Source organism: Harpegnathos saltator, unplaced genomic scaffold (assembly GCF_003227715.2).
Source record: "Harpegnathos saltator strain DR-91 unplaced genomic scaffold, Hsal_v8.6 scaffold16, whole genome shotgun sequence".
Classification (NCBI taxonomy): domain Eukaryota; kingdom Metazoa; phylum Arthropoda; class Insecta; order Hymenoptera; family Formicidae; genus Harpegnathos; species Harpegnathos saltator.
This window is the reverse complement of record NW_020229939.1, coordinates 254,013-396,857: the sequence shown is the minus strand read 5'-3', so window position 1 is coordinate 396,857 and position 142,845 is coordinate 254,013. Positions and strand designations below refer to the sequence as shown.

Here is a 142,845-nt window from a genome sequence, read left to right as displayed (position 1 = left end):
ATCTCGCGGACAATGGAGGAACAAGGCCTGACTGAGGCTGGTCAGCGTGAGTCGAGCTGAGAGAGTATCGCCGCACTCTCGTGCGTGCACGCGTTAAATTATGCGTCGCCGCATGCTCTTACGCGTATACAGACCGGGGGACACACAATGCGGCAACGTGTGCGTTCACGCACAGGTCGGGGCACGATGGCTTTTAAACCGGGCGACGCGAGAACGAGAGAACAAACGAGCGAGCGGCAGAGAGAGAGAGAGAGAGAGAGAGAGAGAGAGAGAGGGAGAGAGTCCATTCGGAAGCGAGAAGGTTTAAAGGTCTCCTCGGACTCAGCGCTCTGAGCGCTGAGGGCAGCGCTTAAACGCCTCTATTAAGGCGTCATTATTAGCGTCTCGACAATAAGATTCCCCCCTTCCGCGCGCGGCTGTGTGTCACGATCGCTTCGACGCACACTGGTCGTTTCGCAGATTGACGTGTCCGGACGTGCCGGATGCGCATTTTTGAGACACGCTGTAGCCCCGTCGTCGGTGCCCCCGGGGGCGGCACCAATCCGAGTCGACTCGACGAGACGGCCTTATAAAAAGCGATACTGTTACTTCCGAGATGCACGCGCGCGCGCGCGCGCGGAGAATTGCTCCTCCGCTCCGCTGGTAGCACAGACGTCTAATTAAAGGCCGCGAGCGAGCGACTCGCGAGAAAACGGGGGTGAGAATCCTCCGCGCGGAGGATTATCCGCGAGAGCGGAGGAGCGCGCTCGCTTGCCTTTAGCATCGCGCTAGACCGGCTAATTGTCGCTGGATTTACACGCTGCAGACAGTGAACGCGCGCACGACGTTATCAACGCGCTGCTGGGCTGGGCGTGTAATTGCGATAAATTTATCGCCGCGCAGAATCGCTCAGCGCTCGCGCCCGGAGAGTGAATGAAATTAATAGGGTGGGATATGCGTGCAGCGCGCGCGCGCGCGCGTCAACGTTGTCTCACGCGCCGGCATCAATCTCTTATCACGATAGGATCTCTCTCCAGGATCTAGACATGTAAATTACAGAAGTGTATACTAGAGATGTGCGAACTATTCAAATTCGATTCGAATCCGAATAATTCGGAATAATTTCGAACTGCGAAGATCCGAATACGAATCAAATACATTAGGGTTTGCGCGCATCAGCTAAAAACGGGCCACCTGGACCTGTGTATGTTTGGAGCCTTAACTTGTAATTAACTCAGCTTATAATTAATAACTTAATTATAAATTACTTTAAATATTTAAATATGTAGTTTACTTTAAGATGATATTACAATATCAATACTCACTTTCATATTGAAATCTTCCATCATTATTTGCATCTTTAATTAAAATCATGTTAAATTTTTTAATGATTCGATTCGATTTCATTCGACTCGATTCGAATTCGAATGAAATTTCATAGATTCAATTTGATTCGAATTCGAATCGCATCGAATCTAATGTAATTCGATTCGTTTCGAATCCGAATCCCCATGATTCGAATCCGAATAATTCGGAAATTTCGAACCGCGAAGATCCGAATACGAATCAAATACATTAGCGTTTGCGCGCATCAGCTACAAAACAGGCCATCTGGGCCTGTGTATGTTTGGACTCTTAACTTGTAATTAACTCAACTTATAATTAATAACTTAATCATAAATTACTTTAAATATTTAAATATATAGTTTACTTTAAGATGATATTACAATATCAATACTCACTTTCATATTGAAATCTTCCATCATTATTTGCATGTTTAATTAAAGTCATGTTAAATTTTTTAATGATTCGATTCGATTTCATTCGACTCGATTCGAATTCGAATGAAATTTCATAGATTCGATTTGATTCGAATTCGAATCGCAACGAATCTAATGTAATTCGATTCGTTTCGAATCCGAATCCCCATGATTCGAATCTGAATAATTCGGAAATTTCGAACCGCGAAGATCCGAATACGAATCAAATACATTAGCGTTTGCGCGCATCAGCTACAAAACGGGCCATCTGGGCCTGTGTATCTTTGGACCCTTAACTTGTAATTAACTCAGCTTATAATTAATAACTTAATTATAAATTACTTTAAATATTTAAATATATAGTTTACTTTAAGATGATATTACAATATCAATACTCACTTTCATATTGAAATCTTCCATCATTATTTGCATCTTTAATTAAAGTCATGTTAAATTTTTTAATGATTCGATTCGATTTCATTCGACTCGATTCGAATTCGAATGAAATTTCATAGATTCGATTTGATTCGAATTCAAATCGCATCGAATCTAACGTAATTCGATTCGATTCTTGATTAAAAAATTCTTGATTCGTACGTCTCTAGTGTACTAGTACTAGTATACATCCACGCGGCGCGGATTTTAGGGACGGAGGAATTGCGCGCGGTTACTCACCGCGGAGGCGAGTTACAACATTGCCGCCGCCGACCGACAGACTGCAACAATGCATTGAGGAAAAAGTAATTGGTGTTTTTAATTACAATTGCAACGAGTGTTGCGCTATAATGCTGGTGACGATAACCTTACATGTACAGATATATCGCCGCTGCTATTTTCTCGTTTTCGAGCGATGAAAAGATATGCTTGACGCCGAGGAAAGACAATAATCCCAGTGACGTAGAGCATTCTTTTCTCTTTTCATGTACGCGTCAATGTTTCGCGCGTGGCGTACAATTGCGACCGAAGAAGGCGAAGGAAGCCGGCGAAGTCCTCGAGATCGAGTTTCGTACGAGTCACCCGAGTTATTAGTCGGCTATTAATAAAGACGCGGTTCTTGCGACGCGCAATGACGGTGTTCCCATGCGCGGAAGCATCGCTCTCAAGGTGGCCACCTTAGTCGAGAGAACTCTCCGCGTCGACTAAGAGGACTAAAACCTTTGACGGTGCGACGAAGAAACTCGCGCGCGGCCGAGTCGAAGATTGATCCTGAGAGAGGCGGCGGAGGCCTTCGAGCGTGTTACGACGTAAGAAAGTAATCGACGAAAGGACGCTTGAAGAAAGTGGAGCGCCCGCTTTAATTTGCGGATTTCACTGAAAAGCCAGCGAGTCAAGTTATACTCCTTATGATTTCATTCGCGGATCTCTCGCGTTCGTGCTCGCGAGCGATCTCGCGCGACGTAAGAAAGTGATCATTCTCTACGTCGCTCCGGAGGCGCGGAGGCGAGGCGAGGCGAGGCGAGGCGAGGCGAGGCGAGGCGAGGCGAGGCGAGGCGAGGCGAGGCGAGGCGAGGCGAGGCAGCAGCAGCCGTCGCCGTCGCCGTCGATTGTGGCGGCGCGAGTTTTCACTCGAGGAGAACGGAATAACCCATTTATCCGCGCCGTGTGCCTCCATCCAGCCGGGAGGGACGCGGACTTTAGATTTCCCGTCGTTCGGCTCCGCGAGCAATTAGCCGTTAATTACTCGGGGTTTATCGAAGCCTGCCGTGAGTTCGGCGAGTTGTATGTTTCACGGTCGAACGGACGAGGATTCCACCGGTCGAGCTCTGTCCAGCAGTATCATCGTCATCTTCATCACCGCCGACGCCATCGTCGTTATCCTCGCGGCTGGATGATTTATAAATTCGCGAGCACGGATGTGAGAATGACGTTCTCATAATTAAGCCCGATCAAGGAGGATTTCGCACGTGCGAGTGACGCGCGCGTCCAGCTATCTCGCCTTCCACCGCGAACACCGGATGACGATAACTCCGCGGAGTCGACGAAACGAGTCGACGATCTTGCGAACGTCGCTTCGGATCTGTCGCAGATCTGCGCGTTTTATTCGCGCGACAAAATGCGCTCGCGATCGGGAGAGACGGATAAGCCCACCCATGACTGTATTCTCGTTCGCGTTGCCGCGAACTCGAACGATCGACGCCCCGCTCGAGTATCTCGCGAGGATCGCTCACCTGGTTGATGATCCGTCCTCGTCTGAGAGTGCGATTCCACGGGCGCTCAACGGGCTCGCGCGGGATGCATTCCCAAATTTCGCGCGTCTTCGCGAAGGAGCTCGAGAGAGAGAGAGAGAAAGAGAGCGAGACCTCGCAATTCCCAGGCGGACCGGCGCGAGAAACAACACTAGCCGACTGACGTCTCGCGGCAGACTGACATTCGCGGGCACGTTGCGCCGCGAGAAGAACCGGACGCGGACGAGTGCGGCCGATCTCCTCTCCGCGCGTCGAATCCGCGCGGCGCGGCGCGGCGCGGCGCGGCGGGAGAGGAGCGAGCGAACGGTCGTGGGAGTCGAATCGCGCTGCTAGGTAGATTATTCGGTGAAACGGCGGCCGGACGGCCGGCTCTGATATGGGTGGCGGTACCAGCCACGGTCGGGACCGTGGTCGGGCCAGTCGTCGTCGTCGCTCGTCGTCCACTTATTCCTCGCGAACGTTTGCCAGCCATTCCAAAAGGAAGAGAAAAGTCGAACCGAGCGGCCGTCGCGTCGCCGACGTCGTTAGTGACATTTTCGATTCTGCGCTGAGCCGAAAAGAAGAGAAGTTATGTTGCGACAGAGAGATAGAGGAGAGAGACAGAGAGAGAGAGAGAGGGGGGGGGGAGAGGGAGAAAGAAAAGATTACAATAGACTGCAGAAATTTGTACCGCGAGAATATACTCTTTGGATGGAGAAGAGGAGAGAGAGAGAGAGAGAGAGAGAGAGAGAGAGAGAGAGAGAGGGGGGGAGGAGAGCGAGATAGCGACTGATCGGTCGCGCTGAGAGCTGTCGCGGCGAGTCTTCACAGAATAAAGTAGTGAGCGCAATCGTTGATGGTAGATGATCCGATAGAATGAGAAGGGATAGGAGGATGGCGGTACCAGCCACGGCCGAGACCGAGCTGTGTCCGTCCTCCATCGTGGGCTACAGGTTGTTACAGGGGCGGGGAGGAGACGAGGGAGGCGATGGAGAGACACGCGTGTTCTTACGATCAGGATGTCTCTCTTTCTTCCTCTCTGCTTATCTGTCGGTCACTACTCGCCCGTCCGTGTCTCTCTCTCTCTCTCTCTCTCTCTCTCTCTCTCTCTCTCTCTCTCTCTCTCTCTCTCCTGGTCCCTTCGCGCTAAATAGATAAGGGGATAACCGGCGCCGCGCGCGAGATCGTCTCGAAACAATCGGCCGACGATAGTTACACTCCATTCTCTATTCATAGCTCGGCGAGCGTTACGCGAGGCCGAACACGGCTCACCGGGAGATCGCTGTAATCTCGAGGAGTTCAATTACCGACACTATGGGAAAGCGAATTGCGATCACCTTAGCCGATCGTCGCGTTTTTCGATCGCCGATCGCCCTTGTCAACGCGCGAAGGAATCCGCTCTTGCGAGGAGATCCGGAAAATCGATCGTCGCCAGCGAGATCCTTATCGTGGCGGCAACGAGAATCTCAGCCCCCGCCGCGGGGGCAAAAATCCTTCCCGCGAGGGGTTTTTGTAAAAGATCGGCCGAGTGAAATTCACAGGGCGAGGCTCAGCGCGACAAGATGCGCGTGGCGAGTGCACTTCTACGCATTTAACGGCCGTAAACGTGAAACGTTCTTCGCAGCAGCGAGTGACCCCGTATACACATGCACGCGCGACACACACGCACACAACGATATCTCTCTTTTATGAAGCCGGTCGCTATCACAGCAAGTGCGCATTTAACTACCGTTTTGAGAGAAATAACGCCGAATTGCGAAAGCACGCGAGGGCGTTCCGCCATGCGACGCGCGGACGTTAAAAGGTGCGTGACCGCGTATAAACGCGAGCGATCATAAATCACGCGTTTTTGCCAGCCAGTTTCTTTTCTCTCTCTTCGTATACGTCTTTTTTCTGTTTGCTCCTTTCCTCGGTCTTTTCTGTACTCGCGCGTCGGAAAATCCGCTGCCGCCGCGCGCAAAGCAATATTAATGAGCTCCGCGAAGTAAATAATACGCGCTAATGCACGTCGTATGTGAGCACCTCTCAATGGCTTTTAACTCGCACACGTGGCTTGACAACCCGCGCAAGCGACCCGTGCGAAGCAAAGTTCCGCCACGATAAAGGACAAAGCCGAGAGGTGAGAAGGACATTCTAAAACAAACCAAGCAGCTTTTTTCGCAGCCCGCGGCGGTCGTTCGGAATTATTAAAGCTTCTTTATTTTTGCAACAACGACAACTATTTTGGCAGTTGAGCCGGATAACGAGAACATATCTAGTTTAATGACACAAAATACCGTCGTAAAAATTCCTCCTCCCCTTTCCCATCGTGGCGGAGTGGGATTTACTGTCGGCGGTGAAACCGAAAAACTTCACGGCCGAATCGCCGGGATTTCCGCCGATCGCCGCGATCGAGGCGTATCGAGGCGATTAGCGCGATTCCAAACAGAACACACCGTATTGTAATCGCAGGCAGCGAGCGAGAATCGGCATCACCGGCCACTAAACGCGGACAACAGGTTTCAGGTGTGATTCAGCGTCGCGGCGGGGAACCGGTTTTTTTTCCATGCGCATGCTCGTCACCTCATTCATTATACAATCAAACGCCGAAAGGCGGGTTGCACAATTTTTGTTTTGGTTCCCTCTTTCCGCCGGTTATAAGTGGCCAGCGGTCTTCGACGATCCGTCGGCGGAGACCCGCGCCTTCGTCGTCGTGGACACGGTAGCCGTGCGCGAAAGTAGGGAAAGTATCTCTCGATTTGTTCGCATCATATCCGACACACATATCGGCCGACGGTCGACGACAAAAGGAAATCGTAATCGGGTGTCGTTGCGAGACGCGAGTTGCGAGTTCAACGCGAGCGCGCCGCGCCGTTTGAATGAATTTTCGCGAGGAACGCGAGGAGATGCCGCCTCTGTGTTCCCGCATACAGGCGGAGCAACATTTTTGCGGAATCGTCGCCACATTGTGCCGCGCTAACGGGACGACGATTATCCGTGTGTCCGCGACGCGCGTGTGCGCGACGTTCACTTTACATAATAACGGCCGGGGCCGGGAACTTATTATAAAAACATCGTGTGCTCTCGCCGGTGACTCTATCGGTGTTCTCTATTACGCGAGAGAGAGAGAGAGAGAAATAATCGCGCTGCGTAATTCGTCTAGAATTCACTGGATTGATCGAAGCGCGCCGTGACGCCCTCGCGAGAGAGAGAGAGAGAGAGAGAGAGAGAGAGAGAGAGAGAGAGAGAGAGAGAGAGAGAGAGAGAGAGAGAGAGAGAGAGAGAGAGAGAGAGAGAGAGAGTGCGTAAAAAGGTTCGCGCTGAGAAACGCACGCGCGCGTATTTGCGTTTATCTTTGCTTAGGTATGCGTGCGTGCGTGCGTGTGCGCGGAATGCACACGCGTGTATGCAGGCGAATAACGCCCACTTGATAAACGCCGAGAGTCGACAGACAAAATAGCAATTAATCGTCGGAAATTCGCTGCAATGCGAAACACGAGAGCGGATTATCGCGCGGCCACGCCGCGCCGCGTCACCGCGCGAGCTCCTTTTTCACCGCGACTCTCGCGGTTCGCGTTTCGATTTGCACTTTCATTTTTCGTCACGACGCTCGCGCAAAACGCGCGGATCGCGCGCCAGCGTGAAATTGCAATCTCCAGCCGCGTAATTGTTGCGAGCGTACCGAGCATATGGAACGGAACGGCGCGCGGCGGAGAGCGTGTTCGAATAATTGTATCACTTCAGCTGCTTGAGAACGTGCAAACAAATCGACGATCGGAACGTCGATTGTGCAAATCGCGAGATCGCGGACTCTCGCGAGGTATCCGACTGCTCTCTCGAGGAGGTAGCGCATTCGCGGCTGGAATCTGCTCTCATGAAGCCGAGACGAAATTCGTCGCGACTTCTCGCCGCGACGCGTGAAATCGTTCCGTCGACAAAGCGGTCGGCCGGCCGGCCGGCCGGCCAATCTTATTATTCAACATTGCAGGTAAGTCGCAGTGCAGTAATACAACGCGACAACGTACCGCTCGCGACGCCGACGATATAAATACGCGCAGTTATGTAAAGCGAGATAGCAACAGATAATAGTAACGGAGATCGGGACGAAACGCGCGAAATCATTTTTTTCACGCGTCTACAGTAGTTTTCCTCGAACGGTGATAATTGAACGCGACGCACGCGGGAAACAGGATCTCTAATGATATCCATTCGTTGAACCCGCCTGTGTATGACGGACGTCTGCCTCTCGGAAAATTCCCCACGATTTCATCAATTTTACAATTTGAAATGATTAGCGCGACTCGACGCGCGCGCGCGCGCGTGGAATATTTTACGTCAGACGACGATTACGATTACGGAAGCGGGCGGGAGAGAGAGAGAGAGAGAGAGGGGAAGGGGAAGAAGAAGAAGAGACACGGAGGGGACACGGAGGAGTCGGTAGAGTAGAATTGATGGATTCGCGACATGTAATTTCCGCGTCAATAATGCGCGCGAGCGAAGGTTACCGGGAAGAGACGAACGTTTCCAACTGACGACAGTTCTCCAATTCCGACAATTCCGCCTTTTTGTTTATAAATTGTTTATTCGGCAACACTCATCTGGTTTGTCGGGATAAAGACTCGCATCGCGGATCGAGAGCGTCGTCGCGCGCGCGAAACGCGCGCCGAGAGTTTTCAAGGGGATTTTTTTCTCAACGGGCGAGGCGACGAATTTTGCGGCGCGTGCTTTTCCGCGGAAGAGCGCAAAAGTCAAACGTTAAAGTCGTCGGAGTAAAAACGCGTCTCGCGGGCGACGCCGATTACCGTTCACTCGGTATTACGTATGGCGTGCTTTTATCCGGCGGCGGAGCAATACGTTGTCTCATGGCGCGCCCGTCGGATCCGAACACGGTCGTTCTCGCTAATTGGCCTCGTAAATAATGTACAGGCGAAGCCGATAATGCACGAGTCGTATTGTCGAAACGAAAATCGACGCGAGCCAGAGACGGGCGTACGACGATAATAAATCACGTCGTCGAGAAGTTGCCGAGCGTGCGAGTCGAATTCGCGAGTCATCGATTCTCAATAGCGAAATTACGTTTCTACAGCTCCGCTAAACCTCGGCCGGCTCGCGTCTGGTTCGCGTGTAAATCCGATCTTGTAACCGACACCGCTTCGCGATATCGCGAAACACCCCGCTCTGCACAGCCCGCAAAATGTTTCCAGATGGTCAGCTGATCCCTACGCGACCGTGCTCTTGACCGTCGCGAGGGTCCCTTTCGCGCCCGCATTTTCGTGCGCCTGCATTGTGTCGTCGCATGGCAGAAGGTCGACGTTTCTCCATATACCGGGTGACCCGTCGCAACCCAGACGATTGCCCGCACCGTTACGCAAGTCGCGAGTCGCGACGGGCGTTTCAGATACAATTATCCGAGTGCTTTGATGACACTCCATACTGACGTCGCGTCGTACCGCATCACGTGCGTTCGCACATGAAGTTTCAGGAGGCGTTGACTAGCGCGAGCGAGCAGCGGCAAGCACGACTGTGATGTGATACCGTATCCAAATACTTTTATACTCGACGCTAACGATAAGTATTTCAGGATTTCCGCTGAGTATCTCGGCAAGATTTTCACGTTATCGTCGAGTCGTCAAGTTGAGATACAGAATACAGTGACAGTACGACAGACACTTCCAAATTTTTAAAAATGAGACAAGTGGGCGACAAGCGAGTGAAAGAAGTATCTCCTCGAGTCACATTACGTTCACATTACGTTCACATTACGTGAAATCACCGTGAAAATGCGCGATTAATTTTGCAAACAGAATGTCGAGGTAAATATTTCCTTAAAACATTTCACGCTAAATCTGGCAACCGAGAAACTAATGTCTGTGTTAAGTAACGCAGGTGCGAGATTCCTGGTAACTCTGACAGCTGCGAGTCATTCCCCCGAGAGTAAGTGTACCTTCCTTATGCGAAAGTAACAGATCGAAAACCCGGTGGAATGAGCTAGTGAAAATTCCGTAGTAAAAAGGAGCGTTATTAATTAAATTAATATTTTCTTTTAATTCCCCTCCTCCCTCTCTCTCAAGCTCTCTAAGATTCTGTTGTAGACGAAATTAAAAAGAAAAAAAAAAAATGTTATAGTCGATTTCATCGAATAACTTTTCTCCATTCTTTTCTCCTTTAAATTTAATTTCGTATAAGGCCTGGTTGCACCAACGTTATTTTGGCTTTAAGTAAAACTTAAAACTATAAACTTGTTGCACCAAAGTATAAGTAATACTTATAATGGTTTAAGTTGCACTTATATTAAGCGATGATTCTAGTACCGCTTAAGAAGGTTTAAGGAAAATAAATCGCCGTTGTAGCATATTATTGGTCGATTTTTACTGCTCGTGCATCGTTGGCGCGTAGAGCGGTTAGTTTTGAATGGTCAAGAGAAAATAAAGAGAAGAAAGAAGAACTATTCCTGTTAATTGCTTAAACAAGAAAAATGGATATAGATTACGATATGCTAGAAGATGACGATTTAGACGCATACGAGTTAATTGTTTACGGAATACCGCGAAATGCACATATGCGTAATAATTATTTTGCAGAGTATGAGGAATTAAATTCTTTTAGAAGATTTAAGTTAAGGAAAGAATCTGTTATAAATATATTAGAACAGATTGAAAATCAGTTACAATATACACATAATAGGTAAATATCTTATTTCTATTAATTCTAGATGTATAATCTTTAAATGTATGTAACATTATAGGTTGGTTGGTTTTAATTTTACAACAATATTTTTGTTAATTTTACAGAAATAATTTGGTAACACCAATGCAACAATTAGTGATTACTTTACGTCTTTATGCAACGAATGGTTTTTTTAATAACAATGGGGGACTATGGCGGAATGGACAAATCAACTGTATCACGAATAATTGTTAGAGTGTCTAAAGCTATAGCTTCTTTGGCACACATTTATATAAAGTTACCACAAACACAAGAAGAAATTTCACAAGCTCAAAGAAATTTTTACAATATTGCTGCATTTCCAAGAGTAATTGGTGCTATTGATTGATACACATGTAAAAATACAATCTCCAGGTATATTATAGTATTATAAGTATGTTTCATAAATATATAATTTATATGTTTAAAAAGACATACATTCATTGCTTTGTGTGTGTGTGTATGAAATTTATGTGTATGAAATAGGTGGTGATGATGCAGAAATATTTCGAAATAGAAAATCGTACTTTTCATTAAATGTACAAGTTGTGGCCAATGCTAATAAAGAAATAATTGACATCGTAGCTCGATGGCCAAGTTCAGTTCACGATTCAACAATTTTTCAGAACAATAATTTAAGAATGCTATTTAAAACACGTCATTTTCACAACTGCTTATTATTGGGTGTGTATGTATGATTTTAACGATAAAATAATGTATACTCTATTCTACATGTGATTACACGACGGAGTGTGTATGTGTGTGTAATTATTTTATCATAATTATTTGTTCATACTATTACAGTTAAACATACTGTTTCAGGTGATAGTGCATATCCTGCAAAACCTTATTTATTTATTCGTTATTAAACCCTGAAAGTCGTGCCCAACAATTATATAACGAGTCACAAATTCGAACAAGAACCGTACTAGAACACACATTTGGTATTTGGAAATGTAGATTTCCAATATCAGCATATGGAAGTCGTTTAAAGATCAGAACGGTAATGACAATAATAATAGCAACTGCTGTATTGCATAATAAAGCACAACGTCGAAGGGAAGACATGCCTCCTACTGATGATGAAGATGCAAATATTTTAGAAAATATTATCGTAGATAATAATGTAATAAACCTTCCTCATGCTCAAAATGAAGCAGGAAATGCTGGTCTAGTAGCATGTAATATTTTAATTAATGAATATTTTAACAACTTAAACACCAGTGTGCTATAAAACACATTTAAAATATTAAAAATAATTATATTATTTTTATAATAAATTACTACATTACTCATGTAATACAAAATTGTATTACTGTTGTGTGTAATAAATAACAGTATTATTACTTATATAATAAATACACATGTAAAAATATGAAGGATTGGTTTTATAATATCACATTTTTTTTATTTACGAACATATTTTTTATTGCACATGTATTGCACATAAAAATAATATTGTTTTTTGACAACACAAAATAATAATAAATAATATTAAAAGAACAATACTAGAAACTCTTCTTTGACATCACATTTTTTAAACTAAACATATACTTATGTAATATATATTATATTTTGTAATATAAATTTTCATATAACTCTTTAACCTAATATTACGTTTTACTTATATTATTATCATGAATAGGAAAGTTACTCAAAGGTGTAAAAAAAGTAAAATTTACACAGTTATTTTCTCAATTCTGCGTATCGGCGAGTTCGATATTGCGACTGCACAAAAATCTGATGTAGTAAATAAATCACTCAAGTTCTTCATAAAAGCATAATCTTCAATTTGGGTTGCAAAAATAATTGTGTAAACTTTATTTTTTTTCACGCCTTTTAAGTAACTTTCCCATTCCTGATTATTACCAAGTACAAAAATATTATAGAATCGAAAAAAGAAAAAGATGAAAAAAACACAAAATGTCATAGAAACTAGTGGAAGGACCACCAATTAATAACTGGTAATAATATTTTGTCACACCTGGTATCAGTCTTTTAATAAATACATTAGGAAAAAGGTTATTAAAGAAGGGAACTTTGCAATTTTCTCAACTATGCTTGCTTCAGTTGTATGTCTAATTCTAAACTTTTTCTCTTTAATTCAAATTCTATTTCGTTTTATTTATTTTTTGTCTCCATTTCTTCTTTTACAGCTATCAACTGCAACTTTGCAAGTTTCAATTCAACTTGTGCCAAATCACTATATTGTTTAGAAATGTGAGAACTGTTTAAAGCCATTGTCAATGTTCTACGTCGTCGTGCTATACTTTGACATAAATTTGATTCGTTTTCTTTATTTTCTGAGGCATTACTTTTTCTTACTTTTAATAATGTGTGTTTAGCTGCTCTTAATTTCTCTGGAGTATATGTATTCCAATTTGATGTACATTTTGTTCTCTTTACTATGTCTTCCTTGCATGCATGTGTTTGTATTAGGATCCTATAAATAACACATTAGTTATTAATTATAAACTTAATCATGAGATTTGACATTTACATTGCTATAACATAAAGCATATGTTATTTTTTGTTTATTGAAATACTTACGACATATGTATTATGTGTTCCAATAATTCCCTCCAAATCATCATCTAATGTTTCATACATTATATATTCTTCTTCCATATCTTCGCTAGATTGATTGTTATTATTAATGTACATAGCGTCATTAGCTACATTGAAATTCACGACCTCCATTAAGTTAGCCCTCCCCCCACATCGAAAATAAAATATCTATTAGGTGCAAAATTAAGTGCTACAATCCCGAATTTGGTGCTCGCGTGGTTTGGCAGAAAAAAAATAAAATAATGGGGGGGGCTAGCTTAACGTTAATTTAGCCCCCCACAAATAAAAAAAACGTACAACCAACACGTAAAATCGAAAACAAATTATGTTAAAATTAGGTGCTAATTAAGTGCTTCAAGAAACAATTTACGGATATTAAAAATATATCGCCGTTCAAAAGTTATAACAAAATAAATATGTCATCTCAACGATGACTGTCCAAGAGAGAACTTATATTATAAAATTAGGTGCTCTCGTGGCTATGGTATCAAATTAAACGTCTCTTCACGCACTGTTGAGATGCCTAAGCGCCGAATTAAGTGCTCGTCCCGTTTTGCAAAAATTCGCACTTAAACGTCGGCGGGCCATGCAGGTTACAAGAGAGAACCTGTCTTAAAAAATTAGGTGCTCTCATGATATGGGTCTCAAAACACTCGTTTTTTTATGTATTGTTTATATATCCAAACGCCGAATTAGGTGCTCGTCCCGTTTTGCAAAAATTCGCACTTAAACGTCAGCAGGCCATGCAGGTCACAAGCGAGAACCTGTCTTAAAAAATTAGGTGTTCCCACGATATTAGTCTCAAAACACTCGTCTTTTGATGCCTTGTCGAGATATCTAAATGTTGAATTTGGTGCTCATGTAGTTTGGCAGAAAAAAAATAAAATAATAGGGGGCGGGCTAGCTTAATGTTAACTCAGCCGTCCCCAAATGAAACAAACCTTTAACCAACATGTAAAACCGAAAACCAATTATGTCAAAATTAGGTACTAATTAAGTGCGCCAAGAAACAATTATGAGATATTAAAAATATAACGTCAATCAAAAGTTATAACATAAAAAATATATCATCTCAGGGATGACTATCCAAGAGAGAACTTATATTATAAAATTATTATCATTATTTATTATATTGTCTGTTATGTAATGTCTATTTATTTTTAAAACCATTGCTTTTCCATATATGCGTGGGCCATTTTGACACACCATTTATTCCAGTTGCTTATCAGTTTTGCAAAAATGTTTCTATTAAGTTTAATTAAGTTTTTATTTCCTCCATGGAATTGGATAATTTTTGTTAAATAATGTTTTCCTAATCATAATCGACTGGATTGGGTAATTATTAAAATGATTCAACTTATATATATATTTCATTATAAATCATATGTACCAAAGACATATGTAATATTTCTTTAGTACATATGATTTATAATGAAATATATATATAAGTTGAATCATTTTAATAATTACCCAATCCAGTCGATTATGATTAGGAAAACATTATTTAACAAAAATTATCCAATTCCATGGAGGAAATAAAAACTTAATTAAACTTAATAGAAACATTTTTGCAAAACTGATAAGCAACTGGAATAAATGGTGTATTAAAATGGCCCACGCATATATGGAAAAGCAATGGTTTTAAAAATAGACATTACATAACAGACAATATAATATATAATAATAATTTTATAATATAAGTTCTCTCTTGGATAGTCATCCTTGAGATGATATATTTTTTATGTTATAACTTTTGATTGACGTTATATTTTTAATATCTCATAATTGATTCTTGGCGCACTTAATTAGCACCTAATTTTGACATAATTGGTTTTCAGTTTTACGTGTTGGTTAAAGGTTTGTTTCATTTGAGGGTGGCTGAGTTAACATTAAGCTAGCCCGCCCCCTATTATTTTATTTTTTTTCTGCCAAACTACACGAGCACCAAATTCAACATTTAGATATCTCGACAAGGCATCAAAAGACGAGTGTTTTGAGACTAATATCGTGGGAACACCTAATTTTTTAAGACAGGTTCTCGCTTGTGACCTGCATGGCCTGCTGACGTTTAAGTGCGAATTTTTGCAAAACGGGACGAGCACCTAATTCGGCGTTTGGATATATAAACAATACATAAAAAAACGAGTGTTTTGAGACCCATATCGTGAGAGCACCTAATTTTTTAAGACAGGTTCTCTCTTGTAACCTGTATCGCCAGCCGACGTTTAAGTGCGAATTTTTGTTAAACGGAACGAGCACCTAATTCGGTGTTTGAATATCTAAATAATGCATAAAAAACGAGTGTTTTGAGACCCATGTCGTGAGAGCATCTAATTTTTTAAGATAGGTCCTCTCTTGTCACCTGCATGGCTCGCCGACGTTTAAGTGAGAATTTTTGCAAAACGGGACGAGCACTTAATTCGGCGCTTGGGTATCTCGACAGTGCGTGAAGAGACGTTTAATTTGATACCATAGCCACGAGAGCACCTAATTTTATAATATAAGTTCTCTCTTGGACAGTCATCGTTGAGATGACATATTTATTTTGTTATAACTTTTGAACGGCGATATATTTTTAATATCCGTAAATTGTCTCTTGGAGCACTTAATTAGCACCTAATTTTAACATAATTTGTTTTCAATTTTACGTGTTGGTTGTACGTTTTTCTTATTTGTGGGGGGCTAAGTTAACGTTAAGCTAGCCCCCCCCATTATTTTATTTTTTTTATTTTTATTTTATTTTTTATTATTATTTTATTTTTTTCTGCCAAACGCGCGAGCACCAAATTCAGGATTGTAGCACCTAATTAGCACTTAATTTTGCACCTATTAGATATTTTATTTTCGCTGTGGGGGGGGCTAACTTAATGGAAGTAAATTCACGTCATCAGACATATTATCAAGTACGTTGCTTGCATCATACAGCGAGTTAAGTTGATTTGTTGCATCAGAATCAAATCTATTTTTTAAATCCTGTCAAATAGCACATTATTCAATCATATCAAATAGCACATTTATTACAATATAAAATTAATTATATATATTGTAATGAAAGAAAGCCTGTTAAAAATTACCTGTGACTGTTTTAGTGTTCATTAATGTTAATACAGTTTCGCGTACGGGATCTAGTATTTTGTGCGCTGATCTTCCACCACCAGTTTTAAATTGTTCCGTTTTCTCTTCAACTGCATTTTTTCTTGTCTCTTTTTTCAAATTTTCATAAAATTTTTTTAATGAATCTGTTGTGCGATAAGTTCCACTTGGTACTATACTATTTAATTCACTTCCGATTCTTTCCCAAGTGTCATTTTTATCTTCCCATGACACTTTATCTGTTTTTTTCGACTCTATTATATTTTTGTATTCAGTAACAATACTTATTAAAGCAGCTTTTTCTTCACTCGTGTAATTTGTGCTACGCGCTCTCCTTTTTTATTTCTTTATTATTCTCGGCCATTTAAAATTAATAAAATATTTATCATAAGATTTTCTACATATATATTATTAATATTATTAAAAAAGAACATAAATATATTTATATAAGATTTACTTACGTTTATATTATAATTCTAAGTCAAAGAGGTTATACATGAAAAAAGATTCAAGGAAACTGAATTACTTGTACACACAAGATAAAAAGTTACTATCAAACGTCCCACTTAACTAAGTATTGTTTTCATGACAGCCGTGCAACGCCAGCAAATTTTAAACAACACTTACTTTAAACGCACCTTAACTAAGCGAAGCACTTTAGTGACGTTGGTGTAACCGGGCCTAAGTGTCTTATATAACGTCATTTAAGTGTATATCTTTCTTAATGAAGCCTTTGATTTGAGAAATACTTGCTGCCGTTTAAAGTCATTCAGTCATTCCGTTTCTACTTAACGGACATCCACTACTTGCATTATCGATCCTTTCTGCATTGGCATTCGCAGAAAATCGATACACCTGCTATTTGGAAGTAACTCACGACCTAATATTTAAAAATGAAGTGACATTGCGAGAGCGTTCTGTTACGCCTCGTGTCACTCGTTCAGGGCTAATGACATTTCATAGTACGCAGCCCGCATATGCGGGCAGCAGCGGAATACGAAGACAAAGCGGAACGAAACAAACAAAGTCGGTTGTTTCTTCTCGATATTAGTAGATTTCCTGCCGCATTCGCGAGCACACAGTCGCGTCGTAAAACTAACAGACGAGGTCAGCCGATACGCGCGATCGGAATGCGCTCAGAATTCGCGCAGGACGCGTCGCCGTCCTGCGACATTGTCGCGTGTCGAGATAACGCTGCGAAAATGTAAATCGTTCTCGCCATCTAGAAAGCAAACTCTCGTCCGTCTGACCGATGTTTCCGCGCTTATTTCGTCCTTTAATAAATTGCTACCTCCGCCTATACCGGGTGGCTCGTGCGCGCCCGTGTATCTGCGTCGTCGACGATGGAATGCGCCTACAGCGGGTTCTTCATACACACACACACACACACACACACACACACACACACATATATACAACACAGAGAAAAGTTCCAACCTGTTTCAAGATCGTTATCGTCTTAATGAAATACTATTTTATTCCATACTTCATTTTATATTATCTATCGTTATCCATCGTATTTGATATCGTCAACGACTCGTCAAAACGCACGTCACCGCCCTCGTCCTGTGACTTCGCTCGTTCGTCGGCGACGTGACGATTACGTCAAATTGAAACAGTCATGCGCGGATTATTTCAGAAAAGTGATAAGACACGTAAGAATCCGCGGTTAAGAGAACGGCGCAGTGACTCGCCGAAGACAACATAGCTGCCGTGACATGATGATGCCTCAAGTCAAGTCCTGTCGGAATGGCAGGTTCGAACCATGCACCGGCTGCTCCTCTCTCTCTCTCTCTCTCTCTCTCTCTCTCTCTCTCTCTCTCTCTCTCTCTCTCTCTCTCTCTCTCTCTCTCTCTCTCTCTCTCTCTCTCTCTCTCTCTCTCTCGTTGGCTCGCGTCAATGCGTCTTCCGCCGCGTGTGCACCGGGTGACTCTTTAAAAGCCGATTCGCTTAGCCATTAAACCGGTCGCTTTTGTCAGCGACGTCGGCCGCGACCAGTTGCGTGCACGCACACACGCACGCGCGCGCAGCAGCCGCCCAAGTCCCGAGTGCAACATGCACCGAGAGAGCGTTACTCATTTCCACACACTGGGTGACGGATTAATCCCTGGGCTAATTGAATACCGCTTCGACTAATCAATCCAAGTCCACGAGGGAGGACGGATCGCGTGCGACGCTGATTAGCGGCGGCGGCGGCGGCGGCGGCGGCTGGCCGAATCGCGCGCGTGGAGACACGCTCGAATACCGTAATCCGCAGGATTCCGTTACTATAATTGGTTACGAATCTGCTTATGAAGAGTGGAAGAATTTACGGTGTTCTTTTCGTATCTCCCCCCCCCTCCCGATCTCCGATCCCCGTGACCTTGCGCGCGTTCGCAGGTGATGATGCTTCGTTACGAGGAATTTCGTGAGAATTTCAGAGAAACGGTCAATTATACGGCACAGTTGATGAGCACGAGCGAACTCAATGATATGTATCACTACGCGCGCGCGCGCGCGCACGTGTGTGTGTTGTACCGAAGGACGCGGCTCGCGCGCAGGAGGAAGAACAGGCGCGTTCGTCAACGACGGAAAATGTCAATTTTCCAACACTCACAAGGCACAAGGGACGACACACGGCACACCAAATCGCCGCTTCGCGGCGATTCGAGCTTTCTAATCTAATCGCTCGGACGAGGCTAACATCGGACAAGAACCACTCGGCGAAGCAACTGAACGTGTTTACGAGTGTTGTCGATGATCGCGGCGCATCGTGAAACTCGCGAAAAGCCCGTTTCGGTCGGAGGAAGGAAAAACGCCCGCTCGCTCGCTAAGCGAGGTAAAAGTGCTTCTGACATTTGAAGGTGGGTAGTACTCGCGCGGCGAGAGCGCGCGGTGCGTTTTCGCGCGGCGAGTCCTTGAGTCACAATTCACCGCTAAGAGCGCGCTACGCTCAGAAATACAAGCCGCTCGCGCGAGGCCATTCGCATTGTTTACAATTAATCCGCGTCTGGATCCTTTGTCCGAGCGATCGTCTCTCTCCGCGAGAGACTTTCTAACGACTAACCCGAATTACCGCTTCAATCCCGCCTCTCACCTCGTCCTGTTGCGTCGTCGCGCGTGTGCGTGCGGGCAAAAACACGAGCATGCCACGCGTTTCGTATGACATAGCACGTGAACACACGTGAACACGTGACAAATAAATCGGGCGGAATGGAAATCTCCGAAACGGACGGATGTCCGTGCGTGCAATACGAATGACTGGACGGCCGGGAAATGGGAAACTTCCTGCGCGCGATATCGCGGCGCAGCTCTCGTTCTCGAAAGGCGAGGAGGTAAATAAACGCGATAAAGGCGAATTGGCCTCGGTGTCATCGAACGAACGAAGCGAGTGTGACACCGAGCGACCGGTCGTCGTTCGCAAGCGAGGACACACATACGCGTACATGCGCGCGCGCGCGCGAACACACACGCGACGCACGCACGCACGCGTTATCCTTCTGCGACGGGGCATCCTGCGACGACAACGAACGAAGGCACGAAGCAGCGCAATTTCTGCGACCTTTGCGTGTTGCCTCCGCCGCAACATTAGTCGCGTCCTTCTCTCTCTTTCTCTCTCCCTCTCTCTCTTTCTCTCTCTCTCTCTCTCTCTCTCTCGCGAGCTCGCGAGCTCGCTCGCGAGCTTGCTCGCTCGCTCGTTCGTTCGTTCGTTCGCTCGCTCCCCCGTAAAAATGCCGAAATAGAAAGTTCAAGCTGTGCGCGCGGTTACGGTGGTGTTCCGAAAGATCTTTTCCATCTCGTTCAGAGTGCGCGCTCGCGCTCGTCGAGAAGCGGTATTCGCAGAAAATTCGGCCAATTTCTTTCCATTTTGTTTCCGGAGCGAGCTCGAAAGTACGGCGCGAGCGTGTAACGCGGTGTTTTCACTTACCGGCCGATTATTATGCTGCCCGGTGATTGACGTTCTTGCACGGGCCGCCGCTTTCCCCAGAAGAACGTAATCCACCTGCTCCGGCAACACACAACTAACCAGTGCGAATGTAAAAGTACGTTTGAGAGTTCAGGCGGGCTTGGCGCGCACAGCGCCCTCCGACGACGCGCTATCTGTCTCCGCCATCTTGCGGTGCGACTGTCGGTGCGACGGTGGTGTCGGTCACTGGACGGCGGGAAATATCAAACTGGACACAGAGGCGAAAGAAGAGGTAGGTAGACAGAAAATTTCGATCGATAAGACGATAATAAAGATGATCGCCTATTGAGAATAAATATTTCAGTTGGTTCCTTTTCCTATTCGAAATGTATTCATATCATAAATCACACCAATGTCACAAATCTTCGACTCGGTTTATTTTACGATCGAATGCTTAAGAACGCAGCGAAGGAAATTGAGAATTTTCGTGGCGCGACTGCGAGACTCGCCATCGCGAATTTCGCGATCGTCGCTGCAAACCCGCGTTTCGATTTCATTCGATCGAGTATAACATCGAGCGGCGTAACATTTTCCGCTCAAAGAGCAAAGTTCTCGTGCGAAGGAAAATGCACGGCAAAATCTAACGCCTCACGAACCGACGAGTGACGACGCTCCTGCACGCTGCTGACACTCTATAGATGCCTTGACATCCAACATGGCCACCTGATATGTAGCAGACGATACACACAGGTGGCATGAAGAGTTGTAAATAAAATCCACCCTCTAGATTTAATTATGAGTGGACGTGTGCAGAAAGAGAGTGCCGATGACTCTGACCGCATCGACGATGCAGTGGATCCAAGAGTGCAGGTGAGAATCGTTGCGTTATGCGTCGCCCTGACGTGACGACCCGCGCGGAACCTGGCGCGGAGAACACGGCGTCTCGTGATATTGACATTTCGCCGTTGCGATAAAAAGGCGTCGCGAGTATTAATCGCACGTAAACGCGGATCGAGGGAAAACACGCGGCGCGATGTGCCCGAACGACGTATCTCCTGTGGATTTCGATGCAACGGTTGCTCCATTTTTCCACGTTGCTAAACGTTTCTTATTTCCCCCTTCTCCTTGCTCCTCCGCCCATCCACGAGTCATAAACGTCCCCGATTCTTATTTCTCCCCCCCCCCTCTGTACCGCTCCTGCTGTCCATGCGACCGAGGGCCCATCACCACGACGACAGCGCGTACTAAATTACCCTCGTTTACCCGGTAACTTGGTATCGTAAACTATTTCATGGAAATGTCGTAAAGTATTTTGCTGGTTTGCATGTGAATGTAATTAAACAATTTTATCAATTATATCTCCGATAAATACGTAAGTAAAATGTTGTTTGTTAGATTAAAAAAACTTCTGTCTACTGCATATAATGTGTTAACAATTAATATGTTATTAAGAGAATTAATGTTATTGTAGAGAAGAAATAATATGTCTACTATCTTGTTTCAGATTGAACTTGAGAGATTGAATACAGCTACTGATGACATTAACAAACTAGAAGTTGATTTAGATGTGAGTAACTTTTTTTTTTTACTAAGCCTCTTGACCTTGGCTCTTGTAAAAGTCTGGACTGCTGTCTAGATTCTATATTGTGATATATGAATGTGACGCTTGAGGAACAAAATTGCTGGCAAGTTTTGAGTCTGATTGCGATTAGATTTTATTGAGATGATTGCTGTGATAAGATACGTGCAAATGGATAATGACTTGAGGAGATGATCTTAACAGCAGTCCATGACAGGCTCAACTAAAGAAATAATTTATAACTTGAGACTGCAGTTTATAAGGAATCATAGCTTCGTGTTACATATTCAGTTCTATTTATATTCTTGTATTAATCATTCTGTCTTTAGGAAGCAAGGGCGACTTTTAGAGAATTACTGTGCGAATCAACAATCAAGATTGACACTTTAGCTAAGAAACTTGGAGCTTGTATCGAAAAGTCCAGGCCATATTATGATGCTAGGTTTAAGGCAAAAGAAGTAAGTCTTTTGTTCAACGATTTGATAATTGTCATATTTTTATCTAAAATTTGAAATTATTTTGAAATTGTTATTCTTCACAGGCACTACAAGAAACGCAGAAAGCTGCAATCAGATTTGAGAGAGCCAATAGTCAACATGCAGCAGCTAAAGAAATGGTATACCTAGCAGAAGAAGGGTTACGAACTGAAGGAAGATGCTTCGATCACGCTTGGCAGGTAAATTATGATTAATGTTGTAGATCTCATTGTTACTTAAAACTGTACACAAGCGTTACACGACAAAACATCTCGTAGGAAATGTTGAATCATGCTACATCGCGAGTCAACGAGTCGGAGCACGAGAGAGCTCTCTCTGAGGCAGAGCATAGGCATACAACCGCATTGTATCACAAAGCGGAACACGAAGTTCAGAGATTACAACGTGAATTGAAACGAACTATTGCCAAATCTAGGTACGTCTAGACTGTCGTGTTAACAAATTTCGAGAATATTCCTACTTCCTACTACTGATGGTTCTGTCAATGCATGAAGTTACCGCATATTAGTTATTTAATATAAGCCACTTCGATGAGCTAGAACCTTGTATAGAACCAAGTTAATGTTCTCGAAACACATGACAAAACGTTTCTTGTTACATTTTTCCCCCTCATTTGTTATCGACATATTTTATTCCTCTTAGTCCGAATATCGAGTTATTTTTTGTGTATGATTATTCTGTTACGTTATTTTCCATAGACCTTACGGTATTTATGTGTTTTGGTTATATGTTCATGTTGGCAGTATGGGTGCACGTCGCAGCTTGCTTCTGATAAACAGTATCGCCTACAGGCACAACTTGCTCATGTTGTAAGTAGGATAGATATTCTTTTTTATTTTTTTCACACGATATTTATGTGTGCCATACTACCGAACTAGCTCTTGGATATTTTTTACTTTTCGAACCATCACCCTCTGAGATTGTGCATGAATTATATAAGAATATTTTGAAACATAGGTAATCTGCTACTTTTTATTTGAGCTTCTCACAATAAATACACTTTACTGCGCAAGGTTTGTTCTTTTTCATTTTTTTACCCAGTCGCTTTCAATCAAATTGCTATGTGATAGATAGTTTGTCATGTGCAACATGTACAAATACAAATAAATATTCGAATAATCAGGAGAATATAAATACATATGAGCCGTTTTTTTCAAGTGGTACGAATCCATATATTTTGACGAGGAAACATTATTTCTATCAGGTTAATTCACATTAATTTGTAATCATGGCATCTAAAAATTATTAATTTTCTTTCGAAATTAGATTTTATCAAAGTATCATTTTTTAAATAAAAATTTTTTAAATAAAAATGGCTCGTATACATTTTTTCACATAGTCGATATATACTTAATAAGATGCAATTTATACATGCAATTTATACAGGCCTTACTATGAAATGAAAGCACATTTCAATCAAATGCTGGAGGAGCAGAAAATGAAAGTCAGTGCGTTGGAGAGATCAGTTGGTGAAGCGAAAATGACATATGCGGAAGCATTACGAAATCTTGAAAAAATCAGCGACGAGATTCACAGGGTATAAATGCATGTGTGTTTATGCGAGAGAGAGAGAGAGAGAGAGAGATAGATAGATAGATAGATAGATAGATAGATAGATAGATAGATAGATAGATAGAGAGAGAGAGAGAGAGAGAGAGAGAGAGAGAGAGAGAGAGAGAGAGAGAGAGAGAGAGAACGAAGTAATTCACAGAATTGAGCAAAATTCTCATTACATTTTCCCCGACAGACGAGAAGATACGACGGCACGGATGACTGTGATAAGAATGCACAAGATGTAGGCGATCATTCCACCGTGCCGACCAACACAGCGACTCCAACGGATTCTAGTGTGACCGGATCTCCGGACAGCACGGATTATACTAGCGACGAATATTTGCGCCTTCCTGATAAAATAAGCCCAAGTGTGCCGTGTCCAATGCCTACGAAAGTAAGTGTCGATCTTTGTTACATCATGATCTTCCTTCACCGAGAGTTGATATATACTCTCTGTTCCTCTCAGATCGACCGAGACTCGTCGTCGGAATATCTGGGCCTAAACAACCTGAATCTCTCATCCACTGAACCACGTAAATACATAAAACGTGACCGTCCACGGAGCATCGCGGCGACCGACTCGAAACATATCGTACCTCTAAATCACACGAGCTCCTCTGCACCGGGCCTGGCGGATCTATCGGGAATTATTTCTCCTGTCGAAAAGAGAGTGAAGATCCAGTCGCCGGTGAAGGATAGCAAGAGCAATATCGCGACTCAAAATGGAGAGGAGTGGACGGAGATCAGTTTGAATAACTCGCCGGACGAGATTTACTACAACAATGACGTGTACTCCGACGAGGAGGATCAGATTCCCTACAAACCGCTACCGATGGACCTGAGCCCGGAGATTGCTCAGCCGATCAGCGCAACCGTCGAGCCGCTGAAGGAACAGTCCAATCGAAAAAGACTAATTACTCAAAAATCCTTGCCCACGATATCGAAAGTGAATGAAGTTACTTTGAGTGAAGAAAAGAAAGCCGAAGTTACGAGAAGTCCGTCAGTGAAGAACAGAGGCAAGCTCGACGGTAGCTTAGCCAATTGGATAACCAGAAGTTCAGCTGGGGGTGAGGCCAGCGGTGGTAGTTCCAGTGAGTAACCAATGAGTTTTAATGAATGTGTGACCTCTGTGAAGATATTTCTACTCTATTTCTGCTGTAGAATATATATGTTCTTATAAACATATAAATCTTATTTTTTCCCTCGTTTTAGCGAATTCAAGTAGAAGACAATCTCTCGATATGTTATGGAGCGGTGGTACGGGAGAACGCGTCAAGGAATTACTCAATCACGGTATGATGATGCTAAACATATCTAGCTTGACGGAACGACGTTCCAGCGAACCAAAGACAGCGGAGAGAGACAAGGAGAAGTCTGAAAAGTCCGAGAAGTCGGAGGGTAAAGGAAAGAAAGTCCCTAGTCCATTAGAGAAAACGATGAGCTATCTCAATGCCGATGAGGAGACGTCGGACAGCGAAAGCTTAGCTAGGTAAGTTCTTGACTTACTATTCCCCTCGATATGCGATTTATCGGTTCGCTCTTTATTAATAAATAATTAATACGGGCAATTAGCGTGGAAATGCTAACGGAGGATCAGATCTCCTCGCTCATGATGGAGCCGGATATGAACCAAGTATGCCAAGAGATTTTGGGGACCCCCTTGGTCGAGGTGTGTCCATTATTGCAACAACTGCAACAGCAACAATAGCCTTATCGTGAAGGGACTTGCGTGACCGAGCGGCGAGGAGTCAACAATAGAAAGTGTTCAAGATCGTTATAAAATGATAACGTAAATTTAAGGCACATCTTTTCCGTTGAGGTACCGAGCACACACAGCAATTTGTTTTTCGTACTACGCGCTACTATACGTTTCTATTCAACGTTGTTATGACTTTATAAATTTGTTTGACGTACGTGATGTAGAGCGAAGCAAAAGAACATATTTTTGGGGCAATCGTGGAACCGATGTTGTAAATATTATTATATTCGGGTGTTTTATTCGGTATCAAGTTACTCTGTTAGTGAAAACGATCTACATATACATTTATGTAGGGATATAATCGGTTGAAAGCTTTTAGTTGACTTAGGAATCGCTTGAAAAAAAAAAAAATAAGCAAGAAAGGAAAGTGTCTCATGAGCTCCTCGGACACTATAAGAAGCCTAACGATCTTTTTCGTGGATACGCTTACACAAGATTACCTTAGATTGTCGCTTGGGGAGGGGGGACACATCTTTCCGAACTTATTCTATAAAATCTTTCTAATATTTAGCATTTGGTAAACTAACGAAACATCATTCGCTAAGAAAGCAATATGTAGTTAATTAATTCTAGGAGATTGTGTAGTTCAATCTAGATAGTCGTACACGAATTTATTCCGAGTTGCATTGATTCTATTATTTGCTTGTCTTTGATACGCGACGACTGCTATCACGTTGAAGTCTCTCGGAGCGTTTAAGGTAACTATTATTAGTAGAGCATCGTGCAGCAACAGCGAGATATCAAACGATCTAAGTAAATTAGATTAACCATAACGAGATTTGCGTTCACTATACGTTACAAGACGGTCAGTTACGATGAGTATCATGTTATCCGTTGAATTGTCCGCAAAGCACGAAGCATTGGCGAATAAGGAGAAGAATTCTCAAAGATTCTAAGAGATTTTAGGGAGGATTCTAGAAAGTTACGAGATGCCAATTATGATGTCGATAACCAGATTCTCTCTAAAACGCGGAACGACGTGTACATAAACGTAGCGTAAAAAAAAAGAAAAGTATGACTTCAATCATACACAGACAGATCTGTATGCAAAATGTACTATTAATGTCGAAAATGTTTTCTACAAGTTAAATTCCAGTGGAACTCTTAGCAAAATTTTAAGAAATTCTACTCGAATTTAGTTTGAATTCAATCATACGTTAATATGTTGCAAAAAACGAACGATCAAATCATATTTTGATAGAATATTTTGAATACAGATCATAAATCTCGCAGGATTTAACATGGCATGCTATCTCATATACGAAGCTTGTGTAAACGATAGCATATGCGATAGTATTCCACACACACACACACACACACACACATACACACACACACACACACATCCGCCGCAGTTTCAGCCAGATATTTTTTCAATATTTTTTCGCTCCAACTGTGTGCGACAGGGACGACACATGTATCTATCGACAAAGTACCTTATAGTCGTCGATGACAAGCGAGAAGTGTGATTCGCAAATACAAATTATAGTAAGCAGGCAGGTCTGGACAGTCCAATGTGTTATTCGCTCGTGATAATAATAGATCAGAGGATTCGCAGCACACGAACGAATTCCACGACTTGGGACAAGTAAGTTAAGTAATCTAACTCCAATCATTTCTATTGCCACACATTGTGATATAGCTCTTAGCGATTTTAGACATTCAGTTGGATTGTCCAATCGTCGATGAATATTTTAGTGCAAAGGGGTGCATGCAATGTGCTATTTATGAAGAGTAATATATATATACATATATTTAAATTATAAGTTATATGTATATATATACACACACATACACACACGTATATATACAGATCCTATTTATTTTCAACGTGATTTTCCGTAATCGACATTAATTGACGACACTTTTCATACAGCGTTTGTCAATTTTTACACGAGAACAACAACAGTGGCAATTATATTTTCTAGTAGAAATGATTTTACGATTATACGATCGTGATGCGCTGGAAGAGAACAAAAAGAGGAATCATATGTATATGTCGCACACACACATGCAACGTGGTTCAATCGCCGACATTGAAAGCGAGATAAATATCAATTATCGGGAAATATCGTGTTTTAACAACTTATTGTGGCTTGACGCGCGTATACAAAGTCCATTATATTGTACATACTTTCGGTAATGTAATCTACTCTTTAAGGTCCGCATTCATATCGCACATTTAATAATGCCAAATGTAAGGATACGAATGTGAACCAGAATCTTTTTACGTGTACAAAATGCGACGAAGTACGCTCTCTAAATCCGCATCCGCTGATTCGAATGATTTACTCTGTTTCAAGAAATTGATCCGCAGCGCGATCAGTTACTCGCTTAACGAACGAAATTCTACCGATTCTCACGAATGATATTTTCGCGAGGAGAATACGTAGTGCCATGTATCGTTCATATCCTTAGCTCTCCGTGTGAGTCTAGACCACTGTCGAGTAGGACCCGTAGATGCGCGATTCTTCCATTCTATTATCACGAAGACGTACGAGGTTTGAGGTGTGAAAATTGTTCGTCGAAATTCCACACATAATCACAGCGTTATCGCGACTCGCGGACGTTCGAGAAATATTTTCGTCTACGTCGTACGTCGTCGACGCAGTCCGACAATGAGAGATGATAAGAAATTATATTGTACATACCTAATATTGTATATGTGAATGTAACTATGTATATACTATTATCCTCATTAAAACCTCATTACGAAAATATACGCCGTGAGAAAAACCGTGTAACGTTCGCCACGTGTGGCCGTTCGTTTATAAATTTCCGTCTGTTCGCGATCAACTCAACTGACCAACAATTTTGCTGGTCGACCACTCTCGCGTTCATAACTCGTTCATATCGTCGCATTTTATAAGATTAATAGACAATAAATATTATAGTTTTGTGCAATTTACGAATGATCGTCGATCGATCGCTCAAACGTCTCTTGACTCATTTCGTCTATATTCAAATTTGAATCGCAGACTGGACACTGGTCGCCATGACGGCGTCGTTTCTGAAACTTCCCCAAGTAATCCGCACGTTTATCATCACTCGATCGCGAAGAAGTAATGTCGCGGAAACACCGCGATCGCGAGCCCGATCGACGCGATTGTTAGGAATGACAAATGTCGACACAGTCGCGGCCCGAGACGACAAGAATCGCCGATACACGTATAAGATACGATGCGCGATTTAAACAGTTTTTGAGCGGCCTCTTCGCGAGAGACCAGATACGACGAGCTAGTTACCACGGCGGCCACGGCGTTAATGGCCGTCGCGGCGCTGCGAACGCTGCGCGGCCGGAGCCGCGCATTCGGTGAGTGAGCGAGCGCCTCTGTACACGAAACTAAAATGGCGTCGCGTGCACGGTGCCGATGATCTCGTTTCGCCGCGTTTGATCGGGTGATTACGGTTTGCGACGTGCGGTAACGGGGCGACGTCGACGACGACGAGTGCTGGCTGCGCGTTTATTCGCGCGTATAGTGTGTGACGTACGGACTTTGAGGATCGTGCGAGGGAAGAGTGCAGCGGTCGCGCCGCGTACGAACGTTGTAACGAGCGGCGACGGCGACGACAACGACGACGACGACGACGACGACAACGACAACGACAACGGTTGCGGCTGCGGCTGCGGCTGCGGCGACGAGGACAACGGTCGCGGCGGCTGAATCGTGGCGCACAGTATCGCGCTGACTGTCTCGCGTAAGTCCGTGTCTGTTTTCTGTCGAGAGGACGCTCGTCTCATTGGTATGACGAAGGCCGACGTGAGATACACGTTTCCGCGCGTAAGCATCGTAAGCACCGCCGCGGTGACGAAGTATGTGTGTTGACGTGCGCGAGTGAACCCTTCCCGACAACACATCGTTGTTAAGTTTCCGATCGACGCTCGCGCGGAAGCTTCGCCCGTGGAAGCGGGAGCGCGACGACGGCGACGACGACGACGACCACGATAACGACGTCGAGGAGCACGGTGACGGGGACGTGCGTTTAGCCATCCACCATGGCGGTGAATCCGCGTGATATGGACGGCTTCATGCCGCTCCTGTCAACGACGGACATCAAGAAGAAGTTGAATGTCGGTAGTGCGTTGCTGAATTATCTCGGCGACTCCAGCAAGAGCATCGAGTGTCAGGATATCGGCATGTTCATCGATAACATCATACCCTGGCTCGGCAACGGCAATCCCAAGGTGAGTGACAGAACTTCGCCTCGACGACTTTCGACGATTTCGGAGCAAGGCCCACGCGCGCGGGGTACGTTGATTAGTACTCGCGCTGCGCACTTAACCTTTCTCCCCGAATTTTTTCGCCTACTTTCCGATGGCCTTCCGCGCGCGCGCGCGTCGACCATAGTCATTTATCTCATAGATACTTGTTTTCATTGTCATTGAATATTATTAGCGAGAAAATCGAACAGCCCGACACGTTCTTTGCGAAGTTGGACTTTCGAATTACCGCCAGCACAGAAAGCAGCAGCAGCAGCAACCCTTAAGGTGCAAGTCTCTTATTCTCGATGCGAATGTATGTGTAAGTTCAATTAGTTTCGATAACGAGAATATATATCCGGGAAATCCCGGGTGCGGCTGAAGGATGTTATTGTTTTAAGAATCCAACGCCAAGAGTGACTTTTGTTGACAGTGAACGTGACATTTGTTTCGAGCGACTAATGAAGTGTTGATTCGTCGCGCATCAAACCCCGGACTGCTGTTTTTCGCTTACGTCACTCCGTATTACGAGATGCGATTACCTCCGCCGACAGTGAATGAGGCACGAGTCGATCGGCTGATTCGCCCTTAACGTCGTTAACTCGACGTCAACGACGACGTCGGTCCCGCGGTTGCGAGTCTCCTCGTCGAACACTCATGTGACGCTTACGGTCCATAAATGGAGAAAGGAGACGATTGATCAGTCGTCGCCGCCGCCACCGCCGCCGCCGCCGCCTTCGGCGCGCTCCGTAAAACGCCGCTTTTCGTTGCTCGCACGTGAGAACGTGACCGCCCTTATTTTCACTTGTGCCTCGGAAACGAGAACAAGCGTTGTGGGTGGCGCGCGAAAAAATAGCCGGTTGCTAAAGCAGATGTGAATAAAAATTTTGTAAGAACGGTGAAAACAGGAGCGAACAAAAGCATTATATAATATATATATATATATGTATATACATATATATATATATGTGAGAAATTGGCTTGTGTGCGCCGTGTTTTTGTCAGAATAACGTGTTGTTTCATATTTCGCGCGCGACGCTTTTCCCTCTCAGGCGCTTTTCCTGTAAAAACATTTGTTCTTCGAGTGGTAGTTTTGTTTACTTGTTTGTCTAACTTTTCTCTCTCTCTCTCTCTCTCTCCTCTCTCTCTCTCCCCTTCTTCTATACGTCGAAGGAAGGGTCATACACAAAGTAACAATACGTAGATTGCAACGATTAAACGGCACAGTTTGAGGCGACACGAAGGCGTGCCGTGATTACACGTTAATACGACAGACTGCATTTAGGTCGTCTCGAAGATTTGCTTATCAGTATGTATGCATTCGCGCAGATCCATCGTCGGGAGATCGTCGATGTCGCGACGTTGCGTCTTAGCTAAATACACGCCGGCGATCGCGAAATTAATGACGCGCGTGATATAAATAATTTTTCAGACGTCGTATCTTTCGTTTTTCTTTCTTTTCTCACTACCGAGATCTTTCCGTTATTCGTATGATTACTATCTGACATTACAAATGTATGTATCTCAACTTCTTTATCACTACTATTTGTTTCGGTGTATGTTAATACTACGTATTGTCAATACTATTGTATTTGCTTCAAATTCACCATGTCTCGGTCCTAATTTCGTCCGATCGCAAAGTGACGGTCCCCGGGGTGTGTCGAGTGACAAACTCGGCTAATCTTGTGTGCGTGCATACGTACGTGCGTGCGTGCGTGCGTGCGTGCACCGTCCAGGGGTTCTCATTGCGAGCGATCCAATTCGATATTCGTACGTCGGTGTTTAACCTTTAACACTCGAGCAGTCGCGACGACCTCGTCGGTTGTAAATTTAGATGTTGCACGATTTTATACGATTAGCCACTTCACTCCGCTTTCAAGTTTAATCAAGGCGCGAAGATAATCTCGGCGTTATTGTTAGGACTTTCTCTCTTTCGCTTCATCGAATATATTTTCCTTTTTCATTTTTCGCGACCGCGCCTTCGCGCGGGAGTGCAGCAGAATGTTGCACTTTGTAGAATCGTGATATACCGTGAGGATATTTCGAGATCCTCTTTGGCAAAGGATACGACCGCGAGTTCGCCGGCGCGACCTTTAAATTGCTCAATCTGCATCGGGCGATCGAGCAATCGAGTTTATGACATGTTATTGTTGCCGATTGAACTACTCCTACGTCCCCGATATTCTGTCGAATTAAATCTACCACCGTTTATTTATTTCTCAACGAATGGCCAACCTTCCAGAAAAGACGATCGCGATCGCGACTTGATCGAGCGAATTAACAGTACGTGCCGTTTGTTTTGGAAATATCGAAAATTGAAACCTACACTGAGAGAAAAATTGTATTAAAATTAAGCAAATATTTGTTTGAATACAACTGTGAATACATTTATTTAAATTAAGCAATTATTTTCTAAAATTCGAGAAAAAAGGAAAAGAAACCTCTGTATTTTATTTTAGAGATTAGTCGCTTAATTTGAATAAATGTATTCGAACAAATATTTGTTTAATTTTTTCTCCGTGTAACGGGCGAAGGCGAAGAAAGCGAAGGCATCGGCTCGCGACTCCACACGCCGAGTAAAGTCAAAAATGAGCTCCGAGATACGCTTTATAGATCTTCTTGCAGCGTGCGGTCGTTGATTTCGAAGAATCACGGGACTCGGTTCACTGGCGAATATGGGGAATAAACTTTCACGCCATGTACGTATAAACGTGTTCTTTGCTATCGCGTCGCGAAACGTCGGAGAATGACGTCGTTTAATCGGAGCCATTAAGCCGCTAAATGTTCTTCGGTAATGTTCATCGCGAGCGTACACGTCCAAGGTGAGGATTTTTTGAGGATTTATCGCCTTTCGCGATAAATGCGCAGCACCCGGAGTGACAGTTTAATGGAGCATCGAGAGCGATTTGAAACCTCGCCGCGGGATTTGAACCATCAGGTACACCCGACGACACACTGATTTCCTCCCACTTCGCCTCTCGCGCATGATTTCTATATTCCTTGCTGTCGGAAAATCTTACACTTGTTGTTTCTCGACACTTGGCCGAAGTATGTCTTCGTTGCGGTGAAATTTCCAATGTAAGCTAAAGCCTTTTAACTAATTCGTTCAGTTCAATCAGTTCATTGCGTCGAGAAGATTGGTCACTGTTTTCGCGGCGATATTTATGTAGCAATAATTCCAACGGGGCGATGTTAGTTGACATTAATGACGTATTCGTTTACGAGTTGATGTCGGCTTTTCGGTAAGAAGATCCGCGGTATCGCGTGGCAAAATCTCTGTTCGGAGACAAGTGGGCGTAAGAAATCGTTCTTGTCACTCGGCCGGTGACGAGTGACTCACATCATGTGTGGCATTTTTATATATCTAATTACGCACCGAATTTTATCACGTCGATCTAAGTGCACTCCACGTAAGACAACGAGATTTCAAGTGCTCTTTCTTTTTTTTTTTATCAGTGAGCAATGACGCTCGGTGTGAGTACTCGCGACGACATGATATTTAACTTGCAACGTTATTTACTGAAATTCTCTGGTCGTTCTCTCCTTCGAGTTGCGATCGCACGCTGCAAATTCTCGCTCGAGAATTTTTCACCGCGTTACACCTGGTTATCGAGTTACGTTGGCTCGCGATTCCCGCGTATGTAATTGATACACCCACGTGTGAGTTCTGAAAAAATCGTCACCAACTGAATTTCGCCGGTAGATCGTCTTACGTCATTGCTCGACCACGTTGGCTGCAGGAATGCCCGAGGCATTCGTTCTTTCTCTGTCGCGCGAGCGCAACAAATGGTTAAACGAATTTCAGCCAAAATTTAGGAGATCCTGCATTATACATGATCTCTGCTGGTGTTTGATATTCTTTACCTTTGCGCGCGCATACACATAGGGCAAAGAGAGGCAAAGAGAGAAACACACACACACACACATACATACACACATCTCGACGAAGTCGCTCTTGTATATGCGGATTCTTCGTACGTTATACGTTCACTGCTATTCTTAGCGTGACTTTTTATTATCGTACGCGTCACTTCTCCGTTTTCTTCCATTTATTTACCTGCAGCGCTTTTTTGCATTTCCAGAGCGAGTCCGGATAACGAATCGAGCCGAAGAATTCGAATATTTATTGCGGTATAATTAAACGGCGGTGACATATTTGTGAGTTGCTTTCTTGCATAGAAATGTACTTTCTCGATTGACTAATGTCGAACGATTTCGCGAACGACTTTCGTACGTCGCGCTTTGTGACGTAGTCTTATTCGGCGCGTATCAATCGTCGACGTGCGAACTTCGATGAAGGGTGATTTACACGATGCTACTTTTGACGCTTGCTTGACGCTGCCTTCTTTTGTCGCCAGCTTCTCGCTTTCCTAGAGCGAATTTCTGGCTGACAAAGTCGCTAGCGTTGGAGCATTTACACGATGCTGATGAAAATAGCGTCTAGTCGCTAGCGTTTTAAGGATACTTTTGCGGAAACGGTCAATTAAAAGGATCATGGTGTCAAGGAATGACATAGTTCAAGCTGCTGTCGTGCTTTGTGCACGAGCTCTTCAAGCAGAAATTCGTGGCTCGGTAAATAAAAAGAAAAAAAAATAAAAAGAAAAAAGAAGAATGTGGGTACGCAAGTGGATAGGTAGAAGATTAACTCATGGAGCATCAAATAATCTTTTCAAAGAATTGGTATTGGAGAATCCAACCGTAAAGTATTGCGTTTAACATGCGAGAAATTTGAGGAACTTTTGAAAACGGTACATCCGCTTATACAGAAAAAAGACAGTTTAATGTCGCTTGACGCGCGAGCGGTAAAACTTGGACATGTTCAACTTTGCCATAGCGACTAATAGACGCTGCGTCTTCCAAATTTTAGACGTTAGCGAATAAAAATCGAGCGTCTAAAAGAAGTTTTCACCAGCGAATTCGCTGGCGACCTAAGAAGCTTGCTCAAAGCGACTAAAAGCAGCATCGTGTAAATCACCCTTAAAGCGTCGCGCGAATTACGGACGGCAGCGGCGGAAGCGCGTGTGTCGTTTAATTGCTGCGCGAAATTTGAAATTTCGAACGGGAATCGTCGTGAATGCGTGATCATCTGACGCCACTTGTTGCCGTCGCGCGTTCGTTATTGACTTGCAAGTGGCGCGTGTTTTCACCTTCGGCAGGACGGAGGAATAAGAAAGGCAATCCGCGATTTTAAAAACACGGGCGTGCCGTTAAAAGCGGCCTTTCAGCTGTCCACCGCACATATCCTGATGGCTTCTCTCCATTGTGCGTCGCTCGGAAGAATAGGAAATACGTCCCTGACAGAGCTTATTTCTCTCGTGATCGGTCGTTCCTTAATGAATACGCACCGTTCATCGCGCGGATTGCAGGCTGCCCTTAATCCTCGCGGTTCTATTCGCGGCGATTTTAGTATATACGCGATGCCTGTGAAGTGAAACGCGCGCGCATTTCTTGTTCGCAAATTATCCCCGGTAATTAGTGAAACTTCACCTCTGTCCTTGCCTCGCGAAACAAAAGGATCGATTCTCGACACGCTCAGGGCTGCTTACTCGGTGTTTCGTGGAATATCAAATTGATTCAGGAGTGTTTTCTCATGAAATATACATTTTATTTATCGACATGGTTTTATCTGCAAAAAATATTTCGCTCGTGTCGGCACACTCGTTCGTTATTTTTCGTATTTATGGGACGAGATTTTTGGTCTCATATATTTCTCCTTCCAATAATTAACTATATCTTTATTAATAATTAATTATAATGATAATTAATTATATTAAATCTCTCCCTCGCTTCTCCTACATTTCTGATTCATCTTCTTCTCGTGGGCACAGTTCTCGTTTCGCCTCGGATTCGCCTTGACGGACGATCGAGTGAGCGAAATGAATGAGACGTGTTACTTCCATATCTATCTGTCTATCTTGCTACGCGGAGGCGTGAAATACAGACAGATAAACAGTAGCGCAAGGCGCGCACAGAGTAGGTTACTTCTCTCGTCGCGCGGAGTCGCGATCGCCGTTCGTCGCGAATCGCCGCGCGTAATTGGATTTAACAATGTTTCTCTCTCTTTCTCTTTCTCTCTCTCCTTATGGATACGATATGGACTGCACCATTTTTCGTATGGTACGAATGTACGAGCGTATCGATGTCAAGGACGCGCAGGACAACGCGAATCAACGCACCGCCCGCCGCGGTCTCTCTCTCTCTCTCTCTCTCTGTTTCTCTCTGTGTCATCGTGCGTTCTACTCGCCTTTTTTCCGCGCCGCAAATGTTTCCTTTTCAGGATTTAAAGTATGACATCAGCCTCACTTCGATGCTTTTTACATACGTCATATAGCGTTTTATCTTACTCTTGCATAACGTTATCCGCGCACTAACGCCGCGCACGATTTCTCGCAACGCATCGCACGACGGCTTAACAACGACGGAGTGAGAAAAAGGATGCTAATGTCGGGCATTCCAGCTCGGTCGATCGAAAAGCGGAAAATCGCGATATGTCATCGTCGAGCGTCCGTCTCGAGCGACTGTCTCTCGCGGCCGACTCGTTTTATTCTTCAACGAGTCGAGATCTGCACGATTATGACACGTTAACATTGTGCGCTATCGCGGCAGTCGTTCTTACACGAGTACCGCATACCGCATAATATTCATTCACATGATAATACGCGCAGCTCCGTCAGTCGAACCGGTTGCCGTGAGAGTTTCGCGCGGATACAGGGGGCCATGTCTCCTCGCGGAAACCTGGAGCTTACCACGCTAAACAGAGCCTCGCGCCGAAATTGCCACAATAAAAGGAGAACGAGCACGCTCTGTTCGATATTATCGAGTGTCGCACGCTCGTACGTGTTGAAGCAGCTTTGCCGGCCAACGGTAGACAACCGTCGAATGCTTACACGGGCCGCCAAATATAGTCCGTTGCAAATCGCTGAGACGACCGACTCAGGCTGGGCTCGGCGAAATTGTGCATTTCTCCCTTTCGCGAGTGCCGCCGCCGCGTCGCGCGCATATACGCGGCGTGTGCCAACGAGAGAACAACTTCTCGCCGCGGCCGACGGAAAAGAATTAAATAAAAAAATCGAGTGAACAAAAAGGCAGGCAGGCAGGCGCGATTTTATTTATCGGACGGAACATTCGCGGTCGCCTGCGCGGTGGGGGGGGGATCTCTTTTAATCGCGCGACGATTGCAGAAGCCGTCTGACTCATACAGCCTTTAGCCCGATATAATTGGACTCTCGTGTCAACGCGCGCACCGAGGAGGAAGAAAAAAGAAGAGACAGAATTGTAAACTAATCGGCGACGATCTAACGAGGTTTCCCGGCTAACTTCTCTCCGGGCGGCTCGTTTTCGTAAGCGTCGTCGCGCACGGAATCGTCCCGCTTCCTGGCCGCTTTTCTGTTGAACTGCCAAGAAGGAGTTCGCCGACATATTCGATGCTCGATATAACCCGCCCGCCCGCCCGAAAATACGCGTTCCGAATTTTCGCGGGGGCCGTCATTGCCGTCGAGCACGTGGCGCGAGCAACGCGGACGCGGATCCGCACACGCCGCTTCGCTTCGCGGCGACGGTGCACCGCTCGCGGATGAGCGCCAGCCTCCCACGTAGAGCTCTAACGACAGTTTTAACGGACTCTGCACCCAAGTTTGACAAGTAAGGCTGGAGTTCTCTTCTCGCCCACGCGTGTACATGCGCATGACTCGCGTGTGTTTCCGCCCGAGCGTGCGTGTGCGTTCGAGTTTCCTTTCTCGGTGCCGTTCGATCGGAACTAAGTCGTTGAGATCGTTCGCAGATCATCGTCTCGCTTGCGCGCCTAGAGCGGCCTTCAGTAAACAATTGTGTTAAATTCACTACAAAATACGTTACATTACATAAATACAAAAGTTGGATAATTATTGCAAAAGTAGAATCGTTATCGCGCGCGAGATCATCGTGCGCGACACTGGTGCTTTTAAAAGTAGCCTCGACACGCAAATTTCAGCGAGCTGTTATCGTATCGACTATGTAACATGATAATGATAGAGTAACGTGCAAGTCACTCGTAAATATATACGATTGTGACGGATTATAGAAGTGCACACACTCCTGCGCACCTCCTCCTCCTCCTTTTCTTTTCCTTTTTTCTTTTTTTCTTTTGTTTGTTTTGTTTTTTGAGAAATTGCAGAGATAATGGCGCAGTGGCGTAGCTAAAGGGAAAAGCAAAAACTCTCGGTACTGAGCAATGATGTCACAGCCAGACGATAGCCCTGAGAGAACGTTTACCCCGTGGCTCGAAAATAGGTTTATATACCTATGTATAGCACTTCGTTCAATGTATCTAAACGTCGCGGTGCATTGAGCACTTTTGCCAGTGGTACATGTGTGTTGTGTGTATGTATATGTATGTATATATATATATATACACACAACTCCATTCGCGGCAAATTAAATCTGCCAACATTTTTCAAAAATACTCCACACACACACACACACACAGTCCGAGCTTGCCCGTTGCCTTACTCGTATGTGTTAAACATTACGAGACAGTTAAAATTACATTACCGTTAGCTCTAACCTGGCTCGCGTTACTTAATTATAACCTGCATATGCACCGTAATGACCGTGTAATTATCTTTCGCGTGCGTTTAGCGAGCGATTAAAAATGCATACGTGTGAGCATGCAGTGATCGGTCGGAAAACCTCAGCCCGAACCTCTTGCCCAAAGTCAGTAGTCAGTCGGTTGGTAACGTGTTCTCTCGAATATGAAACGAAGAAGAAACATCAACAGCAACAAACAACGCGTCGCGCTTCAGTCCGTAATCACTAATGCACTCCATCCGCGGTGGTGAGGCTCGCAGGTAAAGCATAATAACGCGAGGGTGCGATTTTCCGACTCGAAGGGAACAGCGAGCGCGGCTTCGTCTCTCCCTGGATCGATATACGCTGCATCTTCCGAGCGGAGGATGTCAACACCGCGCGAATACATGAGCGATATTACGATCTCTTAGGCCAGATTCTCCCCCTCTGTCCTCGTCTCTCTCTCTCTCTCTCTCTCTCTCTCTCTCTCTCTCTCTCTCTCTCTCTCTCTCTCTCTCTCTCTCTCTCTCACTCACTCACTCACTCACTCTCTCACTCTCACTCTCACCGTCTCTCTCGTTACGGCCAGTGGCTGTGATGATCCGGAGAGAGGGATTCGTTCGCTGGAAAAATTGCCGAAAGTAATTTGCTCGGCAAGGGATGACCACCGACCCTTGTAGCTGTATTCCCTTTGTTTTGCTGGGCGAAAGTGAAACACGTGACACGAAATCGAGAGACATTGGATAATGATAATAATGTGCGATAATAAAATGACGGCAACTAAAGACACACAGATTCTATGATAATAAAAAGTAAATATGAAGAGGATAATTTTTTTCTCTTTTCATGGAGTTTTTCAAGTTTTTCAATACAAAGAATGCGAAGTGCGAACCGCCAGAGCGAGATCGGCACCGAGCCGCGCGTCGTCAACCCTTCTATTATTAGCTAACCTTTTTCGCCATAGTTGGACGTGTTAATTAATATCTCTCGTAATGGCGATCCGTACAGACACCATCTGTGCTCGGTAAATTACCCGGTGGACCTCGATCGCCTTGATGCGCCGCGATCGGTGCACGCTAAAGCAACGCTAACCGAAAGGGGACAATCGTCAGTCGTCGCTATAATCGTCGCCGATATATTCAAACGCCATAAATTCAAACGACGTGTTTCTTGTTGCAGGTCGTTCAGAACGGTTTGGAGATCCTCACGTACCTCGCGGATCGGATGGGTCACGACTTCAAGCCTTACATCTCCACCACCATTCAGCCGACGATAGACAGGCTAGGTGAGTTTCTCCCACACCTATTTATCCCGCAAATCATCCTCGAGGAGGAATCGGCCATCGTGATATGTGACACACGAGGCCGGCAGAATCTCTATAATTGTTTATGACAATTGATACGTACAATCGTCAACATGTTGACCGTCTCATTAGTCTCTCTACTAATTATTTTCGTGCTCAAGTTTAAACTCACAAATATGTGAATACAATAATAATAAATGGGGTTCATATGTTCGCTGGCTTATCTCTCATTGGTTCTCTCTATCGGCTCTATATTTAATTTGTTACACATAGTTGGTTACGTTTTATACGCAAGTTGTTGAAACACGGCGATATAGCGTCGGGGCGGCCATTGTTCGACTACTGTGGCAATCAACGTGTTAACGCGATCGGTATAGTCGATGCTTATTGCGCTTGCTTATCAATATTTTCCGCGCGTGGCACAAAGCCCGTTGTTGCCACCGTATATGTAATCTCGTCAGCTCTCGGCTATTATTTAGAAAGCTGTGCCCTGTTGAGAGAGAGAGAGAGAGAGAGAGAGAGAGAGAGAGAGAGACCCGTATGGTGTCTAAGGTGAGCGAGCCTCGCATCGTGTATCGTCTGAATCATCGTTAATCGTTAAATGAACGATCCTAAATAGAACGAGCCGGAGAATGAAGTTCAAACGTCCTTAATGAGGTTGAAGTCTATGACAGATGTATACCATATTTGTCGAGAACCGGTCCGCCGATCGCTTTCAACCGTGTCCGGACGCTGACGTCGGGCATAAATTCGCGCGCACGTCGCTCTGCGATCGCTGCTTTCATCGCTATTTTCAGCGGGCCGATGAGAAGGCAACGATTGAATTAACGTATGTTTGCGCTTGCAGGTGACAGCAAGGATGCTACCAGAGAAAAGGCGCAGCTGGTGCTTCTGAAGATCATGGAGAAGGGATGCATGTCGCCACAGAATCTCCTGGACCGACTTCGTCCAGCCTTCAATCACAAGAACGCCAAGTTGCGGGAGGAGGCGTTGATCCTGTTGACGACGACGCTGAATGAGTAAGTGATTTTAGACTTATCTGAGGTATATTCGCGTTACACGTCGCGAGATACGTCTGCCATAGTATGCGAGAAACGTTTGAATCTTCTTCTTCCAGACATGGAGCGGACGAAATGGCTTTGTCGGGAGTGATACCGAGCATCGTGAAGCTGCTGTCCGACCCTTCGGAGAAGGTTCGGGAGACTGCCTTGAACACGCTGGCGGACATTTACCGTCACGTCGGCGAGCGATTACGCGTCGATTTGCAAAGAAAGCACAATGTGCCGCAAGCCAAGTAAGTGAAATGGGGAGAAAGCGATTCTCCCCCCCCCCCCGCCCCCGGCTTTCAGCCCGCGTAGAGCATTTCATGGCGTACTTTTCTAATTCGTGATTTTCTAATCGCGAAGAGGCGCGAGAGGCCTCGCCTTGCCCCAGAGATATAATCGATAACGCGACTCGCAGATAGATAAACTCATGAAAAAAAAAGGAAGAGAACTTTCGAACGTGTAACGTTACATAACGCTCCCGCGTTCACATCTCCTCTGGTTCACAGAATGCTCCTGCTGATAGAGAAGTTCGATCAGCTGAAAGCGGCCGGCGATCTTCTACCCTTGGCGATGTCGTCCGACGGTGAGTAGAGCTAATTAAATTCCCATCGCGCCGCGTGTCGGCGCTTAATTTAAGCGCGACCGAGATGGAAAGGAAAATGAAAAAGGAACGTGACGGTGTCACGCGCACGTCACATCCGCGCGTGTGCTGCGTATTATCGTTATTCGATCCGTGCGCTCCGTGTCTCTGCGTATCGTGCTGCCATCGCGCAGCCACGGAGTCTATCACGTAGCGGACGCCTTCGCATGCAGGAAGACTCACCTGCCCGCGGTACGGCCCGCCTCACCACCTTCTCCTCCCTCGCTGGGTTAGCGTTACATGTATACATCATGAATATTTAGCAAGGACCGCGTGTTCTTCGACATGACGGGAATACCCGCCGCGCTCGCCTACGGTACGGTATCCGCGTGACGCCGCTTCTAGTTTCGTATTAACGACACACCACCAGGGCTACACCACCCGTTTTCGATGGTATTTTTATGTCTTTCTCCTCCCCTCCCCTCCCCTCCCCTCTTTCTCGTTTGCTCTATTCTTCGTCGCGAAAAGATTCCCGGATCGCGATAACGCTGAAAATAACGCACGTTCGTGCGAAGTCGAGCGAAACGGACGAAGTCGCCCGCCCGTTCCGTCGCATAAAGTTTCGTTTCCTTGAGCGAGCGATATAATGAGATTGCTAATTCGCGTTATCTGCCACCGCGGAGCATTACATAATATTGCATACAGCGATAGGCCGCTGGCATATAGTGTCGCGGCACCGTGCAATGTATATCGGCGGTGTATTGTGTTTCAAGCGCCGTCTGTAATCCACACCGAAGTGAGGCTGTCCCGGCTTCGAACGGACGGCCTTGTAATCGCGCGGCCGCCGCGCGATTACCGCCGCGGCCGGGTGTTCGAATTTCGGTCGCGAATGATATTACGTATCGCCGGCAACCGAACACTTGGCATCTTCGGCTTCTCGGTTGAAGGAAAGGGAAAAATCCGAAGCGCGACGGCAAAAGTTTGTCGACGGCGAAAACCGAGAATTTACCACTGCCGGGCGATTCATCGCGCGGCATTCCGCCGCTTGCGCAATACCGTCGACTCGCGCGCAAAATGTTGTTGAGGCCGCGGGCGACACAGGGAGCATCAGCATCCTCGTGCGCGCGACTGCGACACCGCGACAGATAACGCCGGCGTCCGCGAGACTTGCCGCGACGAGCTTCGTCGGCACTTCGCGACATTGTCGCTCTCGACCCGAGCGTGACACGGCGCGATCGTTATTAGCCGTTGTCGTCGTCGTTAATTACCACCTTGCATGAAGGTAGATACTTCGCCCGAAAGGCCAAACAATTCTCATCACGCGACGAAGTTACCTACGATTTGTTATAAATTTTTCTCAAGGATTCGACTGATTAAATTCCGCCGACTGACACGATCGGTCGTCGCGTTGCTCAATCTTCAGTATGCATAATCTTCAATATTTGCTTGCGGTCGAGACGACGGGCTCGCGCATCTCATCTCACAGCGAAAGCAGCGATTAACCGTTGGTGACTACGATATCTTCTCTCTGCATATTTCCTTCTTTTTTTGGGCGTGTTCCGAGTAGATCCACTGCGCGAATTCTTTTCGGCCTGGTGATTTCGGCGAAATCGCAGATCTCTCTCGCAGATCCGGAATCGAAAGCGGACGCGCTCGCAGCTTGGAGTCGCTTTCCTCCGCAACACCCTGTGCATACACATCGATCACGATTAGGTCATACATGGGCTCGGCAGGAGAAGCCGCGGCGCTTCGCTTGATTTCAGAGATATTAATAGAACTCAAAATAGCCGTGAAGCGCTAATGGCGATCTTCCGCGAAGCGCGCGCGCGCGCACGCACGCGCGTGTGCATCTTCCAACCCTCCTCATGAGCAGTCGAACTTCCGGTCATCGCGAGCACGAGGGACCAATCTCAGGCGTTATTAGAGCGAGCCTCACGGCGGCGCGTTCTACGCTGCGCCGTTACGTATGTCCGTTAATATTTCAGTCCTTCGGCGCGCGTATTGCGCGTGTCTTTCCAGTCGTAAAACCCGATCAAGCGTTAACGTCGAATTCTGCGGTGACCACCCCCTAGGCGGGCTGCCTTGGGTTAATTGGAAACGTATAATTCGGTGGAAAATATCCCGCGCCCAGGAATTCTCGATTAATATCGCGGTAAGAGCACAGAGCTTTTTGATCTGCCGCTGATGAATTAATCTTCGATCACCCGTGTTACACATCAATACCTTTCTTATTCGTTCATGCGTAAATGCGAGCGAGCGACGTGCTCGGTGCGCTTAATACTTTGCATGAATTAAGTTTTCCGCTTTTCCCCTTTTCTCGATTTCTGCATACTTCACCCTCGTGTGACGTAATCTCGCGCGTGCGACACGCGCCGCGTCCGTTGTGCTTCTACGAGCAGATTCGCGTTTCACGCGATCGTCAGTGAGAAAATCGCTAGGCGGATACCTTTTTTGTTTGTTTTTTCTTTGCTCATTTCCCGCTTTGCGTGTCGTACGGCGCACATATGAGATTCCTCCGTGGCGAACTCGCCGACTGAAATCGTCATCGCCGCGATATCCTCGCGCGAAGTTATGCGACACAGAAAGGTTGCGACCAGCGAGCGAGCAAAAATTTGCATAAGTCTCGTTTTCGCTCTCTCTTTCCCCGTGACCCGCGGCAGGATTGTATTAGAAGTTCACGTTAAGGCACGCTCACACCGCGCGCGATTTCTCCGAGATGCTCAGCTTGAAACCGAGAGAGAGAGAGAGAGAGAGAGAGAGAGAGAGAGAGAGAGAGAGAAAATAAAAAAACAAAGAGACTCGCGAAAATCACGCGGCGAAGTGAATGTTTCGGTCGCGTGAAAAATGCCGCACATAAATCTCGCGACTGGTCGTTTTTGAGCAATTTTCCCCGCATGCGCATGCGCTTCGATCCTTATCGCAGGACACATTCCCGCGAGAGAAACCGAATGTGACGCGTAAATCGCCGCAGTCGATCTTCGACTGCAGGAGCAGAGCGTGACTGCCGAAGAGAAAAATTTCACTTACAGACTTATTACATATCTCATGTTCTCTGTGCGTGGAGGTTAATTACAACGTCTCAATTAATCCGTGGCTGCGGATAGGATAACTCGACCGCGCGGATATTCACTCATGCACTCATGCACGCACGCACGCACACACGCACGCACGCACGCACTCGGCGGAAACATCAACCCCGTCACTCGTCATCAATTCGCGTCGCCACCCGCGCTCGGCTCTAAACTCACTCCTTATTATGCGACCTTACCCGGAGGGCAGCGAGATGCATGCACACGTGCGCAAGTGAAAGGTAGGGTGGTAACGCGCAGATTTATCTGCGGCGCGTTGCACAGTTCCACGTTGCACCGGCGCGCACGATCAGATATGAAAAACACAGAATAGCGCGCCCGGCTTGTGTGCCCTTTTCGTCGTCGTCGTCGTCGTCGTCGTCGTCGGTCTCGCGCGTTCTCTGACCGTTGCCCTGTTCACCTTTGCATTGTCGCTTGATAAAAGGCGTCGTGTTTGAATTAAGAAGAAAAAACGAACGAGAAAAGAAACATATACGGCGTAACTTGGTAAAAGGTAATAGGGATACTCCGGGCATGTAACGATAAAACCGCGCGCGCGACAAAGAAAGACCCGACGTTCGCGAGGAGAAACTCCGAGATGCTCAAAGAGTAGCGATACTACGCCTTTGTCGGATCGGATGGAGGAGATATCACGATCGCCTCTGATTTTTTTACAAGTAATACGCCAAGTAGACTAGAAAACAGTTGCGCTCTCCTGCGAATCGGGACGGGCGGATAAGATTATTCCAGATCGCACAAAATCTTTTCATTTCTTCCCAATTTTGTCCAACTTTTCATTTTCCTTCTCTGTCCAGAGTGGTCTCTTCTTAATTAAAAAGTAATCTTTCTTACGACGAACGAGACTCTCCAGCTGAGCGCGATTATAATCGCGATAGCTCGTCGTCGTCGGCTCGCGACGCAAATTTATAGCTCGTTCATTAATTGTCCGACGAGCGGGCGAACGCGGCAAGATAAATCGCGCGCGAGCCGTGTGAAGTATCTTCGCGCTCTGCGATTCCTCCCCCCCCCCCCCTCTTCCCCGCTCCCCGCTCCACCGCCGCGGCAAAAAGGGGCAAATTACACAAATGGTATAGTAATCGTTTGCTTAACCCGCGCGACATGGCGCGTCGCGCTCGATAAGCGTGTTTATGCGCTATTATGTAACGACGAGGTATTATCGCCTTCTCTCGCAGCGCCAGGCCGAGCGTACTCGCGTGTGTGGGCGATTCTTCTCAGCAATGTCTCTCTCTCTCTCTCTCTCACACACACACACACACACACACAACGGCAACGCGTCTCTCGCATTTTCCGATGCCGATGATCTCACGCGCGTGACGCCATCCAGAAAATCCACCGTCGTCGATCGCCGCTGGCACGGTTTTTCCGTCTCTTTTCCTCCACCCTTTTTATCCTCGCTTCCGGAACCCTGCGTCCCGCTTCGCCGGAGGTTGTCTCGTCGAGACGGTAACGAGAGTGGTCGGTGTATGGTTTCGGTTGAAAAAACACCGGACATAACTTCAGCAAATCGTTTTCATTCATTTATCGTACTGCCAGTATCGAGGATACGCGTCGCGTGCCGTTTGACTCTGAAACGAGACGCGATTTGGCTTGTCGACGACGACGACGACGACGACGACGGGCGATCTGTCGGTGGTAGATCGAAGACACGCTTAATTTAGCGGCTTACTTACACGCGATGAAACGCACGTCTCTGCGGTTCGTCTTTACGTAGAACTCTGTTCCGGGGAAAAAAATGAGAACAGAAGGGAAGCGGAAAGCGGAACGCTCTGCGCGGCGGAGTAGCGCGTTAAATTTGCTTCTTTTTGCGGAGCAGAGATAAACGATCGATCAGAAAGCAGGCTCTACCGCGCGAGTCGTTGCTTGTTGATCGGCTGAACAGCTTCCTCGACTATATCCGTCGTTATTTGTTAGCCCGCGGCAATTTTTCAAGCTGCGCGTCGTAAGCGCGCAGTCGTTTGCCGGTTTCTTTCATATTTTCGCGTCCTTATTTCCCCTTGTTCGACGAAGGTCGCCGCTACCTAGTTTAACGGCCAATTACTCTCCTCGTTCTTGTCACGTTGAGCAGCGCAAAAAGCCGAATTCAAGCGCCGGCTTATTCGCCGATAATGATGGCCGAGTCGCCATGTTGGATCGCTTCTTACGAAGTCGACGATAATTTGAAAGTCACTCGCCAAACTTTTGCCACTTTGGAGCCCGGCACAGCTCACAACTCTGATCGTTCTTCGTTACCGCTCGCAATTATTCGGCAGGTACCGGCAAAGTTGGGGAGACTCGAAAAATCCGCATGTTCCTAGGATTAATATTCGCATTCCTCGGTGTCTCCGCGATGATCTCATGCGCGCGCGCGGGACGCCATTGAGAAAATCCGCCTCGAGTCGACCTCCGGGGTGACATGGTTTTCCCTCTTTTCACCTTCGCTTCAGCAGTTAATACTCGCGGCGTACAGTCTCTGCGCGTCTCTCTTCTTCCCGTAGTCGTGGCACGCGAGACGCGAACACAAACGCGCGCGCGTTAGCGGTAATTAGTCGCGAATTAAATCGCCGCGTCGCTTTCACCAAGGACACCGACGATACACGGTTCGCGTTCGGGAAACGCGAAAGCCGCTCGCTGGAAATCGTTTTCTAGCTCTTACCGTCCTTCCGCAACTCGGTTCCGTAACACACGTCCGTGCTGAATTTCTAAGGAGGAGGCGGCGGCGGTGGCTGCGGCGGCGGCGGCCGGGCTTCGCGAAAGAAAAGAAGACACACACGCGGCTCTTAGCGGCCCACGCGGCCGCGCTCCGTATACGCTAATTACAGCGTTGAGTATAATTACCGATACCGCTTCTATCGCGCGCATACGAATGTAGCGGATAATTGCGCGAGAGCGGGAAGGAAGCGGGACCGGAGCGGGGCGGAGAGGGAAAACGCGCCGGTCGATTTCGACCCCGGCCCCGGACTCGGTTTCGGAAAATTCGGAAAATTCTGGCGGAACTCGCTGGGTGTGTATGTCGTCACGTCGCGAAAATCTCGGCAGCACAAGCCGCGACGACGAATCGAGGCCGCTCGTGCGCACTTCCGCTATTTTGCGGCGCGTCAAGTGGCCGCGCGATTCAGCGTCGCTTGCAGCCCTAAACCGTACATCGAGCCGGGTCCGGCGGATAAGTAGCGAGGCGGCTCCGTACGTAATTATTTGCTCGATTCAGGGAGATTTTCTCTTTTCTCTCTTTAATAAGTTCGATTAAAGTTAGTTGTGTAAGATGAAGCGGCGCGCGCGCGCGCGCGCGCGAAGTTCATTTCAAGTCCAATTCGACGGGGCGATTTAATGAGCGTGTAATTTCCGAGAGATGCGTATTATATCTCGCGAATATCTCGCGCAAGGACGTAATTCCGTCCTTAATTATAGCTGAACATTGTGATCGCATGTCGATCCACTTAATCCCACCGCGAGACCTGTATCTCGTACACTTAATTATGCCTTAATGCATCGCGTCGCGCGTTAATTAAGGGTTGCGCGATATTCCGCGCAGTGTAATTTATTGCACGCTTCCAGCGGAAACGCGTCGATCGATTCGGCACGCACTCGTATATCGAGCGATCTCGCGCGTCGATCGCGCATCGTGATTAAAAGTTTGCTGAAGCTATTAGCTCTCGAGCGGCAGAAATTAATTAGACTCTGGTGACTTTTGCGACTGACTCGCCGAGTCGCGGCCTTTGCGCGACCCTTGCGCGGCCCTTGCCTTTTTTTTGCTGTCATTTTTTATACGGACGACTCTTGTCACGACTTTATGCTCGACTTCATTCTGATTGTAATATCAAACGTACAAAATAGACTTACGGATTTGTGAGGGAAGGAGAACACGTTCGTCAACGCGATCTACGCGAGCTGTCAAAATCTGCCGGTCGCGGGGTCGCAAAAATGTTTTCGCGGCAAGTGCGGCGGCCGTCAAAGTGTTATTGTGTCTCTCGGCGCCAGCGCGATTTCGCCTCGCTGGAAACGCCTCGTCGGACAAAAAGTCGATCGTAAAGAATCGTCGAAGGATCCACTGGCGACGAATCGTCCGGCGCGCAGATCTTACGAAACACCTACATACATCCTCCCGCGCGACCTGCTCGTGTATCTTCGGACGCGAAAACACGCGCGCCGAGTTAACGACAGATTTACGAGGGCGGCGTTTCGACAGCGCGCGCGCTCCTTTCGGTCCTTTCTCGTTTATTACAACGGGCGACATAACCGATCCTTATTTTGCGATCCGCATTAATCTCCGCTTCTGCCGCGATCGTCAGACCGCCGCCGCGCCGCCGCGCCAACCGCTTAAACTGGCGCAAATTGAATCGGACCGCATCAATCACCCATCTGTTTCCATCGCGGCCGACAATTTGTCGATCCTTTCGAAATCGGCCGATCGCGCGCGCCGCTGTTTCTTTATACCAGGCAGGGCCGCTCGACTATTCATGGCCGGATCTGATTCCAAGCAAATTTGTTAGTTAAACCAAGCCGAAACCGAACCGTGAAAAATCATACTCCATGCGTGATTCACGCGTTAACCCTTTGAGGCATAGTGGTAGAGTATATTTATTCTCACCTATTTATGAAATATTTCATATTTCTTCGAGGGATTCTTGTCGGGTTTTTTGCGTTTCTTAGCTTCTTATACGATATATGGGAACATACATGAAAGGTTGAAAAGTCTTTTGCATAAGTTGTCCATTTATTATAAATAAACAAAGTGTGAAAAGCACACATTTTTACAGAAAAATGTTCATTTTCCACCAACTATGAGTGAATTTTTTTCTCAAAATCAGGATTTGGGGATTTTTCGGGTCGCTGATTACGAATCTGAGGTCCAAATTCCAAAATTAATTTGCCAACATGGCGGATCATAGAATTTTTATTAAATTAGCTAAAATTTGTACTCTGGTTAGTTTTTGAGGTCGCTGATTACGAATCTGAGCTCCACATTCTAAAATTCATTTTCCAAGATGGCGGATTCCAGATGGCGGATCATAGAATGTACATAAAATTAGCTAAAATTGTACTCTGGTTAGTTTTTGAGCTCGCTGATTACGAATCTGAAGTCCAAATTCTAAAATTTATTTTACACGATGGCGGATCATAAAATTTTTATATGATTAGCTGAAATTATACTTTGGTTAGCTTTCAAGGTCGCTAATTACAAATCCAAAGTCCAGAACTCATTTATTCCAGATTGCAGATTCAAGTTCATGGCGGATCATGGAATTCTAATATATTTACCTGACATTGTCTTTCGGTTAGTTAATTTTTCATATTTGTAGCCGCCATCTTAAATCTATCATCTTGAATTTTGAAAATCTGATAACGGATTCGTAATCAGCGATTCCAAAAACCCCACAATACTTATTGTCACCGAAATTATCGCGATTTTTCATTTTTGCGCCCGCCATCTTGAATTTCGAAAATCTGATAACGGATTCGTCATCAGCGAAATCCCTGAAACCCCGTATATAAATTTTCATGTGATTCGGATTTTCTGATAAATACGTGCCTCAAAGGGTTAACGAGAGACGCCGCGGCATCATAGCACTGGTCATCAATGATTGTCACAACATCCAACGTGCTAATAAATAAGACTCTAATTTATCATCCTGCTTGTATTTCTCGTTTCATGTTAAGTAAATTACGTGTTTGTTACCATATCACTTTTCTATTGTCATTATTCCTCACTTTGAGCCGACGCGACTCGAACAGAAGGTCGTGCACAGTTCGCAATGTGAATTAAAACGAAAAGAGAAATAAAAAAAAATTAAAATTGATCTCGCGCAGGATTCACAGAAGGACGATAGCGTCAAAATCGTCACTGCGAGTCGACCGGCGGCCCTGGCCACGCGGGAATCTGGCAAATGACGTTTTCGGGTCTTCGGGCTGACTGAATAAATCGATTAGTCAGAGCCCGATCTCGATTGCCCGGCGTCCTTTATACTCCCGACAGTGAAACTCGGCCGATCTTTTGAACGTTAATCCCCCTCGATGGAAAGCACCGCGCAACGGAGATGCAGTTCGCACCTTCGCGCTTGAATGCAAAGAGCGGTCGAAGGCAGAAAGCTTAACGCACGTCGGGCACGCATCTCTCTCTCTCTCTCTCTCCCTCTCTCTCTCTCTCCGCGATTGCGACACGGATTGACTTTCGACTGCTCCTCGCCGACGAGAGATCAGCGTTAATTACCTCGCACGCCAATTAGCCCGTAATTATTGACGGGACAATCCAGCTCTCCGGGGTATCCCTGCCGGATCGAGCTCCGCGCTGGTGGCCCTTTCGCGTTACGCACGATATTCGCTATGTAACCGGCTTTTTCGCCCGCGGAGAAAAAATGTGCCGACAATCGGGAGCCTTAATTATGACTTTAATGCGACTGGATGATGACGGGTGGACCGTTGCGTTGACGCAACGTTCGTCTTCTCCGCCGTATTCGATGCACGTGGATTCGTGGGTGAAGACTTCCAGCGGAGGGAGAAAAAGAGGAGGAGAAATCTCACGGACGCACCTGACGAGAAAATGTCCGAAGATTGCCACGTAAATCATATCGGCGAACATTAAAGGGAGAAAGGGACAAGAAAAACAACGCGAAAAATAATCACAGAGAGGTCGAGCGAAATATTGAAAAGAAAATTACTCAACGATCCCTGCCGGATCCCCCCGTCCCTCCGTGTGCGTGACTTTTATTGGCCGAAATAAATTCTGATTAGTGACTGACGAGAAAATGTCCGAAAATTGCGGCGTCAGTCACATCGGCGAACATCAAAGGGAGAAAGAGAGACAACGGAAACAACGCGAAAAATAGTCGCAGGACCGAGCGAAATACTGAAAAGAAAATTACTCAACGTTCCCTCCGTGTGCGTGACTTTTATTGACCGAAATAAATCCTGATTAATGACCGAGAGATCTGTGTGTGTGTGTGTGTGTGAGTCTCGACAGAAAGTTCCGTTTCGGGAAAAAATGGCGTTAAGCTCGCAGATAAGGTCTAGGCGGACAAAGTCGCACGGACAGGCCGACCTCGGCGAGGCAGCGTTTTCGCGAGCGTACCATTGTCCTCGGTGACACAGTTCGCGACAGAACATCGGCGACATTGATTTTCCGGAATCGGCGAGCGTGCAGCAGCAGCAGCAGCAGCAGCTACGCGCGTCCCCCCGTGTTGTTCCTGCGGCTTTTGGCCCCTTCCAAGCGGCGGGACACCGTCGATAGGGGAAGGTTCGCGTGGGACCCCCTCCTTCGTCGGCTGCTTTACTCGCGTTCTGCGCGCATAAGCGCTTACTCCCGGGAGTAGTCCGCCGCCGAGAGAGTAAACGAGTCGGTGTTTAGCAACGTTAGAGACGTGTGCTCGCGTGCTCGTCGTAAGTGGCCGATGCATCGCGCACCGATGCACGCGGCGTGCGATCGTGGCTCTTTTGTTCTCCCCCGTCTCTCTGTCTCCATGGTGCGCGCACCCGCGAGAGAGGCTCTCGTATCATTTCGATTCTCCCTCGGAAGAGAAGTCACTCGGAACTCGGAGCATGCGACAGTGATCCCCGATAGTTTCTCTCTCGTCGCGGCGGGAACGCGCGACGTTCTCTCCGGACGCGCGCGGCGTGCCTCTCGCGTGAAATTCGGCCTTCCCCGTGGGACTTGATCGCTGGAGGACTTCTCTTTGTACCACGGCTGCTGTACAAGTGACGCGCATGGTCGATTCTTGTTCGATAATTTCGCTAGGCAGTGTTTATCTCGCGACATTGCGTGGAACTTGCGACGATAAGTGCTCGCGAAGTGCATTATCGTTCGTGTCGCGCCGCGCCGCGTCGCGACGATGTTATTGATGATATCACGACTGTGTGACGTGTGATGGTCGATCAATCGTCGGTGTGGTCGGTTGGTTGGTTGTTTATTTATTTATTTATTTATTTGTTTGTTTGTTGTTTGTTCGGTTGCTCGCTCGTTCACTCGCTCGATCGCTTGGTTCGTTTGTTGATTGGTTTAACGCAGATGCTTCGTAGTGCGCGATGAGGCGACGCGAAACAAACGACTGGCGCGCTGTTGTTAGAGGCGCGCATAGATCCGCTTATGCGAGTCCGATTGTTCCGTGCCCGCGGCTACGACGCTGAGAAATAGCGATGTCGGAAGCGTGAGGATGCAAGCGAGAGCCGCGCGTTATCCCGAAAAGAATCTCACGACGCAGTTGCCTTGTGTCCGATTCCGCGCCGAACGCCGTGATATCTCGTGCTTTACGACTAGTCGATTAGGAGGAGGCGACGTTCAAGATCGTCGGAGATGGCGAGCCTATAAATTTTATCCGGCGGGCGCAAAAGTGTACGAAAATAAAATCCGCAAACTGACTGTCCTCCCTCCGCGGGAGAGGGGATTCCGACTTGTAAAGATAGAACTCGGCGATTTTTGCTTTAAACTTGACAAGGATATCTGCCACAATGCTTTCGGAATATTCATTCAGTTGGAGTTTCAGCAAGTCTACGCAAGCATTCCGAGTGCGGGCGTTCTTGGAGATTAGAACTTCGCCTCGCGACTCTCCACGGATTTGGTCCCCATGCTTTTGTTCGTTTTTACATTCTCCCCGTATCGCCTTGATTTTTGCGTCACGTTTCGAGTTTCCTCTCCAGCGAGAGTTCACGATTCGCTCGACGATGTTCCACACGACCACGGAGGTGTGTGTTCGTCGGTGGCGAGCGTGTTAAAAAGACCGAAGCGCGCGCGGGATCGGAATTACTAATGCACTTTCTCGTCCGCACGATGAACTAGATGATTCACCGCCGCTCGAGCATTCATTAGATACGGGGGTGTGAATGCAGAAGTCATATTCTTCTCGTTACGTGGCTACGGAACGCGCGGATTAATTATGTAATGCGACAAGAAGGACGCTTCTCGCTCTCGCCTCTTGAAGAATCATCTCTCACTCGACACAGAGAGAGAGAGAGAGAGAGAGAGAGATTCCTCGCGTATGCGCGAGAAGGGCTCGTATTTTAAAATAGCGGCTAAATACGCCCGTCGGCGCTTTTCATTTATTATGCCGCATTTACTCCTGTCACGAGAGAGAGAGAGAGAGAGAGGGAGGGAGAGAGGGAGAGGAAAGAGATGATCAAAGTGTGATCGCGGCTTCTTTTTTGCGCGCCCGCACGAGCACGGGCAATCTCTCTAGGCAGCGTTCTTCGATATTACAACGTTATTACGCGATGCACGGAACAGGATTTTACGCACTCACCGGCGACGTTTTGCACCTGTTTACCTTTCATACGCAAAAGCACGAGATATCCTGCCCGTCGTTAGCCGACGGAGCCGACCAGTTGCTTTCTTTCTTCTTTTTTCCCGCACAGGACGCGAAGATGCCTGTCGACGTATTGTCTCGTTCGCGTATTATTTCATAACGAGGCGTGAAACGAAGCCTCGCTCGAGAACCGATCGACCGCACTTCGTCGCGGTCTGTATTCGGCTTGAGCAAAGCGAATCTCAATCCTTGATCGATCTTGCATAATTAGCGGAACAACCGACGGCACGTTAATAAGTCGCGACGTCGTTTGAAGCGCGCGCGCGAGCGCGATCAGCCGCGAGGTCTGGCGGCTTTTTGCGCGATTTAACACATGGCTCGATGTCGTTTTTTGTACGCGGCATTCTCGCCGCGCGATTTACACACTACTAGGAGGCGATGCTAATTCACGTTGACCACAATAAATACCCGCTGTCGGGGCGCACGTGTGCGCGGTAATAGCGTGTACACATATAATAATGGCAGCGAAGATCGGTCGGCCGATCGTGATCGCGAAATGCGATTCCGGGAAGTACGATGAATATTATAATTTTTTTTTTTTTTTTTCCTCCGAAACCACGCGGTGGCCCCGGCGGTCGCGTCGGTGGTTTGAAGCACGTGTCGCGTTGACGAAGAGACCACGTGGTCATGGAGTCGAACGTTCGTCGACGTTTTTTTCTCTCTCGGTTTCAGGAGAATGATGTTCATAATAATAATAGGTGCGCGTTCTCGAGAGAGAGAGAGAAACGAGCCGGACACGTGGTGGTGGTTACTCCAACGGTTGTCACTCAACGGTGTGAAGTGTTTTGCATCTTTTTCTTCCCTCGAGGAGACACTTATACTCTGGAATGATCGCGTTCGGTCGCTTTAATTCGATTCTGTGGAGCGCGAAGAAGAGCTCGTTCATCAACCCCGATAACGAAGATTCAGAGCGTGTGTCAAAAACAACGACTCGCTCTCCGTTCTCCTTCTCCTCCTCCTCCTCTTCCTCCTTCTCCTTCTCCTCCTCGTCGTCCCCAACTCGGAAAACGCGGACGGAGGTCTGAATGAAACGCCGCTGGAAAGACGAGGAGAAGGCGCGCGAGAGACGACGATGCTATCTGTAACGTGAGAAAATGGGGTTTCTCATTAACCGGTCTTGTTACGTGTAACGTGGCGCGTGTGAATGTACGTTCATTGTTACCGGAGAACACTGAACCGGTATCGAAGATATTAATAAATGGGTCGCGATCGGCCGGCCTGATAGTTCTCGATGCCGCTCGTATATCTCTCGTCTATATCGTATTCTCGCTTTTCCCGGGATATTATTATCGACGATGTGCGCGGCGATAATAACGACTCGTTTATTTATTATTGGACGATCGTTCGCTTACAAATAGATGAAGAAGTTTCAAGTTCGTCACCTTCCCGAAGAGAAGAACGTTCTACCGCCGCCCCGGTCGCGGCGGCGGTGTGAAACTCGCAAATAAATCGCGATCGCGATATATAATTGCCGCGCGCAACGATCCACGGCCATGTTGGAATGTTGAATTTCCGATGGACAAACAGAGAGCGAGATAAATCCGTTGAGGAGTGAATTTCTGAACCAGGAGCGGATGTGTCTTGCAACTTGCGCTGAGAATTATAACGTAACTCGCGCTTATCGAGATCCAATTTTCTCGAGCGTAATGATTGCATTACCCGTTTTATACGCTACGTACGCTAAACGACAGACACGAAAGCTCATTAGCGCGGTTCGAGCGCGCGCGAAAAGCTCTCTCGCCGAGGAGTGAATGCCGCCGACGCGCCGAATGTCGAAAGTCCCCGTGTTGTGCGTTGCCTCGCGAGGAGGCGGCGAGGTGAGAAGAAGAGAAGGAATCCTTCGGAGTGCACACCGCGCTCTCGCTGCAAACGCACCGACGCGGCCGCGGATAACTATCGAGACCTCTTAATGCGTACATGCGTACGACCGCGGAGAATGCACGGCAGGCAGGCAGGCAGGCAGATAATAAGATGCTTGCGAGAGAGCCGAGTAAACATTAGGAGCTGTTACGTCGGGCAATTTTGAAATCCCACGGAAAGAGGCCTAATTGCTGTTTACTCTCGCCATTCGCTACAAACCGCCAGTTTACGCCATAATAATTCCAGACACTCGCCTCGGTGCGCTTTGTTAAGCGGCTCGTTTCGAAATTGAATGAGCATCGCCGGAATGACTCGTCTTATCTCGACGGGAGCGACGAGATTTGTAGCATCACGCGGGAGAGCCGTAGATCGAAAAAATGTACATTCTGTTGTTCCACGTCGGGCTTGCTCGACGACGCTCGGCGGGATTAGGGTTGCCAGATCCGAAAGTTAAAATTACCGGGCATTTCTTCTTTGGTGACAAACCCAAACCGGACAGAAATAATAATCATAATAACGTTACATTAAATACAAAATATGACAAGAATTGATTTACAATATTAATTTCCAAACAATTTTATAAGCAAGATTTGATCGAATAAAATAATAAACTATTACTTTTTTCGTATATATGGAATGATGGATCGGCAGATCATCCACTAGATGGCTCTTCGTGACGCTCGATCGTGACGTAGATCGCTTGAAACGGAGAAACGTTGCTAAAATCTCAACTCTCATTCCATCGATTGGGTATAACTTAAAACTCGGCGACATATGACGCTCGGTTTGACTTATTAACCGGACACTGGACAAGACTTCTGAAAACTTGACAGTTCTCAAAACCGGACAGTTGGCAACCCGCTATCGGCGATACGCTCTTGGAATTCTCTCGGTTCCAGTATCTTGTCGTATATTGTCGTTATCGCTTCGCGGATAGTCCTGTTAGAATTATCACGCTGCTTTCTTCCGTAATTGCGTAACTGAGACTCGTCTTTTTCTGGCAATTTCTGGCAAGTAGTGACCATGGCAAGTGGTTATTGAATAATGATCAAGTTAATCGGGGAGAGTTTTGGCTCTCCGTCGGTGTTGTGCCGTGTTATCGCGGTGTTGTTACAGTCTCGTTGCAAACACATCCCGTGAAACGAGGAATCGTCTCGTTCTCCTCCGGTTGATCATTTTCGGGCGCGCGCGATCAGGTAGACAGAGGCGGGCGCTATCTAATGAGTCGCTCGCAGCGGCGCATTAATAAGGCTCATTCGCGGGAACATCCAATTAGGATGTGGAAATTAATTCGACGTGGTAGCGTGCACGCGCGGGAAAGGGCGAGGAACAAGGATTACTTTCACTGCGTGTACGCGGCTTGGGCGACAGTCGCGCGTTTCCCTCGCGGATTTTACACTTTCGTGAGCTCCTCTCCTCTTCAGACATTCATTAGCGAGGATCTCGCGATGCATCGCAGGGAGAGAAAAGCACAAAGCCGAGCGCGCGAACTCGTGCGCTCATCAGCCGGCTTCTCGTGACTTGTCGCTATCGCGAACGGCTCGAGTTTAGAGATAACCGCGTTAATTGCTCGCAATAAACGCTCTCCATATCGCATCCTCGCTCTGATACTCTGTTGTTGTAGCCGCGGGAGGGGGTAATTTACCGTCGATTACCTCCCGCTTTCGTCTTCTTGGTGCTATCGACTTTGTTCCTTCAAATCTGCAGTTCGACGATATACCGTACTGCTGCTTGGAGGCTTCTGGAGGCTTCTGGAGGCGGTAGACATTGAAAGGAAAAAGAGAAAAAAAAATTCAGCGACAGTGCGATCTCGAGAGAAGAACGGAGGTGGGAAAATCCCGTTTCTCGCACCGAATTTCATTAGGATGACGACGCCGGCGAAATGCCAGCGTCGTCGTGGTAACGCTCTCGCGACCCGTCGAGGAATTTATCCTTGCCACTAGAGAAGGAAGGATTCGTGCCTCGTGCATATATCACTCGCGATGAACGACGCCGACGTGTTAGTACCGAGCGGACACCGCTGCTTACGTCGGGGGTTGAAGAAGTACCCCAGTATCGATAAGAAGTTGTGGGATGCGAGCAGCAGGTGGATACTGCAGTGGGATAACATAGTCAAGCATCCCGGGGCGAGGGCAAGAGGTTGTCACTGCGATATCCATAAGCCACCGTGGTTGTACCCGGATCTAGGTACATAAATTCTCATTTCACGAGGACCAGCAGACGGTCCTGCGATGCGTTGCGACACGCTGTAATTATGACGAGATGTCTCGCAGCGAGATATTCTCGGACGTTTAACGCCGTCCATTGGTGATGGATTCCTTGAGACTCGTTTCAAGCGAGGTATTCCAAGTGGAAGTAGATGCGAGTTAAGTCCGAGTGTCCGGAGAAGTCGCGGATGTCGTCACGTGTGATTGAAAACTGACGCAAACTCAAATTTATTAATTATTCTTTGATTTAAGATTTATTTGACTTAAGATTAATTCATTGCACCGAACGATCGATTGTTTCATTTGGGAATTTCACGCGCTTCAACAAAGTTGGCGATTTACTTCGACGACGATTTACTGACGAAGAAGGATCCCGAACTAACGATTGATTTTTCTCCTCTGTTTCAGTTGGCAAGGACAGTGACGAGCCTGACAGAGCGGTGAGTGTGAAGTTTGCGAGGACGCAAACAACTTTGAAGCTAGCGCTTATAGATCGAACGAATGTGAAAACACGATTTTCTATTGTAGGTCAAATCGGCTCCCGTTAAGAGGCTGAACATGCCGCCCAAAAGAGGTCAATTTGGACCCGCGAAGACGCCATCCTCCACGTTAGGTATATCGCAAGTTACACACGTGTCTCAATTGTTACCATCGCGAATCACATGACCGATCCAACGTTAACATTTCATTCGAGAGCATGACATGTCGCAAAGTTAGTTGCGGTAAAAGTCTTTTTATAGTTTATTTAAAGACCTCTTCAGTTGGTAGGTGTCGAGTACCGGAATTGTCGTAGTGTTATTGCGTGGATTCGATAATTCTGTTTGTTATTTGTAACGCTTGTCGAACGCGTGTACTGTTTAATTTATAAAACTCGTCGTCTTCCTCCCTTCACTTTTGGCTAGCATATTGAAACTGAATGTGTCGTGTACTTCAATTACACGCGAATATTAACGCGTAGCACTGTTGGCCTGCTGTCGTGTAAGTCGAAAGTTGTTCGTACTGTGAATGATCGTCCCGGCGTATTTTACCTGAAATGTGTCTCTGTTTCATCTGAGGATTTATGTGAATGTCATGACTCAATGTTGACTAATAATGTCACAGAAGCACAATTCTCTGCAAAACTAGACGCGCACGTATGTACGGGCAAACACGCCGTGTAATACGCTTGAGTTTTAACCGCGGCGCAGCTTTACTTTTGCATCATTGTTAACAAACAAACAAACAAACAAACCAAACACACGTCGAAAGACTCGTCAGCAAACGGTCAACGTGCGTTGATGTCACGATGACGAGAATGATGCTCTAACTGTTCGCTTGCATGACAGCTCACTCTGGTACTACTTCATCATCCACGGTTCCAAGGGCAGCGACCGTCAAAAGAGCTCTATCAGTAAGATCGGCAACAGGTATATCCAAGTCTACTATTGGCATTTAAAATATATATATACTCAGGGAATCGAAGTGACTTTTTCGACTGGGGACATGTTCGCGTTGTGACTTGATTTGAGATACAAGAGTAAATTTTGCATATAACGAAAATTGCGGTCGATAAATTACAACAAATTACACACACACACACACACACACATCTCACACATTAATTTGTTGTCCTTACTGAATGGGATAGTTTATAGTATGCAAATGAAAACCCCCGCACATCGTTGTCATCGTCGTACGCTTGATGTCACCTTGATGTGTAGCTACACATAATGCTTGTTAATTATTATTTGCAATCATATGTTTATTATTTTGAAGTGCTTTCCATTATCGTTCGTATTGTGAGTTCAGCTTGAACGCTGTTGTTCACGATCATTGTTCGTAGCCATTCATATAAGCTAATCGGGAACTGTAAAAATGTCAGGCATGAACAATAATGTGTAGATTCGGAGATATAATTATTGCAATTCGACGCGCACACATCTTACACGTGCATTGTTATATTATTATATTCAGCCTGGTGTATACAACGAATATTTTCACTGCATGCTCTGTCCAGCGCAAGCCGGAGCTGTCGACGAAGAATGCTTCATCACTTCGTTCGAGGACGTACCTACCGTCACGTTATATTCAGCAAAGGATCTCGAAGAACAAATGAAGATTATCAAGGATACAGTGGGCGATGACAAGAAAGACTGGAAACAGAGAATGGATAGTGTGAGCATCGAGTGAATGCGATCTCTCTTTTCTTTTCTCTACTTTTCTCTCCTCTACAACCGGTGATTTTTTCTAACCGTGTCTTTTTGCCTTTTTGCAGATGAGAAAGTTAAGAGCCATTGTACTCGCAGGTGGCACTAACTACGAAAATTTCCACGAGTGCCTAAAGAGCGTACAGCGACCGTTCGAACAGGCTTGCACCGATCTTAGATCCCAAGTGGCGAGAGAGGCATGTATAACTCTAGCCTTTCTGAGTCACAGCCTGAAGACCAAATTCGCCAGTTTTGGCGAGGCTGTTTTGCTCACGTTAATGAACCTCATACAGAACAGTGCCAAGGTGAGTTTCACGGAATACCGATGCTTCTGCTAAGTACATCATTTAAACACGATTATGTCGTTCAAATGACTTTTCGCCTACGACTTGGACGGATATATTTGTACTTCGTAGAGTGTCATGTAGAACACACATGTGGTGTGTGTGTGTCCTTGTTGATCTTCATTTATAATCCTTATAAAAGACTATAATTTTACTTAATTACCGAACATTTTTCTTTCACGGTCGTCACTAGGTCGTGGCGACAGCCGGTGCGGTGGCAGTTAGGTTTATCCTTCAAAATACCCACTGCAGTCGATACGTGCCTATTATTATATCGTGCGTGAGCAACAAGAGCAAAGACATCCGCCGCGCGTCCTGGGAATATCTGGCTTTAATTCTGCAGACCTGGCCTACGCAGATATTGCAAAAGCACGTCACGGTATTGCCAGACGCGCTCAAGAAAGGCATCGCCGACTCTGACGCGGAAGCGCGAGTTTTTGCCAGGAAGTGAGTGCGCCTTTCTTCGAGTCATCCTTCAACATGCTTCTTCCTTTAACAAGAAGATCGACATGACGACGTTGTTAATTCTATCGCTTTTTATAGATCATACTGGGCATTTAAAAATCACTTTCCAGAGCAGGCTGAGATACTACTTAATAACCTGGATGCGACATACAAACGCTCCTTGATGTCTCTCAGCAATAGCGGCAGTAGTAATAGTTTAAATATTGTGGCTAATGCGAGATCGTCGAGCGTTAGTCCACGTACAGCTCGACCTGTGATGAGCGCGGCAGGTAAGAGCGCTTCATTTCTTTGAATACCGCCTTCTTAGCAATACCGCGACAAAAAACCAGCCGATGTATCGAGAACAAAAGAAAGAGTAAAGTCTACGTTGAATATGTAACAGTTGTTACTCGTGTTTCCTGCGATCCTAACATAAAGGACTTGTCTCACTCTGTTTTCATGCTGCTTTGCGACTTCTTCTCTTTACGTTAAAACGTATGAAGGTAGTACGGAAAATTTGCATCAGACCATGGGCCAGCCACACGGCCCGCTCAGACGTACACCGTCCTTGCCTCGGTCTTATCGTCAGTCTGGTATCCCGATACTGCAAAGACCAACAGACAGTCACTGTAATTGTTCTGCAATCATTCGTTACGTCACACGCAAAGAATAAGATCGCTGTGCACAAACGAAACTAGTTATCTCGCGTTGGCCTCTCTTCTTTCTTTGTTTTCTCTCTCTCTCTCTCTCTCTCTCTCTCTCTCTCTCTCTCTCTCTCTCTCTCTCTCTCTCTCTCTGTCTCTCTCTGTCTCTCTCTGTCTCTCTCTGTCTCTCTCTGTCTCTCTCTGTCTCTCTAGCACCGGTTAATAGATGTTGCGTGATGTCATTGTTGTGAAATTAATTTGCATCGTGTCTTTGCAGATCGAGGTACACCAGGAGGAGTTCGGTCTACTAGTGCGATCGATCTGCAAGCTGCTCAAAGGGCGAAGGCTAGATTAATGTACGCTAATATGAGCAGGCAGAAAGCAGCTGCGGCAATACGTGAGTGTAACGTCTTGACGTGAAAGTTTCGAAAGTCTCACATAGATTCCAGAAAGCGCAAATCGAGAACGAAGTATCCGGCCGTACAAATCGGGGTGCGTTGATTGATGTATTATTTTTATATATTGCAGCGCGTCCTAGTAAATCACCTGATCCCAACGCGGTTGCTAGTCCAGAAAGAGTCGCTAGGACCAGAACAAGAGTCTCCGGAGTTTCGCAATCTCAACGTGAGTCTTGTGATCTTTCCTGTCAAAACTACATATGAAGTTTATACAAAAATCTTTAACGTTGAATCCATTAACGGACCAATCGAATGTTTTCACTACAACAGCCAGCAGTAGATCGGGTTCTCCATCGTCTAGATTAAGTTACGCCACGTACAATCGCGAGGGTGAATCACTGATTGGCAGGCCGAGGCGATTGTCTGGACATGCCATCGGCAGCACGAGTAACAGTCGCGAGCCCAGCCCACAGAGATTCGGAATGGACAGAAGTTTCGCGAGCAAACTGAGGTACGTACAATGTACGAACGTGTTTGTTTGTCGCGAATATTCCAGTCGGATCCAAAGTGAAACACTTGATCATTCGGACTAACAGGGGCAGAAATCTTCACATGTCGCCGACGGACAGCAGCAGACCGCCGGTTATGGCGCAGAAGATGCTGCAGAAGTCGCGCGAAGCCGAGTCCGCTTTGGCGGACGCGCTGACATTCGACAGTATAGACAACTACACCAGAATACCGGGAACTAAAGGGGATCACAGCGACGACAGCGAGAACAGCAGCATATGCTCGGAACGAAGCATAGACGGTTTCAGGCGAGCTAGTGATGTAAGTGCAAATTCTCTCTTGCGTATTTAAAGCCTATATAGAAAACAAATACAGCGCGATCGTTGGCTTAGGCATTCGATCTTCTTCGTCACTTCGATCGAAGAACGAGCGTATGTCGTGTATAGAATCGAGGTTAACCTAATAATAAATACGTGTCCATATGAATTAATGTTTCTTTTTCATAAATTAACACGTTCACGAAGATGCGATATTACAAGTGCATCTTCATGCATATTGTCTCACGAATCATACAGCATTAATATATGACGAATTTTTACGCATGTCCTCACGTGACATTAATAAGTGACTTTATCGCTTTTTATAATTGATTAATTGACGCTTCTGCGATACACGTAGGTTTCACCTCAATACAGCATGCAAATCGATCAATACGACGCAGACCTCGAGATGTTACTTCGCGCTCTACATCATTTGTTTTACATTTGACTCGGGACTGTGATATTGATTTCTGTTGAATTAAAGCGGACTCTCGTTTCACTGCTCTTTATTATTTACATACGTGTCGGTCTTTTTTTTTTTTTTTTTCTATTGAGAATGAGGAAAACGCGAGATAGCTTCGCAATGCGAAAAACCCTTTAGCGCACTGTATGACGATGTAGCTAATGCATGTCTGGTTTTCACTTTTGGTTTTGTTACGGCGTATTTGTTTGGTTTGGACTAACGCGACACGCCGTTCTGTTCTCCATATCTCTCCATCGCCCATCTACCCACACATAGTCGTTCTCATGGAGTGGCTCGCAACCGAGACTATACCGTGATATATGGGATCAGTCTATCCCGAAGGTTTGTTCAATTCTACTTTCTTTCGTATCTGTACATTGATGAGATTGATGAGACATAGATGTATCGTGAATTAGAGCACAAGCTAGCAGATAGCTGAAATCACACACAGTTAGAGTACAGCGATTGTATGTCATTGAGTGTCATATGCGTACGCTCTGTCGACAGAATATTATTTCGAAGCATCAGCATATGTGTACATACGTTAAAAAAAGTTAAAAGAAGTAGCACACGACCATGCCTTCCCGTTTTACAGGACATCAAAGAGATTATTGAGAACTGTGCTCACAAGCATTGGGGAGACAGGAAGGAGGGTTTAGTGGGCTTGCAGCATTTTCTGAACACGGGCAATACACTAACTACCACAGAATTACGTAGAGTGACGGACATTTTTACGAAAATGTTCATGGATTCTCACACCAAAGTGTTCAGTCTATTCTTGGACACGCTGAACGAATTATTGGTCACTCACAACGAGGATCTCGGCGACTGGCTTTACGTTCTGTGCGCGAGGCTCCTCAATAAGTTGGGTACCGATCTACTGGGATCTATACAAGCAAAGATCCACAAAACGCTTGACGTTGTGAGGTGAGAATTTGTGCACAATCGTTGACGTGACGTGTGGGTACCACCGCGATGTTACTGATTGTTATTACATATCGACAAACTTAAATGTTGTAATCATTTGTTCAGAGACTGTTTCCCGGGCCAACAGCTTCTACCAGCTGTGATGAGGTATCTGACAGATCCCACACAAACACCAAATTCTCGCGTGAAAGTAGCAGCATTGACTTTTATCACGCAGATCGCTGAGACGGCAGAGCCGTCCGCTCTGGGCAGTTCTGCACCAACAGCGCTAGCACGGCTGCTCGACTGGTCGAATGACGTTAAAAGCCAAGACGTTAGGAGGCACGCGCAGAACGCTGTGATATCGCTTTACAATCTCAATACGCCTCAAGTTACTATGATACTCTCCGAATTACCGAAATACTACCAAGTGTGTTGAGTGAGACGACCGTTGAAGTTTTTCAGCGTCAGCTATAGCGCCTGATGTTTTTCTTTCCGCTCACGTGTGCTGAATCAGTGTCTTCTCTCTCTCTCTTCAGGAAACGGCGTGGCCTCTAGTACAGAATCATGTGAGAAAATCGTCCGCCTCGAGTAACCCGGCGTCACCCGGCACACCGCCGCCTAGAGCGCAGAGTTCGCCAGCACGGACGAAGGTGAAAAACGACAATAAAGCAGAGGGAAAGACTGAAATCGACGGAGGGGACGAGAACCTGGAGGAGGTGTACAAGTACGTGACTATATCTTGATCCTTTGAGCATAAATTCTTAGAGTCATCACATCTCATGCCGAGATGTCTTCATTTTCAAGTTCTTCTTACAGATCGCTGCGACGCACAACCGCTGAGATTCAAAATTATGGCTTTGAACGTCTGGAAAGAGCCACTACTAGCAAGGACAGCGGGATCAGTAACATGGCGGATGTGGAGGAGAGAATGGAAGGCCTGACATTATCTAATTCGGTAAGCGACGTAAAAAAAAATCGCGACAGGAAGCTAAAAGAATGATGGGCGTTCAAGTGGATCGAAAAAAAATATAAATCTTAAAAATAATGACTTTTCTTCGTCAATGAAATCTGATACATTATTACTGAGACGAGATGGTTTGAAATAGAAGTCTGTCTGATTCATCGTTGAGTCATACTACGACCTCGATTCTTCATTGTGGACAGTGAAGACTCGTAACGGTGAGACTTTGAAACTAAATGTGCGTTACTGACCAAAACGAACTAACTGGCTCCATTCAATAGAAAAAATTGCTTTGCAACTGTAAAATTTGTAAATATAGTGCTTACTCTCGACTGAATCGAAGAGCACATGTCCATCAGATTCACGAATTTTACCCTCCACTGTCCTCACTGAGAATTCGAGGTCCTAGTATGACTCAATGATAAGTCGAACAGGCATTTCCTTTAAGTAAAACGATCTGAAGATGTACGATGCTTATTTTTTTTTTTTTTTTTTTATTAATAATAAGTTGACGCGTCCTTGAAACGCGTTTGTTAAAGGAAAGCCGGAAAAAGTAGACTTTAAATACAACTAAAAAAAAATGAATATAATAATAAAAATTAGTTGAACGTCTATAATATTATTTAAGGATACTTTGTGGTATAATTGGACTTGTTGTTTCAGGGCCGATCTTCATCCGTCTCCTCGCCAACCCAGCGAGGGCGATCTGTCAGCAACATAACAGTGAACGGGTCCAGCGATACGATAGCCGGCGATTTGATTCTACCTCAGGAAAATAATGGTTATAAAACGCATGGTATGTAAATTATTATTGAACGATAAAATATTTCTATGTACTCGAATATTTCAATGTTATCTGCAGGATCATCGCCAGACTCGATAAACAGACCAGAGATTGTGGATAACATGATCAAGACTTTACAGTCCAAGATGACGCAAACTACAGAGAAAGTCACTGTCTTACAGGAATTCCAATTGTACGTTCGCGAGGGTGACGCGGCGCATATTAAACGAAACTTCAAGTAAGTCAGACGAGATTTCATGTGTATCTTTCATATTAGAGAAGTTTTCGTCTTAGTAATTTATTATTGATCATACGACGTTCCAGGAAAGTGCTCAAAACTTTATTAGATAGTCTATCTAACGACGGTAAGGTGATACAAGTAGAAGTGCTTCAGACGCTAATCGACATGCTTAAGTGCCCCGAATTGGTAGAGAGCTTCTCCTTTTATCCCGAGTTGTTAATATTGAAAGTTATTTATGCCTACAAATCCGACGATCAAAAGGTCGATGCTTCCAGTGGTAGCGGCGGCAGATCTCCAGTGAGTTATCATCTCCGCTTGATTATTTTAAATAGCACACACAGAGTTTATGCGTTTACTTGCGCTAGACTCACGTTCCTGTTTGCGACAGGTACATTGGAACGCGGAAAAGTGCGCGGCGACGATAGCCATGGTTCTCAAGCCGGAACAAATTATACATTTGGTCTCGACTATCATCGCCACGGAACCGTATCCCTTGAATATGGGTGCAATAAAGATGTTACATAAAGTAGTGGAGCATTGGGGTCGCGATGCGATAGAACCCCATCTTGCCAAGGTTATGCCGGGTCTCATCAAGGTGAGCTTAGCGAAAATCTTAACGCTAATGTAATTAATGTGATATTAATGAATTGTAATAAAATGTATTGGGTTGGCAACTAAGTGATTGCGGATTTTAAATAAGAATGAAAATTCAAAATTTTAAATTTGCTTTTTTAAATTTTTTTCAATGCATGTATGCGATACATTGAGCTTCTCTGCAATATCACGTGTTGTGCTATGACGATCTGAATCGATAATGGCCTTGATATGGGTCTCATCGACTTCAACTGCCAGACGGTCAGATCGTTGAGCATTTTTCAATGAAAAATCACCAGAACGAAATCTGGCAAACCAATTTTGACACTGCCTTTCTTTCAAGGCTTCATTCCCATATACGGCACATAACTTCTCGTGTGCTTGCGATGCGTTCTTGCCTTTTCGGAAATGATACAATAAAATATGTCTGAAGTGCACGTCTTGCTCTTCCATTTTTAAATTGGGATAAAAACAAAACTAAACAACTAATCGATATAATTTTTGTACTAAATGAAAGGTAGAAGTCCAAACAATAAGAAAAAATATAGGTTAGGTTACTTTGAACACGTTAACGAAACAAAAGAAAATGTAAAATCCATCTGTCGACAAAATCCGCAATCACTTAGTTGCCAACCCAATATATAGTATAATATGATATGTTAAATATGTTAAATTCTCAAGTGCATATTAAGCAAAAATAAGACGTTCACATGCTATTATAAAAATCACGTGTGGGCGATGTATCAATAGGTATGTTACAATACACAGGCTTATGACGATGCCGAGAGCGCTGTTCGGAAAAGCGCGGTATTTTGCATGGTAGCGATCCACGTGGCGGTCGGCGAGGAAGTTCTCAAACCACACCTGAGCTGTTTGTACTCCAGTAAACTGAAGCTCCTGAATATTTACATACAACGTGCGCAGCAACAGGCGAATAGTCAACCGGCGAGTCCGCGCAGCAACAACAAAAATTAACTAACATCCAATTCCACGACTCTCAGGGTCGCGATACTTAAGAGGTTTGCCCGTTTGGGTGCACGGCATGAACGAATGCTTGTCAGCTTCCTCAGTAAGTCCAATCCGTGATTGTCGACGACGAAGACGATGAAGTTGATGAGGTTTTAACAGTATAACTCGAAGGTTTTGATACGATAGAGACTGATGCATTTGACTGTATGCACGTTATATCGCGGCAGCGTGCGAGCGTATGAACGAACGAATCGCCTCTCGCGAGACGACAGTGATGTTGTACAGAACCGGCAGACCGGTGTTACGGTTCCAGCAGTTCGTTCCGGTGTGTTGCGCGTTTTTCAAGTTATTATTTTCTCGAACAAGCAGAGCCAACAACTCACTATGTTGAATTGATCAGACCCCGATGACGAGTGTCATGTAAAAGGGTGACTTCAGTCGACAAGTGTGTCTGCGAATATTGTTCTGTGATACGCTCACGAAGCTCACTCTATGGAAACAGTCGCTGTCGTTATTAACGTTATTATGATTATTATTATATAATATTAATATGATTTACAAAATAGACGATCCGTTTGATCTCGCGCTGATCATCTCCTTTTCTTCTTTGTCAACATATGCGCGCTATGCATTACATATTTATACATTACGTTATATTTCCACTTTCTGTCTTACATTTATTTATATTTTAATACATTACAACACTTTCCAATCTGTCGAGCAACTTGCAACCTTAAAACAATATCAATCCTTCGAACGTGCAAATTGTCAAAAATATTACTCTTACTCTCGCTTGTTTTGTCTTTCGCATCAAATACGCAATTCGGTCAGACGCTCGGGAAAGGTGAAACAACTTTGGACAGCTTTGCAACATAAACATTTCACAAATACATCACTTTTATTCATGGATTATCACTACATCACGATACTGTACATAATATGATTAACCATTTACGTGTCTCACGGTGGAGAGTTACAGTATTTAAGAAATTGCAGTATTTTCTTCGATTATTAAGCGTACAGTGAAATTATCTTTCATTTTGCAAGTGGCAACTCGTTGAAATTCGACCTTTTTCCCTTCTCCCTCTTTAACGCTTCATTTAACGCTTAACGATTATGAGAGAAAGAGTGACAGAAACTCTGATGATGTTTGACAAACTGCTTTCGGTAAAACGAACAATATACTGAGAGAAAAGGCAGGCGGTGTGCAACATCACTGTCTTCGGACAACGAGCCGATTATCTCATAGCGCGCAGCCAAATGCTAATCACGAACTCCCGTTTTGTGTTTAACATGTATGCTTGTTACCGGCTCACGAACGTTTATATGTTGCGTGTACGCGACAGTAACGTCGTGTCGCATCTTTTGCAGCGGGCAAACGACGTGTAGGTAACGGGGAACAGTGGAAAGGAAAGTATAATTTATTCGTTTGAAATCTATGTGCTAGTCAGATTCCCAAGGACGCACAATGACGTAAAAAGACTCAAACGAAGTATAGTCGGGTCTTTTTTTTTTTTTTTTTTTTTTTTTTTTTTTTTTTTTACAAACCTTGCACAGACACACAAATAATACATACATACGAGAAATACATAAGAAGAAACATGCGAGAGAGAAAGAGAGAGAGAGAATGTGAGAAAATGAGAGTCTGCTGCGTGAATGAGAAATTAACGCGCGTTAAGAGAAGCAAAACAGAATAATAAAGTAGCGATGATTAGCGCGAAACGAGATCAGCTCGAGACTAACGTTTAACACTTAAACTTATTCATCACGTTGCCAATAATCGAATGAACGCTAAATCAAAGCTAACGTAACGAGTTTAGTAACACTTTGTGCCATTGTCGTTTCTGTTTATTGTGTAAGAAAAATTATATATAATACTATATATAGATCCATCCTTTGTCCTTTTCTTACTATACATTTAGTCAAAATACGATAAGGTGTAATAAAATAATTTTATTATAAATTTGTCAAAGTGAATCATTGAAGTATTACGAGATATTAGGGAAAATGAGAAAGAGAAGTGAATCGTTTCGGAAACACATTCGTATTTGCTTGTCCGACGTAAGTATTTACGATGATATACAAAATAGAACATGTATTATGGATGTTTCCCCAGATAAACTTGTAACGCATATAATGTCTGATAGTACCTCGATAATTCACTTCAGCGTGATGACGCAGTGATCTACGTCTCGAACATACACATACACACAATACGCGGCCAAACAGTGCCAAAAAAGAAAAGAATAAGAGGAATACTGAGTATGAACTGAAGATTAGAAGCAATTATTGGAACGTTAAACAATGAGGATAAAGAAAAGGAAAAAGAATGAGGAAACACGGACGGGTTGTGTATTTCTTTTACTTGGTGCCTTCGGTGTCGACGCGACGGGATTTGATTGAAGATTGTCTTTCATCGTCATTACTTAGGAGCAATTTCGCAGATAGTACACCGGCAGAATTAAAACGAAAAGAAAAAAGAAAGGAAATATGAGGAGAGTGTCCTTAATTGTTGCCGACGTCGTATAAATGAAACAATTTTGCGATGAAAAAAAAGAGAGAGAGAGAAAGAGAGAGAAAATTTTCTCGATCACATTATCTATCGTAGAATAGCGAATTCTAAACGGACTCGATATTTTTCCCAGTCTGCGATCCGATAGAATCTCGAAAGTACATTGTGCAAACGACTATTTATTCTACGCGCCATCCCATGTATCACCTGCGCTTTTGCGACACTTCGTTCGAAGTTTGAATTATCGTCGAGAACATTGAAAGAAGTTCCGGGGAAACTGAAATTGCGTGCGCGTCTAAATACAATTTGCGCTCTAACGCCGCCGAGCGGAATGTTGCGCTTTCTCAAGTCCGCCGAAAATCCGGATGCGCTGTCGAGAGAGAGAGAGAGAGAGAGAGAGAGAGAGAGAGAGAGAGAGAGAGAGAGAGAGAGAGAGAGAGATAGAAAGACAAAAATCCCCCCTCTGAAATCAAGTATCAATCGCGTGTCAAATCGAAGGGTTCCGAACGGAGGAACGAGTCGACGATGAGACTAGACTGCACACTACGTTCTTCGAGCTAGAACCCTTCGATCTCCCAGTTTCGCAACAGTAGTAGCAGCAGCAGCAGCAACAGCAGCAGCAGCAGCCTCGATTCGTCGACCTGTTTTGATTTCACGCCAGTTTTCTAGGGGTATGGCCTCATGTGTATCCGCGATCATGTATATATATACATATACGATATAAACGTAGAAACCTAATATGTGACAATTGATATACGGATTAGGTAGTTCACATCGTCACTGCCTGCAGCGTTGGTCGTGCTGAGGATAACGAGGCTCTTGACACAGCCAGACTCTGCGTGGTGCGTGTCGTGATCGTTTATAACGATGCTTGTTCTGTTAAGTTTTACGAGCATTATTATTGATATTATTATTACTATTATTAATATTAATTATTATAGCGATTCGACTTGCGTTGTAACTGTGTCGATGCGTGTGTGATATGTAAGAGAGAGAGAAAGATATTTGTGTAACAGGAACGTCACGTTGACGATGATCTTGTTTGTTCTTTCTTACGCTGATGGATCGTTTCGCTCACGAGTATAAGCAAAGAAGGGCTTTTCAGTAAGATCGGTGCGATGATTTTAGGCTTCGTGCGTTGCGTTTCTCATTTTTAACTATTGTTGAACGCGTACCGAACTCACGCGCATAACGTGACATATTTCTTCGTCGTCGTCGTCGTCGTCGTCGTCGTCGTCGTCGTCGTCGTCGTCGTCGTCGTCGTCGTCGTCGTCGTCGTCGTCGTCGTCGTCGTCGTCGTCGTCGTCGTCGTCGTCGTCGTCGTCGTCGTCGTCGTCGTCGTCGTCGTCGTCGTCGTCGTCGTCGTCGTCGTCGTCGTCGTCGTCGTCGTCGTCGTCGTCGTCGTCGTCGTCGTCGTCGTCGTCGTCGTCGTCGTCGTCGTCGTCGTCGTCGTCGTCGTCGTCGTCGTCGTCGTCGTCGTCGTCGTCGTCGTCGTCGTCGTCGTCGTCGTCGTCGTCGTCGGTCGTCGTCGTCGTCGTCGTCGTCGGTCGTCGTCGTCGTCGTCGTCGTCGTCGTCGTCGTCGTCGTCGTCGTCGTCCGTCGTCGTCGTCGTCGTCGTCGTCGTCGTCGTCGTCGTCGTCGTCGTCGTCGTCGTCCGTCGTCGTCGTCGTCGTCGTCGTCGTCGTCGTCGTCGTCGTCGTCGTCGTCGTCGTCGTCGTCGTCGTCCGTCGTCGTCGTCGTCGTCGTCGTCGTCGTCGTCGTCGTCGTCGTCGTCGTCGTCGTCGTCGTCGTCGTCGTCGTCGTCGTCCGTCGTCGTCGTCGTCGTCGTCGTCGTCGTCGTCGTCGTCGTCGTCGTCCGTCGTCGTCGTCGTCGTCGTCGTCGTCGTCGTCGTCGTCGTCGGTCGTCGTCGTCGTCGTCCGTCGTCGTCGTCGTCGTCGTCGTCGTCGTCGTCGTCGTCGTCGTCGTCGTCGTCGTCGTCGTCGTCGTCGTCGTCGTCGTCGTCGTCGTCGTCGTCGTCGTCGTCGTCGTCGTCGTCGTCGTCGTCGTCGTCGTCGTCGTCGTCGTCGTCGTCGTCGTCGTCGTCGTCGTCGTCGTCGTCGTCGTCGTCGTCGTCGTCGTCGTCGTCGTCGTCGTCGTCGTCGTCGTCGTCGTCGTCGTCGTCGTCGTCGTCGTCGTCGTCGTCGTCGTCGTCGTCGTCGTCGTCGTCGTCGTCGTCGTCGTCGTCGTCGTCGTCGTCGTCGTCGTCGTCGTCGTCGTCGTCGTCGTCGTCGTCGTCGTCGTCGTCGTCGTCGTCGTCGTCGTCGTCGTCGTCGTCGTCGTCGTCGTCGTTGTTTTGAGCGACCCTCCAACAAAGCGCACTCGATCTGCACTCGCTATGTTCACATCTACCATGCAATTTGCAATTTTATTCCATATTCCGCTTTGTGCATAATTCAAAAGAGAGAAAAAGTCGGTGCGTTTCATTGTCTCGACGTGAGAATAATTCGACGCGCGATTGTCTCTTATCGATAGCTTCCACCAGCTTGTGTACAGAATTATATCGGCCAATAATCAAGTCTTGAAAGCTCGTACGATCTACCCCTGCGAAATTGGAAAAATCTTCACATTGGCGTGCACACACGGAATTTAGATGAAATATTTTAATAGTTTTTCTTTGGCATGAGAACTCTCTAGACTGTTGTAAAAAACGTCGGGTGAAAAATTGAAACTTTTTCTCAATGTTCCAAAATGCGAGCAAGTGTGTATCACAGCGTTTTAATTGTAAAAAGAATTAAGTTTTAATTAAAATTTACAAAGCAATTAAATGATTTCGTTAAAAGGGCGTAATTCCGAGAATTTCATCTTTACATAGATATTATTAAGAGATACTATTAACTAATCTAAATTTCACAAAGTTTTAAATGTTCATTAGTACAATATAAATTCATATGTTTTTATGGGAAAGGAGAAACTTTCGTCTTTCAAGTTCTCAAATTTCGAAACGTACAAAAATATCCTTTTTACGAAATTCTGCCCTTTTGACGTATATCGATGATTCGTTCCTTTTATTTAGGGGCCCGCGGAGCCGCGTCTTGCTTTCCGCTACTGACGTCACGTGACACCGGCGCTCGCGGTACGCACGCGCGACTTCGAATTTGAACGGTTTCATCTCGCCGTTGCCGCAGTTGGCAGCATCGCGCATCCGCGGCATTTCGAGCTTTTGTTTTGCGTGTGTTTAGAAGTATGCGACGAAGTTCTCACTCAAGTTGCGTCGACGCGTGAGTATTATTATTGTTTATCTCAATAATTGCACCAAACCGCCCGGGTACAGCCGAGTACGCGATAATTACGATGCGCGTTGCAACAGCCGGCTCCGTTAGGGTTGAGGTTAACGGTCTCTTAGCGAAAGTTACGTTCCGTCGATTGATTAATGAAATCGATCGCCACGAAAGAACGCCAAATCTTCATTAATTGGCCGTGAATTCGGAATGAATGAACAAACGTGTGGTGACGCCGATTGATCGCTGCGAACGCGGTTAATACTTCGCACGGCTCTCTTCTCGAGCTCACGCGTCGTTTATCGTCACGTCCGTATCGCACCAAGATGGCTGAAGGATGCCGGATGTCTTTTTAATTGCGTGTTTTTCGAACGATTTCGACGAATTCCCGTCGTTCCCGTCTCGGTCACAGGAGATGTCTACGCCCCAAATCGACCAGTCAGTGTCCGAGACATTAAAAAGATATTCGGCAATTTCGAGGCAATTCGAGACAATTTCGATCTTGCATCAGCAACGCTCGTAAACGTATATTCGTTGCACATTTCCACTCGTTCCCTTCCCTTCCCGAGGAATGTATGCAACATGTCCCGTTTTCGCCGCATCGAATCTGTCTTTCCTTTCCCCTTATTTCCGAGAGGCAAAGAAAACGCGCGTAATGAGCTTGACGAAAAGACAGAGCAAAAGAGAAGAATTATAGTAGAAAAGAGAAACAAACGGACTCTACCGAGATTTTTTCACGCCGATAAATCGTAAAACAACTATTGCGACGATATTACTGTATTGTTATTGTAATTGCCAACTTGACATAAATAAAGTATTGCTGCAAGATGCCGGTTGTTATTGTTCCCCGCATTTTTGTTCGCAAATTCGCAAATTTCTTTCCACCTTCTTTCTTGAAAATTAATGTGATACTCACAGTAGAGTAGAGAGTTTGGCAATTGCAACAGCAATGTCCGTTTTTGTTCGTCCGCCCGAAACTTTATTATTATACTTGCAATGCTCTTCCGAAGAAATAAACGTTTTGGTCTCAATCGTACCTTATCTCGTTAATGACTCCCGCATCTTTATGCAAGATCAATTGCAATCAAAACTAGCGCAGTTTTAATATTTTCGTTCGACAATTTGACATATTGCATATGGTACTTTCTGTCAATAGTTATTACGTAGCCATTAGTAATCATCCTCAAACGATTCTGTGCTGTTCCGTTGATGTTGCATAGTTTGTTCCCTTTTTTATCAGTTAAAGTAAACCCGAGAGGAGAGACACATTTTATATTACAAATACTTTATTAAAATTCAATATAACTTCACAATGGCATCGTGTGTATCATGGTAGAAGCTTATACAACGATATTGATATAAATATTACTTTTATCGCTCTCATCTCCGCACACATGGAGAACAGTGAAACTCCGAAATCGCGAAAGAAAATGGCGGTTCCGATGTAACCGTTCGAGACGTTAAAGCCCCTGTAACGAACTAAATATCGGAGATTGAGGATTATGAATTACAGATCGGAACTTGACCAATCGAGACAGAGCGAGTCAAGATCGGAGTTAATTGATTCGCCGAGTTCACATCTCTAACCCACACTCCTCCATCTCAATCAATACCTGTCTGGTCTGATACGGGGGCTCGATGAGAGAATTCGTTTTCCAGCAGCGAGGAATCGGTGAAACCCTTTCGAATCGCTCTCTTCGCGAGAAGACTGGAGAGACCTTCCGATGATCACGATGTAACACGCAAAATAAATTGAATAAGATAAATCGACCTCGTCCGTTTGCAACAAAAAAAGAGAAAGAAAAGAAATAATGATATCACATGTGATAAAAGTGCATTATTAAACTAATGGTGGTTGGATGGTCATCGGGCTTGGTTCGGGCTGAATTCATCATTTCTTCGTGACCGTTCCATCTGCAATCGGACGAACAATCGGCTATCGACTACTACTAACGATCTCGAAATTAATCTCGATCCATATTAACGCCGATAAAACCGGGTGTAAATTATTCGAAGGGACGAATCGGCCGACCATCCTTCCTCCCTCCGTCGTGAAAACACGACGAACGGTATCGAGTCGCCAGTACGAGATGAGAAAGAAATCGCATGGAAGCTTCATTCATTCGTTGTAACTTATAATATAACTTACACGGATCCACACACACACACACACAAGTGCGCACACAGTGTGTGTATGTGTGTGTGTATTTTGTGTGTGTGTGTGTGCAGGTGTATTTTACTTCAACGTATAAAAATATTCGGCTCAATCGATTATTCGCACCTCGTCCGATCGAGTCGACGATTTGATCGGCCGTTCGTCGCGGGTTTTCATGATGCGCGACAACAATAGATTGCCCCCCCCCCCCGCGCGGCTCATTTAGACGGAGTGATCCGCGAGCGATGTCGCATGGAGCTATCTCATCGTTATTTCTGTCTCATCGTTATGACTGTCTACTGTAATTAAACATCGATCGTATATTTAATTATTCGCACGTGAGTGAAAAAAGATCTGACATTATAGCCGCTGTTCTTCACCCCCGAAGAGGAGGGGGAGATATCGATATATAGTTTATGTACTTTACAGTGCTCGTGCGACCGTAAACTTTACAATAATAATAACAAGCGTTATCAACAATGTAACAGCAGTGACGATCGATTGTATATATCGATTTACGCGGACGACATTGCGACTGCACTCCTCGCTCCGTCTAAAAAGCGGCTTCTGTTTCGCTAAATTAAATATTATATTGTGTAAGTGGTTTCATCGAGTTTGTGCGTGTGTGCGTGTGTGTGTGTGTGTGTGTGTGTGTGTGTGTGTGTGTGTGTGTGTGGGGACATATGCGTCTATTCTTGTCTAAATAAACGACGCCACGTACGAATAGAGACGAGAGATCAAAGTCGAACGAATCAATTAACAGTTCCTCTCCGTTGCGTGCCGTCTGCGCGAGGTTCCGCACGGTTTCGCGAATTCCGGAGGAACGCTCGAGTCTCCTGGCAGGCTGCATTCTGCAAATCGGCCGTTCTGCTCCGAAGTTTCTGCCGAGTCTCGAAGTGACGCTTCGGTATAATCTACACACCTCGTGAGACAAACACCACGTGCTTGTACGAGTCGCGTCCTGCTTGTGAAGCTCTCTTTCTCTCTTCCCTTCTCTCTCTCTCTCTCTCTCTCTCTCTCTCTCTCTCTCTCTCTCTCTCTCTCTCTCTCATCTGAAATTTCCAAAGAGCCCGGTCGAAAAAGTCACCGGGACAGTCGTGTCGTTCGAAGATGAGAGAGAATAATTCTTATTATCACATAAATCACGCGAGTCACGATTCTATTGCGACGATGACGTACGCGCAGTCAGATCGGAATCTTAATACTGTAATATTGTAACAACGAGCCTCGCGCGAGATTCTTACGAAGAGGGAAGAGAATACAGGCACTATATTTGGACACATATATATATATATGTAAATATATACACGTATATTTTACCGCAAGTCGCAAATCGACTTCCCTTTCTCTTTTCGCGCGACTTACACTCTTTTTCTTCCTTCTTCTCTCTCTCTCTCTCTCTCTCTCTCTCTCTCTCTCTCTCTCTCTCTCTCTCTTTTCTTTTTCTCTATTTGTCTCTCTCGAAATATTCCCGTAACTCGTAACGTTATATGCGTATCTTAAAGTGTTGACGGCGTAGTCCTGCGAGCAGTACGAAACATCGGAAAAATGTCGCTCTTCCTCTTCCATTTCTACGCGCATGGCCGAGTATTAGAGCTAAGTTTCAAGCTTTATCTCGCGCGTCTCGCCGTGCATTTATTACTTCTCCGATCCGATCGTTCCTCGCTCGCTGATTGTTGCGTCAGTTGCGATTTTCGCATCGAGCGTCGAACTCCGCTGATTCCGCCATTAATATCCAAAGGATCGGTGTTTCGCACGAATATACGTGTGGTGACGAAAGATCACCGTGTAAGATCCGAGGCTGATCGCGCGCTCGTTTTCCTTGGAAAGACATTCGAAGCTGGCTTTTGTTTGAAATACGCACGGTTCCGTGGATAAAAGGAAACAGACGAGAAAAAAAAAAGAGAAGTAAAGAAGCAGACGTCCCTAAACATCTTGCACGATTTTCGGATTAAGTGGCTCGGTCGCGGGCGATTTCATCTTCTGCTGTGCCCGCTTCTCGGCACTTCGATGTTTACGCTTCTTCTTCGCCCCCAGCGCCAGGAAATTGTTGTGAAAGTACTCCTCGATCTCCGACAACTTCTTCCCGTGAGTCTCCGGTAGCAGCAACCACACGAATATAGCAGCCCCCACGGAAATACCGGCGAAGAACCATTGGACGGCATAGGACCCTGCGTAAAACGTGACTCGTCGTTAGGAAACATACGAGCGTGGTGTTTTTTTTATTCTTTTTTCTTTTATTCTTTTGACGTAAACACCGTTTAGTAGCGCAGAAACGAACAAAAACATCTAGATGTGAAGAGCGATAAAAATAAAAGCCGAGCGACAAAAAAGCAGAAATAACTATTCATGTATAAATAAATGAAAGCTAAGTGGAAGATAAAGCGAAAAACAAAGAGGAAAGAAAGAGGGGGGATGGGGGGAAGGGGGAGGAAGAGAGACAAAAATAGTCTAGTTAACTAAAATGTCGAGGACATACTCGGAGATAACACGCTTTCTGACATACTAATTTGTTACATTCAACATGCGTATGACGTAGTAGAAACTAGCTAATCCGCGGGCCGTCTCGCGACTTGTCTCGTGGCTTATTAGCTGATTTTTATATTATTTGCTAGAGCCATGATAAACCATTGAATCGTTAAATTTTTATGTCTGTAGCAAAGAGATAATCTAGCGGGTCGCGAGTTAGCGGATAACACAGTAACGAATACCGTACCTCCGAGAAAAGTTTGCAAACTTCGGTAACTCTGCAGCGCGGCGAACATCAACAAGTTCGCCATGGAGTAGCTGATGGAATGGGCGATCCCGCGGATTTCGCTGGGGAACAGTTCCGCTGTCATGGTCCACGGGATCGTTAGCATTCCCACCATCGACGTGCACACGTAGAGCAGCAGACACAGCACTGGTACCTGGCGAGTGTCACGGGAGGAGGGATAGCGATTTAGTTTGATGTTCTTGTGTTTGTGAAAAGGAAACTTTTTGTTCTCCGGCACTGTGAGCAAGTTCCAAAATTCCCGCGACACCTACCCAGTATCCGCTTCGATCGCCGTTCCTGATGTTCAGGGTGAAGTAACCGGAAACGGTCATGCACACCGCCATACCCAGAGACGATATGATGCACAATGCTCGCCTCCTGTATCGTCTAAGCAACCAGGTGTTCACCATGGAGCACAGGAAACGCGTCACACCCACCAAAATCGATGCTATGTACTCGTCAACACCCGCACCCACTTCCTGAAGATTGCGAAAGATTTAGCTCTGAAAAGTCGAGGCTCCGCGGACACACGTAGGGATCGATCCAGTCGCAAAGAAGTTACGAAACATTGACCGCCAACTGCTTCTTATTCGACCGTTATCGATATTTATCAGAGAGAGACATGTTGCGAAATTCGTATGAGAAAGTTCCTCCCCCTTACCTGGAACCAGGTGACCGCGTAGAATAGCGTTATGTAAATCCCGGAGAATTGCTGGAACGAAAACAGCAGAAAGAGTATCGCCATGGGCTTCCATCCGGTCGGCTTCAGGAATCCCCGCAGCTTATTGGACACGTTGCCGTGCTTGCTGCGTCGCTGTTCGCTCAGTTTAATTTCGTTCTCCTTCATGATGGTGGTAAATTGCGTCTCGGCGACGGACATCTTACCTTGCGACGTCTCATTTTTGTAGAGCCTGCGGGCATTAGAGTCACTGCTAAGTCATTCGCGCGCGTGTATGCGCTTTATAAAAAATGGAGAGGTCGCGATATTTCTCGGAAATGCGCGTTGGAAAATTGCGATAACTTATCTCGAGTCTGTAGGTCTCTCTATCGCGTCACGAATATCCTATCAGCGATCTTCCGTGAGAAGCTGATTTTCTATCTGCGTCTTTATTACTCTGTCTCATTCGACCGTCTGCTAGCGTTCAATTGTAAAACCGCGTTCATTAATTATCTCCCGTTTGGAAATTCATCCTCAAGAGAGAACTGACGACATTCCCTCTCGCTCTCGGCTCTCTTATTATCAACAATTATCCACTTGGTCTCGACTACCATAATGACCAGATCGGATTTACCATTCCAGAGACTTCTTGGCATCGTCGATGCGTCCCTTCGAGACGAGCCAGACTGGCGACTCCGGCACCCAGACCTGCACTAGAATCACCGGTACAATCGCATAGATGATGCTGAGCCAGGCAACCAGCCGCCAGTCGAGGTAAGCGCCTTTCAAGTACGACAGCACCATTCCGAACGACGCCAGCGTCGGTCCGAAGGAGATCAAAGAGCCGCGTAATTCCGGCCTGGCCACTTCGGTGATGTAGACGATCGCTGGTGAAGTTGCTAAAGCAGTCGCTAGTCCGGCTAAAAGACGACCAACCAATAGCATCGGCACGTTCGTCGAGAGAGCGATGAGGATCCAGCCCGCCACGCAGGGTATCGAGCCGATCTGCAGAGTTCTCAGTCGACCGATCGTCTCCATCAGGAAGCCACCCATGAGAGCGCCGATCGGCGCGCTTACGACGACCAAGCTGGCTGAAAGTCGGGATCATCTCGTTTCACACCTGTTTGCTTGTTTCATCTCTCTTTCTCATTTCTCTGTCTCTGCTAAACCCTCAGTCTTCCTCTCTAAGGAAGTCTGCGTTCGGGGAGACGCTATTAGCGCTATTTAGTTTTACAGGCTGTTCGCTTCAATCTTCAGAGTGTTAAAACTGAAGAGGTGTTTAAAGGTGCGGAAACGACGGTGTAACGTAGCAATGCAAACAATACGCTTTTACCGTTCGACGAGCTTCCACTATCACGTTATTAAGTCCACGAACACTTTTGGTAGCGTTTGTACGTTGATAGGGTTAATGGCGTCTCCCCGAACGTGGCGTCCCAAATTTATTCCGGTGAAATTCCACTGGGGGAATAAAGTGACACTCAAAGTCGAGTATCTTCACCCACACAGAGCGGATTTTTCCGTTCCGAATTGTCGAGCGGAGATCTTCGTTCGACAATTATAGAGCGAGTCTGTGGTACATTTCGCTATCTTCACAGGAACAAATTCGCTATAATCGAACGGAACACTCACTCGTACATGGAAGAGTCCGTCTCAGGTTCGTGTGAAACGTTCACGCTTTTGTGAACCCGACTGGTGGTCGGGAATATTTTTTCATTACCCTCTCGAGAGTGAATTTTCGTTCTTTCCGAATGAAATTTCACCGTATAAAATTTGAGAATTTAACCGTGAGAGTTTATGAATTAGCTTTAAAATCATTCGTGCAACTGTTTGTGATTTTTTCAAATTTCCGGGCGCATTAAAACTGCGACGTGTCGTCGCGGTGGCTCGCACGATAACGTAAAAAGAATTACCGTTGCCGCGCGGCGACCGCGCCGACAAAAGCCGCGATTAAATTACGGTGGAAAAAGCATCGTCGATCACAATAAATTGTGATCAGGCGCAACGCGCAGATCGCGACGGCGACGAAACGAGCGCAGATTGGATTGCACAACGCGGATCTAATCAGAGCGCGAAAATCAATGATCCGAATGTCGCAAGCGCCGCGACACGCGCCGCTCGCACGGCGGGATTCTCTCTTCGTGCCACACACAATGGTTATACATCTGTTCGCGTACATCTGCAATTAATCAATTTAGGGAGCGAGCGACGGGAGCGAGCGGCGGTGTATCGTCGATGATTGCGCGCGACTTAATGCTATCATCCGCGCGACGCGTGCGGCCATACGTGTTTACCCACGAATGCGCGTGAGAATTGGTCGTGATCTCTTGATGAAGACTGCGCGCTTCGAAGAATTACGAAGAAGACGGAGAGAAGTAAATTGATAGCCGCGTGGCCGTTTCTATCTTCTTCGCGAAAAACGCCTCTCGTCGGCATCGCGCGCGTACGCGACGCATCCGCGCGATCTCACCTATCCAAGAAGTTTCTTCTTGCGTCGCGTGCACCTCCGCGTCTTCCTTCTCGAGATGAGGAATGAGAGTCGCCGAGTACGCCATGCTGAGACCCACCGCTATGTGGAAAGACGCTGCGATGATGCACGCGGCGATCTGCGAAGGTCCAAGCGAGCTATGTAACACAGCTTCCGCGTGATCGACATGAGAAGAAGCCTCGCGAGAAACCCGTTGTTCCGCTACGCGCCTCGTCGTCTCTCCTCCGCGAGGAGGATACGGTTGAACGAGAGGCGGTGAAAATTCACCGTCAAGTATCAACACGACGATGACCGGCGCGATCGATGGTGTACACCGAGAAAAACTTGCATTAAAATTAAACAAATACTTGTTCGAATACGACTGTGAATACGTTTATTTAAATTGAGCAATTATTTTCTAAAATTCAAGAAAAAAGTTTGCATTCAGAGAGAGAGAGAGAACCTCTGTATTTCATGTTAAAGAAATTAGTCGCTTAATTTGAATAAATGTATTCACAGTCGTATTCGAACAAATATTTGTTTAATTTTAATTTTAATAATTTTTCTCAGTGTAATATCGCCACATCTCGTTAACTCACACGCGAAACATAAACGACCGCGTTTAACGAATTAAATATCCAGCCAATGAATCTTCGCAAGTTACATTTATTTACAGTATTTTGAGTGACTCAAATTTGAGCTGAGCCTTGAAGTAATCAGTGTAAATAGGCATGGCAGGCAGGGTGATGATTTATTATCATCAGATAATACGAGAACACGTGTTCTCTTAAGAATTGAAAAACGCGGAGCTTGTCGCAGCTTTCGTTGAATTTTTAAGCGAGGAACCTGGAAGGTGAACCTGGAATCTCCTTCGGGATTGCTCGTCTTCGCTTTTTTTTGGGGGTTTCTCGGAGAGACTCTCGGCGCATCGATGGAAAACTGGCTACCGCCGTGAAAAATAAAAGCAAGCAGCCATTCCGCGCGGCATAATGACAGTAATTGGTACCTCGCGGATAGCGTTTTTAAGGTTTGTCGGCTCGACGAACCCTTTGTTGAGGCTCCGGCTCGAGACGATCGCGTCTTTGAAGCACTCTCGCTCATTCTCCTCGATGTTCTTCGAAGCCTCCCGCTCCACGCTGTAACAAAACCGGTGTGTCGTCGATTGTCAATAAAGTCCCAGTGCGGGAACAACAGGTGGACGACGGTTGACGTCGCGTCGCGACGGTCAACGTATCGCCGCGAATTTCATCCTTCGACTTGTCACTTTTTGCGAGCAATAATTCGCGCCTCTTTTCCGCGAGAAACGCTCGCGCGATTTACGGTGACCGTCGGCCAATGCGCGCTCGCGTGTCATGTCGAAGCGAATATCGGCGAAAGTCCGTCGTCCATCTCGCACGACTGCAAATAGTAAATACTTCATAAATATTTATGAAATCGGTTCTCACGCGAGATCCGTGCTTCGGAACACACACACACATACATACACACATACACACACACACACACACACACACAATGCGTCACTGATAATGATGATCCCGAAAACGAAACCTATATATATACTTATATACTCGTGTAATTAAAACCGGATGTTACATGCGCATTCCTCGTAGAGGTACATTGGAGCTGGCGCTCGGAAATCGCTTGTCATGAACTTTGTCGGAACTCGATTATCGTCTTCGCGACGGTTTCACTTTCATCACGACGATACACTCTCATGTCTCACTTAATTAACCTTTTCAGGAATCCTCACACTGAGAAACAATTATATTAAAATTAAACAAATATTTGTTCGAATACGACTGTGAATACATTTACTTAAATTAAACAATTATTCTCTAAAATTCAAGAAAAAAGTTTGCATTCAGAGAACCTCTGTATTTCATTTTAGAAATTAGTTGCTTGATTTGAATAAATGTATTCACAGTCATATTCGAACAAATATTTGTTTAATTTTAATACAATTTTTTCTCAGTGCACGCACGCGTCGCTGCTTGGAAAAATGCACTTGGTTCTCTTCCAAATTTAAACGTCGTCGGCGAAGACATCACGAACGTTATTATGCAAATAAATATTTATCGCGAGATTCTGCCAACAAGAGAGAGAGAGAGAGAGAGAGAGAGAGAGAGAGAGAGAGAGAGAAATCTCGTCGAACGATCGGCAGACTGATGTCTGATCGTATTTGTGTCACTTAAAAATTTAATCATTGTCTTTCGACCTTAATAAATACGTCCCTGAAAAGTTTAATAATGCTTGACGCTTGAATGAATACTCGATTAATAAGATGCGTCGGAGACAAACTACAATGCACATTCGTTATCATCGTTTGACCAAACAAGCTTTTTTTTTCTAAACGTCGGCTCCTAAACAAACCGAGAAAAATACAGCGCTCGCCACTGAGCCGCACATTTATGATTCATAAATAGCACTTTATATTTATGAATTACATCGTGCGCAGTTTGGAGTGTGGGGAGGAACACGACGCTATTAAAAACAGATCCGGTTGCGCATAGTTTTATCGAATCTTGCTTTTTGTAAGTTTTCTTCGAATATAAAGAATTTCGCGAATATATTGCGTAAACCATGAAAAGTTGGTTTATTTACAAAATATTGATTAAATGTTGCACTTTTCTCATGTAGCCTCGTGCGTTATCAATACTGATCTAAATCGAAAGTTCCACTATGATAATAAGCGCGTATATGCAAAAATAAATAACCGATAATGTTACGGCATTTTGCAAATTGGTCGGACTAATGGCTAGGAAAATATTATCATACACGGCGTAAAAAAATGCAGGAGACGAATAGTTGTTACTGGCGATTGGTTGCGAATCGGATTATCATCATATTTTTCTCCTCGCATTATTAAGATGATATTAAATGCCACGGTCGATTCGAAGAATAGGACCGAGGCGCTTGTGTTCGTCCGATCGATTTATCGTGAGGACGAACACTGCTCTTGTTTATTAAACGCGAGTGATGTCAAAACTATACTCTCCACGCACGATTGTATCGTGCGATGCATGATAATACTGTGCGTCTCGATTATCGTGCGTGTTGCATCGGAATCGTTCATCGTGATGCTTGTGGTTTATCACGATGAATCGCGCTTCTAAAATAACAAGTTTTCGAGTGTGTTGTCTAAAACAAAGGAAAATATTATGCTCTGGATGGGTCGCGCGTTAATTAACCTGCTTTACTTAGCACAGCTTTGCTGAAATAACGATAATAATAATATTGTATTCCGCCTTGTAGAGACCAATCTTCATATTGCAACTGTTCGAGATAACAGCACGTGTTTTCGATTTGCGAAAATCATCTTGCTGCCCGAACTTGTAATATTTTCGTAGGTTTCTTTTCTCTCAGTACAATGGACATCCATTCGTCATGCAAAAAACAACACGAATGAAGAAAAATCCTGAATTTTGTCGTCGAAAATCTGATTAAGAATTCAATAATTTATTCCCTCATGATTCTTGTCAAAGTGAGCGCAAGTACTTTGTTTTCGTCGAAAGATTCAGTTAATCTTCGTAAAGTTACAATTATGAAGTCGGTATCAATGGAGATCGATGTGTGTTGTTATTCAACAGCTATGTCTCACGTTACCATTCCGTCCAGTTTGTAATTCGTCGATGTCAAGTTAGCGATGAGCAATCTCGACTCAATTTTCAGAAAATCGATCTGTTTCTGTTCGATTTTTGTACAAATCAATTTTTTTGTACAAATCAATTCTATCAACAGAGAATCGATCTTTAACCAGTTGCTATGCTTATTCATCAATGTTGTTTCGTTTAATGAAGAATTCACACTGGGATCAAAATTTGATACAATCAGGATATTGCTTTATTTTTGCATATTCTGCGAGAAGATAAAACTGACGGTAAAATCATTATGTAGCAATAACTAGAATCTAACCACTTAGAATTTTAATTACTCAGCCTAAGTTCTAATTGCATGTTCTTCTTATTTATATCTAGATTTATATAGGTTATTTATAGATACAATGTGTCAGATAACAATGTGTCAGAAAGGTTTCTAAAAGATATCTCATTTCTGATAACTTGGGAAAACTTCAAAAAGATAACATAAAGATACCTAAATGTTATGTAACGCGCCATTTTCTGAGGGCAGAGATATTATGAATAAGAAACGAAATCACGACGTCTAAAGGATTTCTCAAATTGGATATTTTTAAAATATGCAAGACATGTCAACATATAGAATTCGTGCGTATCTGAATGGCTCAGGAATGTTAAACGACATTATGATTTTTTCATGAGGCATCAGATATCATTTAGAATGAATGATATCGCAGAGATAACATTTTTCAAAAAATCTCTCACGATGAAATGAAATATCTCCGAGAGGTCTCTTAGTAGATACCTCTGAAAAATGACGATTGTTAGATATCATTTGGACATCATTTTCAAGATATCTAAAAAAATTTCTTTAACTTCTTGCGCTGGAATGACGCGACATGCTTGTTGTTTGTTTACCAAATGTATCTCATTGTATTACACATTCCGCATTATTTTGAAGTTTATCCTACTGCACAAAGTTGATAAAATTAATAAAAATCCTTAACCTTTTAAGCGCTACAAACATATATGTGTAGCTTGTATATTTTATTTATTATCTTAGTGTTCATTATTATATATATACATTTGGTATATTTTATTTATTTATTATATGATGTATTTAACGCTTTATATGAAGCATATGAATTATTCACCTGGGTCGGTGACGCGACAAGCGAATATCACGTCGTACACAGCGAGCGATTCTCAGTTGAAATCGCCGCAGCTAAAAGGTTAATACACTATTAATCCTGTCTATATTGATCTAAATGGTGTGACTGTATGCATTTTTTACACGCAATCTGTTTAAGATTCGTACAGAAACAATTACAAGTAACAGCTCGCTTCCAATTGTTTCGGTGACGGGTTCGTCACGCGGGCACCGGTCAATAAATTTCCAGCGCAAGAGATTAAAAAGTCCTCTTAAAATTTTCATTCTGATCATGCGTGTTGTCACGGGGTCTCATTAAATCCAGCACGAACACGAGCACCGTGTGCCGGCAGCTTCATCAAATAAGAAAGAAACATGTTTAAACGTGCTCATTGCGTACGATGTCTTCCGATCGATTTTTAAGGAAATCGCTTTTTTTCACCCGTTTTTAAGTAAACCGATTCTACCAATTTCGGCGAAATCGCTGAATGTCCAAGTCGAAACGAAGCCTGAGAGGCTGAGTGCTCTCTGAGCGCATAAGCGGACCAATCACCGAATTACCTCGTTTAGAACGACAGCTTAGAAGAAAACGAATATCCGTTATCACGAGAAGACGACAACATGCGCGAGGCTACCTGTACGCGCTCGTGTTAATTTCACCTCGACCTCGTGTCTCGGCCTCCATAATCCGGCCGCGACAATCCGCGGCGAGCGAGTAAATAATAAGCCGAGAGAGGAGTGTTTGACATTTCATGTGATCGACAGCCGACGGATTTCGCCGCCGTCTTTCCTCCGCCCGCAACCGATCGTTACACCCGAGTCCTCGGCGTGCAGCCAAGATACAGCCACTCGCGGGACTAATTACGGCGCTCGTGACCGTCCAACTTTCTAGCGGGTGATGTGTTGTGATGATCACCGGTTGATCTTCGACGTCGCGCGCGAATCCCTTCGTGAATCGCCTCTGCCGCCTCGAGAGGCTTTTTTCGCGATTTCGCGTTCTAAGCTTTTGCGTCGCCAAAAGTAACCGCGTGACTTGTGTTGCCGTGAGCATACCAGGCATGGTTAACCTTGGCCCTGATTCAACAAAGCGTAATACTCTGGCTGTACGTACGTTTGATAGCGAGCAGCGATACACTGAGAGAGGTCTTCGCTATTATCCTCGGTTTATTTGTATTTTTCGATCGGGTACCTCTTCGGTGTGCGTAAAAGCTCCGAAGTCGCTCTCGGAAGTACAAGCACAAGTTACAAGTACACGGTACATGGGAAATAGATGAATGGGCGAAGAAGAATAGAATATCGCTCAAGAGTCTGGAGCATCCTGTGCCGATTCCGCGATAAAACCATATTTTTGCTCTCCCTTCGATTCGATTCGTAGCGTCAGAGTATTAGATACAAGTAGTTACAATAGATTTGATTCTTTTATCGTTGGAATCATCAAAGGTGCTCCAAACTTTTGCTTATTATTGCTATCCGTACTAGTTTTTCTTTTTCTTTTTTTTTTTTCTATCGCGTCGATCGAAACTGCGAGATTGCGCCGGTTCTTCGCGGGGAAATCGCGCACGAGGACTCTTCGTTAGCCGACGCAACTTCCTTCTATCTCGAGCGGTTATTTTCCGCGCAACAATGACTCGGCGGAACTTACATCACCGAGTTTCAAGCAGCGTGCTCTTTACGCGAAACGATCCGGCGACGACGAAGCCGGCGATTTCGGAATGATTCGCGGCAACGAGTCGTTCTTCGCCTATTTTTTGCGCGTGTCAGGACCAATCGTCGTAAAATCGGCGGTTACTCGTATTTTCATAAGCAAAATTGAGCAAATGAGCGCACGAGTGATTCGTGGGTGTGTTTGGACGAGACAGAGACAGAGACAGAGAGAGAGAGAGAGAGAGAGAGAGAGAGAGAGAGAGAGAGAGAGAGAGAGGGGGAGAGAGAGAGAGAGAGAGAGAGAGAGAGAGAGAGAGAGAGAGAGAGGGAGAGGGAGAAAGAGATGTCTGTGCGAATTTTCGCGTGTAAATCATTACGCCGCCCGAGGGATAATTCGTCAGACAGAGAGACGTCATGCGTGCATAAATCAATGCGTGGATAAATCAAGGTCGAAGATTGGCGAACGATCGCGCGATCAATCGCTCATTTGTCTCAAGCCGCTTTTATGAGGTATCGAGGTTGCGACCTCACCAATTTTTTGCCGATAATTGGAGGAAGCTATTATCCGCTACGTTGACGCGCCCGATTCAATATTGACGTGCGAATAATGAGATAGATGTGGTCGCGAGAACGCGCAAATACGCGCAAATTATACACGAGATACGCGTTACTTTAGAGTTATTTATCACGAACCTTCGTCTCGTAGAACCGGCAATTCCGGGAACGTACGCTTTTAGCTTTAGGGGACGATACTCCCTTTTGCCTCCGGCGATTTTACAGTAACTCTGTAATAACAACACGACTTCGCGCGACTGTTTCAGGGTGCGGTCGCGAGGGAGATGGGACGTGCCAGCTCAGATGGCTCGTGATTCGACGGCGCCGCGTCTTCGTCCGTTGCCAAATCGAAGCACTTGGACTTCATGCCGACGGAACTGCTTCTTTCGGTAAGTGAAATGTTTCTTCGTCAGAGAAGCGGACCTGTAGAATCTGCCTGTACGCGTTCCTTCACGTACTCTTTGCTATGCCAATGACATGATTATAAACCGGAAATTATTTCCCCGCACTGGCGATTGAATATATAATACGTACACGTCAGAGTGGGGTTCAGAAATTCTGAGCGGCCTCGAGGAATTGTTCTCAGGGACTTTCCGAGAGGAGTTCTCTTAACCTTGCATTTTTCTGAGCGAACGCATGGGAAAGATTTATTCGGGAGATAATCCGGCAGATGTACCTCAGCAGGATATATCTGCTGTTGGGGGAGTATCTTGCCTGAAGAAAGAATCAGAGGGGTACGGGACAGAAATTCGAGATCCCCTCCGTTTGTTCCGCACCGTTCACGAGTGATCGAGCGTGAAAGGATCGTCTCGGTAGAGGGCGTGGATAAAAAAAAGTCCGACAAAACCTGTCGGAGGACTTGGATAAATCGCCTTCAAGTGGGCGGATTGATCGGCGGATGAATGACGCTCGTTGGCCACTGGATCGACAGCATCCATCTCGCTCGTCTCTCGAAAAATCTTGCCTCCTCTGCCTCGTGTATTACATCAAAATCCGAAGGCAACGTCCGCTCGCGCGGAATCGGTCTCGTCAGAAGAAAGAAACTCGCGTTCGCTCTCGTCTCGCTTACTTTTTTCTGCTTTGATAATTCGAAAGGCTCGTACGAATTACGAGATCGATCAATTCCGAAAAGATTGATGCGGAGAAACAACGAATGAAAGCACAACGAGAAAATAAACAGAGCACGGAAATGAATTTCACGTCGCGTTACTCGTCGCGATTAACTGGACCGTTCGTAATGTTCCGCGACGAGCCTTCTCGGTAACTCACCTCAGTGAATAAGGATCCATTGTCCTTCGCGTTTGCCGGCCGCACCACTGTTAGTCCGACAAGCCTGTGTTTCCTTTCTCTCCTTCTTAATTAGCACTAATCAACTAGGCGTCCCTCCCTCCCTATATGCGTATCTTCGTCAACTCTGCACGGCGTTGCACTTGCGACCGGCCAACATTTTACAGCCTGAAAGTAAGAGTGTCCTTTCAATATTATTATTTTCATGCAATTTTTATGCAATACATATGGGGGAATGTCTCATTGAGAATCACATCGGGGGTTCAATCAATCGCCCATAACGCATAACGCATACAATATTAATTGCCCGATTATAACGTCACGCGATATCGTTTATATCGTTTATATATAAAATCACTCTCACAATGCACGAGCGAGATAATTAGATTAGATTCCCAAGTGATGACCGGCAGGCGTGCAGGTGCAGGTTTACCACGCAGGTCGCCACGCGTCCGTCTTATGCGCGACATTCGAAATGAAACTACCTGATATCTCGGTCAACTCGGTGCGCTGCAATTTTGCGGTTAACGCCGCGTGCGGAACACAGTGTGACTTTCTCTGTCTCGGACGCGAAACCGATTTTTCTCCTTGCGCGCGTTTCCCACCAATTTCCCGGCGAAACTCTCACGCGCTTCTCCCCGATCGCCTCTCGCCTGCTCGATTATTCTCGAAATTTCTTCGCGCGTTTTGCCGACGCGCGACCGGAAAACAAGCCGGGGACAAAGCGAAACGCCGCACGATTTATCTGCGCAGTTTGCTCTTGCGAAAATACGCGCACTCGCGAGAACGGCCATCGTGGATATCGCGTTGCAAGGCTGCGAGCGTCGTAGGTAGCTTATCGCTACGACGCTAAAGCGCTAAAACGTGAAGAGTTTTTATTGTTCGAAAACGATTACACGATCGCTAAAGCCGTCGAGCTCGCACATACGTGAAACTTCTCACTTTCCCCGTCTCAGCTTCAGCTCCCGGAAAAAAAGTCACAAGATGGCTAATATCATCAGGATTACCGAAGGTAGTGAGAGAGAGAGAGAGAGAGAGAGAGAGGTGATGGACGATTCGCGCGATCGCGGCGTTAGCCGCGTTCGTTTTCTCGCGACTCTCTCGCGAATCTATTCGCAACCACACACTTATCCGACGCGACTTCACCGACGCCGAGTAAACGAACGTCGCGTGAGCGAGCCGATATTGCTTGGGTTTCAACGACTTCTGCACGCGTACGACTGCTATCAATTCAGCCGGCTCGTTTCTCCGGCTTCGACCGTTAACGATCTACGAAGTTCCCGAGGAATCTGACGTGTTCGTCCATCCATCCATCCCGTCCGTCCGTCCGCTGCAACCGGCGATTTCATCGAAATTACTCGCGTGCACGCACACGCTCGGCTTTCATCCCGCGCGTGGCTTACTTCTCCTTCGTGGCGACCACGAGTGTCGTTTAGCGCGCAGAGCACTGTTTTTCAACCTTCCTCATCTCACGGCACACTTGGACCTACACCGTAGGAAATGATGTGTTAAATATAACATATTTCATGCGTCTCAAATCATCCACTCTCATTTATGTGTTAATTTATACATATACAACAGATATGTTAGAAAGTAACACGCATAATATGTAAAAAATTAACACAAAAATTTTACACTCGAATGCAGTGAAGAATCACAGTTTGTGTTAAATTGACATGCAATGAATGTTACTTCAACATTTGGGAAGAGTAATGATCTACAATTTGATGAAATGAAAATGTTAGATTGACATAACCTGTGTGTTAAAAATCCAAACTTTACATACCAGAAAACATATACTTGAAAAACATGATAACACGTGATAACCGTTATAATGAGGAAAGTAACATATTTTAGCTGCTTAACATATAAAATATGTCATAGCAAGAATTCATGCATTTAACTTTAACATATAAATTGTGTTATTTTAATATTGGGTGAGTGCAAAAGTTCGTGCGGAGTTTCAATACATGGAGTTATAAGCGTCGTAAAGTGTTGTCATTAATACTTCCATCTACATATTATATAACGTTGGAAAGGTGACGTCTTCAGCTGTTATTAAAAAAAAATCATTTGTTTTCATACAAACTGCTTCGAGAAATATCACTTTAAAAATGAGTATCGATAAGGTGCATTTACGGCGTGTTATGCTTTACGAGTTTCGGAAGGGAATAAACGTTGCCGCAGCCATAAAAAACAGTCAGGATGTTTATCAGGATGAAGCACCAGCTAAACGAACTGTGGAAAAATGGTTTGCTAAATTTCGGCGCGGAGAATTTAACCTTGAAGACGAGCCACGCTCTGGTCGACCTTCTGACATTGATGACGATGTTTTGCGTACTTTAATGCTCAATAATCCGCGAATTTCACAACAGAACAGAAGAAGTTGCTACAGCACTAAACGTTGACCGATCAACCGCTTTTCGGCGTTTAAAAAAGATGGGATTCGATTTGAAGCTCGATATATATGGGTGCCCCATTTGCTGACCGAGAAGAACAAAATCAAGCGAATTTCTGCAGCCGTTTCTTTACTCGGGCGGCTCAATAACGAGTCGTTTTTGGATCGACTAGTGACGGGAGATGAGAAATGGGTCCTCTACAACAATGTTCAGCGCAAACGGACATGAAAACAATCAGGTGAGCATGGTGACGCAATGCCAAAGGCCAGTTTGCACCCGATGAAGGTGATGCTCTCTGTTTGGTGGGATTGCAAGGGCATAATCTATTTCGAGCTTCTCCCCGCTGGCGAAACGATTGATTCGGACAAGTACTGTCGCCAATTAACCAATCTGAATCGAGAAATAAAAGAGAAACGTCCGATTTTGTCAAATCGCAAGGGAGTCGTCTTTCATCACGACAACGCCAGACCACACGTTTCGAAAAAGACGCTGCGCAAATTGAAGAGCCTGAAATGGGATGTCTTAACGCATCCACCGTATTCTCCTGATATCGCACCATCTGACTATCACTTGTTCCGGTCATTGCAAAATTATTAAAATGGAAAAAACTTTGACTCTTTGGAGGCCTTAAAAAACGGCGTCTCTTCGTTCTTCGAATCTAAACCGCGCAGTTTTTATGATCGAGGCATCCGTATGCTGCCAGAACGTTGGGAAAAGATTATAGAAAACGATGGAGAATATATCATTGATTGAATAAAGATTTTTGTTTGCCTAATCACTGTGTGACTTTTACTCACAAACTCCGCACGAACTTTTGCACTCACCCAATACTTGGAAATGTTATTTTAACACTTGAGAATAGTTAATCTTAATTTAATTAACGCAATAAGGTCTAAGTAACGCAACAACGATATGTTAAATTAACACATGACTGTGTAAAAAATTTAACACACGAAAACTTTCTACACACGAAAAATTTTAACAAAAGTACGAAACGTTTTTAACTGTGTGTATAGACATGTCGCGAAACCTTATATTTTTCCAGGCTACACCCCACCCACTTTAGAAATAAGCCGGTGTTTATTTACCGTAACAAACGATATATTCGTATAATCAAGATTTAAAGAGGTTTTAATTTTTTGACGTGTATACTTATCGTGCTTTGAACTTCTTTCGAAAATAATATAACTAATGATCTTTGAACATTTTCGCGGCGCATCTTAAATCCTCTCACGGCCTCTCACCAGAGTGCCGCGGCGCACCGCTTGAAAATCATTGGTCTAGAGAGATAGAGAGAGAGAGAGAGACAGAGAGAGAGAGAGAGAGAGAGAGAGAGAGAGAGAGAGAGAGAGAGAGAGAGAGAGAGAGAGAGTGAGAGAGAGTGAGAGAGAGTGAGAGAGAGGGGGGGAGGATCATTAACAATCGAGCCTTCCTCTCTTTATGACGAAAGTTCAATTGAGTTAAAGAAAAAGAAGAGTTGCAACGACGTATAAAAGAGCGGGAACAAATCAAGAAGACGCGTCGGTCTCGCCGCGCAACGTGTTGTTAACGTGCGGATATCTCGTCGACGTTTTAATATTTTAATTAGCCAAGATGGAGCGGGACGGTCACGTTTGTGTCAGAAGCACAAGCGTGACATTCGTCACGCGGTAATTAACGATCATTTGATGAGTTCAGTAGAGTAGTCGTTCTCGCGGCACCGGACTTACATAAGCCCACGCGTGCTGACTTTTGTTCCCAATGGGATTTGACGCAGCGAAGAGGATGCGAGAGACAAGAGTAATCCGACGGTGTCTTTGTGTCGTTTTCTTCTGCCGCACGTGATGGAAAGAGAGAGAGAGACAGAGAGAGAGAGAGAGAGAGAGAGAGAGAGGGAGGGAGGGGGGAGAATCGTTTGCGTACGGAAAATTTATGCGCGTCGTGCAAATGTGCAAGGAGCGCCCGCGAGCCGCTAACGTAACCATTGCAGAGAGCGATTTGTCTTGTTGCAAATTACGGTTTCTCGGACATTAAAAAGAACGGCAAAATTCTGCGAATTCCCGGGATAAATACGCCGCCGTACGCATGCTAATGCAACTTTCCTGCGCGATTCTAATCTGAGCTTCTTCTAATCCGCACGGAACGATTTTTTAAACCACTTTCCTTGCCTTCTCTCTCCTTTATATTGTCCTTTTTGCCTCCTTTTTCGCCGCGTTGTCTCGCGAAATACAAGCGGAATTCGTAAATTAATTCGTAAATATAGCATTAGCGCTATATTCCGCTGTATCGGCGGGAAAGGACAAAGGAGATCACAGATTAACTTTCCTCGAGCTCTCTCAAACGTCGTTTCTTCGTGCGTCTCTATTGTGCTCGAAACTGTTATTTCTAAATCTTGAGTAACGTTACGAAGGTCGAATGACTTATTACGCACCTGTCTATCGACTTTGTGTAAATCCGACGTAAGTGACGTTGGCGCAATCGATTCCGAGTCATCCTAGAGATACCCGTAATGTCACCGAGAGACAGTAACGTCATGTCGCGGCATAAAGGTTATAAAAATTACCTATTGCGACAACGAGGTAAATTGCACAACGTTCGTCGTGGCTTGTCAATAATAAGATGCGCGAACTCGCGTCAAGATTCCGCGAATCGAAGCCGGTGCGGTTTAAGCTGATAATTTTAAGAAAGAACACGCCTCTCTCTTGGTTTATTTCGCTTCTGAGTAAATTTGACTATTCGTAGCGTTCGTTGTCGTCGTTATTGCAAATTCGCCGCGCGTTCATCCGGATTGAAAAGATTAACGAAAAGTAGGTCAGGCAGATTGCGATTTCATCTTTTTTACACGGAGAAAAATATCTGTTTGAATGAATCAGTTTTCGGATAAGATATGAACGACATCAGAAATCTCGATCGGGAAAACCCGAATTCTGTTGAAATAAAATCGGGAATCTTGATAATTTTATAGACTGAGTTCCGATAACTTCGACCGGAATTTCTCATATATCTCATCAGAAAATTGTTTGATCCAAACGGATATTTTCTCCGTGCATTCAAGTATTTCCCGTATATTGAAATTAGAGTTCCGTACGGACGAAAATACGATAGGACAGGCAGGTGAATTGGAGAGCGATAACGTATAAAAAATTTTCAGATATTGCGCAAGACAAATATGAGTCCACTTTTAGAGAGAGATTCAAGCTCATACATTCCGAACTCTCTTTCATCATTAAAAGTGGCTATAAAAGTGGCCTTGTAAGCCTCCTGATTGGTCGCAAGCCACTTCTACGGTCACTTTTAGTGATGAAGGAGAATTCAGAGTATGGAGCTTAGAGTTAAAAGCACCAATAGGATTGGACGGGCCGGGTGGCTTTTCCAACGACCGTCGAGTAATTCGGCTGGATTAAGCGTGGACAAAGATGCGGGAGTATAGACGAGCGGAATACGTACACACATGGATCACGTTTTACTCAACTCCACTTTAAATACAAACTAATCTCAAGCATCAAGCATCAAGATCCGACCGAAGGTCGGAACATCGTCTCGTGGTAATCTGTGTGTCGAAGGCTCTTATATTGTATATTCTATTGCTACATTATCATCGTAACGAGCAATCGTTTCAAGCAGCCGTGAAATAATCATCGCTTTGTCACGAATGCCGTATGTCCCGGAAGCAGATAAAATTGTATCACGTCGAACAGACCCCCGAAGATAGGCCAAAGCTTAGAAACCCCTAACCCGGAAAAGCGTTAGATAGTTCGCGGGTTCAAAGACCGAGTCGCTGGCCGACATCCTGGCGACTCGCTCTCCGCTCTACACACTCCCCGTGTTTACAAGAGCGCAGAAGGATCGATCGATTCGACGCGATCAACGCCCCGAGACCGACGACGCGCGTCTCGTTGTCGTTTCCCTCGAGAGGGAGACTGACGGTAAATAAGCCAGCAGTACGTGTGCCGTCTCTTCAGCGCTCGCTTGCTTGCACTGTGTTTCTTTCCTCTCCCCTTCGCCAAATCGAGTACAAAGTAGGTCCCGAGGTGCGGAAAGCACGGAGGCGTGTGTCAGCCGGACAAATCAGTGAAATTCAGTCACCACCGTCCAAGACGGACGGTTTTTCAAGCCGAGATCGCGTCACGAGCGAGAAGCCCTTCTCTTTCGGTAAAGAGACAATAAATAACAAGAGCGAAGACAAGTGAAAATGATTCGTCTAGTTTCCGGCGAATAACTCGAGACAAAGGAATGATCACTTACAAACGCGTCGTTCGCAGCCTTGTGAAGTGTTCTAAGGTGTAATCCGTGCACTCTCATATATATATATATATATAAAGCCTCGGCCCGATTTAATATGATTGGAAAAGCACTTACGTTTTCAGGCCTCCTGTCTCGCTCCGCGAATCGATCTCGTTGGGCGTCGCGCGAGTGTTCACGAAGGGCAAGGCACGAGAGCGAAGCCGGAAGTGAAGCGACCGCGAAGGCCAGACCAAGCCAGGCCAAGGTGGAATGGAGCAGACTGGAGAGAGAAAGCTCTCTCTCTCTCTCTCTCTCTCTCTCTCTCTCTCTCTCTCTCTCTCTCTCTTCTCTCGTGGACGAGAAGAGGGTACGCGATCAACGTGACGCGAGGCGACGCGACGCGACTCGCACGATCGACCGGCCGGCTCAGCTCTCGTCGACGTGGTCGCTCTGCTCGGCGCCGCGATCGGTAGACGACTGGCCGAGAGAGAGAGAGAGAGAGAAAGAGCTCGAAAACCTCGTCGCCTTCTTCTCCTTCTACGTCCGACCTGGCCTCACCGTGTGTGTAATCGCTATGTGTGTTACACACTAGTCCAATGTGGTCGATTTTAAGGGTTGCTTTAACACTTGCTCTTCACGCAAACGTCGCGCCACGCGCTCTGCACTCATCGATTCACCCGCGATCGTGCGGCTCGATTCGCGCTGACACGCGTCATTCCGCCAGCGTGAATTTTGCGCGGCTGTGGGAGGAACAAGAAGCACGGAGATACATATTTTGCTTTCGGTTAGAATATATACAATATATGGAGATGGACGACCGTGAAAACTGCTTAACCACTTACGTTATCCGACGTGATTTATTTGGCGAAAATAAAATTACATCACGTCAAGTAGACGATAAAGATAGCCCAAAGTTTAAAAAGAGCAGTGAAACGTTAGGTAGATGATTTCTATGGTGATCTCAGAATCGTCACGGACATACCGTCACGTCACGAAACCTTGATATTTGTTTTCTTTATCGAAAGATTAAGAGAACAAGAGGGTCAAACTTATATTCGTCCACTTAACAGGTAGTTTATATTCATGGTGATTCATAATAGTTCTGTCTCTCTCTTCTTTCTGTCAATATTTGCACGACGACATTCAAGTTCGTGTTTTATTGGTGTCTGAAAATATTACGAAAATACGTCATGAGGAAGGAAGACACGTATTACGTGCGATGCAATTGTATTCGAAATCAGCTCGTTCTGCTCGTACGTGATTTCTTGAACGGTTATTGCCGTGGAAGATAGCGGGACATCCGCGGAACGGGAGCTGTAATCCACTTCGGCGCTATCGCTTTGTCTGCTGAAATCCTGTAAATTTTAATCTTCCTCGTGTGTGTGCGGTGTGGAGTCACTCGGTATTCAGCCTGTCTTCGTAAATAAAATTTGCGGACGTGATTCTGACAAAATTTAATTTAAACGACTAATGTGGCTAATTGCATATATCGATAGGACGTATAAATAGTGGAAAAATTCAAGACAAAGGAATGAAGAAGTGTGTCTCTTTGTAGTAACTTTGTCATCGAAATTAATCAATTTCGCCACCCTCGAAGCAACGAGCAAGATTGCAAGATAATTTCCCAATTTTTCTAATTACAAGAAATAATTTCCCAATCTCTTATTTTGATAATCACAGATTTACCAACACGTCACAAAGCTACGCATCGTGCTACGTTATCATGTGTATCGATCGATTAGAATCGTCGATGACTCACATTCAAACACATTGGCTTCGCTATTAAGTGGGGGAGCATGCTCAAGTATTTGCTACCACTACCCATTGCGCCGTTATCTTTAAACTGACACTTCAGACTTTGAGGAGTAAATAAAAAATGCAGGGAAAGAAAACGTAGATTTCTACTGAATCAGATGGGGCCGGCTGTTCCGTGTAATCAATTATACGCTGTATGTGTGAACGGTGATAGTGACGCGTTAATTGATTTTAAGGGGCTCGATGTATTATATAAGAATATAACATTTAATTAATCTCACGCGATTCACCTTTTTTCTTTTTACACACGAGATAAATGACATTGCGTGTTTTATTTCGCGAGACTTTAGTTTCGCCTGGCGGTTTCGCACGAAGGATCTTTCATGCGATATGCCGCAGAGACTTCTACTATCGGCGCGTAATGGCGACCGCAACTTTGATCGTAATTCATGACATCATGCCTTGCGTCGTGTTACCGTGCGCAATATGCGAAACGATACATTCAAGAATTTACCGCACACCATATCATTAGCGTCCGGTATTTAAGGAATTTTTCCTATTCGCTCGGCAATATTTAAAAAGCGTTCTCTTGTTCATTCATCGTGTTACCGATCGTCATGACAACGGACGAGAAGAATCAATTATTAATTATTCAACTTAATGGACGTCAACGACGCTTTATCGTACAAGAGTAAAAAAAATTATTTCTCTCCCGACGCTACTCAAAGAAATCGTGTAATGAAGAGAAAAGCAAAAATATTTTGCTGAATGAAAGAAATAAACAGCAGTATTTGCTTTTATATATTTATATGTTTACTGGTGTTTTGAATTTATTGATTTATTAAATTGTTTACAACCAATTCTCGTCATAATATCCGTCGTTTTGTCATTCGTCGAAGGAGTTAAGGTGCTCCTTATGAGAACAAAGTGCATGGATGAAATCGCCTGAGACGCGTGAGACGTGATCGGTGACGCTATTCCGGAATTTTCTCAGATCCTGTCACGAGGATCGACTGGGCGCTCATAATTTACAATCATTTCTCGAGTTCAATTGTTCACTTAACCCGGTCTTCATTGGTGCCTCACGGATCGTTGTTGCAACGGATCACGTCAAGATTAATGTGTTGAAGCAAAACAATTTCTGACTTAATGGACGCCCCAACGACGTTTTATCGTACAAGACTAAAAAAAATTATTTCTCTCCCGACGATATTTGAGGAAACCATGTGGTAAAAAATAAAGAAGAAAAGCAAAAAATTGAATGAGAGAAGTACAGCGTTATTTATTTTTGTATATTTATTGGTATTGTGTTTTGTATTAATTGATTTATTACATTGTTTGCAATTAATACATTACTAAGTTTTAATTTACTAGTTTGATGTTATAATAACCGATAACATTTATTATATCGATTATATTGTTTATTATATATATATATATTTGTTTGTTTATTGATTTATTTATACACACACATACATATTATATTTATTTATTATTCCTGCATAAATTAATTGTACCGCGGATATTATGTTATCGACATGTTATGTTTCCTAGATGCAATCATAAGTGCTGTCATCCAACCACATATTGCACAATTAATTGTGTGTAATCTGCTTTTGCTAAAGTCGGTAAGTAAGGTATGCTACATTCCCAATCGGTTCTCGAGTTTCGAAACACGTTCTCTTACGTTCTCTCCAGGTTCTCTTATATCGAGGCAAAATGGTGGTGTGGAGTAGTATTTTACGTGCAACTGGTCAAAAGTTCTTACAAAACGGCGGCTTTAGAACAGCATTAGTGAAAAACGGTGATTATACATGTGGCTTTATTGAATTTCATCGTTAGACGAACACTGTTCTATTAATATGTTATCAGGATTCGATAGTGTTCTGTTACGCAACTGCCTTACAATGTTTTGTACAGGCATACACAATTTCATGTGTCCTGTGCACAGTAGAGTAAGAGAGGGATCCAATATTTATAAGATAAATCTATATATATTTTACATCCTTAGAATCGGCAAGATGCATGTCAGAGCAGCGTGTAATGGTCATAAAGCCGTCTAGGTTTCAGTGGCACAAAACGAAAGATTGGTTCCATTTCTACTTCTTGCTGGGACTTATTCCTCTTGGTATCGGAATTTTTATGGTTAATGTGTTCATTGGACCTGCAACACTTGAAGAAATTCCGGAGGATTATGTACCTAAAGAATGGGAGTACCATCGGGTAAGATGTTTGAGTCAATAGTGACTGTTTTTTCTTGTCAATATAGTCTGAAGGTTTTCGCAAATTAGCAATAATAATTAAATAGTAATTAGCAGCAATGATAATTAAAGCAAATGTGATTTTCTTGTTTCAGCATCCGATCAAGAGATTCCTTGCACGCTACTTTTTCCCATCGCCGCAGCAAGAATACGAGAAGTTTTTGCACTATGCGTATCAAGAAAACCAAATCAGACAAATTCGACTTCTTGAAAATCGGGTAAATGACGTGATGGGTACTCGTCGTGATTATAGAGGTCCTTATTTCCAAGAGTACTATGGCTCTAAGTATCTGTACAGATACAAAGAGATAATGGATGAATTGGAAGAGCGTGATTAGAAGTTTTAGAGTGGATTTATTTACTTTGTAAGAATCTTTTTTTGTTTTCAAAGTACCGAGATAAAGGTATGAATATCAGGTGTAGATCATAATGTACATTTTAGAATTCTATTAATTTACGTTGCTGAGTGAACCACAGCATGAAATTTCAGCTAATATATATATATATATATATATATATCGCATTATACATGTATATAGCTAATGGAATAAAGAGTTGATAAAATGCTTCTAACCAATATATGACATATTACGATATATATTTCACCCATACAAGCAGTAGCATTTTACTGCTACCGTCGCTTTTAATCGGTCTTTTCGCGATAAAATGCATCGTGCAGAAAGCATCGGTAAATTTAAGGATCGTGTGAAATCTGTTATCATCGTGCTAAGCAGGATTCGTCACAAGCATACATGTATGTTGATTAATATATGAGATCGTCGGCACAGTGCCTCTGCGAAGAGGCATTCCTGTATACGAGCAGAAATAATATTCAAATCGTTTCCCACAGCGGTTTCTTCGACGCCAATTTACGGTTAACCGCGACTACCAATGACTTCCCTTTTGGATCCGGATTTTGTTCCTCGTAATCGGAACTTATGAAACGAACATCACCGGACTAATCAATATTCAATATTCATCCTGATCGAAACTGAAATTCATAGAATCGCTAAAATTCAGCTTACGAGTTATGGAAGAGCATGTGTATTTTTTTCTCAAACTCTCACCGGCAATTACCGACGTAAAATATATATTTTCCCGTGCTTGAAACGTGAAAAATGTTCAAACTCCTGATCTTTGTTATCTTATTTACTCTTTTTTTTACGACCAAATGACACTGAATTGAGTGTGCTGCCAAAAATGCGTTTGGATAATTTTTGTCGGTTGAGCACCTTATCGATCGAGGATCTTGTCGCCTTAATGAAAGAGTCAGTGACTTTTTCAATGCGGCTCCGTGACAAGTGGTCCTCTTATTTTCCTACTTCTCTCTCTCTCTCTCTCTCTCTCTCTCTCTCTCTCTCTCACCCCTCCCCCCTCTCTCTCTCTCTCTCTCTCTCTTTGGCAATCGTTATTATGTCAACTGTCTGGCGAATATATTGGATATTTCCGCTTCCCTTTATTTCCCATATTATTTTTGTGACATGGTCCCTGCCACACAAACATACAATCGTACCGCCAAGTCCTTTCGATCTCAGCCCGGCGATCGTAACGTCTAACTATACGTGCCATTGCGTCACCGTCGTTATACACGACACGGTCCTCCGATAGCGGAATGCAAAGTGCGTTGCGAATATTTTATTTCGGAATTACACGCCGCTCGTTTAAATCGCCAAAATCTCGCCTGTATCTCGCAGGACCTTGCGATAATGCAAAGGCAAATGGTGGATTTCTGGAGTCTTCGCGTTGCCTTCGCGAAAATGACCAAGTCGCGATGGATCTCTCGGTGGGAGGCGAAAGGAGTAAAAAGAGACGCCGGTTGTCCTTTATTTTCGCACTCCTCACTTTTTACGATCTTTATGAGCGTTAATCTTGCCGATTATCCTGTCGGCGCGTTAACAACACACCGTGTCCGTACGCCAACGTAACCCACACAGCAGCGGTCATTGTCAAGGCTGTCTTACGTAATGTAACTCGTACTCGCACACGAATACAACGAGTCGCCTCGCCACACGCAAACGACTCGCCGCGAGTTCAATCGCGAGTTGGCCTCATTCGTTCTTGCCGTTCTTATTCCTTACGCCCATAACAGATCACGTCATTGCTCTTTGGAACGAAACCGTGGTGCAGGTGAAAGCTTTCGAGTTAGAACATTTTTGCTTTCCGCGAGCTTACCAGCCAGAGGAAAAATGCAAGATCGACCTGCGGAGCAGCGATCGTCCAACTTTCTTCTAAGAGCGGAAACGTGGAAAGTTTTACGCGTGAACTCGAGAACGTTAGGCGATCACGTAACTTTTTAAACGTGGAAAACTTTTCACGTCTCCGCTTCTAAGGAGAAGTTACATGATCGTTGGTACTGGTACTGAAGATTCAGGATTGCCGGCTGAAGATTGGGATCATCACATCGATCGAGACAAAACGACGCGAAATCGGAGAAATCGACTCGGCGAATTGTCTCATTTCTGAAATTTGCAATCCTCAACCTCCAACACCTGGTTTGACGCAGACTTGATTTCTTCACTCGATCATTCGCATTAATTTGCACAGTTAATGTGCGATCGAACGCTCTGATAATGTTCTAATTAATAGCCCGTGTAATAACAATTACGCCGGCTGCTTTGCATAAGGTTTTTGCAATTTGTTAACATCCAGTGTGACGCTATTTGCGTATCCTTGACTATCGCAACATACTCTCTTCGTGAATTTTAATGCAATCGTATCACCGAATAAATTATCGTAAAATATTCTCGTTTTCGTCGTGTGTGACCGAGTTGAATTTGGAGCTGCACAATCGAACATTGGCCGAGTGATGGCCAAGGATGATGACGATGCTCGTCGTTGTTATTGCGTGACTCGTGTACAGAAAAAAAACAAGACAAGTCAATTACACTCAATTATAACGTCATTAAGATAAGCGACATTAGCATATAAATGTTGAAAACCTTAAGGCTCTGGCGTACAGCGACGAGCAACTATGCGCAAAATTACGGCAATAATGTTATTCACATACACAGTCGCTTTTCGCGCTGAGGGAAGTTCATTTCTTCGGATTTTTACACACCCTGTCAGTAATTTTGTCGCTCTACGTGTCGACATATAGATGATATTTCGCAACGCATTACGCGCGCGCTTTCCAGTCTTTCATCAGCCAGATCGATTTCGATCGGCTGTAAATGCGACAGGCTTCCACGTCGATTCTCGGCCCGAAGAAACATCGTCCGATAAAGTTAACGACTTCTCTGGACGCTCGACTGACTGTCGGCGAAAGTTTCCGCCGAGACTGCGCTCGCACATAGATGCGCGCACTTTTTAGTCGGCGCGCTCCGCCGCATACGGCAGGTGAGTTCGCAGCTTGTCATCGCGTTTGATGAGACCGTTCAACGTGCCCGGCGAAGTTTAACGGCGCTTCCGAACGCGGAAAGGCGCTTGGAGGGGAATCTCGATGGCCGAACGCACTCGAAATGAATCACTCGACTGTTTTCATCAGTTTTTATTCATCGTGTGTGAGTATGATCATATTGATGACACCGTGTCATCACCGATCGCCGATAGGTTCATCGGCGACATGGCGCGACCCTGAGATGACCGTCGGTGAGGACACACGCTGGTAGTGCTCAACTTAATGACACACACTTATCCGATTATTATCCGATCGTCTATCAATCTTGATTGACAAGCGACTTGACGCGCTCGCGTTATTGGCAAACCGGTATCGGCGAGCATCGCTTTTTCCGCGCATACATGAATACGAAATCGAGCGCGATAAATCTATTAGAACAGGCCGCTACCGATAAATGAGGATAGTATCGCGCGCAATCGCGCATGTGCCGCTCGTTGTAAATATTATCGCCAACTCGCGAGATTTTCCACTTTATTACATGTGGAATTATATGACATTCCGTGATAAGAGTGCTACGTTCTTTCGTCGTGGTGTTTACTCTCGCAATTGTCGTCTCGCTCCAAGTTTCTCCATCCGGGAAGCACGAAGTACTCTCGAGGCTTCTCCCAGTGAAGAGAGAGAGAGAGAGAGAGAGAGAGAGAGAGAGAGAGAGAGAGAGAGAGAGAGAGAGAGAGGGAGAGAGAGAGAGAGAGAGTATTATCTCGTTTTGGCGGGACTTACATGCTTGAAGTAACACCTCGCTCGATCGAGATCTCGGGAAAGTTGCTGAAGTTGTCTCCAGATCGCGGAGTCGAGGACGGAGAACTCGCGCGACGTTTCTCAAGTAATATTCAAAGAGCAATTACGCGACGTTACACGCTACGTCGTTCGTCGTGTTCGTCCCGTTATTATACTCGAATTGCGCAACGAGAGACACGTAGCGAAACGCGATCCATCATGACGATACGACTTATCGTGTCGCGCTTTATCCTTCCTTCCTTCCTGTGATCCTCCCTCGGCGAGCGGTTTCCTTTGCGCGCGATGCGAACGCTTATGCGAGACTCGGTCATTACGCTCGATAATGCAAGGAATACAACTTTCCTGCTTGCCGTTCCTTACGCAACGGAGGCGCCCGATGGCGAACGACTTCATTTCGACGCGCTTCGGCATACGAAATTATTTCTGTCATTATAGTCGTTATCTATTCATTCATTCTCACGCGAGCGCCAAACGTCGCGAGTTATCGTAATTAAAAGCCATGACGGCGAATTAATAAGCACGCGCGGACCTACGCCGCTAATTGGTGTGATTTCGTGATTATCCGAGGCCGGCGATTAGATCGATTAAGTCGTCCCGTTATTATCGCTAATATATTGTTGTTCCGCGATATGTTTGCGACTGTTCCGTTCTTCTACGACGAACGCAACGTGCTGTCTTGATTACGTAGATCCTTGAAGGATAAAGCAAGGTGAAGGTCGAACATTCGGCGAAACGTGGAAGACGCGAATATTGCGTCGACAACAACGAAACGTCGCACAGTGAGATTGTTTGTACCAAAAAGTTGGCCAAAATTATTTTTTGACGAATTTTGGTTTAAAACGTGCTACTAATTATATATATATATATATATATGATCATCAAAAAGATTTCGTATAAGTTTTTCATGAAATAAAGTGCAAATATATATGTAAAAATATTTTAATAATTAAGAAAGCATAATATTGCACATCAATAAGTATTCAACTGGACAAACTCCAAATTTCTTCATCCAATGAGCGTATTTCATCCTCAGAATCAACATCATTTTCATCTATTGAAATATCTCCTCTTCTGGATGTGGGGTCAGTGATATCCAATGTTTCCTTTAAAAATTCTTTAGATTTCTTTCTTGGTACGGGTCTCATATTTGTTAGCAAACTTAGGATCAAAACTTAGTAGAAGTCTGTTGATTATGTCCATATTACAAAAGGAAACAAAAAAACAAAAAGAAACGAAAGGAAATTTTATGTCTAAATAAACCTTTGGACAAAACCTAATTTACGTTTAGGGAAACAAAAGTAATTACTAAAACTATAACCGCGGTTTTCCGCAGCTAATTCTTTCTGATATTTTATCCGGAAAGATTACTCTCTCATCCCAGAAATGTAACAGAGATAGACCCTGAAGTATAACTAAATCCTTCGAGTTTGACATCGAGAACGCAAAAAGATACATTATTGAATGCTATTTTCAAAATCGTATATCTACGTGAATAACAATTCAATTGTAATAAATACAGTCTAAAACGTTTCTTCATACCTTTTTCGAAATAATCCGTAACGGAAAATTTCGCGCCGCCACTTCTAGTGAAGAACCTTCATATTCTGATTGAAGATCGTATGTTATAAAGCGCTGGGAATTGATGCGTGCGATACAAATAACGTTTGAATTCCGACTAACCAAATCACTTCATGTTATCGTGGACGAACAAAAGCATAGCGGCCCGTTATTCCACAGATATTCAACTGTCTAAGACAGTCACTCATGCAGAGAATGATTTTAAGAAAATTGACTTTTGGCCAGCTCTTCAAGCCAAACATCCCACAGTGCGTCGTGAGTTTCACTCTAAATTCTAATATTTTATTCCGACTGAAGCTCTTTTTACAGATTTTTATCGCCGTTTCTAATCACGTCCAAATTGCACTCTTGTGCATACAAAAATGACACACTTGAGTCTACGGTGTTATCGCACACAATTCGTGGGACTTGATTGGGATCTATAATTTAAAATGCGTAAATACTCAAAGCGCTCCGAATATTTCCTTTTTCGCTCTTTATTCTATTTGATTCGACTTTGGCGCAAAAGTGAGATTTCTTAAAGTTTGGCCGTTCCGATCACGATCTATGTTGCATCAGGGAAAATGTTGGACAATTTCTTTCTGGGCTATCAATTATGAATCACGACGATGAGATTTTTACGTTCGTGTTTCGTGGTTCGCGGCACGATGTATCAGCGCCAGAAACTCAAAATTGTGCACTTTGCTCTTGCCGACCGCCGCCGCCGTCGTAACGCAAAAATTATGTCAAGTGACTCGCGACGCGATTGCATTGTCTCACTAATTTCCTGCACTCTGTCGAGTTTTCCCTGTTCTACTTTGATTAATTATCGGTGAGTCGATCTCCAGCCGTGATCTCTAGTTTTCAGTAAGAACTCTACTTAATTTCCGTGATGATTTATCGGAAGAGAGCCTTCCTTCTCCTGAATCGCTTTACTTACTGCTGCTTTCCTGCTCATACTTCTTTAATTCCTCGAATCTTTATTTACTTTCCTTGTCGCGCTTCATAACGTCGGCGATCGCGCTTATCGCGAAATTGAAGGTGCAAACAGCACCTGGAATGATCGTCGGATGCTGCGTTTAATTATTAGAGAACGAGATAGTGTCGTTATTAATAATAGAAGCAGTCACAAGAGAGGGGGAGGTTTGCGCTAAAGATGAAGCGCGAGTGAGAACGACGACGAAAGAGCGTGAAAACACGCTCGTAGAGATACGAAGAGGTAGATTCGCGGAATCTTGATCGGAATTAAACAGGACGGCCTCGGATTGCTCTGCGTCGCATAATAATTGACCGCGCCGCGTCAATCGCGATTGACGTTCCCGAGAGACGTGTATACGATTCGTACGCGGGTGGACTTCTTTTCCTCCTGAAGCACCTTGAAGCACCCAAAATGTGTTTTCGGCCGACGGTGCAGGAAGGCCCGGCGATCCGAGGACGTTGTACTCGCCGCGGAAACGCGCCGCGGAAGTGCCGCGAGCGCGCTGCGGCTTTCGCATTTGCATGAAAGCCATTTGTCACGGAGACAGTAGTCGCTTCCTGAATCGAGCAGGTCCTTGGATGTGTTTCCTGCTCGGCGGACTTACTTTCATTCGTTCACCTGCATCATCGCCGATCAACGGCGAGACCTTCGAGCGGAACATTGATTCGCTCGGAGGCTGCGGCACAGATCCTTTCTAACGATCCCGATCGCGCGATGTAGAAGGATTTTGCTTCTCTCTCGGGCTCGTCCGTCGAGGGAATCAGTTGAACGCTAAAAAATCGTACTACCGATTGTATCGCGGCGCGTCGAATCGAAAGGTCGCGTGGGAAATTGAAGAGCCGCGCATAAATAATGAACCACCCTCGACATTCCCGCCAAGGAGAAATTGATCAGATTTTCTCCGAAAGTAGCGCCGCGTAAGCAGCTTGCACTCTTTACTTACCTTCGTTACATTTGATCTACTTTCTCTGTTTTTCTCAGCGGGACATTCACGTCGCTTCTCAAACGAACGTCGATCAGCGAGCGACGTGCGAGCGATACAACGCTTACACCTCGCGCCTGCGACAAATTGTTTCAACGTATGCAAATTAAATCGTCGATCACACCGTAAGCGGCAGACAGGTGAGAATTTATCCGACGTATCGATCTTTATGTTACACACAAACGAGCGAGCTCGAACTAGAAGGTCCATAAATTCTCGACGCTATCAGATATCGACGTGAATTAGAGTGATCCACCCACCCAATTACCCACGTAATATCGTCACGGATTTCACTTGATAACTCGGTATTCGATAACCGAGCGAGAGAGAAAGAAAAAGAGACGAGTAAGGCGCGAGAGCGTTCTAATCACGAGTCGATTGTCGTGTCGAATTGTTTAATCGCCGCGCGATTATCGAAGCGCGAGCACATCGCGCTTGCCGAGAAGAAAACAAGTGCGTGGACAAAAAATAGGTCGCAGCTGGAAACTATCGCCTTGCTCGCGATCGTGTCTTCTCGCTGAAGTATCCTTCGTCCTTGTCCGAACCGAGTCGTTTGAGCGTTTCGAATTTCTTTTCTCCGATTTTGGCATACGCCGAAAAGTCTCTCGTGGATTCGGGTCGCATGTAGGCAGATCGTAAATTCCGTAAATTGTTGATAACAGCGCAGAACGCTAATAGAATAGAATGTACGACAGAAATTTGCGAAATAATAGAGAAAGAGAGAGAGAGAGAGAGAGAGAGAGGAGGGAGAAAAAGAGAGACGCATCTATTCCTTGTTCCTTTTTTTTTTTCTTTCGGATGCAATCAGAATTTGAGCATTACTATTTAAAGAATCAAGGACGTATTATTGTTTCTATCTCCGGTGCATGGCGCATACCGATCTCTCGACGCCTCTTTTCTTCGTTCCTCTCTCCCAAATCCGCACGCGAATCCACGCGCGTATCTCATACTAGGAGATAAATAAATTTTGCCCGTTGATGCGTGCAACGGCGGAAACTTCGGCTAGTAGCTCGCTAATAGCGTTAACCCCTTGTCCTATAATATCGTGCGAGATATACGCTTTGCGGGGTAAACATAAAAACACGAGCCAGGCTCGTGATACTTATATCGGACCAAATATAAGAAGCACGAGTACAAGACTCGTACGTGTTGCCGGCCAGACATAGGAGACACAAGTAAGACTCGTAGTTGAATTTTTTTTCGTGTTTTGGTCAATGTTCTGCGTGTGTGTGATTTGCGTTTTGCGACTTGCGATTTATGTAAACTGGGCATTACAGATGCAAACTTTATCATCGACTTTGGTGGACTTTGGTGGTGCGTGTCGCGGTTTAATCATACATCGTGCGGCAAATTTTCTGTTTCACGCAAACTCGACTGATGAACGAACAGGACGGCGTATTTAGCGCGCGTGGTGTCGTTGGCAATGAAACGAAACCGTGAGGGACATGTGTGCCGCGAGAGTGACGCGGAGTGTGTTTTGTAATTTTCGCTTCGCGTCTATTTCCACGTGCTAACGCGCGGCTCCTGCGGCACGACGCAAGTGGGATTTTCAGGTCAGTCGCGAGATCGAATCCTTGGATCGGAAATTGATTTCGAAGGCCGCGTCGGTCATTACGATCGGCGACCGGCGGTCGAAAGGGGCTGGAAAGGAGCCGCGGAAAGGCGCATCAAGGAAAAAGATCTGCGCAAAAAGATCGAGCGGACTCGCCACTTCTTTCATCATTATCTCACAACATGCACGCCCACTGAAATTCTTCTTATCGATCGCGGCGCGCGTCCGCGTCTGACCATCGGTGAAAATTTAACACGTACCATCTCGTACGTAAAACAAGATAATAGGGATGTGCGAACTGTTCGAATTCGAATCGAATCTAATGTAATTTGATTCGATTCGATTCGAATCTGAATCCCTATGATTCGAATCCGAATAATTCGAAAATTTCGAATCGCAAAGATTCGAATATGAATTAAATACATTGGCGTTTGCGCGCATCAGCTATAAAACGGGCCACCTGGGCCTGTTTGAACCCTTAACTTATAATTAACTTAACTTATATAATTTAAAACTTAATTATAAATTACTTTAAATATTGAAATATATAGTTTACTTTAAGATGACATTACAATATTTCAATATTTCCTTTCATATTAAAATCTCCCATCATTATCTGCATGTTTAACTAGTTTAAATAGTCATGTTAAATTTTTTAATGATTCGATTCGATTCGATTCGACATAAAAATTCTTGATTCGCACATCTCTACAGGATAAACATATGGAAATTCGCGAAAAGCGCGATACTTTTCCGAAAATTCGTAAGTCCGAAATCTGAATTACCTTGACGAAATATACAACTTCCCTGAGATGCGTGCGATTGCATTTATATCACCTTATCTTTTAAACTCGTGAACTTTTGAACTTGTGAAAAGCAAATTCGAATGCTCTCGAGTCAGAAAACCATTCGCTCCATTTTTCACAAGTTTTTGCTAGAGTGTTTACCAACCTTTTTCATCTCACGGCACACTTGAATGTGTATAGTTAAACTTCCGCGGCACACTTAAATTATGATGACCAAAGAAAGAGTATAAAAAAGAATATACAGTCTATAAAGTAAGAGCGTGCACGGCATAAATGGCAGTTGGCTTCAAATATCGTCCTAGTTTTTCTGTGAGCCTATAGATGAAATTTGTCGTAAATGCTTTGTCACAAAAGATTCAGTTGGCGTCGAAACACGTTAACCATCATGAATGCCGCATATGCATCGCGACGAGGTTGTGTTCCTTTGTTCCCACCCCAAAGGACCAAAAATGTCATACGCAGTGGCTGCTAAATACATGGGAAAGTCAAAATCGTTCGTCGCTGGGTTCAGTAATATAAGAAGATCCAAAATGTCGGTGACTTGCTAGAACGCGGCTCGATAGGCAAAGTATATATATATGGAATATGGAAAAAAAAATTGTGAATTTGTTTAAGCGGAACCCGACCTTAATGCTTAAAATTTATAAGAAGTGTTTGTTGCCGACTGCTGAACGATGCTTCATAAAAAAAAAGAAACGAGGACTGGATCTTACAGGAAGACAACGACCCAAAACACCGGAGCAAGCTTTGCACCGAGTGGAAAGAGCAGTCTGGCATCGTCACACTTGATTGGCCATCGCAGTCGCCAGATGCAAATCCCATTGAAAATGTGTGGGCATATCTCAAGCACAAGCTTCGAGGAAAAAGAGTGTGCACTTTGAAGCAGCTGACACGACAAATTCGTCTCATTTGGAGGTCTTTACCGAACGAATACGCAGTCAACTTAGTGGAAAGTATGCCTCGGAGATGTCAGGCAATTATCAATGCCGATGGTGACTGGACTTAATAACTCATTTTTCTTCTCATGGAGTACAACAAATCCATGTACTTAAAAATCATTAAAAATAAATTTTTCTTACACATTAACCCGTACACGCTCTTATTTTACAGACTGTATCCTTTTTGATTTATTTATTAACACAAACAAAACGCGCCATCACGGCCATAAAAAATAAAGCAAAACAATTTATTATAATTTGTAATAAAAAGATAACAATTAAGATTCCTAAAGATTTTCGCGGCACATCTTAGATCCTCTCACGGCACACACCGGTTGAGAATCACTGCGCTAGAGCAAAGACCTTCTGAATAATTTCTCCGAGTGTATACAGAATTTCCCCGAAACATCGAAAGCGCGCAATCTCGTCTCGTAAAAAAAAATCGCTTACTAAAGAAAAGCGATATCGGTGAGCGCGTCGGGCGACGAAATCGAAGACGCGGCCGGTTTTTCGCGGACATTCGCGTTATCGCGGGTCAGGCTACGCGCGGAGCGAGAGCGCACCGGTAATCGTGGTTGCTCCTATTGTCATTACCGTTGACTTTTTATCGCGCGCGTAGGACTTTGCAATCGCTAAGGAGGCCATGCCTCCCGTCGCGAATGGATATAAAACTCGTCGCTTGAAACTCGCGCCGATACAATCAGCCGATATCGTAATCGCCGACAGCCTACCTCACCGCGCCGATCGCGATTGTAAAGATAACGAGGAACGTTGGGAAAAAAAGGACCTGCGAGTCGACACTGCCGGGGGCCGCGCTTGTCAAGCCGCTATTATCAACGCGATCGCTCCCTCGCGCTACATATGTGCTGATAAGGGCGACGTGTTATCGCGATGATCCGGCGGGTTAAGTATCGCGGTTAATTGGATAAATTATAAAAAAGGACATTGAGGAGGGGAGGTCGCGGTGGACGGAGAAATTTTCCGCATCCGGTCTCGAAAAATTCAAATCTCGAAATTCGAAACTCGGTCAATCTCCCGAAAAGCCGAAATTCAAATCATCGAGATCTTGCGTGGATTTGATCAAATATTAATATTTGATATTAAGTACCCGCGCAAAAGAGTACTAGACTAGTTTTAACCAGTTAGTCAGAAAACAGTACACACACACAGCGATATTAATATCTAGCTATTTGTATCTGCTGGCTCACTCGAGGACGTTCTTTATTCGCTTGTTTTATTATTCACGCATCGCGAACAACGAGAAGCCGACGTCTTCTTCTTTTTCTCCCCTTGGTTTATTCATCAAGCCGCGGCTCTTCCGCCCCTTTCCTTCGCCTCCGTCCCTGCGACATGAGTGTCGTTACACATTTCGCCGGCGATTACTCACAGTGATATCATCCTTATAAAATGCATCGTCGTTTATATTATTGTTACCGAAGTTCCGTCGTCGCCCGCGCTCGCGAAGACGAGACCTCGCGACGGTCCCACGCACCAGGAAAAATATTCTGAGGGAAAATATATGGCGCGCGTGTCGTTCGCTTGTCCGTTCGTTTTCATTATTAGCTGATATTAAAATAAAAAAGAAAAAAAAGGAGAGGAAAAATAAACCATCGACGAACGTAGGTCCGGGAACGAGGTCTCGTCGCCGCCTCGCGAGCCGGCAGATTTTCATTTCTCAATCTTTAATCTTCCCTCTGTAGCTCTCTCTTGCTTTTCGCGAGATCTGCCGGTGTGTGTGTGTGTGTATGTACACGCTGGAAAGCAAAACAGTTTCGACAGTTTTTTTTTCTTTTCTACTGATATTGGTAGTCCGTGTTGTGAGTTTGAATTTAAGAATCACTGCTTAATCAAACTGCGCAAACCAAAAGATCGTGGGTCTCTCTTTCTCTCTCTTGCGCAAGTGATTCTCCAATTTTACAACTAGACGAATCACTGACGTTTGTAAAAGAAAACGAAGGTCGAAACCGTTTTGCTTTCCAATGTACGTACCACTCGATCGTTATATTTCCCCACCACTTTTAATGTCATTTCGACGTGTGTTATCGTGATTTTTCAGTTCTATCTATACGCGGTAACGACGAGAGAGCGCCGAGAGAGCTTGTTTACTCACTTATTTGTCGTGTCACTCGAAACTCGTGTGCTTCCCGGAATAATGCATTAACAATGCGTGGGCACGCACGGAGCTTTGTTTATTACCAAAGTGAGACCAGAATTAGCTTATCGCTCATCGACAATAGGATACGGCCATGACGGTGCGGAAAAAAGTGCCTGTAAGCGGCGGGAAAACCGATTTTCAGATGTCCTCGCGGTGAGATGAGCCCGGAGAGTCTCCTCGCGCGCGCGCGCGGATCGTAATCTCGCAAAACCGCAAACTACAAGATGAAACTGCACATTTTATTTCTGTTTAAGCAATTTTTCAGCCCCCCGTGGCTGTGGCGTTACGCGCACACACACACACGCTCGGTACTCTCTCACCACGCTGAGTCATCCGCGAGTGTCAACCCGATGACGCTCCCGCTCATTGTTATCCGTTTCTCGCGATGAGCGAAGAGCTCTCTCGCGGTGCAGCCGAATTTAATACAATTTATGATCCGTATTCGTTAGCGCCTCTGTAGTGCCGACGTCTAATCTAGCAACACGAATGCCTCATGTGTGCCTCATAGAACGGAAAGGGGCGAGAGAAACACGATCACAGTCCCGATGCGATTCAAATCTAAAGTTAACGCACAGTTCCGCCGTGCCGCTTGCGGCACGATATTAGTTTATCTCTCAGATGTTTGCGCGCGACTCGTGAATTCCGCTACAATTGTCGCGCGCGATTCGCAGATAATTCGCTCGTCGCGACGACGACCGCGCGCAGTGTCGCTGAAGGTGCCGCTCCGAGGGACGCCCAAGAGAGAATGTTACCGTTGTCCTAAGTCGGGGAATAACGAGTCCTTGTAATTCCCCTTTCTTCGAGTTCCGGAGACTACTTCCTCTCGCGCGTACTCCAGGTCCGCGAAATAACGAGACTCGTATACATATATTCGCTTACCGCTGAAGAAACATAACTTGCAACGACAACGGCGTTATGAATTGCTTCTATCCTATTTCCACCTATTTTGCCTATTTTGCAATTTTCCAACGCACGCGTCGTGCGTCATTGCACAACACAATACCCTGCGTATAACACCCTGCGTAATAGCTACGCAATAATTCTGAACAATAACGTGACGTATCGACGTGAAAAATTACGGGATAAGCGCGCTGTACCGCGATTCTGTAACTCGTTATTGGACTTAACGACAGTTTCGTTATTGTTGCGCAGCTTTTCTACGATATACAAAAGCTGCGCAACGATAACGAAAGTGTCGTTAACTCCAATAACGAGTTACAGAATCGCACCACTGGACAGTCTCCGCGTACAGTGTCATGCGTTAGAACACGACGTGACGTTGCAATTGTCAGCTGATCGGCACATCAAACGGAGTCCAAATCCGAGAATCCTCATCCTGCTGTTCCCGCTTCCCGCACCTCGCACGCAATAGACCTGGAGGCCTCGGAGCGATCCTGGAAGGGCGCCTCACGAGGGAGGTGCGCCGTTTCGCGGGAGATCCGCTTGGCTTTGCGACCGCGCAGCTATAAATGCGAAGGCGCGGACGAAAATCGTCTCAGTGTCGAGTGTGAAAAAAGCCGCGCCGGTGGCTTCTCGATCTGTCGTCGTGTGCGAACGCGAGCCTCCTGTCGCGAGAGAGAGAGAGAGAGAGAGAGAGAGAGAGAGAGAGAGAGAGAGAGAGAGAGAAAGAGAGACCGAGACAAATAGATAGACAAATAGGCAGATAAACAGAGAGAGAGAGAGAGAGAGAGAGAGAGAGAGAGAGAGAGAGAGAGAGAGAGAGAGAGAGAGAGAGAGAGAGAGAGAGAGAGAGAGAGAGAGAGAGAGAGAGAGAGAGAGAGAGAGCACACCTGTACGCGCGCACGAGGTGATCGCGCGTGCGTGATCGCTCGATCCGCGAGGAGGAGAATCGCTCGATCGCTCCGTCGCGAAAAATCTCGAGGCAACTTGGGAAAATCGTCGTGCGACGGAAATCATCATTCGACGAAAATCACAGCTTCTCCTTCACGACCGCCTCAGATATTCGCCTGTGATATTTTTCGCCGCGGAGACGTTTAGACTTCCAGTGTCCCTCTTCTTCTTCGTATCTTCGCGGCCCGCCGTCGTCGCGAACGGTTACGTATCGGCACGACCTGCAATTGTCATCGTCGCGTGGTGCCTCCTCCTCGTCGCCGCGGTCTCCTTAATTTATGACCCGCGTCTGTAGTTAAAACGATCGCGATTACCGTGGACGAGAAAACGAGCGGATCCATGTCGATTCCCACGACGAGCTACTACCACGGAGACTCCTTGGGATGATGATTTGAAAGCGAGTACTTTGCCTGTCTACGCCGACACCCGAGCGCCGATATGCTCGAGAAACAGTGCTCGACGATTGTCTGAGACATTAGAGAGGAATATAATATCCTTGTCATTGCCGAGTGCTCTGTGTGGCAAGTGAGAGCCCAGCTGATAATTGCAAGGTATACCTCAAGATCTCTTTCTTTTTTCTTCTCTCTCTCTCTCTCTCTCTCTCTCCCCCTCTCTCTCTCTCTCCTTCTCTCTCCCTCTCTCTCTCTCTCTCTCTCTCTCTCTCTCGCGTTTGAGTTAATTAAGCTTTTCGTCGCGCGCGAATTACGTATTTCAATTATTTCAATTAAATTGTATTTCAATTAAATTGAATCGAACGCGTGAATGATCCACGTGATGACGTTAATCGACCCTCGCTCTTTGTATCATTTTAGCTTTCAAATTCTCCGCGTGTAAATTTAATTAAAACGCGCGATTAATTTCGACTTGAAAATCCAATCGAACGAGAAATTCGCGACTGAACGCGTGCGCGCGTTCGATCGGCGGATTTCGCGCGTCCGATCGCGCAGATCTTTCGTTCTTTGTCACGTGTATCTCCTTTATCGTTTTCCTCGTACGAATTTATGCAAGTTGTGTGCGTTGTTAACGCGCTCACCCGACACCGGTGACTCGCGCGTCGCTCGAGAAGTCTCTCGATAGTATTGGCCAATACCGAGTTGCGTTCGGTCGGTTAAAAATAACCGGGGCTTGCGAACAAATCGCGCGGCCTATTATTAATATAGCATTGTATAGTGTGGAAGCGCATATTTCTCGCGTCTACGCTTGCGGAAAATTCGCGCGCTCTCCGGCGTCTACGACTACACGTGTAGTTCCAATTAATGTCGCGCGGTTCGCGCGCATAAACGATTTTCCCGCGGCTTCGATAGTCGCAGATTGTGATTGTGTTTCTGCATTCATCGCGGCGATGTCGATCGACTGAGCGCTCGTTACCCGGCGATACTTGCGCTCATCAACACGATCGCGTTCATCTGGTAGTAGATCATTCACCACGAGCATCTCGTATTCTCTCCGCTCTTGATGTAACTATGTGAGACACATTTAATTTGTATTTGCAGTTTATTTAATATTCAGCATCATCGTATAAATTCCACGGTAAATTCCACAGTATTACCCGGATCTGTCGCTTGGCTAACGCTTACTTAAATGATTGTGATATCTTTAATGATTCACTTTGTACTTTTAGGTCCAAATTAATCCGAGCCATAACAATATGTAAATTGTAACTCTGTAATAGCTTATGTAAAAAGGAGGGGGGAGAGGGAGGAGGAAAGGAAGATAAAGGGAATTCTTTTTTTCTCCTTTCTTTCTCTCTTATTTGTTTCCTTTTCTTTCTTTCTCTCTTTCTTCTTTTTTCTTTCTTTTACCTTTTTCCCCCTTTTTATTGTATGAGAATCTTCTTACTCGTTTGTACTATTGTCTCAATTACTGTACACCAAAGGTTAGGTTAGGGGTCAGACCCGTATATTATCAATAAAAAAAAATTGTTTGTGCGATAATGTAGAGTGAAACGTGTCACGACGAACGTCGGTCTCTCGTGAGATCGTGTGGAGCGCACGTGAAGCGAGTTCGGCGTGTTACATCTGTAAACTGAGTATCGGAGAACTTGAAAAACTTGAGCGTTCGGGATAAAAATGGATCAAGAATGAAATCAGTTATCTCGTGAAATTTCGCATTTCGTTCTTTTACCTGCGCCACCGTGTGTGTGTGTGTGTGTGTGTGTGTGTGGCACGAAGCGATGGAAATTACGAATCCCCGCGATGCATGCTCGTGTTCGCGCTCGATAACCAAGTTATCGTGTATCCGTCTGCCTCGCCGAAGGACGACGACGACGGGTATTGTATTTAATATCCTCCTAGTCGAATATTCTCCATTCATGTAATTGCGCACGCCAACGCTCGCGATATGCAATGTGCATTCTGCGGCAGCGCGAGCGCGGAAGCCGGAATGCGTGCGGTATGTAATTTGCGATTTTTAATTCGCGATCTTTCCCGATTGCGCGCTTCCCGATACGATTTCGTCTACGTAACTGTCTTGTGGAAGCTGATCTCCGGAGTGCCGCCGCTCGCGAGATCTTAATGCACTGTTCCCAGAAGTGAAAATCTGCAAATTCGAAAGGCGGGATAAAAAATTATAACCTCAAAATCCGCATGTAATCTCTCTCGTTACGGAGATAATTTCCCAAATTATTCGCAGGACAATTGCAAGCTTCCAGCTATTTTAGGAAAGTTCAATCTCAGAAGATTGTCGGATTGTTCGGATTTCAGGATTGCGACCTCTCAGAAAATTGCTCCCGCTTTTCGAATCTCGATACGTTCTTCTTTTTCATGCATGCACTAAAAAAAATGTTTCGCTGATCCAGCCAGAATTCTAAACGTAACAGTTAAAATTTTTCATTGATTTTTGTATCCGCTAGAAAATTGTCTGCGGTACACAGAATTTACAACAACATTCTAGCAATATCTGCAGGGGAATTTAGGTCCCGTGACTAAATCTGAATCACTGCGTTAAATGAAAATAATAATAATAATAATAATAATAATAATAATAATAATCTGACTGGGTGCCACAAAGAGAGTTTCTTGCTAAATTTGACAAACAGTCAGTCATAAATTCTGTCTCTCTGTCATTTATATTGGTCAAATGCGCAAAGCATACGCAATATCGTAGGGCTTGCTAGACATTTTAGCTAATTCCTCGTACAGAGAACCTAGATAATTTTCGCTGTGACTACTAGATCATTTTTCTCAATATGTCCACCGAAATATCCCCTTTCACTTTTTCTTCCTCCATCGAGTTTTTTCGTTACTTCTGCCAGCCGGACAGATCGAGCGTAGAAACAACGAACGCGAAGGGCGATAGTCGTTCAAGGCCCTTAATCCACTCGCGATCAATTTAATAAAACGACCTCATGGCTCAGCGTCGACGCGTCCTCGCGTAGAGCAGCGTATACAATAAGCAGCATGAGAATCTACACGCTGACATTTGCCGGCAGATTTATAACGTCGTTTATTAATCGGCGTCGATGTTATCAAATAAATGCGAGGCGAGCCGAAGCGAGAGATACACGCGCGTGGTGAAATCACATGAGGCGTCGTGATGAATGAATGAATGCGCGAGCGATGTAGAGACGAGATACGATTGAACTCTAATTTTCACACCGCGCTAATAGGTTAAATCGCGTGAAATATTGTGAAAGCTATTATATACAGAGAGAGAAAAAGAGGAAACGCGAGAGAGGCGGCCGCAGCTTGATAATTAGTCGCCGCAGCGGCGGTCTCGTGACTCACGAGACGTGTAGCCGCCTTGTGTAGTTCCTTAAACATTTCGAATAGCAAAGCATTGCAAACGACCGTTTAATGCGCGCGACTATTATTCAATTTGATCGTCGAGTCGCGCATGAAACTACCAATGATAATAGGTGTGCGCGGTGACGCACGTGGCGAAGGAAAAAGTTATAGTACTCTAAGTATAAGTACTCTCCGCGACTTCAGACTCGAAGTTATTCGCGATTTTGAATCGCCTTTTCGTGACGAAAACTTGAAAAGCGGCCACCTTGTTTCGTCAAGCATTACGAACGTCGAATGTTTCCTTGTAATCCCAAATTTACTTTTAATGCTTTTTCTCGCACGAACCTTGCGTAAGTCTTTCGCGGTAAAGTCTCACCGAAAACCGGGCGAAGAGTGATGCCGTTATTTTCCCGTGGTTTTTTTCTCATTTCGGTAAAGGAGTGAATTCTGGCGGTGAGCGAATTAAGATCGCCGACAAGTTAATTGTGTAAACGTATCACGAGCGCAGTAACGATACAGAATTAATTAATCCGTGAAGAATCTCCGTGTTTTCATCGCGTGATCCTCCGTCCGCGAAGATCATTATCCTTACGTAAGACGTAATCGCAAGGCGTCGAGGTAAATGAACGCTTTTCGACGCGCACATCGGAATCGCGCGATTATCTGCACGCGTATTTTCAGCAAAATCTCCGTCGAGCGCGAAATCGTTCGTGGAATTTTTTTTCTCTTTCGACAAACACGGCCGCTTGTTCGTCGTCGTCATCGACGTCGTCGCGTGTCGCGTTGTTATTCAAGAAAACGCGTCGCACCGGAAGCGATCCTCCGAGCGGCGCAACGAACCCGTCGTTTCTTTCCGTGAGATTGGAAGGTGGACCGGCAATTGGATAAATGATTAACAGATCCACTCTGGACGATTCGGTGATTCGGAATAATAATATGAATTTCAATGCCCTCTCTCACTCACGTACGGCGTGAATTCTCCACACCGAATCGTCGTCGAACTCGCAGAGTAAATTCGATGTGCTTCACCATCTCACATGAAATAATTCCTTCTAAGTAACGCGAACTGAATAAATAATTATATAAATCATATTTATATAATAATTATATAAATATTTTGAATCGAAAGTTCCCAAGTTTGAATGAAATGTTGTTTTCAGCGAGATTTCACTGCAATAAATTTTGAAGAATGTATCAGGGCTTCGCGAATAAACGTTGACTCAAAAAACGAGCCTGTGTTATTCGTCGGAGCAATTTTTATGTAACGTTACGCATTCGCCGCCGCCGCTGATTGTCTTGTTCGTTTTTACAGTTGCCCGGCCGTGTGTTCCGAGCTGCACGATGATCACCCAAGTGAGGCTCTGGTGGAAGCTCCTCCAGGCCGGCGACAAGAAAGGTGTAAGGCATTTAATTCCGCCTCGGCACTTCTGCTCCTCGCAATTAACGACCTTATGATTTAAGCGCGACTGCATTGTTCCGTGACTAATTCCGGCACGGGGCACTGCGTTACTCATTCCTATCGCGGCATCCACGTGTATCCTGTGCGTGCGGCTAATAATCTTCGGTAATCGAGCAATACGAGAGAGGATAAATTTTCAATGACGCGAAGAAAAACATTCCGTCCGAGTGTTTAATCGAATCGGGTAGGCGGAACGCGACGTTTTTGCTGAAATTCCCGAGTTCCGTCAATCAAATGTCGATGAACGTCGGTGCGGATGATCGAAGACACGAGAAGACGCCGGATTACACAATAAAACGCGCGGAACGTCGAAGGTCGCTCCTCGTGTGTAATAACATGAGAGAGAAACGGAGTAATAAGATAATAACATACAACAGAAATATGCGACGATGAAAAAGTGAGAACAAAATCAAAGAGAGAGAGAGAGAGAGAGAGAGAGAGAGAGAGAGAGAGAGAGAGAGAGAGAGAAGGGGGTTTGAGAGAGACGCTTCGTTTCTTGCTGCTCTCTGCGACATTCCGATCGGCTAAACGTTCATGGGACAACTATCGCAATTGTCGTTCGCCGAAACGAGCGAGCAGACCTCGCCGTACCGAGGCCGAAGAAGGGGAGACGATGAAATAAATAAATGGATAAACCGGCGGAGGCGGAGGTAGATCTCGGCCTTCTTCTCGATCCTCGTCCTTCGTTCGCCCGCGCGCGCTGCCGCAGGATTTTGAAGTTCGCGCACGACCGTAATGGCATTCCGTGTTGATCCTTTCGCCTACTTTCGCACCGCCGGCGACTCGACGCACGATTTTCCGCGCCGTCGCGTAAAAAGCAACAGACGATACGATCTAATGTACCGTATAGTTAATACATGATAATGTATAATTTCTGACAAGTTACATTTCTTTCGATGGCGACTTGTTTAACGTCGCTGTTTTCTTTCATGAATAAGTAATTTTCCAACTCGGATATAATGTTATAGTAATTGTCTCGTCCGCGCGATAAGAAATATCGCATGTAGTAGCGTTTACATTATATTTACAGTAACTTTCAGTCATAGTAATTTATAATAGGAGTAACTTTACTTTAGTTACATATATACATATATGTGTGTGTGTGTGTGTGTTACTGTAAATTATATATATATATATATATATATAGAGTGTCTGGGATCTTTCGGAATCTTTGGATCTTTTTGGGATCTTTTAATTCATAACTTGAAAATTTGCATACTTATTTGCAAAATGATGCAGGACTTTTTTGTTTAGAATGACCTGATCTACAATTATGTGACGGCTATTGTGTCTAGCGACAGGTTCGAGATTCAGGGTTCAAAGTTCAATATAGACATATCTATTGCTAGACACAATAGCCGTCATATAATTGTAAATTAGGTCATTCTGGACAAGAAAGTCCTTTGCCATTTTGTAAAATAAGTACGAAAATAAGTACGTTTACAAGTTATCAATTAAAAAGGCCTCTAGATGTAATCATTTTCAATCGTTAATAACTTAATAACTATTGCGATTTTTGCAAAATGGTACATGACTTTACTTCTCAGTTTGATTTCATTAATCTTCACAATTTTTTCGTTTCCAAAAGATCCCGAACATCCTGTATATATATATAGTAACTTATATATACAGTGTGCATAGGATACAGAAGAAAAGAAATTGTGTTGGGTCGTATTAATCCGCTTTATTGTGTCTTCCTTCACCGACCGAACGACGCGAACACACGCGGTGAGCATTTTATTAGATTATTCAACATTCGCAGGTGCTCGCGGGCTTGGCGGCGCATACCGGTCAAATCTCCGTAGGACTGTCCCAAGGATACAGCGCGATCCTCTTACCGAAGCTCTTCGAATCCGACTTCGCTGACCAGTCGCAGGCCTCCTGGATCGCCTCCCTCGGTGTCGTGTCGAATCCCCTCGGCGCCCTGGTCGCCGGACTCTGCGCCGAATGCTTCGGCCGTAGATCCGCGATTGCTCTAGCTACGCTGCCGCACGCCGCCGGCTGGTTGCTGATCGCGCTATCGAAGAATGTGCCGATGCTGTACGCCGGCAGATTCATCAGCGGCATCGGCACAGGAATGGCCAACGGGCTTTATCTTTATGTCAGCGAGGTATGTGAGGATGCAAGCGTGGGGAAGGTAGAGAATGTGACCTGTCAAATTCATGAATTTATAAAGATGACGACATTTTCGTTCATAATGTAGCTTGCATACTTGAAACATTGAGCGAGAAATATTTGTGACTATCGTTGCATAATGAAATATTGCTCTTTTTTGTTAAAATAAAAAATATAATTACGTCGGAAATTGCTATAAATCGTAGAGAAATTAACAATGTGCCTTTGTTCAGTATATCTATATATTGACTTTATCTTTCAGGCGGCAGCGCCGGATCAGAGAGCTTGGCTCGCAAGCTGCGGACCCGTTCTGGTCTCGTTGGGAGTACTGATGGTGTACACCCTGGGTGCTATCACCACGTGGCAAAGAGCAGCCGTCATCAGCATCGGACCCGCGATCTTGTCGCTCGCGTTAACTCGGTAATTAAATTTCTCCCACGCTGATTTGCCTCTGCAAATCGACGCGTCACTTAGAAAAAACTTTACTTAGAGAGAGAAAACTTAGAGATTTCTATATTACGAATATTTCTAGTAAAAGATTGACATTCAGCTATTTTTAAGATTATTCACGATTCCGAGTATCACTGAACGATGTGTCTTCCGCAGGACGCTGCCGGAAACTCCTGTTTGGTTGGCAGCGAGAGGTCGAACGGACGAGGCCAAGAAGGCCCTTCTATGGCTACGTGGTCCCGGATTAAAAACCGATCAGGAATACCAGGAGCTCTGCGAGGCGAATCTAAAGCGGAAGGAGGAGAAGAAAAGCCTCCTGCGGGCGCTGCACATGCCCAATGTATGGAAACCATTCCTGATACTCCTCGTCTTTTTCGCTCTTCAACAACTGTCGGGCATTTATGTGATTCTCTTTTACGTCGTGAATGTGCTCAAAGACATTGGCATAGATGTCAACGAATATGCGGCCAGCGTCGGCGTGGGTGTCATCAGGTTATTCGCGTCGATTCTCGGCGCCGGGCTAGCCAACAATATCGGCAGAAAGACCTTGGCTTTCGCCAGTGGATTCGGCATGGCCGTCGCGGCTATGGGAGTCGCTCTTTCCTCCAGGTTTGAGATTTCGGCACTTTCACTGTCTCTTTTCCGTTGAATCTTCATTTCTATTTTTACTTCCGTTATTCGTTACTCTTCATTTCTGCTTCCGTTTTATTTTATTCATTCCTGCTTAACTTTAGCGTTTTTCTAATTTTCACTCCTGAGTGAAAATTAGATATTCACTCAAAATTAAGTAGAAATTCAACTCCTGAGATTTTTGTTTTCTTTTCTCGTCCATTTGATTAACAATAAGCTGATTAGTTTAACACCAATAAAGTTTGGTCGTTTTTTTTTTCTTGAGATCTCTGGCAATACTTTTCTTTATTTTTTAGGTTCGCCCTTCCATCGTGGGTACCTCTATTGTGCATCGGGACTCACGTAGGCGCATCTATGATCGGTTTCCTTACGTTACCTTGGGTGATGACCTCGGAGTTGTATCCGTTAAGGTTCCGGGGAAGCTTGGGCGGCTTGACGACTAGTATCGTGCAGATAATGACGTTCGCCACGATCAAGACATACCCGGACCTGAACATAGTCGTCGGTCTGGAGTTCACGATGTGGATATTCGCCGTGGCCGGTCTATTAGGAGCCATTTTCGCACTGACGATATTACCGGAGACTCGAGGACGTAGTTTAGACGATATCGAGATGAAGTTTGTCAACAAACAGAATGACAGCACAAAACCAGACACTGGCAAGACTTCCAACATGTGGTCGCAATCAAAGAACATCACCCTTCAACGATTCATGTCGATCTCGGAGGAGAAGCAATCAAATATCATTGCGAACGCGTATGCCTACGACAACTTTTGTCTGGAATTAACGCCAGAGAATCTAGAGAAGGGTGTAAAAAGTCTTGAGAAGCAGTCCAGTCTGAACTAATGTGTTATAAACAATCGTACTTGAGCGCGTGTGCCTTTAGTAAAAAAAATTTGAGAAAGAAGAAGAGAGGACTTCGAAATAGACAAAACCGATATAAAAGTGATGATTTTTACGTGACTTCTGGTTTGCCTCGAATAAACTTATTTATTTATTTTATACAATCGATAGGGGGAACAAAGATTCCCTTGATCAGCGATTATAATTAGTATCGATTATGAAGATATTACTTCGCGTTTACCGTCGCCAAATGTTCCTTCAGTATTATGAACATTCCTAATAATACGGACTCGTAGATTTATTTTTAAAATAGTTACACACACACACACAAATGACGTACACATTTTCAACACTTTTACACACATGAGGAAACATTTTCCTACCGTAATTAATTTAGTGTTACAAATTTATATTTGTAATTACACGTTTTCTCGAGCGAGAACAGAGAGAAATATTTGTAAATATTTCATACTTATAATATTAATATTTATAAATTTCATATATATAAATGTTTCATATGATAATTTGTAAATATTAATTATATATAACACCTCGTTGTACGTACTTTGATTAGCAATATGTGCGTATCATTTATAAATGTTTCGCGTAAACTTTATATTGTGTTGCGTACATAATAAATCGCCGAGCGAAGAGGTTTTATTTTCAAGAAGAAACGTATCTTTGTTCATACCCCGGCTCCTTATCTCCGTTAAAATTTCCCGCGTGTGAAGAACGCAGCGGCGAACTTAACCTCTCCCGCCATCATAAGTTCCTGATACCAAAGCGCGTTACCGTCAGCCGACCGTGCCGATGCCAGCTGCCTACTGAGCCATTTGTATCTGTGAATAATATTGAATCTATGTATTGAAATCCATGAGTATCCTCATCAGTCATCATCTCTAGAGAAAGACCGACTCACACTTGCCGCGAACTCATACTCTCCCATCACCGACACACGGATTTCAAAGCCTTTTCATTCCCCGACGTACGCTGCGATGAATACAATCGCCTTTCATCGATCGATCACTCCTCAAACTGTGTGCTCTCCCAGTATCCGTCCGTCGGGACTCGTGAATTTTCGTCGCTTCGCCGGAGATCTGTGCCATCAGCTTGCACGTCGTGCGTTCCTGACATGGGACCGTCAGCTCTCGGGAATTTCCGTCGCTTTGGTCGAGCTGCGGTATCACCTGCTCGCCTACATGCAAACCTGTTGTTCAATCGTCAATCTTCGGGAATTTCCGTTGTAGACCTAATCAGGGCGGGTAACCTCTCACCTGTCGGTCGAGCATGCTCTCCTCGTAACTGACCGACGAAACTCGTCGAATTTTCGTCGTTTCGGTCGGTCATGTGAGTGGTCCGTCATCCCTTTGGCTTCTCAGAACTCATGTTCTCGTAGACCTAACTCGTATGTGTGCTCCTGGTGCCGGACGAAGGATTTTCCCTCGACAAGAACCGTCAATCATCGCCGCCGCCGCCGCGACCGTAAGCGACCTCCACGCAAACATGCTCTCCGGCTGAGCGGTCGCCATTTCTTGTGAATTTCCGTCGTTTCAAGACCGTAGCCCTGGTCCACCGATAGAATTCCTCGTCACTTCTGCTTCCCGAATCGTAAAACACGAAATTCGACCCTTTCCGTTATCGGTCGAAGTCGGGAATTCCGTCGATCGCGTGTCTGCGTTAACCTAACTTAACTTAACCTCGACCTCGCGTCTGCACTCTTCGACCCTTTCACGCGCGCGGTCTGTCATCGAGCGGTCATCAGTAGTAACCGTCGCCTCGAGAACTTCTTGCGCGATATCCTCGCCTGATCACGAGACGTCAATTTCGAGCCTTCCGATCGCGATGGCGTAGACGTTTACTTTCCACTCATCGGGCCTAGAGATAGGCAATATCATTTCGATTATTTTGACATCGATTACTTTTATTTTATACATAATCGATTATTGTATAATGTTTTTTCACCTTGTTTATTTCCTAAACGATGGTTTTTCGTTCAACGCTATTGGAATTAAAATAGCTCCAGGAGCAATTAATACGGCATCATACGAACAGATCTTAGATTCAAATCCATTTTAGTAGATATGTGAGTTGTTTGATAAGTTTCGAGCCTGAACGTGGAGATGACGTTACTAGTCGGAAATTGTTGTGCAAGATGTGAAAGCTACATCTGTGGGGGTTACCGCTCCGGCGCCGGGATCCCCCCGCCCACAAGAGGGATATTAAGGGAACACGACACTTGTGCTCTGGAGCGTGTTCAACAAGGTGCGTCGTGCAGGGCACCGCTCTGGGTAGGGCAAGCAACGAGCAGCAGGCAGTTCGTGGATGCAGTCTTTATTAAAAACCCCTCGCTGGGGCACGCCCGGACCACAAAATCGTAGGTTTACTAACTAACGCTAGCGGCTGGTCGCAGACCGGACGGCGAACAGAAAAGGCATGTGGTTGCGACAACGAAAAAGATTCAAAACAGCGCCCTCGGCTGGAGCATCTGCTTCCGACGGCTCGCCTGCGAGTCTCCTGGCGGTGCGGTAGATGGCGGGAGAGGCTCGACCGCCACACATCTTTTTAATAAGTATTCCAAATGTTCAGTTTAAAAGTTGGATCTTGTTTACGGTGACGAGTATTTTGCAGTGCTTGACCCAACCTACTTTGTTGTCGGAATGAGAGGATTAGAAAAGAGATGGGCATCGAGATAAAAGGAGACTGTATTAAAATATAAAATCTATTATGCCCAAAAATATAAGTGCTTCACTGTTGGGCAATAGATCGAGCATGAGGTTCGAAACTCGAAGATCAGGTAGAAAAAGAAACGACGGACAATCGCCGCCGTATCTTTCTCTCTCTGACGAGAAAAGAGTGGAGAGGAAGAATAGAGAGACAGTTGAGCGTGACTGAATAAAATCATATTCCCAATTCCCAATTCCGTAGAAGAGAATTATACTCGTATTCATAGTCAGGCCTTATATTTGAGACCTTCTTATATCCATCCATTAGATGCTGCACGGATTATTTTATTGGCTACAGACCATCTGAAGATAAACTTAAGGAAGTCTTAAATATAAGGCCTGACTATGAATATTGTGGGTGTGTTTGTGTTTTTAAATATTTTAAAATATTTTAAATTACCTAACATCACATGTATATTTGGTAATTTAAATGTATGTTAAGTATTATACATCTGTATCTTATTACGCATGCGCGAACAAAGAGAGAAAGCTACATGGCTTCCTGTCCTTTTTTACCTGATTTTCAGTCTCTACAAGAGAATACGTTCAGTTTATTCTTACTTATATATTTATGGATGTAGCTAAAACAGTCAGTATTGGCACTATTCTTAAATTACTTTCGGCCCTCTTTGCTAATATAAAAATTTATCCAGGATTGACAGTTTTTAAGGCCATCATACATTTTCCGTAAGACGTAACAGCAAGGTTTTAATCAATCGCGTTATTCGATTCGGTCGTCCGTAAGCGTAATTATTTGAAACAAGCGACGCAATTGGTTGAAATCTTACTGTTACGTCCACTGAAATATAGGCCTACAATAGATGTTGTAAGCTGTAAGCCGTAAGAACTGACCAATTATAGCCGATTATTTTTGTGATAGTCGACTGTGATTCGCCAATTCTTACGGCTTACAACTTACGACACGTATTTGAAGCGTGGTCTACAATGGCCGTAAGCAGTAAGAAGTAAGCGTGAACAGTAAGAAATGGACCAACTACAGTTGATTATTTTTGTCGTATTCGACAGTGATTGGTTTATTTCTTACCACTTAAGCCTTACTTCTTACTGCTTAAGGCCATCACACGTAGAAAAATTTTAACCGTAACCGTAAGGTTGTAAGAAAACTGACCAATCACAGTCGATCCTTTCTCTTGTGACAGTAAGTTGTAAGCCGTAAGAACTGATTATAGCCGATTATTTTTGTAATAATCGACTGTGATTCACCAATTCTTACGGCTTACAACTTATGACACGTATTGTAGAATGACCTTAAGGCCATTGCACGTACAATAGTTTTAGTCATAACCGTAAGACCGTAAGCAAATTGACCAATCACAATCACCAATCACAAAATTACTCAACAGTTGCGCAACTGTTGAGTGGCTGGGTTCAGAAAACACAACGGTTACATAATAACGGTTGAGTAATTCGTCAACGTTATTGGTCTGAATGTAAGGATCTAACAATAAGGACCAATAGTTACTAAGCGCTCAGTAAGCGCTTTGTTTTCTGAACGCAACCAGTGTCGTGAACGCACTTAATGACTACGTTTACACGGCTTCTAACTTCGACTTAGTAACGCTAATGTTATAACTCCTACTTAAGGTGAGTTGCGTTTACACATTTACGCTTATCTATTTGAAATAACTTAATAACTTTCGAGTGAGTCAAGGATTTCCATTAGTACCAATATAAAAGGCTGAAAAATGAAATGATTGTGATTGTAGTCTGAATATAAAAGAATTAGAATATGAAAAGAATAGTATGTAAATAAATCAACAAATAAAGTGAACTTTTAAGTTATATTATGAATTTGAAAATTATAAAATATATATCTATATATCTATATAGTAAAATTTATATAATAAAATATAATATTTAACTAAAAATGAAATTAAAATTTTAGGTTATCAATTTTGGAAAAAATTAATCATGAAAAATATGAAAAGCGTACGCTCGTTTGTTGCTATATATTTGAAAATAGTAGAAAATATTACGATGCAATATATACTATATGTACCAAATATTTTGATTAAACGGCGAAAGCGTCAGAAAGAAATTATATTACAACATTTGTTGAATTTAACACCACCAAATCATTTGCTTGATCTCGGACCCGTATTACAATTCTCACGACATAAATCAATTTTACAATCAAGTTAAGATGTTCAATTTTTATATTGGTGTTATTGTCATATTTACACTGCGTCCGTTTACACGTCTTCCTTACGTCGATGTAAAAACTCTAAACCTCTTCACCAAATGACTTTGAGTTACTATATCAATGTAATAACTTCGTCGTAAAGAAGTGTTTACATGGCATCTAACGTCAGTAGTTATAACATCGATGTTATAACTTTAGCGTAAATTGGGCTGTGTAAACGTAATCAATGATGGTTTGTAGGTGAATAAGTGCGACGAGTAAAATACGAATAATGGCGCGTGTCTTTCCTCTCGCCGCGCACCGGTAATAGTTGCTTGCTATATTATCTTGAGCGTAGCTATAGCAGTCGCTATTATCATCGCTCTTCAATTACCTCCGAGTCCCTTTGGGCTCCTTGGTCGATACGAAAATTTATTCAGAGTTAACAATCTTTATATTACCTCGTCGGTGCCTTTAGCATTATTTCATCGGTTACCGGAGCTTGGTAAAAATAGCTCTACGAGGAAATAACGGTTGCATTCAGCAGAAAAAGCTGCTTTATAACTGCTGTAAAATTTGTGAATCTAATTGGCGTATGCTCTTAAATTTGGCTGAATCCCCGAGCATGCGCCACTTAAATTCATGAACTTTACAATTGCCAAGCAGCTTTCTTTCCTGGACGTAGCCATTATATATTAATATATCGTTAGGCCTATTCCGAAATCGGTTTCGGAAACTGGTTTTAGTCATAAAGTTGGTAGGCCTTAAAATAATTTAGTATGTTTCGTAATTAATCAGCTGATCAATCATTAAGATAATAAGTAATAAAAAATCTATTTTTATTACTATTATCTATTTAATATTACAAAATTAGTAGTTAAACCAAGCTTGTAAACAGGAATACTACATAGCTGTGAACGTTCAAACGCGATCAGCTGATCAATTACGAAACGTATCTAAAGCTAAGACTCCATGCATGCGGTGAGCTGCGGCAAATGCTGCGATGACCAATCAGGAGGGAGGCGCAAGTCCGGTTGCGGCAAGCTCCAGCATGCGTCTGTCTCCTGATTGGTCACCGCAGCCGTTTGCCGGAGCTCACCGCATGCATGGAGTCTTAGCTTTAGGCTGCATTCAGCAGACTTAATAGTTGGACAACATTACTAGATTTTCCACTGAATCTCGCTCCTGATTGGTAAATACTCTGGGTCTATGAAGAATCTAAAAGAATGCTCCAATCACAGACAATAATCACTAAGCGCCCTCTGATCACTTTGTTCTACTGAACGCAGCCTAATTACTTATGTAAGGTACAGATATTGTACGGATCATTTCATTGGTTACAAAGTATCTTAAAGATAAACTTAAGACGATCTGAAATCACAGATGTCTATACTATACTAGATTGCTAACTTCTCAAAAGAGCTGTGTCCCGCCTATTTTCCGGTTCGGCCATGAAGACCGCCAAGGCATGGCGGCGGTGTGTGTTTGTAGTGTGTATGTGAATACCCGATGCATATGTAGTAGTGCGTTGTAGTGCGTATGTGACACCTGATGTGTCTACTACTATTTATGTTAGTAAAACTGCAAATCTACAAACGAGATAATGCCGAATAAGTATTGTAAATTTCAAAAATACGAACAAGAAAGAATATCATTTAAAGATGTGTGTATTAATAAGGTGTTGCTAATCTAAGTGTTTGGTAAAGGTTAAAATTAAATTGAATATATACAGTTCAAAATATGTCAAAGTATTTGTATTAATATTTTTTACATACATATAAAGAATAAAATGCAACTTATGTGTTATTAAATAATATTAATTTTGTAAATTTGTGTCTGTTACTTGCAGGATTTCTATCTTTCGTTGTTTTTGTAAGTGAATACATTCTAATATTAATAATATTAATAATATTAACAATGTTTAATTGCAAGATAACCCTCACATATTACAAACCTCGAACATTTATTATATATAAATGTATTCTACTTACTTAAATAAGTGATATCCTTTTTTATTCGTATTATTGTAATTAACAATGCAACATGTACTTGGCATTATCTCGTTTATATATTTGCAGTTTTACTAATATAAATAGCAGTAGATACGACACATCAGTGTAGACACATCAGGTATCACATACTTACAGTACAGCACTACTACACACGCATCGGATACTCACGTACGCACTACAAACACACACCGCCGCCATGTTTTGGCGGTTTTCATGGCCGAACCGGAAAATAGGCGGGACACAGCTCTTGTATAGGTCAAAGATCGAAGTTAGCAATCTAGTATAGTATAGATATCTGTGTCTGAAATATAAGACTGGATTGTGAATTTCGGCTTAAATTAGTTTAAGGTCTACCAACCTTATAACTAAATCCAAAGTTTCCGAAATCGATTTCTGAACAGACCTATTAAAAAAAGCAAATATCTCATCAGTCTGAAATCGTTTGTATACTTGGTCTGTTCTTTTTAGCTGCACTGCTGAACTAGTGCAATAAGTTAGAATGAGACAACTATATTTTTTTTCAATTTAACTTATTGCACCAGTTCAGTAGTGCAGCTAAAAAGAACAGACTAAGCTTAAGACTCCATGCATGCGGTGAGCTCCGGCAAACGGCTGCGGTGACCAATCAGGAGACAGACGCATGCCGGAGCTTGCCGCAACCGGACTTGCGCCTCCCTCCTGATTGGTCACCGCAGCCGTTTGCCGGAGCTCACCGCATGTATGGAGTCTTAGCTTAACTGTGTACAAACGATTTCAGCAGTATACTTGTAGAGTGCGTTCTGTCTTACCCATATGCGCGCATTTTTTATAGTATACGTGACATAAGCTACAGGTAAATGTGCGCATATGCGTGAAACGGAACGTACTCGTAGTACACCTAGCCTTGAGTGTACGAAGATCACGTGATGCGGTTGTGATTGTCCAGTGATCTTTATTCCGATTTTCATCAAATTTGATATACGGCCCATAAAATTATCATCCCTTATAAGAGTACGTTAATAATATTCGAGCTCGTTTCTCCTGTTGCGAGATGGTACATGATCCTACAGATGAAAGATACAGAAAACCACGTCGAGCTGGCAACACAAGCTTGCAAAAATATTCGCACAGTATAGCACTTGGTATAGTGTCTTTATTTGCTGTAACAATGTACTTAGGCTGGAAGAAGGAGTAGGTACTTTTACTGCAATTTTACTTTCAATATATGTTTAAACCTACAACTGGCGTGTTCTTTATTTATATTTTGTTATAATCGATTTCAATTTATGCTGCTTTAATTAATCTTGACAACGCATCATAAGTTCTTACACACATACACACAATATTCATGTTTAATAAAATTTTTCTATATTTATAGTTTGAATAAACGTTTAAATGACGAAACATACCAACAGGATATTAATCTAGAAGGATATGAAGGTGTAAAAGATTATGGTTATATTTTCTTACAAGATGTTTATGATAAGCTAGCAAAAACTTGGAAGAAAAAATCTACGTCAGAAACCAAACAAGAAAAATAAAAATTGATAGATAAAGTGAGATAAGTAAGCTGAGTAGAGTAGTATATTTAGAGATTTATAAGAATGACCGATACTGGAGAAGATAAATTGTATAAGCCTGAAAATCCAGAACGAAGATTAAGATTGAAAAAGAATTATAAAGGAAGGTACTATCCTACAACAAATAAAATATGTTGAACCAATCTTAGTAAATATATTTTTCCTTACATGATATATAAGCTGTTAAGAAAAAAGAACAAGATGAAAATATACATAAAATATATAAGAAACATATTTTCATTATATTGTTTCTCCCATTATATTTGTGTTACAAAATAGACTTTGTTTTTTCTTTTTTATTTTTATAATACATAAAAGATAATATTTGCAATATTAAGATAAACTTTTGTAATATATCTTCTTTTATTTCTAGTATAAATAATGAGATTCATCTGTGTGATGATTCCAATATTAAATGTGAAGAAAGCAGCAATTTAAGAACTTGTTCACCTCAAACTTCATGTGAAGATGACAGCATATTGGATTTTAAATCACCAAAAAGACTCATATTACCGAGAAATATTAACAGCAATAAGTTACTAGATAAGCCTAAGAAGAAAGTAATTCAAAATAAAATTAAAATCATAAACAGTAAGAAAAAATCTGATAGTAATAAACCACTGCAGAATAAAAAGAATCTACAAGATACACAACAACCATCAATCGAGTCATCCTTTTTTAAGACTGAAAATAAGGATTTATTACAAAGTTCTGCAAATGCTAAAACAGCTTATGTATGTCCATTATGCTTTAAAAATCTTAAGGATGAAAATTCACAAGCTGTACATATGAAAAATTGCGCGATAAAAAATAATATTTCCACAAAGAAGCTGTTGGATGCTGTGGAGCTGCAAGAGCGTCAAGCTGCAGAAAGAAAATCATTAGGTTTACTTTCTGCTCCTATATTACAGGATAAAAAGAAACCTGTACCACGTAAAGTTGTATGTGTTTAATACAATGTAATACAATATAATATTATAGTTTTTAATCTAGTTCTAAATATAACTCTACTTTTCCAGACACTTCAAGACGATCCTGATCTTCAGCTTGCATTAGCACTTTCTAAATCTTTGTATGAGAAAGAAGAAATAGAAATATTTGATAAAGCTGAAATCATAGCTATATCGTCCAGTTCACCATTACCAGATAGTAACAAAGAACACTTTCAGAAGACAACATTACAAAGCTTTGGGTTTACCAATGATAGAAGTACATCACCAACAAACATCTCCAACAAACCTAACAACAAAGCGAAGAGAAGTACTTACATATTAATTCGTATACATATGCTAAATCTTACAATTAAAAGAAGTTTCTAGTATCTTTAATTCTCATCCTGCTTTCATTTTACTTAAACAGAAAAACCCATTGAACCAACTATTTTACAAAGACGTACAGCTATAGAGAGAGAACGTATTTTGACAGAAAGAATAGCTGAAATACTTATGAGCTATAAAGATTTTACCCAAAAAGTCCAAGAAGAAGATAAACAATCTGTAGACATTAAAGAAAAAATCATCATAAAGAGTGAAATACTTCAGCAATTACATAAAACTGTAACTACATATCAAATACTTTTAATTTAGCCAGACTATTTGCTGATTCACCAAGAGTAAATCTTAAAATTTCTTGTTATTTTTAAGGAGAACACATTGTGGGATAGAACACGATTAATGCCGAATCACAATGTATTTTATGTAACCCAATTGTCGCCTTATATAACACCATTATCAAAGGAAGAGTATAAGTTAAATGTGGTATGTAAATTAATTGCTGTACTGAAACAAACTAGAACAGTACCAGTTTGTCAACAAGATATATTTATATGTACAATATACAATTATGCACAATATAAATTATAATAATATATTTTGTAGGAAAAGCAAAATATTATAGAAGATCAAAGCGACAAAGAATCTATAACCAAATACCTGCTGGAAATAAAGGAAGTGCAGAGTGTAGATGTCATAACTGACGACGAAGAATTAACAATGTTCTCGAACGTAGCAAAAACATGTTGCGAGGAGAGGAGATTTCTCGACAAACTAGCAGTAGATTGGAAAAATATACTAAATGATAGTTCTGCCAGCGACATAATTGTGCTCGTAAAAAACAGTAGACATATTTGGGCGCATAAATTGGTTTTCTATGTACGCTGCACAAACATTTTACTTGATGTAATGTCCAATGATACAGAATTCTCTACTGCAAAAGAAAAGATTTGTTGGATTGACATAGACTATGATGTTGCCTTGGCCTTTCTAGAGTTTGTCTATTGCGGAACAATAAAGAGGCATTTGAAAGTACTCGATTCTGACACGTCGCTACTTGGCATTAGATCATTAGCAAGGAAGTATAAAATAAATGACTTGTTTGTTTATCTACGTCAGAAAAAATGTATATCTAATTTAACAGAACAGAACAGAACTGGACATAAGAAAAATACAGAGAATGTAATAAAAAATGTAGAAGAGATTTTGACTGTTTCGGAACCGGGCAAACTTACTTGCAATATATCACCGAATTATGTTCGTGATGATTTAAAAGAGGCGCAGTGTATCAAGAGAACTTTATTACAAGAAGATACCAATAATATCTCTCAATTCCTTGGGAATGATTGTACACTTGTAAAAAGTTCCTGCATTCTGGAAGATCAAGATGCAGTTTCAACAAAATCATTGGAGCAAATAAATTCCAGCAGCAACACGCCCACAAATCGAAGCACTACTGTATCTCCCGATATATTTGATGACACACCTGAGATAAAGAAACACAACGATAAATCCGCAACACATTCTAGAGGCCATGAGGATTCAGATATTCGTATGTTGTTGAGTTTAATTAAACAAGATGCGGATATTAGTATTTGCAGCCAAAAGTTATCAACCAGAAAAACTGACGATGCAAAATATCCAGAGTCAGACGGAGATATTTCCATCTGTTTAGGACAAACAAACGAAAAACAAAATATAATGGAGATTGATTCAGATTCCGATTTGAATTTTCCCAAGCCATCCGTTAATTCATTGATGGACACTCCCCAAAGCAGTAAGTCAAATATTAGCCAAGGGCACTCATCAGATGTAGTGAGACAGAAAAGCAATCTTACATTATTTATTGAAAAAATACAAAGAGAAAACGCGAAATCGGATTCCGATTTAGACTTTGATCTAGACATTACTAGCAAAATACCTCGATTAAGGCATTCGAATCTATTCCGTATACACAAATCGATTGACACTGATAATGAAGATCCTGAGTCTGATAATTTAAAACAAACAAATAAGACGAAGAAAAAACTCGGTAAATTAAGTATAATAGAACAGCGTATGCGATCGTTTGCTAGTAAAAATCCAGAATTTTATTCCATCTCCTCTGGTGAAGATGTATCAAATGTTAAACAAAATAACGCTTTATCTGCCGAAGAAACGACAGAATCTTCTCATGATGATCCTAAGAATTACTCACGAAATTTCATCTCAACTAAAGAAAATGTTAACATCTTGAACCAAGTCACAATTACGCCATTGCCAACAGTACATTCACCAGATACTAAAACGAATCAGCCATTTAACAAAAACATTTGTGATTTAGAAGAAGACGAAGAAGATATTTCTATGTATTCTAAATATATGAGAAATCATCACGACAATAGCATAGCAAAGTATCGTCCAGGAATCGAGAGAAATATATCAGATGGTAATTTGTCTGATGCAAGCACAGTATGTGACATATCCATTGAAGACAGTGACATCAATGAAAATGATACAATTTTGACTCGATCGTTTTTAACGCAAAAAGATGCATGTATAAATGCTTCGTCGGATACAGAAATTGAAAATATATCTTCTAGTGTTAACTGTCCAATCATTCCACACATACATAACGACAACTTCAATCATGAAGATAATGTACAACTGTCTGAAATAACAACAAAAAATAATAAGCAAGATATAATAGACAGAAAAACAAATCAATCTTTCGTTCTTCAAAAGAACGAGAGATTGATAGCACTAGATTTAGAAAAGCAAGAAGACATCACAATTAACTCAGATCAAACTGAATTCAATATTAATGATAAAAATATGACATCAGATAATGAAGATATCGAACTTGACGTAATTTTCACGCAAACAGAATCTGGTTTAAATAAATCAAATAAAGATAAAATTGACAGCCATAAGGAAGAATCCATTTCAAGCCCCATTACAGTATCTTCTAGTCCAGATTTACAATATACGGAGGGTTTTTCGGATAAAGAAATTCCTGATGAACACGTATCAGAGGTGAATAATCATGAATTGGAAAAATCTACTGGATCTTCTAATTTTGTTGATGAAATTAATTTTGAAGCTGATATTCATCTTGCAAACGTTGATGTCGATAAATATGAGAAACATATTTTGGAAGAGAGCAAATCAGTTAGCGTATTAAACGCAACAAAATTTAGGAAAAGTAATTCACGCAGATCTAGCAATGAAAGCAACAGTAAGAATATAATAGATAATTATAAAATTAATAGTGGCATAATCCGTCGTAAGAGCTCAGTTTATAATGCTATTTCTTTGACTCAAAATTCCACAAGTATTAGAAAATTAAAAAGGAAATCCTTATCTGAGGGACAAATAAATATTAACAGGCTACAGTTAGCAAATCAAGAAGATACTTCGAAACATGCATCTGTGCAATTTCAGCATAATTATAAGAATATTGAGAATATCAAAGCTGTAGCTAAAATAATTGATAAAGATGTTACACCACCACCTGATTACGATGCTATGAGGACACCTGAAATACATGTAAGTTTATTAATAATAAACACAATCATAAATAAAAATTCGCTTTATTCTCTTGAGAATAAGAATATTTTTTAATTTCCAGAAAGAAATGAAAAAATATGGATTGAAAGTGCAGAAACGTAACAGGGCTGTAAAATTATTAAAATATATATATAACGAATTACATCCTTTAATACCTATACATGAAGCGAGTGCAGAACAAGAAATATCAAGCGATGAAGAAAGTCCACCGGCGAAAAAACCAAATACGAATGATAGCAGTGAAGGAATACTAAATAACGCAGAAGAGAGTTATGATGAATTAACTTGTTCTCAAGATAGGTACAAATTTAATATAAATGTTAGAGTTAGTTTCACTAACTTACATACATTTTGTATAATAATATAAATAATAATATAGTAATATTATCTATTACAGTAATGAGAGTGCGAACTCCGTTAAAAATACAATCAGTAAAGAAATGGAATTTTATGAAACTGAATCGTTACCGACACTGGAGAATTCGTCAGACATCAAAGAAGCCTTTACAAAATTGATCAATATTGATAAAGATTTATATAATAAGATATTGCGATATGAGCCTATAAATATTGAGCAATTGCACGCGACATTGCGATTACATGGATTTAAATGTAAACTTTCTAATTTTATGAATTTCTTGGATGAACAAGTAAGTTATCTTTTTTAAGCTTCATAAAATGCAGTATATACTAAAAGAGGTAGGACACATAAATAATTTGAGTTTTTTTCCAGTGTATTACGTTCTACATGCCGGAACAAAGTGTGAAAAACAGAGCACATAGAAAAGCATAATTTTGTACAAATGAAATATTTGCAAGGGAATTCATTTTGTATTGTGAATCTTTTGGAATATCTTTGCTTTGTATTGAATAAAACATATTTCCTCTAAATAAATTTTATTACTATTATAATTTAGGATTTCTACGACAGGAGGTATCTCACTGAAAAGCGAGACTGCGCTCGCGCCCATAAGTAACTTTCGATTAATCGATTATTTTTCGATCCTTTCGTCACTACCCGTCACTTCCTTAACCTGGGATATCTCGTGTTATAATTGAAGAGTCTAGCTGACGAAACGTTGTAATTTATTGCATTTATAATTGCATTAGTACAATAACGGAGATTTGATCGCAAGAGTTCGTTATAGTGTAAATGTCAATAAGAATATACAGGTTAGGATATATTTTATTACAAAATATTTTTTACGGTAGTATTAGCTATAACATCTGGTTTTGCCGCATTGTTCAATTTAATATATTTTATCAATAAGTAATATTGTTGTATATCATTATTTTTTTCATATTTGTAACACTTTACATACTAATGTTGCAAATATTAATATAAAATCACTTGGAAATTGTAACATAAAAATATATGTATGTTCTTATAGGATATCCAAGTATATATAGTTAAAAGAAACAGACTTATTACAGTAAAAATATCTGAGAAAAAATGACATCATTAGGTAAGTTGCATTGGATTAAAGTAATAAGAGAGCGATATAATTACAATTATGTATATAGGCATAATTTATTTGATATATTTTGTAATTAATAATATAATTAAGTAATTACAAATATATGTGTATATAATAATATACTTGTGTTCTAGAAGGCATTTATACATCAGAAAAGTTTGGTAATGATGAGACAGGGGATGGCTCGGAAAACAACCCCTTTAAAACTATCTTAGAAGCAATGCGTCATGCTGGTAAAGAATCTTTCCCAATATTTTATCAGGATTCTCATGAAAGTGATAAGAAGTATGAACCAGCATCCAAGTCTCAGTTAAAGAAGATACAGAAAATCTGGGTCAGAGAACAGTATAAAAATGAGGAAAAGGAAAAGAAGCTGTTAGAAGATGAAGAAAAGAGACTGAAAAATCTCGAGGAAGCTAAGGCAACTGTCATAGAAGAGGACAAGTCATTACCAGATGCGAAACAAATTAAGATAAAAGAAGCTCTGAATTATAGAGACAAGAGAGTTAAGCTTTATGGATGGATACATAGATTAAGAAGACAAGGTATGCATGATTTTGTGAATTCATTTTTGTTTACATGATATCATTGAATGTTTTTACTATGATATGTCATTGAATATTTTTACCATAGGTAAAGCTCTTATGTTTATCACATTAAGAGATGGGACAGGCTTCCTGCAGTGTGTGCTAACTGACAAACTATGTCAAACATATGATGCTTTAATCCTCGCTACAGAAGCTGCTGTCCAATTGTTTGGAACCTTGAAAATTGTTCCTGAAGGAAAGAGTGTATGTCCAAAATGATAAATCACATTGTACAAATATTATCATTGATATGTTCTACATATAATCAATATGTTTTTATGTTATTGTCACTTAATTCCAGGCACCTGGCGGACACGAACTATGTGTTGATTATTGGAAACTTATTGGTTCATCACCACCTGGTGGTGCAGATTCAATTTTAAACGAAGAAGCATTGCCTGACGTGCAGTTGGACAATAGGCATATAATGATTCGAGGCGAAAATGTACAGTAGAAAAATGCTGATACTCTTACATTGATATAATTTTATCAGAATTAAAAATAACTTATTATTTATACAGACATCAAGGATTCTAATTATGAGATCTATATTGACGCAAGCGTTCAGAGATCATTATAAAGATCGCGGTTATTACGAAGTGACTCCACCAACTTTAGTGCAAACTCAAGTGGAAGGTGGTTCAACTCTCTTTAAGTTAGATTATTTCGGGTATGTAAAGAATAAAGAAGTGAATGCGAGTTATTAATGTTAGAATTACAACTTAACGATGAAGTGATATTACTTTTAGGGAAAATGCTTTTCTGACTCAGAGCTCTCAGTTGTATCTTGAAACATGCATCCCGGCAATGGGAGACGTATATTGCATTGCTCAATCATATCGGGCGGAACAATCAAGAACACGCCGTCACCTTGCAGAGTTCGTGCATACATAAATATATTTTGTTTTGTACTAAATTATATTCTATTATTTTATTATTATTTCTGATCTTTTTTTAGATTCACGCACATTGAGGCAGAATGCCCTTTTATTACATTTGACGATTTGCTCGATCGGTTGGAGGATTTGATTTGCAACGTGGTCGAACGAGTTTTACAATCGCCGCTCGGTAGCCTCGTTAAGGAACTGAATCCCAACTTCCAAGTACCTAAGAAGCCCTTCAAGCGTATGAACTACAGTGACGCGATCGAATATTTGAGAGAAAATAATATCACGAAAGAAGACGGAAGTTTTTACGAATTCGGAGAGGTGCAAATAATATATCTTTATTTTCTTACGCTTTGCGCTTGGAGGATATGTATAATATCGTATTGTCTACTTCCAGGATATTCCAGAGATGCCAGAGAGGAAAATGACCGATGCTATTAACGAACCGATAATGCTCTGTCGTTTTCCCGCCGAGATTAAATCATTTTACATGCAACGTTGTACGGAAGATAGACGCTTGACCGAGTCCGTTGACGTGCTGTTGCCGAATGTAGGTGAAATCGTCGGTGGCTCGATGCGTATCTGGAACTACGATGAAATGATGGAGGGTTACAATCGTGAAAATATCGATCCGACTCCGTACTATTGGTATACAGATCAGGTAAAAAAAACAAAATAATAATACAAAAAATATTGGTTTGCAATAAAGAGATAACATTATAGAACAAATAACTATATCATTTGCTTCGCAGAGGAAGTACGGATCTTGTCCTCATGGTGGTTACGGACTAGGACTGGAACGGTTCTTATGCTGGTTATTAAACAGATATCATATACGCGAAGTATGCTTGTATCCGCGTTTCTTGGAACGTTGTCGTCCGTAATAACATTCCAAGAGTATACTAAGTTAACCTAAGTCAAATAAATATTTAGTAGAGACATTTAACTTCGTACTGTTATAACAAAATTAGTACTGTACATTACGTTCGTAAACGTACACAATTCTCTCAACATTTCAATTTTCCGAATTAAAAAAGAAGCAGCAGGAAATGCTAGTTGAACAAACATAATGCGATTGAACATGCTACACGCGTATCAGATATTTCTTAAATATAGAAATATTATTTTGTTCTGCAAAAAAATGAGCTATTGTGCAACATGTGAATCTAGCAATAATATGTTTGTCTGTATGTAATAATATGTCTGTATGTACAGTTACATGTACAATGAACAAGTATATATATATCATCAAAAACTAGATCTTTCTGATACTTACAATTTACACACATTTATTGTATAATCAAGTACAATCAATACCATATAGATTATGCTTACAATTGTTTAAATAAAAGATTTATAGAATGGTGTAATTGAAACAAGGTAAAATTTTCGACATTTTCTTTCTATAAGATCCTTGTGTGTATGTGTGTGTCTGTGCGTACATATGTGTTCATACGAACGAGAAGGAAAGACTTGTACAATATTACTCGTGTAGTTGTATGAACACGTACACAGCAGATACAAAAATGAATTTAATTTATGCTGCATAGTTATATACGCGTATTTGCAATATATTCCTTAAACATTGAATTATTGTGGATTCTTATTACCAACTTTCAGTCATGACAGAATAACAGCTTTTATCCAGTAAAAACGTTTAAAATTATTAGGCAAGATATTATTTACTTCCTTTTATACTGTAATGATGTATAGTATTTTGTGGTATTATATTAAATTGAAATGCAACACCAATAAGTGTCAGTCGTAAATTTGTCATATATAAATACATATAAAAACAAATATATAATGAATTTTATACATATATATATTTTTTATTTATATATACGAATATAATTTAACCATCAAAAAGTTAATACATTTAGTAATTGAAAAAGTGTGCATGACAAAATAGAATTAAAGTATCTGACACAGAAGGTACAATTCTAATGAAATTCACATCTGGTGTTATACGTATTCAAACAAGTTTATATTAAGTGATTCTTCATTCACATATTTACAAAAAATTGGATATGAGGAAAATACATTTTATCTAGATATTGATAACATTTCACTATTAAACAGCTAAACTGTTATTTATACCATTAAAATTGTTATTAAAACAGACTTGAGTAATTTGAAAACAATAAATTTTAGATTCTTTGGAAAAACTAATATTTTTCTATCAATTATTTATTAATTAGCAACGTATTTAAATAATTCGGTATTTACTTTATTGCAATGAAATATATGCGATAATATAAATACATTACAGCAATCTGCTGCGTTACAGCAATCGCTGCATTACAGCGATCTGCGTTGTAATTATTATTAGAAGAGTATATTACACATTTTGAAAGAGAATGTTTATGAAGGCGATGAACAAAAATTTCAAACTTTATGTACTTTGCTCATTATCCAAAACGATATACTACGTTTCACAT

At 43.7% G+C, this 142,845-nt stretch overlaps 8 protein-coding genes and 2 long non-coding RNA genes across 26 annotated transcripts in view; 7 read left to right on the top strand and 3 right to left on the bottom strand.

The window, feature by feature from the left end:
• LOC105185401 (PTB domain-containing engulfment adapter protein 1) overlaps positions 1-20,341 on the bottom strand; it is a 45,380-nt gene extending 25,039 nt beyond the window's left edge. Inside the window, exon 1 of one of the 2 annotated variants that reach the window (XM_011144876.3) lies at positions 20,157-20,341. The gene's annotated coding sequence lies outside the window, so the exon portion shown is untranslated. Of the gene's footprint in view, positions 1-3,907; positions 4,156-20,156 lie in introns of those variants that run through there. The other variant, XM_011144877.3, reaches the window with a different exon arrangement.
• LOC105185402 (uncharacterized) lies at positions 10,685-11,691 on the top strand. The gene is made up of 3 exons (XR_003112575.1): positions 10,685-10,963; positions 11,075-11,272; positions 11,411-11,691. It is a non-coding gene; the product is annotated as an uncharacterized LOC105185402 (long non-coding RNA).
• A 470-nt stretch (positions 20,342-20,811) lies between the features above and the next one.
• LOC105185400 (uncharacterized) lies at positions 20,812-28,330 on the top strand. 3 transcript variants are annotated; one of them, XM_011144873.3, is made up of 11 exons: positions 20,812-21,005; positions 21,640-21,702; positions 22,044-22,172; positions 22,256-22,390; positions 22,469-22,626; positions 22,955-23,020; positions 23,598-23,748; positions 23,959-24,159; positions 24,232-24,856; positions 24,978-25,254; positions 25,338-28,330. In XM_011144873.3, exons 1-11 carry the CDS (start codon positions 20,931-20,933, stop codon positions 25,471-25,473), a joined length of 2,016 nt encoding a protein of 671 aa, XP_011143175.1. In that variant the 5' UTR covers positions 20,812-20,930; the 3' UTR covers positions 25,474-28,330. The 3 variants fall into 3 exon arrangements, with proteins under 3 accessions (XP_011143175.1, XP_011143176.1, XP_025152565.1); XM_025296780.1 differs by lacking the exon at positions 20,812-21,005 and adding an exon at positions 21,347-21,507; XM_011144874.3 differs by lacking the exon at positions 22,955-23,020.
• Positions 28,331-28,810: 480 nt separating this feature from the next.
• chb (CLIP-associating protein) lies at positions 28,811-70,295 on the top strand. 5 transcript variants are annotated; one of them, XM_019842422.2, is made up of 27 exons: positions 28,811-29,710; positions 39,449-39,554; positions 40,420-40,591; positions 40,690-40,866; positions 41,125-41,201; positions 58,029-58,060; positions 58,149-58,233; positions 58,946-59,026; positions 59,617-59,774; positions 59,875-60,111; positions 60,344-60,597; positions 60,694-60,884; positions 61,098-61,223; positions 61,516-61,635; positions 61,767-61,862; positions 61,967-62,147; positions 62,233-62,464; positions 63,203-63,268; positions 63,522-63,853; positions 63,959-64,262; positions 64,372-64,559; positions 64,652-64,790; positions 65,460-65,592; positions 65,659-65,818; positions 65,905-66,118; positions 66,210-66,416; positions 67,184-70,295. In XM_019842422.2, the coding sequence occupies exons 1-27, from the start codon at positions 29,522-29,524 to the stop codon at positions 67,388-67,390; spliced, it is 4,464 nt and encodes a 1,487-aa protein (XP_019697981.1). In that variant the 5' UTR covers positions 28,811-29,521; the 3' UTR covers positions 67,391-70,295. The 5 variants fall into 5 exon arrangements, with proteins under 5 accessions (XP_019697981.1, XP_011143171.1, XP_019697982.1 ...); XM_011144869.3 differs by lacking the exon at positions 61,098-61,223 and having other exon boundaries at positions 28,813-29,710; XM_019842423.2 differs by lacking the exon at positions 63,203-63,268 and having other exon boundaries at positions 28,813-29,710.
• A 4,300-nt stretch (positions 70,296-74,595) lies between these two features.
• On the bottom strand, positions 74,596-96,498 carry LOC105185395 (facilitated trehalose transporter Tret1). Of its 3 annotated transcripts, none has more exons than XM_011144856.3 (9): positions 96,138-96,498; positions 89,383-89,568; positions 82,193-82,322; positions 81,190-81,325; positions 79,357-79,813; positions 78,726-78,975; positions 78,337-78,543; positions 78,026-78,218; positions 77,236-77,480 (listed from the first exon to the last, which is right to left on the bottom strand). In XM_011144856.3, the coding sequence occupies exons 2-9, from the start codon at positions 89,400-89,402 to the stop codon at positions 77,236-77,238; spliced, it is 1,638 nt and encodes a 545-aa protein (XP_011143158.1). In that variant the 5' UTR covers positions 89,403-89,568; positions 96,138-96,498. The 3 variants fall into 3 exon arrangements, with proteins under 3 accessions (XP_025152610.1, XP_011143158.1, XP_011143160.1); XM_011144858.3 differs by lacking the exon at positions 96,138-96,498 and adding an exon at positions 90,329-90,347; XM_025296825.1 differs by lacking the exon at positions 96,138-96,498 and having other exon boundaries at positions 74,596-77,480; positions 89,383-89,402.
• Positions 87,881-124,359, top strand: LOC105185398 (facilitated trehalose transporter Tret1). 6 transcript variants are annotated; one of them, XM_011144867.3, is made up of 7 exons: positions 104,098-104,238; positions 107,671-107,811; positions 120,011-120,096; positions 121,920-122,267; positions 122,535-122,692; positions 122,879-123,331; positions 123,649-124,359. In XM_011144867.3, exons 1-7 carry the CDS (start codon positions 104,136-104,138, stop codon positions 124,196-124,198), a joined length of 1,839 nt encoding a protein of 612 aa, XP_011143169.2. In that variant the 5' UTR covers positions 104,098-104,135; the 3' UTR covers positions 124,199-124,359. The 6 variants fall into 6 exon arrangements, with proteins under 6 accessions (XP_025152608.1, XP_011143169.2, XP_011143168.1 ...); XM_025296823.1 differs by lacking the exons at positions 104,098-104,238; positions 107,671-107,811 and adding an exon at positions 87,881-88,502; XM_011144866.3 differs by lacking the exons at positions 104,098-104,238; positions 107,671-107,811 and adding an exon at positions 108,494-108,846.
• On the top strand, positions 99,403-100,597 carry ND-SGDH (NADH dehydrogenase (ubiquinone) SGDH subunit). Its single transcript, XM_011144862.3, has 3 exons — positions 99,403-99,561; positions 99,769-99,980; positions 100,114-100,597. Exons 1-3 carry the CDS (start codon positions 99,477-99,479, stop codon positions 100,354-100,356), a joined length of 540 nt encoding a protein of 179 aa, XP_011143164.1. The 5' UTR covers positions 99,403-99,476; the 3' UTR covers positions 100,357-100,597.
• A 360-nt stretch (positions 124,360-124,719) lies between the features above and the next one.
• Positions 124,720-125,924, bottom strand: LOC112588130 (uncharacterized). The gene is made up of 3 exons (XR_003112579.1): positions 125,470-125,924; positions 125,115-125,390; positions 124,720-125,034 (listed from the first exon to the last, which is right to left on the bottom strand). It is a non-coding gene; the product is annotated as an uncharacterized LOC112588130 (long non-coding RNA).
• A 5,890-nt stretch (positions 125,925-131,814) lies between these two features.
• On the top strand, positions 131,815-138,360 carry LOC105185393 (uncharacterized). Of its 2 annotated transcripts, none has more exons than XM_019842439.2 (10): positions 131,815-132,247; positions 132,431-132,739; positions 133,006-133,573; positions 133,652-133,892; positions 133,992-134,188; positions 134,276-134,389; positions 134,510-137,431; positions 137,514-137,752; positions 137,850-138,102; positions 138,186-138,360. In XM_019842439.2, exons 2-10 carry the CDS (start codon positions 132,657-132,659, stop codon positions 138,243-138,245), a joined length of 4,677 nt encoding a protein of 1,558 aa, XP_019697998.1. In that variant the 5' UTR covers positions 131,815-132,247; positions 132,431-132,656; the 3' UTR covers positions 138,246-138,360. The 2 variants fall into 2 exon arrangements, with proteins under 2 accessions (XP_019697998.1, XP_011143156.1); XM_011144854.3 differs by having other exon boundaries at positions 131,816-132,243.
• Positions 138,361-138,447: 87 nt separating this feature from the next.
• AsnRS (asparagine--tRNA ligase) lies at positions 138,448-141,790 on the top strand. Of its 2 annotated transcripts, none has more exons than XM_011144850.3 (10): positions 138,448-138,625; positions 138,844-138,918; positions 139,068-139,475; positions 139,564-139,721; positions 139,819-139,962; positions 140,039-140,187; positions 140,267-140,395; positions 140,476-140,725; positions 140,802-141,065; positions 141,157-141,790. In XM_011144850.3, the coding sequence occupies exons 2-10, from the start codon at positions 138,906-138,908 to the stop codon at positions 141,286-141,288; spliced, it is 1,647 nt and encodes a 548-aa protein (XP_011143152.1). In that variant the 5' UTR covers positions 138,448-138,625; positions 138,844-138,905; the 3' UTR covers positions 141,289-141,790. The 2 variants fall into 2 exon arrangements, with proteins under 2 accessions (XP_011143152.1, XP_011143151.1); XM_011144849.3 differs by having other exon boundaries at positions 139,065-139,475.
• The last annotated feature ends 1,055 nt before the right edge of the window (positions 141,791-142,845 follow it).

Excerpts from the sequence above, each read along its gene's own strand:
- LOC105185400 (XM_011144873.3), top strand. The coding sequence starts at position 20,931 with ATGAGTGGACGTGTGCAGAAAGAGAGTGCCGATGACTCTGACCGCATC. Across the intron at positions 22,391-22,468 it reads GCTTCGATCACGCTTGGCAG|GAAATGTTGAATCATGCTAC; the intron begins GTAAATTATGAT and ends AACATCTCGTAG. Across the intron at positions 23,021-23,597 it reads AGGCACAACTTGCTCATGTT|GCCTTACTATGAAATGAAAG; the intron begins GTAAGTAGGATA and ends CAATTTATACAG.
- chb (XM_019842422.2), top strand. The coding sequence starts at position 29,522 with ATGGCGGTGAATCCGCGTGATATGGACGGCTTCATGCCGCTCCTGTCA. Across the intron at positions 60,885-61,097 it reads ACCTGTGATGAGCGCGGCAG|GTAGTACGGAAAATTTGCAT; the intron begins GTAAGAGCGCTT and ends AAACGTATGAAG. Across the intron at positions 64,560-64,651 it reads AACCTGGAGGAGGTGTACAA|ATCGCTGCGACGCACAACCG; the intron begins GTACGTGACTAT and ends TTCTTCTTACAG.
- LOC105185395 (XM_011144856.3), bottom strand. The coding sequence starts at position 89,402 with ATGGATCCTTATTCACTGAG. Across the intron at positions 82,323-89,382 it reads ATGGATCCTTATTCACTGAG|CGTGGAGCGGGAGGCTTCGA; the intron begins GTGAGTTACCGA and ends GTTTTGTTACAG. Across the intron at positions 78,544-78,725 it reads ACGCGGTCACCTGGTTCCAG|GAAGTGGGTGCGGGTGTTGA; the intron begins GTAAGGGGGAGG and ends CGCAATCTTCAG.
- ND-SGDH (XM_011144862.3), top strand. The coding sequence starts at position 99,477 with ATGGTGGTGTGGAGTAGTATTTTACGTGCAACTGGTCAAAAGTTCTTA. Across the intron at positions 99,562-99,768 it reads AACAGCATTAGTGAAAAACG|AATCGGCAAGATGCATGTCA; the intron begins GTGATTATACAT and ends TTACATCCTTAG. Across the intron at positions 99,981-100,113 it reads AAGAATGGGAGTACCATCGG|CATCCGATCAAGAGATTCCT; the intron begins GTAAGATGTTTG and ends TTCTTGTTTCAG.
- LOC105185398 (XM_011144867.3), top strand. The coding sequence starts at position 104,136 with ATGCTTGAAGTAACACCTCGCTCGATCGAGATCTCGGGAAAGTTGCTG. Across the intron at positions 107,812-120,010 it reads ACACCGTAAGCGGCAGACAG|TTGCCCGGCCGTGTGTTCCG; the intron begins GTGAGAATTTAT and ends TCGTTTTTACAG. Across the intron at positions 122,693-122,878 it reads TTGTCGCTCGCGTTAACTCG|GACGCTGCCGGAAACTCCTG; the intron begins GTAATTAAATTT and ends TGTCTTCCGCAG.
- LOC105185393 (XM_019842439.2), top strand. The coding sequence starts at position 132,657 with ATGACCGATACTGGAGAAGATAAATTGTATAAGCCTGAAAATCCAGAA. Across the intron at positions 133,574-133,651 it reads AACCTGTACCACGTAAAGTT|ACACTTCAAGACGATCCTGA; the intron begins GTATGTGTTTAA and ends CTACTTTTCCAG. Across the intron at positions 137,432-137,513 it reads TGAGGACACCTGAAATACAT|AAAGAAATGAAAAAATATGG; the intron begins GTAAGTTTATTA and ends TTTAATTTCCAG.
- AsnRS (XM_011144849.3), top strand. Across the intron at positions 139,722-139,818 it reads TTGTTCCTGAAGGAAAGAGT|GCACCTGGCGGACACGAACT; the intron begins GTATGTCCAAAA and ends ACTTAATTCCAG. Across the intron at positions 141,066-141,156 it reads ACTATTGGTATACAGATCAG|AGGAAGTACGGATCTTGTCC; the intron begins GTAAAAAAAACA and ends TTTGCTTCGCAG.